Source organism: Blennius ocellaris, assembly GCF_963422515.1.
Source record: "Blennius ocellaris genome assembly, chromosome: 5".
In the NCBI taxonomy this organism is placed as follows: Eukaryota; Metazoa; Chordata; class Actinopteri; order Blenniiformes; family Blenniidae; genus Blennius; species Blennius ocellaris.
Window position 1 is genome coordinate 7,129,719 of NC_137654.1, and position 144,179 is coordinate 7,273,897.

Consider the following 144,179-nt stretch of genomic DNA (forward strand, 5'->3'; position numbering starts at 1 on the left):
GATGGTGATGGTATTTCTAAAACTACACGGAAGAGATAAAAAAATAAATGATATGGAGAAAGTGAAGGTGGGACGCGTGGTTTTGTGACGTGTGGCTTGTAAACCGGGACAGAACACACCGCAGACGGTTAGAAACAGCACCGGCCGTCCAGCAGAACAATAAGAGTTTTACGGAGAGCCCCTGAATGCAGCGCAGCGTGAGCGCCAGTCTGTGACAGCCGGGGAGAAGCACCACGCACCGTCCGGGTACACTCCGCCCTGTCCGGGTACAAACACGGATAAACTCCGTGCGAAAGGTGCTTAAAGTTGGTTTTAATTAACGTCAAGTGAAGTTACAAGCGGCTCCAGTCACCTGAAGCTCACAGGCGACCTGTTGGACGGCTATTCGCGGAGCAGCTTGCCGCCTTCCCGGCGTTGTGTCCAGTGTCCATTGTCCGGTGTGGTTCGCCTCTTCCCGGGGCTCCATGGCTCCTCGCCCGCCGACCAGCGGCCGCTAGCTGACACGTCGCTGGGAGAGAAGACTCCCGACTCCATATGGGGACGCGGTGGTCCCGCAGCGGCAGCAGCCAGTCGCTGCTCCCGCACCGGGGAACAGGGGAGCGGGAGGCGGAGGACAGAGACTCCGACAACGAGTCGCTGGACGGGCTGGTCCGCAGGGAAGACATCGCCCAGTTCCCCTACGTGGAGTTCACCGGCAGGGACAGCATCACGTGCCCGACGTGTCAGGGCACCGGACGGATCCCGTCAGGTGAGTGGAGGCAGGGAGAGGAGCAGCATCAGGAGCTTCATCCAGAAAGATTCACTGCATGTTGTTTGTTCTGTGTTTAATCTCCTCAAGAGGTTTCGGTGTTAAAATGATCCAATAATTAATTAAATGAGCCATTAATTCATCTTCTATAAGTATCGATCCACTTCAAACTCTGGTCCGAGACTTGAGACTGGTCTGAAACTTAAGACTAGATCGAGACTTAAGACTCTTGGTCTGAGACTTGAGACTCTTGGTCTGAGACTTGAGACTCTTGGTCTGAGACTTGAGACTCTCGGTCTGAGACTTGAGACTCAGTCTGAGACTTGAGACTCGGTCTGAGACTTGAGACTCTCGGTCTGAGACTTGAGACTCTCGGTCTGAGACTTGAGACTCTCGGTCTGAGACTTGAGACTCTCGGTCTGAAACTTGAGACTCTCGGTCTGAAACTTAAGACTTTCATCTGAAACTTAAGACTCAATCGAGACTTGAGACTCGAGACTCTTTATCTGAGACTCGAGACTCTTTATCTGAGACTCGAGACTCTTGGTCTGAAACTTAAGACTCTCGTCTGAAACTTAAGACTGTGGTCTGAGATTTGAGACTCTGGTCTGAAACTTAAGACTCAATCGAGACTTGAGATTCAAAAAGCGGCTCCCAGGTTTTCAGTTCCCTGGAATCATTTGCTAATTTGGTGAACGACTCTCTTGTTGATTCCAGTGGGCTGGAACCACGTCACCGTAGCTTCTGATGCTTCTGGTGCGTGGTGATGTCATTCACCAGAGCAGGAAACATGGCGCCTAGCGGCACAAACACTTGAGGGTTTGGCTCCATTTCAGGAGGACGGAGGAAAACAGGACAACTTGGAATGTGGATATTTTATCAAAGAGGAAATACGACCAGAATACAGAAACATTTGCTCACAGCAGCCAAAACTTTGAGTGAAAAGAACCAAATCGTTTATCAAAATGTGATTGAAATTGTAAAAGTCTGATCAAGTCCCATCTGTACTGGGCCGAGACTTGAGACTGTGGCCTCAGGGAAAATGTCCTTCACAGGACTGATTATTGTGTTTCACATCACGTCCCAAGCAAACCACAACAATCTGCTCAAACTAGAACATAATATTTATGTTTTATAGAACCCTGTCTCTGGCCTTGGTGTCCCTGACGGGGACTGTTGTCCTTAATGAAACTAACTGAAGTCTTCTCAAGTGCAAAGAAATTAGAAATGCATCCAATTTCCTACTACTCTTCATATACGTTCTAAAAGTGTCAAAACGGTTCCCTTGGTGGTTTTTCATGCTCTGAAAGTGACATCCAGGTTCTAATGTGATCCTCAGGTCAGGTGAACGAGCTGGTGGCCCTGATCCCCTACAGCGACCAGCGGCTGCAGCCGCAAAGAACGTGAGTACCGTGGTAGTGGTGTCCCGGGAGGGGTGTCCTGGTGGTGTCCCGGGAGGGGTGTCCTGGTAGTGGTGTCCCGGGAGGGGTGTCCTGGTGGTGTCCCGGGAGGGGTGTCCTGGTGGCGTCTGGTAGTGGTGTCTCGTGGTGGTGTCCCCATAGTGTCCCAGTAGTGGGGTCCCCATGGTGTACCGGTAGTGGTGTCCCTGTGGTGTCCCGGTCATGGTGGTGTCCGGTCGTGGTGGTGTCCCGGTAGTGGTGTCCTGGTGGTGTCCCCATGGTGTCCCGGTAGTGGTGTCCCCGTGTTGTCCAGGTCGTGGTGTTCCCATGGTGGTGTCCCAGTAGTGGTGTCCCTGTGGTGTCCGGGAAGTGGCGTCCCCGTGGTGTTCCGGTGGTGGTGTCCCAGTCGTGGTGTCCCGGTGGTGGTGTCCCGGTGGTGGTGTCCCGGTGGTGTCCCTATGGTGTCCCGGTAGTGGTGTCTCCATGGTGTACCGGTAGTGGTGTCCCCGTGGTGTCCCTGTGGTGTCCCCATGGTGTCCCAGTAGTGGTGTCCCGGTGGTGTCCCCATGGTGTCCCGGTAGTGGTGTCTCCATGGTGTACCGGTAGTGGTGTCCCCGTGGTGTCCTGGTAGTGGTGTCCCCATGGTGTCCCGGTAGTTGTGTCCCTGTGGTGTCCCGGTGGTGGTGTCTCGATGGTGGTGTCCCAGTAGGGGTGTCCTGGTGTGGTGTCCCAGTAGGGGTGTCCTGGTGTGGTGTCCCAGTAGGGGTGTCCTGGTGTGGTGTCCCGGTTGTCCCATGTCGGATCCTGGGTGTGAAGCGTCTCCTCCTCCGCCCGACAGGAAACTGTACGTGGGCTTGTCGGTGGTGCTCTGCCTGCTGGCCTCCTGCCTCGTGGCCTTCTTCCTCTTCCCTCGCTCCGTGGTGGTGGAGGACGACGGGGTCCGCTCCGTGACGGTGCGCTTCGACCACGTCAACATGAGGGTCCAGATGAACATGACGGTACGACCAGGGCTTCAGTCTGTGTATTATACAGCTTGTCAACACTTCCACATCCAACAACGTCGTATTCTAAGTGTTTTTCCTCGGTCCTGAATGTCCTCCAGTCTAAAAGTCCCTCTACTGAGAACAGGACGTCTCTGTCTCCGTGTCTGTCCACGTTGTTTATTTAGGGCAGTCATGTAATCATGACGTGTTCTTTATTACTTGTATAATAGCTAATGATTGCGGTGGATTTATTACGATGACTCATATAAATGCTCTTAGAACCAGAATGTGACCCGCAAGGCAAGGCAAGGCAAGGCAAGGTGAATTAATTTATAGAGCACCATTCAAACAGGGCGATTCACAGTGCATTACGAAGAAATTAAAGAACTGCAGAAAAACTTTACAAAGACATAAGAAATATATTAATAAAAGAAATACATTAAAGCTTTAAAGAAATTAAAACATAACGGTTTTAAAAATGGCATAAAAAGTACAATAAATGAGGTAAGAGATTTATTAAGATAAATTTAGTAAGTAAGTAAATCTATTGTTTATTCAAAAGACAACTTTCATTCAAGAGAAAGTAAGTTAGGCAGTAAGAGGGAGCGGTTATTTCCCCACGTGATGTCATGAAGGGAAACTGATTCACCTGTATGACGACACATTCAGCTAAAAGTGGAGCAGGTGAGGAAATAAGGACACAAAATAAGCCTTCTCATGGTTTTCTATCATTTGACTGATACAAATGTTATGATCAGTTTTGTTTTGTTTGTTTTCTGTCAACGCAGAGCGATGGAAACACGACGTGTCACACTCCAGTCTGCGTTGTTTAAATTACAGGTGTTTATATCACCAGGAATTTGTTCCAGAATGTGACAATAGAAGGTCTCATTGTGGACGTTTCAGTGTGAACAATGAGAGAGAGAGAGAGAGAGCGAGCGCGCACACACACACAAGAACAAGTGAGTGTTTGTGCCACACAGCAGAAGCAGAGACGTCCTCCTGTCCTGTCCTCTGTCCTCAGAGTGTCCTGAACTTCACCAACCCCAACTTCTTCTCGGTGCTGGTGGACAGCGTGTCCTGCCAGGTCCTCTACATGAAGACGGTGGTCGGCTCGCGCCAGCTGAACGACGCCACCGCCATCCTGCCGCTCAGCCAGCGCCAGGTAGGGGGCGGCGCCGCCGCCGCTGCCGCTCTCTGCTAGTGACAGCAGCACTTCCTGCTGCGTCGCCACGGCGACTCAAGACAAATGAGTCAGCAGGAAAAGCCCCAGGCTGGTGACCCGGGAGCTCATTGGCTTTCTTCTCACTTGAACCAGTTTCACACTGGTCAGCCTGGGTCACATGTTAAAGTGTGTCACTGCGTCACACTTCCCTCCAGGAACCAATCCTGTTTCCATGACAACCAGTATGACGAGGCCATGTGCTGACGGAGTGGAAATATTCATGCGTTGTGTGGCGTTAATGCCGGAACACGTCACACTGTATTTATTTACATTGATCAAATCTGCTTCAACTGTAAGAGTCGTCTGGACTACTGAGAGCATGACGATGAGCTGCACCCACAACATGTATTTGTTTGTTTGTTTATTCATCTGTGTTTGTCTACAAGCCTCAGGACTTCATGTTGTAAGTGAAAGAGTTTGAAAGTTTGAAGAAGCGAGTCGCTCGAAGCAGCAGAAACAGAATCCGTCATGTTTTAAGCTGCAGGATTCAAAGTGAGAAGAAAAAAAACAGATGAGCGGCTTATGATCTCTTAAAGTGGTAGTACCGCTTTAATTGTGTCATGCAGGAGCTCTGACAGTGTGTGTCCTGCAGGTGAACTACACCGTGAGTGTGGAGATCGGCAGCAGCGCCCCCTACGTGTAGTAAGTATTGTGCTGCTCAGACTCCTGAGAGGAAGCAGCAGGACTCACCAGGTGACCTTGTGTTTCAGCGCCTTCTGCACCATGCCCAGCATCAAGGTCCACAACATCGTGGTCTTCATGCAGTGAGTCTGCAGCCGTCACTCAACAACAACAACAACAACAATCAGTGCGGACACTTCAGGCCGTTTGGTAGCTGTTAAAGACGTCCGTTTATTTCAAACTAAAATAATCACACATTTTTATTAAAATAAATAACATTTTCTTACAAACTCGTTACATCAAAAGAAACTCAAAGTTGTAAAAACTTCATCTTCCTGCCAGAATAGAAAGTTGAAGGTTGATTTATTGTGAAGCTTAATGTTCTTCCTCTGATTCATGTGGAAACTTTAACTGTGACTCCAGTGAAGAATAGAAGCTTTAACTGTGACTCCAGTGAAGAATAGAAGCTTTAACTGTGACTCCAGTGAAGAATAGAAGCTTTAACTGTGACTCCAGTGAAGAATAGAAACTTTAACTGTGACTCCAGTGAAGAATAGAAACTTTAACTGTGACTCCAGTGAAGAATAGAAGCTTTAACTGTGACTCCAGTGAAGAATAGAAGCTTTAACTGTGACTCCAGTGAAGAATAGAAGCTTTAACTTTGACTCCAGTGAAGAATAGAAACTTTAAGTCTGACTTCAGATGTGGGAACAAAAACAAGAAAACAAAATCAGTAAACAAATAAACATGGACCCATGGTGTCAGAAAAGGAGGACGAGCTCCTCGTTGGAGCTTTTGAATGTTAAAAAACGAAGCATGGTGACTTTAGTAGTTTTTCAATCTGTAAACATTCTGTTCAGTTTAAAGACGACTTGAGACGTTTAGTGAATTTGAATTGAACATAAATGTAAACGTTATTGGTGGAGCGGGGAACATGTGACCTCGTTACCGTGGGAACGTCAGGAACTCGTTAATATAGTTTTTCTCTCTTCTTTCTTTCTTTCGCTCTAGCTGCTCCGTAGTTTAACAACGTCAAACACACAAAGTATAAAAAGTTGTTGAGAAAAGCTGCAGCAGTTTGATTAAACACGGTGACGGATTAGACCGTAACACCTGCCAGTGGTTTATCTCATGCAGTCTTGGTGGCTTCATCTGTTTAAAAATGTTGTGAGTGTGATGAAAGTCAACATGTCTGAACGGTGTCTTTAAGAGTGTCGGTAACCGTTGGAGACGCTTCCTGTCTGTAGTGACTGGGTGAAACCGTGAAGCACTTTTTATAGCGGCTTCTTCCTCCTGGAGGCCGGAAGCAGATGTTGAACATCAGTCTGGCTGCTCTGGGAGCGTCGTGTGGCGCCACCCAGTGGAAGAGCGGAGAAATGTGGCGGTTATTTCCTGCTCTGATCCACATGTCAACACCTCTCTCTCTCTCTCTCTCTCTCTCTCTGTGTGTGTCTCTCTCTCTCCCTCTCCCCCTCTGTTTCTCTCTCTCGCTCTCTCTGTGTCTCTGTCTCTCTGTCTCTCTCTTCCTCTCCCCCTCTGTTTCTCTCTCTGTCTCTCTCCCTCTCCCCCTCTGTTTCTCTCTTTGTCTCTCTCTCTCTCTCTCTGTCTCCCCCCTCTGTCTGTCTGTCTGTCTCTCTCTCTCTCCCCCTCCCTCTCTCTCTCTCCCCTCCCTCTCTCTCTCTCCCTCCAGAACCACAGTAAAAACCTCCTACATGGTGAGAAGGTCCCAGAACAGCCTGGAGGCGTACCGCTACATCGACTGTGGTTCTAACAGCACCTCCCCCCCCCACCGGGGGCTCTTCCCCCCACACCCCCCCCTGCTGTGAGCTGCACACGCCAGACTTGTTTACACCCAAGACGACGACGACAACAACAACAACAAGCTTCTGAAGACGACACTCTTTTTGCACCCAGAGCCTCGCAGCAGGACACGCCCACTCAGGGTCCCGGGTTCGACTCCAGGGGGAGGGGCCGGGATTAGGGGCGGGGTTTAGTCTGAGAGAGTAGTAGAGGGATTAGGATTTACTGTGGAGGTTGAAGAAAAGGGTTTCGGGTTGTTTTCTGGGATTAGAGGTTCTGGTTTGCGTCAGACTCTTGACCCCCCCAGTTTAGTGTGTGAGTGGGATTAAGACCAGGGCCTACTGGGCGGGATTAGGATTCAGATTAGATTAGGGTTTTGGTGGGTGGGATTAAATTCTTTACATTAAAGAAGTTTTAAGGCAAAAATGTGGATTATGGAGGTGAAACTCGTGGGTTGGTCAGGATTGGGGATTAGGATTATTTAAGAGGGTTTAGAAGTTTCAAAGTAAGATCTTGGGTGTTTGGAGGTTGAATTAGGACAAAAAGGGTAAAAAGCCAGATTAACGACCTCAGAGAGAGCAAACGGCTCCTGTCTTCACTGGACTGAAGTAGAACTGGAGTGGAGGAGCGTCCACCGGCAGGACGGACGGGACGGGACCGTCCACTGACCGGCGGACCTGGAACCTGCTGAGTTTGACCCACTGGAAACCAGGACACTTGTTTTGAAAGGAGCAGCTGCTGCAGCCGTCTTCCCTCGCTTTTTTTTCTTTTAAAAAAAAAATCCAAAGCATTTAATTTCAAGCTTGATTCTGTTACTGAAAGTGAATTAAAAGTATTGAGAATTAAAAAAGAAAAGACTAAAAATGGATGTTTGTTGTTTTTTTCGTCAGGTCGTCAATATTTAAAAAGCTGAACTGTCGATGAAAAACGTAGAAGTGGGAAAGTTGTCGTCTGTTGCCGGGTCGGAACTGAAACTAACCTGGTGAAACTCAGTGTTTAGGAGTCCATCGTTAGTATCTCGGCTCTCTGCAAACGTTTTGATGCTCCTGATGAGGCGGGATTAGTGACGCCATGGAAGTCCGGCAGAAGAAAAAGTTTGGAAGAAAAAAAATAAGAACTGGAGCTTCATATGATAATGTTTGCGCCTCGCCTCTTAAAGGGACAGGCACACGGAATTAACATATTTCCTCCATTTGACCCCAAATAAACACAAACTCACTTCTCTTTAGTTTCCTTTTTTTTAATTCTTCATGTTTTTACATAGAAAATAGCAGAATGTCCTTCTCAAACATACAAATGTGTCCTTTATTTAATTTTTTTTAACCGTCTCATATGTTGTCCTATAGCTGCATGTGAAAATATATTACTACATAATAAAGACATCAACAAGGGAAAAAAAAAACCCAACCACAATATATATTATCGCTGCTGTAGTGTTGTTTTGTGTTTTTTCTTCTACTGGACAAGGCGACACACTAAATGACTGCAGAGTACAAAATAATAAGTAGAAAAATATAGCAGGATAAAAAGCTTATTAATACCAGAGTGCTTCGTCTTTGGTTAAGTACGTCCGTCTGCTTTGTTTGTTTTCTTTGTCTTCGCTGCTTTTCACGCCGGGTACACATGCTTGTCTTTATATCTATACACACACTCTCTCACACACACACACACACTCTCTCACACACACACACTACCGACAGGTTAGAAACTTCCGGTTGACCTTCGCTTGAGTTTCTCCCTTCGCTCCGATGAGAAAAGTGAGTAAACAAACAGGATTGTCAGCGATGATTACCGAGTGTTAAAGGTGCAGAGCTGCTGTACAAACGTCCAGTAAAACGACAACATCCGTCCTTTGGTCACCGTCTCATACGGAACATAAACACCGGCGGGCTTTAGATTTGTTTTTCAACAGTGCAAGGAAATAGACTGTATCGGAGGAAGCATTTAGCGTGGCGCGCCGTCGTCGGTTCAACGAAACTCAAAGCTGCTCGGCGAACCGTCAAATATTTTTTCTTTTTTTAGATCAAACATTTCTGCCAAGTTTTGGTTTAGCATTTAGCGTCGACTCTACGCTATTAGCTGCAGCGGCTCACGACAAACAAAACGGCCTCCAGTCTGGATAAACGGCACTTGTGACAGTTTTTCTTAATATCCATGTGACGAAATCTGTAATATTTTGTTGTTGTGTTGAAGAAAAGTGAGTCGTCGGTCGAGACGCAGAACCTGGAGGGATTACCGTATTCCCCAGACTATAAGTCAAAAACACAAAATTGTAATAAAAAAAACCTCTGTGATTTTGTTCCTCAGCTTTTAGCCCCACGTTTATCCATTTTCTTCTTTATCGCAGTAAAAGATTCTCACTTTCTCTTTTTTTCTTACATTAAATTCTTCGGTGGACAGTTTTCTTTTTGGAAACATTCTTGCTGCTCCTTCAGTCAAATACGGTACTACTGGAGGTTTTGGTATAGCACTTGTCATACAGTGACATCTAGTGGTTCCAGATTGTGTGCACCGGTGTGTTTTTGATATTAATCTATGACCAGTCAAACAACAAAACAAAAAAAAAAAGGGGGGGGTGGGGGCTTATAGCCTAGAAAATACGGTAGCAGCAGCCGGTACCGTGTCCTGATGTTCCGGCAACAACTTCTTCCTCCTCCGACCTTCTTCAACCTGCTCCGTCACCACGAGGCGCAGCGCGCTGCACTTGCTGTTTGCTTTTCTTTCTTACTTTGAAGAGTTTCCCATCAAGTCTGTGTGCTAATTTAAATGTTGACAAAGAAACCTGTGGACTGGTTTCTCCACCGCGCCGGGCGGCGTGGCTCCTGCAGGACCGTTGGAGGAAGCGGCTCCACCACGCCTCAGTTTGTTGGTTTAAATCTGAACGGCGCCGCCTCGTCTTCCTCTGAAGCCTCGTCGTCCTCCGGAGGGCGCTGGAACGCTACAGAAGCAGGTGGTGGACGGTGGGATCCGGGCGAGGTGGGGGGCGACCCTCCTCACCCTCCTCGCCTCCTCACCTCCTCACCCTCCTCACCTCCTCACCCTCCTCGCCTCCTCACCCTCCTCGCCTCCGCCTACCGGCGCTGGGACAACATGACCTTGTTGATGAAGTTGACGATGGCGGAGGCCGGCTGCTCCGGGTCCAACTCGGCAAACAGGTGACACACGTTCTCCGCCACACTGCCCGGCTTCTTGGCCACGAAGCCAAACACCCTGAGAGGAGCAAAGACAGGAGGTGAGCAGGAGGAGGAGGAGGATGAGGAGGAGCAGGAGCAGGAGGAGGCTGAGGGAGAGGAGGAGGAGGAGGAGGAGGGGGAGGAGGAGCAGAAGGAGGATGAGGGAGAGGAGGAGGAGGAGGAGGAGGAGGAGGAGGATCAGGAGGGAGAGGAGGAGGAGGAGGAGGAGCAGGATGAGGAGGAGGAGGAGGAGGAGGAGGAGGGGGAGGAGGAGGAGGAGGAGGAGGAGCAGGAGGATGAGGAGGGAGAGGAGGAGGATGAGGAGGAGGAGGAGCAGGAGGAGGAGCAGGAGGAGGAGTTCAGCGGAAAGTATTGATGAAAACGTCTGAACTTCTGAATCTGTTCTTTGTTTTGGTTCTGGGTTACATCAGTAATCGGTGCTTATCTAATCTCGTGTTTCTCTACTGATGATTTCTACCTGTCAGCTGGACCTTCTCATGCTAGTTACCTCACTTTACACGTACAAACATTGAATTTTAAGTTTATTTCCCCAAAATCCAGCTTCAGCTTGATTTTCCTCCATTTGAATATTGGATCATAGGAGCTACATTCAGAATCTGCTGTGTCTGTGTGAGCTGGACTGGCTCCGCCCACACACGCCCATCTTGGGAAGAGGAGGAAGTACTTCCTCCCGTGGTGCCATGTGCCAGAGCAGAGCTGCCTGATTGTGGGAGGAGTCAAAGGGGAGGAGCCTACCTTGATTGTGATTGGCTAAACCCCCGATGACACTATGTAGGGTTTGATTTCTGATTGGCTGGTTGGAGCAACACACTTTTTAAAACCTGGAACAAGCCAGGGAGAGAGAGGACACACTTTCTTTACTTCTGGGGCGTCGTCATGGAGACGATTAGTACTGCTGGGGAACCAGTAGAAAGTGAATTTTGCATAATTGACCTTTAATCTCAGCAGCTAGAAAGTGAAGCTTTTGTCCACCTGTACAGTGGAAGTTGACGATCGGTCAAGTGCCACTTCCTGACAAACTTTTTCTGGACTTGTGGTCGTCTCTGGCCAAAGCGTCCGGCGTTAGCAAAGCGAGGTGGAGGAGCAGCGGTTATGTAACAGCGGATTTTACAAACTCAATCATGTTTGCTGGAATGATTTCTGGCCGAGGCTCACACGCAGCCTGACGCCATGCAGAGATCCTCCGCACACACACACACACACACACACACACACACACACACACACACACACACACACACACACACACACACACACACACACACACACACACAGTCAGAGCACTTACTTAACAGCGGTGTTGTCTGAGTTAGTCCACCTACAGCCAAGAGAGAGAGAGAGAGAGAGAGAAACTGGACTAAGACACACACACACACAGGCAAGAGGTGGAAACACCAAGCGGCCGCCATGCTGGCCCGCCCCTAACGAGGCGGCCGCCATGCTGGCCCGCCCCTAACGAGGCGGCCTCATGCACCATCGCCGCCGCCCTACAGGCGGGCGCGGACCATGCGAGACGCAGAGCTGGTTTCCCCACCTCCTGTCCTTGGGGTCGACGCTGCTGAAGGTCACGCTGCTCACGGGGTAGTGCCTCCGGAAGAAGACCCTGCGGGGCCAAAGCACAGTGAGGAGGAGGGAGGAGTGAGGAGGGGGGGGGGGGGGGGGGGAGCTCGGGGCCAAAGCAGAGTGAGGAGGGGGGAGGAACTTGGGGCCAAAGCACAGTGAGGAGGGGGGGGGGGGGAGGAGCTCGGGGCCAAAGCACAGTGAGGAGGGGGGAGGAACTTGGGGCCAAAGCACAGTGAAGAGGGGGGGGGGAGGAACTTGGGGCCAAAGCACAGTGAGGAGGGGGGAGGAGCTCGGGGCCAAAGCACAGTGAGGAGGGGGGGGGGGGAGGAGCTCGGGGCCAAAGCACAGTGAGGAGGGGGGGGAGGAGCTCGGGGCCACCAGAGTGTCGGCGGAGCGGCCCCCGTACCTGCGCTGGCTGTCCGTCAGGGTGATGCCCTGCGACGTCACCTTGAACTGGACCACGGTGGCGGCCGGCCGGGGGCTGCGGCCCAGCGTGGCGTCGGTTGCCTTGGCGATGGCCTGGGGGCCGGTTAGGGACTCGGTCTCCACGGAGTTCAGGTAGAGGACGTTGCAGGCTGAGGGAGGGAGGGAGGGAGGAGGGAAGCGCAGGAGCGTCAGTTGGGACTGGATTGAGGAGCATCACTGGGGACGTGAACGGGCAGGAGGTGGGAGGAGTCACCTGCTCCTTGTTTCAGCAGGTCTGCCGCCGTGCTGATGTTACTGACCGGCTGCACCTCCTGCACGTCTCCTATCAGATCTGAAACAGCCACAGAGGAAACGACGCCGTCACGGGACGGACACACTGGCGGGAAGCTGTGGGGAGGGGGAGGAGGAGCAGGAGGAGGAGGAGGAGCAGGAGGAGGGAGGGGGAGGAGGAGCAGGAGGAAGGAGGGAGGGAGGGGGAGGAGGAGGAGGGGGAGGAGGAGCAGGAGGAAGGAGGAGGAGGAGGGGGAGGAGGGAGGGGGAGGAGGAGGAGGAGGAGAAGGAGAGGGAGAGGGAGGGGGAGGAGCAGGAGGAGGAAGAGGAGGGGGAGGAGGAGCAGGAGCAGGAGGAGGAGGAGGAGGGAGGGGGAGGAGGAGGAGGAGGAGGAGAAGGAGAGGGAGGGGGAGGAGCAGGAGGAGGAAGAGGAGGGGGAGGAGGAGCAGGAGGAGGAGGAGGAGGGGGAGGGGGAGATGGAGGAGGAGGGGGAGGAGGAGCAGGAGCAAGAGGAGGAGGGAGGGGGGGATGGGGAGGGGGAGGAGGAGGAGGAGGGGGAGGGGGAGCAGGAGGAGGAGGGGGAGGAAGAGGAAGAGGAGGAGGAGGAGGAGGAGGAGGAGGAGGAGGAGGAGGAGGAGGAGGGGGAGGAGGAAGATGAGGAGGAGGGGGAGGAGGAGCAGGAGGGGAGGGGGAGGAGGAGGAGGAGGAGGAGGAGGAGGAGGAGGAGGAAGATGAGGAGGAGGGGGAGGGGGAGGAGGAGGAGGAGGAGGAGGAGGAGGAGGAGGAGGAGGAGGAGGAGGGGGGGGAGGGGGAGGGGGACGGACACACTGGCGAGCCACCGTGGGTTCCAGGACAGAGGGCCCACCTTTCTCCGGGACGGTCAGCGAGCAGGGCAGGGAGATGGGGGGTGATGGAGTGCTGGGAGACCAGCGCAGACAGACTCCCTGTGGAGAACACAGACGTCAGGAACAGGATCATGTCTTTCATCAGGACCAGGGTTCGTCTGTCAGTCTGACGCTTTAGTGTCTCTGAGAAGAACCACTTGTTGTGGACGTCAGAGGGGAAAAGCTCTCCAGGGGATTCATCTATTAATTGTTGTGAAGCACCCGGAATGAAAATGACGTGCGCCAAACGCACGCACTTCACTTTTCCAGATCCCAGTCCACCTGGAAGGTTGACGGTTCAACTCCCTCTTCAACTCGCCCACTTTCTACCTTAATGCTCAATGCAAAGTGCCAAATCAATATATTTTTACATCTCAATCAGCTGATCGCCGGCATTTGACGGCAAATCCTGACAGGAAAGACGAAGAAAAGGAATTTTACGGAGGGGGAAACAGTGATGGAGGAGGTGGAGGTCAGGAGATGATATTAGTTGGTGGTCGGGGAAGTGGAATCACTAATGATAGAAAAAACAAGCGATCAGCAACTTGTCACTGCTGGAAACAGTGTGAGAGTCTCAGAGAGATCAGAGACTGTAGAGGTGGAGCAGAAGAGTCTGATCTGAAGGTGGAGGTCAGAGGAGGGGGACATTATGGGGGCACTACCGGATCACACTGCTGGAGGCAGTAGTGTTCCACTGAAGAAACATCTCCAGCCCTGCAGCTTGGCTGTTTACAATCACGTGGATCTATAAGTCTGATGTTTGAGGACATTTAATGTACGAGATGACTCAGGATCAATTCTCCACCTCACCATCAGCACCACCAGGTTCCCCGTCTCCACAAGGTTCAAGGTTGTCGTACCGGTACCAACACTCTCCTGCAGAGTTAATTTTTTTTAAATCACACACTTTGCGTGGGAAGTGGCGTACGTATCTTTCAGGACCTGTTTTGTGCTCCAGCAGCCTTTCTAGAGTCAGAAGTTGGTTAAAGAAAAAACAAGGCGTTGGAGAAACTCACCGAAGTACGGCTCATTCTGACACCCTTTGATCTTGACCCCTCGAGGGCCGGTCTCTATGAGGAAGTGTCTGACCAGCTGCTCCAGAGGGTCGCTCACTGCAACATCACATCCACGGCTTTGAGTTTCCACTTTCAAAGAAAGCGACGGGACGAGTCGTGACGTGTGACAAAGTGAGAGAGCGTGAGCTACGGATCTGACCTTTGCTGCTGTGGTTGTTGGCGTTGGCAGGGGGCGTGGCCACCTTCAGCGCCAGGCCATAGGCCCCCTGGAAAGAGTTGCTGTCCCGGATCAGGAAGGCTCCCGGCTCCCTCTCCTTCAGAGCTGCGATGGCTGCGGTTGCAGTCAAACACCGTTAGGAAAAGAACCGACGGGCTTTTTTTTTTTTGTACGTAGATAGAAGGAAGATGAAACATGAAAGGCTGACCTTGCTCCCTGGAGATGCCGGGCTTGTACCAGAACCTGGAACTGTCCTGGACAAACTTCACGCTGACCCTGTTGACACTTTCTGCCTCCAGAGACGCCGCCGCGTCGTCGCTCTGGCCACCGGGGGGAGCCATTTCCCCCACGGTGGGCGAGAAGGTGACGTGGTGCTGGTGCTGGCCGGCCTGCGGAGCGTGGGCGGGGTGGCCGGGCCTCGCCCCGTCCCCGGCGGGGGGGGTGGCCGGGCGCCGGGTGGCGTTTCTCGGGCAGCGGCGGCTGCGGGTGAGGGAGCGGGATGGAGATGGTGGAGTAGTTGGAGTGCAGCGGCGGAGCGTGGCCGGGGTAGAAGTGCCTCCTGCTAGCGTCCGGGGCCCCCCCGTGTTCGGCGGCGGGCTGGTGGAGGAGGTGGAGGTGGTGGTGGTGGTGGGGGTGGTGATGCGGCGGCGTGTGGTTTGGGTGGTGGGGTTCCGACCCGCCCAGCATCAGCCTCCTGCCCAGGGTGGCGAAGCCGGGAACCGGGGCGTCGGAGACGGGGGAGCCCTCCGTGCTGCCGGACGCAGGCTGCAGGGGCGAGGCGGCGGGTTCGGAGGTGGGGGCGCCGCCGGGTTTGGGGTCTCCGCTCGGCGGCGCTCCGTCGACTTGTGCCGAAGCCGGTGCTGTCGTCTGGGTTTGGCTCTGAGGGCGGGGTTCAGCCGGGGGCCCGGCGGGGGCGTCTGAAGGACCGAGGGCTAGCGGGTGAGGCTCCAGGGCCGCGGCGGGAGGAGGCGGAGTCTGGCGGTGCCTCTCGGCGGGGGCGTCTGGGCTACAGCGGTGCTGTTGGGGAGCGACGGGGGGAGAGTCTGTCGGGCAGCGGCGGGGCGGTTCGGACGGCGCGGCTGCATCTCTGGCCGCCGCCGCCGGCTCAGTCTCGCCGCCGCGGCGCTCCAGGGCCTCCGGGAGGATTTCACCTCCAGGATAGTGTCGGTCCGGAGGCGGAGACGTGTCGCAGTCCAGGATGTCTGTGGTCCGGATGTCGTACTCTCTTCCTCCTGGACCGGGGCTGGAGACACACCATAGAACATCACAACCTCTTTAACCTGCTGGAAACATCTTCATTTAACTCTGCAGCAAAATGCTTTACAACAATTCCTAAATGTTGGCATTCTAAAAGTTCTATGCAAATAAACATACAATGTTTTCCAATAAGTCACATCTGGTAAAAAAAATAAAACACTCTGATAGTATGTACTGATATATTTGGATGTATAAATGACATGAAACGACTGAATTAACAGGAGTTCAAGTTTCCTTCAAAGTCTCTCCTGAGACGTTTTTCTCTCAAGTTGCTACAAACATGTTTATCTCGGTAAGTCATGATAGAGGCCAGGCGCCGTGAAAAAATATAACCACAAATATGCCGTTTTGGTCATTTTGAATTCTTCCTGGTCACTTTACATCATCTCACTGCGCCTTTGTGAATTCCTGTGGTCGGTCTGTATATTTTCTTGACCCCTTTCTGCTTCTCCGACTTTTTTATTGGCTTTTTTGGCCAGTTTGAGTGACTTATCTTCCTTCAAACTTATTATTATTATTTCACAGTCGTGTGGCGTGATTTGTGTGACGAAGCTTGTCATGTTTTCACAGGAGTCCGCAGTGCTGCTCGAGGACCTGCGGGGGGCGCTCATTGCTCAGCTTGTAAGTGGTATTTACCACAGATGACGTAATCTTGGGAGTTTTTGTGAAATATGAGCGGAGACATGTTCTGAACTTTTGCACTATTTCTGCAGTCACTCACTTGTTTGTTCAGCAGCAAATCGCAATTTTAGCAAATTTATCAAAACCAACATTGTTCTGAAGCATTTTCTAATGTGTGTAATTAAATGAAGGCATCCTTTTATGTTTATTACATTATTTTGCGAAAGCTTAACTGTTAATACCTGGTCATATGTTAGTATTAATCCCATCAACGGCCTGCTAGTAATTATTGCTGACTCAGCCTCTGCAGTGTTTAGTTGGACTACTGTCCCGCTCGGTGGACTACCTCTCCTGTGTGCGCAGGGGGCTGCTGGTGTGAACGGGGGTGGGCGGTCCGGACATGTCGGACGGCGTGGAGCATGCGGCGTGAGCGTCTCTGTGGGGCCTCTTGAAGGAACCCTGGGTAATGTGATCCCTCCAGCCCACGCTCTCACCGGAGCTGCGGAGACCATCTGGGAGGAGGAGAGAATGACGGACACTTTCAAAACAAATACGGTGTCGGCCGGCGAAAACTGTGCAGGACTTGTATTTATGCTCCGGCTTCACTGTATAACTTGACTGGCAGTGACCGGCGGTGTGAGTAACATGTGTCGACATCTGGAGAGCGAAACCCTGGTTTTGTCAGTGTGCCGTCGCCATGGAGGATAATTGAATCCCTCTGTGTTCCCGTGAAAGGAAAACATGTGACTCACCGGTGTGTGAGTCTGAGCTGTACGACTGCTGTGAGTCTGGGTGGTGGTGGTGGTGGTGGCTGTGCTCCGCTGGCCCGTTGCCATGGCTACAGGAGCCCGTCACGGAGGAGGCGGGGGGCAGCGGGGACGTGGACTCGGACTGGTAGCCCGAGGCGTAGCCCCTGCTCTCAGACGGCGAGGGCTGGTAGGGCGAGCAGGGGCAGGCCTGGCGGGGCGTCTGGTAGCCGCTGCTGCTGCTGCTGTACTTCAGGTCCAGGTGGGAGTGGGCGTGGGACCGCGAAGCCTCCGGGTAGGCCGGGTGACCCGACGGCAAGGGGTCGAAGGTGAAGGCGGGGAGGCCGTGGTCCTGGGGGCCGTAGGACGCCACCGTGGCTCTCCTGTGCCAGTACTCCGCCTCCCTGTCGCGCTCCCACTGCAGCTCCGCCTCCCAGTGGAGGGACAGCTCTCGCCCCCGCCTCGGCCCCGGCTCCCGCTCCCAGTGGAGGTCTGACCCTCGGGAGAGCTCCGCCTCCCTGGCTCTCCTCAGCCCCGCCTCCCTCTGCTGAAGCTCCGCCTCTCGGTCCCAGTGGTAGCTGTCGGCGCGGTCCAACCTCAGGCCGTGATAGGCCGCCGAGTCCTCCCTCCTCACGCTGCAGTCCCTGCACGGGCAGCCCGGGGGCGCCAGGCCATCCATGACCATGATGTCGTGGTAGGTGGGGCTGGCGGAGGGTTTCGGGTGGTGCGGGTGCGGATGGTGGTGGCCGTGAGGCGCGTGTGGGTGGTGGTACGGCGGGTAGTCGTCCTCCGGACAGCAGAGGCGGCCCGGGGCCGACAGAGGGTGGTGAAGCGGGTGGGGGTGGGGGTGGGGGTGGGGGGTGATGTCAGGTGACGGGTACGGACAGATGTGTCGGGACGGGGGCACCTCGGAGCAGGAGCGGTGCAAATAGTGCGGGGGGGCCGCCCTGTCGGTCCCACACCAGGTCCGGGGGAGGGAGGGTCTGGTGGGGGTGGGGGCTGTAGTGCTGGCAGAGATCCATGTGGGACGGCGGGGCGGCGGGGTTGGGGCTGGCGGAAGGCGTGGCCCCGTGGTGGCCGTTGGTCCCGGGGGCCCGGTCGAGGCAGTAGCCGTTGGGCATCAGAAGGGTGCGGTCGCAGCCCGGCTCGGCGCAGCGCTGGGACCGGTAGCCGTCCCGGCAGGAACAGGACCGACTGAGGCTCAGGGTGCCGGTTCGCTCCGACGGCAACGAGTCCCCGTCGTCCAGGATGGCGGTCTCTCGCTCGCCGCCCGGGTTCCCCTCGATTCCCCCGAGGAGACGCTCCAGCTCCTCCCGCTCCTGCCTGGTGGGGGGCGGCGGGCGCACGGCGTCGTCCTGGCGGTCTGGGTGGAGGGACGACTGGTTGAAATGGAGGGGGTGGGCGGAGAGGGCGGAGAGGGTGGAGTCGGACCCCTGAGCGATCAGGTGATCAGGCTTGTCTTCGGCCAGGCCCGCCCCCGGGCCGCTGCCATTGGTGGAGGTGAAGGAACCCGAACTGGGACCCCGACGCTTCTTTATCTGAGCGTAGAGACTTCCGTCCAGAGGCCCTCTGGTGTGGGCGATATCTGAGACACAAAAACACATTCCTACTGGATCATTAAAAAAAAAATTACTTCCAATAATCAACAAACTGACCAACCAGTATCTTGTAATTCCCCTTTTGTACCAGAAGAAGTGAACCTCTTGGGTTTGGACCTGACAGCTGCAGCTAAACTTCCTCTTCTTCTCAGCAGCTTTACCTTCCAGGCTGTCCTGGTATCGCTGGTTAAAGTTCTCGTAGGAATCCCAGCGAACCACAGGATCGGCGGTGTTGTAGTCCACGGTGACGGCCGGGTCGTTCTTCTGATAGTCACGGCCTGAAAAAACACACAGAGGTCTTCGCTCTGGCGGTTGTTGAAAACAGAAAGTTACTAGACTAAATCTTGATTGTCAAGACCAGTGTTTTTCAACCACTGTGCCGCGGCACACTGGTGTTTCCGCGAGATCTAGTCAGGTGTGCCGTGGGAAATTATCCAATTTCACATTTTTTTCTAAAAAACATTTGCTCTCACAGCCGCTGTCGGCTGTGAGAGCAGTGTGTTGAAGAGTAATCATGTATAAATACTCTTCACCAATAGATGGCAGCACAGAACTTTGCCGGTGAAATGGAAACTGACAGACGTCAGTCTGGTTAATCTCCACCTGTTGCTCCCGTCTTGTATCAAAGTACTGTGTCAGTGACAGTGATGGAGAAGTTTTTGAAAAGGAAGAATGTGAACCAGGATCTCAGCTCTTCATCCATCAGGTCCAGGTAATAGAGGCTACAGAGTTTAGAATTTTAACATTTTCGGGTGGTGGTGTGTGTGCCTCCAGATTTTTTCAAACAAAAAAGTGTGCCTCGGCTCAAAAAAGGTTGAAAAACACTGGTCAAGATGATAAACTGTCAGGACGCGGCGTATTGATCCGCTCTTTGTTCAACAGCTTTCCAATGAACCAACCTTTGATCTTCTCGGGTCCAGAGGAGAAGACGAACTCCACTGTGGCATCAGATGGAAAACGTTCATCTGACAAAATATAAAAAAAACAAAACAGAACGGTGTTTTCAAAGAGCTTGGCACAAACCAGAAACCTCCCCGTGGAAATCTTACATCCAGCAGTTTACGGTCCTGTAATGTAAATGAAATCTCCACATGAGATCCAGATTTATAGCGAGTGCCTTTGAGATTTGGGGGGTAACCAGCCCTGAGAGGAGCAGTATATCATACATATACTAATACCTTCCACAGATGTGTGCTGTCTTGTATGAAGCCACCAGAAATGACGTGTTTAAGCAAGTTCATTCTGGACGTGTGCGTCAGATAAAGTCACATTAGAGGACAGCTCAAGCAGCTGATTCTCACCGCGGCCTCTCCGGGGAGCCGATACTACGTCCAGGACGGGGGATTCAGCAGCTCCAATTAAAAGTCTTCATTCAACCACGGTATTATGAGGTCAAACCGCGGCGACCCCGCTGCACACAACGCTGCTTTCAACACACGAGGTGATTATCTGACCACCGCTGACACATTCTGCTGCGATGGCAGCATGAGAGCGTCCTACGTAGAAACACCAGGCTTTTATGGAGCGATGTCACGGATGGGTAACTTTTGATAGCACTTACAAGGTACCTCTTATAAAAGCAACGGAATTATTTTAAAAGTTGGAGAATGATTCACAAATTACTTCGGGGGAGTAAGTCTCGTCACCTCCTTCCTCAATCTGCTCATAGCTGCAACATTGTAGTGGTAGAACTTTAGGAAAAAAAAAACTAAACTGCACAATTCATGCTTTAGCCACCATGAGTTGAGATTTAAAAGACTTTTATCCAGTCTGTAGAGACTCTAAGATACTCTTGGTCATTTCACTGCTGTGGTTATTTAATGAACTCGTGCTGAAATCTTCATAAAACTACCATTTATTTAAAAAACATTTTTTTTAAAGGGGTCATATTAAACAGCTTTTCAACAATTCCACATGGTCTCATTGGTCCAATAACGTTGTATTCAAAGTTTATTGTTCCAATTCCAGCTCCTCCTTGATTTTCCTCCATTAGAATATTGGATCAGAGGAGCTGCATTCAGAATCTGCTGTGTCTGTGTGAGCTGGACTGGCTCCGCCCACACACACACCCATCTATGGGAAGAGCAGGAAGTCCTTCCTCTCGTGGTGCCATGTGCCAGAGCAGAGCTGTCTGATTGTGGGAGGAGTAAAAGGGGGAGGAGCCTACCTTGATTGTGATTGGCTAAACCCCTGATGACACAATATAGGGTTTAATTTCTGATTGGCTGGTTGGAGCAACACACTTTTTAAAACCTGGAACAAGCCAGGGAGAGAGAGGACACACTTTCTTCTCTTCTGTTGCATCGGTAGAAGGACGTATATCACTGCTGTAAAACTATTCTAAAGTGAAATTTACACAATGTGACCCTTTAATGAGATGGTTAAATCTCATAGAATATGGATTTTAGGAGAACTGCAGAGCATGTCAGGCCAAGACTTGGAGTTGGGATTTACAGTGCCAGTGGGAATGCTGAAGAAGAACAATCATGTACTTTCACGGTTCTGGATTAGTCTTTGGTTCGAGCGCCACATTTCCACCCAACCCAGCTCACCGACGCAGGCCTCGTCCAGCTCGCCTTTGCCGAACCACAGCTGGGACCCGTGGATGGTGCAGGTGTGGAACTGCAGCCTGAACACGGTGTCTCGGTCGGCGGCCTGAGCACGTCTGTGGTAGCACTTGACCTGCAGGGACGGAGGGACGGAGCTTTAGGACCCTGGATACCGTCAGGCCTGTGGACTCCAGTGAAACTCACCATGATGTCTCCCTTCAGCAGCAGAGCCGGCTCGATGGTCACGCTCAGGCGTCGGCCGCCGGTTCCCTGCAGGTCACTGCAGAGCAACACGGACACACAAACACACCTGTGAGACGACCGCATCCATGGACGGCAGGAGAGAAACGCGTGCGAACGTTGGTTGAAGCCGACTCACTATATGCCTGAAGTGTAGACGAGCTGCATGGACTGGTAGATCTTGACGAAGGGGTAGTAGCCTGCAGGGAGCGCAGAGAAGTGTGAGGACGCCGCCAAAACGTGGAGGAACGCGGCGGGGCGGTGTGCCCCCCCCGCCCGGACACGCTCATCAGATTAAAGGCAAAACGAGAGGGAATTCAACGGCGCTGCCGCGACTCCGGAAGACAAAGTCTCACTCAGTCCTATTGAGCCCTCCTCTGCTCCTCTTCACTTGAAATCACGATTAGTAGTGAAGACATGAACGCTCTCGTCTCACAACAACAATTATTGAATGAATTTTAAGTGGACTGGTGTCTCTGACTCAGGACACGGGTTTGGAATTGTGCGTTTGTCCTGAGACAAGCTGTGACGCAATCCGTCACATTCCTTCATTTGAAAAGGAATCCCAGAGTTCACCAGAGCTTGAAACCCAACAGAAGAAAAGCACAAAGCCAGGAGGCATGAAAATACCAAACCATTCCAACTTTTTTTTATTAAGGTGAGCAGAATTTATGTGACGCAGGACTTGTGTCTTGTGCTGAAAGACTTTATTACTTTATGTTAATTATTAAGTAACTCCTTTTTCAAGCGACGCGACGAAGCGTTTCCTCCTCTCATGTAGAAATGTTTTATTTCTACGTTGGGTGCAATTCATTCAGCTGCAGAGAGATTTCTGCCTACCTCCTTCACCCTGGAAGTTGGGGAGCGACGGGATGAGAACTTGGTGGAGGAAAAGAGGGCTGCTGTTCATCTTGATGGCCCCGGACAGGAGGCCCCCGAAGTAATAGATATACCTGAAACACAGAGGGGGATGTGAAGTGATGAGCGTCACCACGTAGGTCGAGAGAAGAGAAGAGCCCGGAGAGGCGGAGGCAGCTGGGAACAAACATTTATGATCAGCGAATTTCTTCTGGCAGAAACTAAGCGAGAATGGGCACCAAGATCTGTCGCCATGGAAACCAATGGATAACAAGGCTATTTCATCCAGCGCACCACTCCTTCCATTATCTGGTATTGTTTCAATTTCATGTTGACACTGATGTGCACACATTGTATAATTTCTGTGTGACCCCCCGTCTGACCTTTGACCCCCACCGTTTCCAGGGTTGATGACGTAACCGCATCATGTGGCACATTTTGGTGTTGTTTTGACATCAATTGGATTAAAACGGACTGCGTTATGACGAAAATATGTTAAAAAAAAAAAACTTTTTGTGACTTTGACCTTTGACCCAATCGCTCTCAAAATGTAATGGAACATCCTTAGATAAAGACAAATCCTCCCTGAGGATGTCATGTAATCCGGGTCAATTGGCGATTGTGCAAAAAATTTGGCAACATACATACAAACAAACCAATAAATATATACAAACGAAGAAAAACAACCTTTAATTGAAGAAGGAAACAGATGTCTTTTAACAAAGTTGAATCAGTTTTCTCACCTTATTTCTTTAAATTCTATTTTATTGTCATTTTGATTGAAATCAATATTATCTATTTAGTTTTTCACTTTACTTATACTTCTTTTGCTTATTAATGTTCTCGGTTTTTTTCTTGTATTTATTATTTCTTCGTTTTTTTACTTATTTATCTTATTTAATTTATACTGCTTTTTATCCTTTCGCATGTATTTTCTCATTATGAAATGTGTAATATGCTGTGTGGGTTCTTTTCTTTCATCATTTCAATGATGACTAAGAGGATTGTTTATGAAGAGGAGGGTTGGGGGAGGGGTGGTGGTATATTGGTATATTTTGTAGATTATGTTTTTGTGCTGCACATTTTCTTTGGAAATAAAAACAACTTGAGACATGAATTACTTAATCCCAATTCATGTAATCTAGAAGTCCCCCAGCTTTGACGGTATCCATCCTGCACATGACACCCATCCAGAGTGGAATCACTGAGGCATCATGGGAAAACTGTGTGAGACTGCACAGAGTTTTAACTGCTGATAAAGGCTTTGATTTGTGTAACGGGAACTTCTGAGGCTGAACTCACTGATTTGTAATCCAACTTCCTACAGTAAAATAATTATAAAAGAATTGTCTGATTTGTTTTCTTTTTAAGTTTTCCCAGAATTGAGTTAAATATTTCTCTTGAAGCCATTAAAAAAAAAAAAACAAGCATAATTTGAAGAAGTGCTCAACTTGTTCCTCAAAGTGCCGCGGCTGCGTTGGTCTGTGGGAAACCTCACAGGTTTTTTTTTTTTTTTTCAGTCGGCTTCCCAGGTTGTTGCAGAAAAAAAATAAGCCGCAAAGGAGCAAAGTTTAACGATAACGTGTTACGTTTGGCAAATTATTCAACCACCGGATCAGTGGCGTTATGTTTCTCCAAGGATAAAAAACAGATTAGACTCTAATCCGGAATCAGACGACTGTGAAGTTTATCGATTCCGGTGTTGATTCAGTTCTTTCCTGGGAACTCCTCATCAAACGTATTAAGCTGGAGAGAGAAGAACTCGATCTACATAGTTCAACCTTAAAGACAAAGATAGTAAAAGGACAGTTCACCTTCATGTTCAAACTGAAAACACTTTGAACATTTGAAAACGGGCAAAACATCTTTTTAAGTAATTTTCATTATGATTTTAAGCGAATAATCGTATCACGATGAAACCGTTTCAAAAAAATCCATTTAGTTGGTTCCGATAACTCGTCATTTTAAACCAAGGAGTGTTTTCTTTATAGGATATATGAAGAACTATCAAGCCTGTGTGAAACATGGGAAAGAAAAAGAAAAACCTTTTCCCATCAAATTGTCTTGTGAGACTGACTGAGTGGTTCTTTCTGACAAGAAATGCTTTTATGCGGCAAAACATTTGATTTTCAATAACAACGATCAGAAAAAAGAAAAGGCAAATGAACCAAAGCATAAACGAGCTTCATCACACTGAACGTCTGCAGCAGTGTGGTGGATATGATGAGTCTGAGCTGGATGCATGTGACCTTTAACCTCCAGGCTGTTCTGGCTTTCCTGAAGCTGCAGTCGGACACAGGAAGGGAGAACACGGTCAGTAACCTCCACCCTCTACCTGTTTTGGGACGGCTGCAGGGAAGAGGACACCTTATCTTCACAGAACTTCCTCATGGCGAGAGTACTGAGCGCCTGGTCCGCCCTGCAAGGAAACACACACACACACACACACACTGGTCCAGATATGGTTTCCATCACGGGACCTCAGCAGACTGTCTGGATGCCAGAAAGCCTGAGAGGAGGACGCAGCTGCTGCGGGGCCACAGGATAAACCGCTGCTGTTCGTGTACCGAACCTCCGGACTTCATCTTTCAAACTACTTATCAGCTCAGTTTGAATCAAAGAGGAATAAACACTCAGGTTTAAAGGTCCCAGGTTTTTGAGTCTTTCAGCAATTTCTCATCGATGTCATTTGTCCAACAACATTGTATTCAAGTGTTTTTCATCAAATCCAGTCTTGGTCCTAAATGTCCTCCAGTCTAAAAGTCCCTCTACTGAGCTCTACCGAGAACAGGATGTCTCTCTCCACGTCCACTCCAGACCGTCTTTTTAGGAGAAGAGCTTTCCGGTTGTTTCCCTGTTAACTGGTGACCCTTTAGCATCCCTCGTTGCTGCTAATAACAGATGTTGAACTGGACAGAAATCCATAGTTGTCCTGATGAACGACATTTAACAGCTTTTACCATGAAGCTTCCAAGTGTCGTAGCTTTTGTGAGTCTCATTTTAACATGTTCTGTTATGAGCAGTGACAATGGATGCGTAAGGAAGTCGGTCATCATTTAAGAGGGGAACCAATTAATCTGAAACATCTATCTATCTATCTATCTATCTATCTATCTATCTATATCCTGCACACATGCACTCATAATATATAGCTGAATATGTTAGGTATTTTGGTTGTATGTGTTGATACAATTACTAGCCTGCTAACTGTTGCAATTTTTCACATTATACTGAGTTTATTCAGTGCATCAATAAGGCAGAGCTCCACTATAAGAGGGAGCGATCATTTCCCCTCGTGACATCATGAAGGGACAATCTCAGAGTCGCCTGTATGAGCACACATTTATTAAATACCAAACGTGTCAAGGAGACGACTTGTTCTGGGGCTTCATACACAAACTATGAAGACACATATTACTGCTTGAAAACCATTAGAAAGTCAATTCTGCACAATACCGGACCTTTAAATCTCAGAAACAGAACCATTAGAAAAATAAAATGAACGGTTTATGATTTTGGTTTCAGGACGATTCAATTCATGTACAGATGAAATAACCCACATGTGACTCACAGTAACAAAAGGTCTGATTTAAGAGATTTGTTTATTTAAAATCTTAAACCTGAAAGCAGGTCACACACCAGAAAGACACATCTATAAAACTATGAGTTAGATAAACTAGATTAACAGCATTAGTTGGATCTAAATGCAGCTGTATAGTGTATAATACTATTATTGATAATAATAAAACACAATATTAACAACGATTAATATGACATATACTGAGATGTAATGCAAGTATGACACATAAAATACTTTAAATAGTTCCGTAGTTTATCAAGTTTATCGTTTAATTTTCAGATTTTGATTTAATGTTTTTTTCCAGCTGAAATTGATTGAAATAAAAAAGATTTAATGGATGAAAGCACCCGTCTGATCGGTTCAAGGAGTCAAATTAGGACTTAAAGCATGTGAGACGTTCACGTGAAGACGGAGCAGAAGAACTCACCCTGCAGAGATCTTGCTGTAGTGCATGTACGCTGCAATGATCACGCCGGTTTTGCCTTTATTGCCCTGCAGGGGGCGACGAGAAACAACGGGGACACAGTCAGGTCAGTGGTTATTGATGGCGACGAGCGGAGAAAGGAGAGGAGGGCCGGTGGGAGCAGGAGCAGAAACATGGCAAGATGTGGAAAAGCTGCGAGAGCTCAAATTAAAAAGCTCCCTGCGGTTCCCTCCCCCTCCACCCGGGGGGGGCTCCGCGCTTTCCTCACACATTCCAAACACATTCCAGCCAGCCCCTCTACATTTCTGCAGCACTGCCTGTTGGGCCTCGACAGGGCCCGGTGCAGTTCCCCCGGACCCGGGGAGAATCCCGGAGAGCCAGCGGCCACAGAGGGAGTCTGGTTTTGGCGTTTCAGACCTCCTGACCAAAAAGGAATAAATCCAACATGCAGACGGTAACCCCCAGTCTGAGGTGATCCAGGCGACACCACATCTCTGGCAGAATGAATGAAGACGGGCTCAAGTTTTATTCCCGTGATTATCACTTCCTGAGCTGTTCTAGCTGAGATATTCTTATGCATTCGCCATAACCATAAGCTTTTCTAGAGCACCTCTCATTATGCTTCTTGTTGTGTTAGGTGGTTGAACCACAGCAGGAGGACCTTATTCTAGAAAAACTACACAGAAATAATGAGGAGATAATTTATCTAAGTTAAAAAGGGTCAATCATATTGACATAAACCAGCGTCAGCCCATTCTGCAATTCTGTCTTTAACCGATTCAAATGGTTTCTATATATTATCTACAGTTCAACTCAACAAATCATGTTGGTATTTCTATTGATTTATGTTTTTTTTTTATTGTAGCTTTTGTAACGTTGCACCTTGAGGATTATACTTTCAATTTTGTTGTAATACTACAACAACATTTAAGAACTCCTACTCCATTTGATTTCAAATTAGGAGATTTAAACATATGGACAGAAAACAGGTAATACACAAAGAGGAATAACTGAGCAGCTTTATCTACACACACTAACACATTCACCCAAACACCCCAGAACTTCACCTGACCTGTCCAAATGCTCAGATATTTTTTTTTAGCTTAATTTCTTTCCTTTATGACAATTTTTTCCCAACTGCAGGTTTAATCTATGCTGTTCTTTTATTTTTAATTGAGCAAAACAAGTAAAAAGAGGCCCATAGATGTGGAAATGACATCAAACACCTGATTGATGCCGAGCAGAGACTCAAGAGAACTGCACTTAATCTTGGTTATTTGTATTGTTGCAGTTCTTCAGTCTGTTATTTTCACTGCACGTGCTTTACTGCATGCACTCCTACTATCAGGATACAATTTTCAGCAGTGGTGCAAAAAAAAAAACCAGTTCATGAAAAGAAACAAGAAGAAAACGTTGTTTCCAGCACAGAAGTACACACAGGTAGAGTCAAAGCACAGCGCAACACATCTGCACCATTTCACAGCCTGGGAATCAGCAGGAAGGGGGCTGCAGAGCCCCGACGGCGGCCTCTGAACTCTGACCTTGCAGTGCAGGACCACCACGTGCTGCGGGTCCGAGGTCAGCCAGGCCTCCATGGCCTTGCATATGGCGCAGATTTTATCCAGCGGCGGGGCGTGGAGGTCGGGCCAGCCGAAGTCGTGGACCTGGCGGTGGGGATGGTGGGTGATTTATAAGGAGATTTAAAAGCTGAATTCCTCGAGCCCCGAGTTGAGAGAACGACGAGGGCAGGGGGGGTTGTACCTTTGGGTTGAGGCGGCTGATGTCGTGGCGCCTCTCGGAGAGATTCAGGAGCTGAAGGAAGAAGAAGCACTGCAGTCAGTTATCAGCTCAACTCAACCACTCGAAACAAATCATTACATTATTAATCCTATTGGTGAAATTACTTGTATTTTTTTAATGGATCTTTCGCTAAGCCCCGCCCCTGAATGCAAACAAAACCAATAGCATTCAACTACAAACATAGAGAAGCATGAGGCGACACGTTTCTTGTTTTCTGGTCTATTTCAAGATGTGTTCACATTCCCCCGTTTGATCCGGACTTCAGTTCTCTTCAGGGATAAACCGTTTCGTTTGGGCGACGTAAACATGGCCAGGAACTCTGAGCCAGAGCTGACAAGAGACCTCTGGTGACCTTGGAATGCTCGGCCTCGCTCCCTTCATAAACGATCTTTCCAGCAGGTCAGGCGAGAGGATAGGGGGGGGGAGCAGACATGATGTAGTGTGCAATGCATTCTGGGTAGTAAACAAACGAAGATAACCACGCGAATCAGAAGAAGTAGACGCAGAAAAGAAAAAGTTGGAAAATGTCTCGCGGCCAGACGTGGAGTAGAGAGGAAGAAGAAGAGAGGAAGAAGTAGAGAGGAAGAAGTAGAGAGGAAGAAGTAGAGAGGAAGGAGTAGAGAGGAAGAAGAGAGGAAGAAGAAGAGAGGAAGAAGAAGAGAGGAAGAAGTAGAGAGGAAGAAGTAGAGAGGAAGGAGTAGAGAGGAAGAAGAAGAGAGGGAGAAGTAGAGAGGAAGAAGAAGAGAGGAAGAAGTAGAGAGGAAGGAGTAGAGAGGAAGAAGAAGAGAGGAAGAAGAAGAGAGGAAGAAGTAGAGAGGAAGGAGTAGAGAGGAAGAAGAGAGGAAGAAGAAGAGAGGAAGAAGAAGAGAGGAAGAAGTAGAGAGGAAGAAGTAGAGAGGAGGGAGTAGAGAGGAAGAAGAAGAGAGGAAGAAGTAGAGAGGAAGAAGAAGAGAGGAAGAAGTAGAGAGGAAGGAGTAGAGAGGAGGGAGTAGAGAGGAAGAAGAGAGGAAGAAGTAGCGAGGAAGAAGTAGAGAGGAAGAAGAAGAAGAAGAAGAAGAAGAAAGGAAGAAGTAGAGAGGAAGAAGAAGAAGAAGAAGAAGAAGAAGTAGAGAGGAAGAAGTAGAGAAGAAGAAGAAGAGAGGAAGAAGTAGAGAAGAAGAAGAAGAAGTAGAGAGGAAGAAGTAGAGGAGAAGAAGAAAAAGAGAGGAAGACTTTCATTGATATCTGGTCTGAAGACTCTATATCGTTGTTTGTGGCTACATGTCGTGTTTCTTCTTTGCTTCTCTGGTCAGTGCTTGTTTCAGGTGAAACAGACGGTTTGGTCTCAAAAGTGAATGTTGAACGCCAAAACTAAACGAAGGTGTGACGATTCAAGTGAACCGAGTCCCGGACCATGCCAACGTGAAAAGACCCCCCCAGTCCCTCCCTCACCAGAAACTTGTCCTGGTGTTTGGACTTGAGCATGGCGGCCACCTCCTTCAGGTTGACCCGGTATCGCTGCTCCTCCAGCTTGGGGGGGAAGAAGACCGAGATGATCCTCTCGGTGATGTAGGTCAGGTCGAAGTCGTAGTGGCGCTCCATCACTCGCTCCATCACGCGGTCCACGCTGAAGCTCCTGGAGACACGGGGAGAGGACAGACGGAGACAGAGGGGGTCACACACACAGGAGGGTCAAGGGGACCGACTTGGACTCTGACGGTCGGTCTGAGGAAACTGCTGCTTGGACGGACGAGGAGAAGAGAAACTCAATCCTCAGTGTAACAAGCAGATCAGATCGTCGGTCTATTGAGGCTTCAGGTCGACGTTAGAAGGTTTCTCCTTTCTCCTTCGGCGCCGTCTTTACCTTGGCAAGGTGTTCCTCTGTTTGCTGTAGGTCAAAGACTTGGTGGATCCCTGTTGGAAGACCGACACAAGGGACAATATCAAAGAAAGGTTCATCCCAGAGTTGTTGGTTCTCCGATCTCATCCTGTCCCGGAGTCAATGATGCCAAGCACCGTAAATGACAGCCATTGCTTTCTGTCTGTGTGTGTGTGTGTGTGTGTGTGTGTGTGTGTGTGTGTGTGTGTGTGTGTGTGTGTGTGTGTGTGTGTGTGTGTGTGTGTGCGTGTGTGTGTGTGTGTGAGAATCACTAACAGTGCAAAGCGCTGAAGCAGTGTGAAAATGTGCCATTTCAGTTCAGTCTATTCATCATGAACAATCACCACTAGAATCATTTTGTCTCCTGGCCTGTTCAAGTGCAGATATTCATGAAGCTCTCAGTCGTTCTTAAGATCCTACAAAAGAAATATGTGCCACTCTTGATTTTTTATTTTTTTTTAATCACCGTTTGGTGACCCAAAGCAGAAAATGCTCCATGTTTTTCATGTAGGTTAGTTATTCTACAATCCATTGTCTCCCTGAAGAAGCTTCAGGCTGGTTGGGGTTAATTTTCTACCTGCAGGAGTGCTTTCAACTATGGTGTGTTAAGTTTAGTTTCCATGCATCCACCGCTACAGATATAGTTGGAACCAAGCTTATAAATAGTACTTTATTGGTGCAATTCCGCCTCTTCTAGGTAGTTTGCATATAGCTTTAAGAGGTGATTTTACAGCTGTTGGGTATTATCGCCCAGTGGAAGCATTTAGAAACCACAGCAAGTCAACCACAAAGTGATCTACACAGTGAAGGTACAGAGGTGTGGAACAGTGCAAAACAGTCTCCAGCTGTCCGCTGGTGTCAAGCTCCACTGGTAAACCCTGAACCAGGAGCTTCATGTCGGGGGTTTTCATGCCTCAGGAACCAGGGCTTCCATCAGACGGAGCAGTGTGAAAGAACTCCGAACAACCAACCTTCGTTACTCACTTTATTCTCTTAAATTGAAACGCCACAACAACATTGGCTACCTGATGGCATTGTGCCAACCGTCAAATCTGATGTGACGATTCTCAGCCTCCAGCTTCCAGTCCGGGGAAAAGCCCTTTTATCTAATCAGACTTTAAACGTAAGATTACACAGAGGCAGGGTTGGGCAAGTTTCTCACGAACAAACTTGACTTCCAACTGGAACGACAGATGAACTCAACGAGATCCAGAAACACTTGACGTGAACAACAGGAGTCGCAACCTGTGCAATCAATGTTAAAGTCCTAGTGAAATGAAAATTCGACCTCCAAAACACTCTGGCTGTCGCTTCTAGGGACATTTTCTTTGCTAACTGGTCCAGGGGTAAAACGTTAAAACACGGCACTCTGCGAGAAAATAGCCGATAAACAGCTATTTTCACTGCTGGGCGGAGCTTCTGACAATAATAGAGTGACGTCACTGGATGTGCACACGCCCAAGGATCAGAGTTTTGACGACGAAGAGGCTGAATTTAACGATATTTCATCATCATCGGCCATTTCAAACCCAGTGATTGATGAAGAAGACACAGAAGGGTCGTTCTGCCATCGGTGACCCCGTCTGGAACATGTTTGAGGAAGAAGAAGACGCTTCGTCCTCGATTCGTCCTCGTCTCCTCGCCTCAGCAGTTTTCACCTTTGAGGCTTTGAGGCTCCTGACTTTTGGCAGAACGACCGGCTTCCTGGATCATGTTGAAGTGCTTTTCCGACTGCGCGGAATCACCGAAGATGAGTCCAGGTATTAATTGATCGTCTACTAGCCGCTCGAGCCAGCGGCTCCCGCTAGCCGCGTGAGCTACCGGCTAGCTGCTCCCGCCGCCCGTGCTCCTTTTCTCCTCTCTCGGTCTCTTCCAGGCTCAATCTTTCGTCAAGGCTCATAAAACGCCGACTATAACTTCAAAACACTGTTAAAACTTGGATATTTAAGAGGGAAACAAGCCAATATAAACACAACAGATCGAGATCTGCACATCTCTTGACGTCACGCTCACGAAGAAGGATTCCCCCGACTTCCTCGGCTGGAGATTCAAAATTCAAATAACTTTGTTATGCGACAACAGTGGTGGGGCAGAGTCGGAGAAACCTTAAAGTAGTACCCAACTATCGTTTTTTGCAAAGTCGTGTTTTACATTTCACTAGGACTTTAAAGCTGCACAGACGCTGCTCTGAAGACAAGAGTCACAAGTGACAAGACAGTGGATACTCCACATGCCACGCTAGGAGAGTGACAATACCTCCATGGCATTGTTGGGATGATAAAATGGATCTTTGCCTGGAAAATATGGCAAACATATTCCAGGCATTTGTGCGGTATAAACTCTCAGAGGTGAATTCTGCCCGTCCTGATGCTCTGGTGGAGATAATGTGCTTGAATTTTATGATTGAGAGTCACAAAGTTGGTTCAGCATCTTCAGGGTCAAGTTCAAAGAGGCCAAACACATGAGTCTGACTGGGGGAGGAGCTTGAAAGAAGACCCAGAGCGTGAAGGTGGTGAGGGTGAGAGGAGGCCGTGGAGGTCACAGTGTGCTCACCAGGTGCTGGATGTGGCGAGAAGGAGCGGTCCCTCTGCGCTGCTGGACGGCAGGAAGGAGGCAGGAGGAGGGCGGAGAGGAGCAGCCGGGGGGGGGGGGGTGGCGAGAGGAAGTGGGGCAAAGGGAGAAGGTTGAACGGAGGTGAGAGAAGGGGAGAGAAGGGGAGGCAAGACAGAGGAAGGAAAGGAGAGTTGATTAAACAAACAGACTCCCCCTTTAATGGACAAACATCACTACTTCCTATAGCAACATCAACCACTTCTTTCTTCCAGACTGAATTCCTGCAGCGCTCCAGGAATGAACCCGGCTCACACTGCGCCGGGGGCTCCGCTTCCCCACAAGGAATTCAAGCGGGAGGAAAACATACAGTGGGAGTTTTTGGAAGCTGCCTTCTAGCTCTGGGGCAGACAAAGTGGGAAAGCCAGTCCCACACACACACACACACACACACACACACACACACACACACACACACACACACACACACACACACACACACACACACACACACACACACACATAAAAAAATGCATTTTAGGAAAAGACGCGAGCAAATGAAGGGGGAACTCACCAGGTCATTGGAGGGAGCTGGGATGCAGGCGGAGGTCACCTGGAACGCACAAACACCTCCACATTTCAATATGAAAACGCTTCACACACAGTGCAAGATTACCACGACACATCATTTGTGATCCAGGATAGAATGATAGTTAAGGCGTCTTTATTATATTTAATACAGTTAATTGAGCAAAGTCTGCAACCTGCGGCTCTACAGCCTCTTCTCCGTCACGGCACCTGCATAAGTGTACATAGGTAATATTGAAAACACACTTTTATCTTATTCCTATCTATTTGCACATTGTGTTTTTTTTTCTAAAGGACTATGACACAAGATAAAAATCTAGAGTGGCTAAATGGGATAAAATTGCAACAACGGAACACAATAGGTTGAAAATTAAACAGCTAAAATAGCTGCAATGTAAAACAAAATGCTAAAATGCCTCAAAAATACAAATAAAAGGAAGAAGAGTCAAAAACAACTAAGGAAAAATACAAGTAAAAGGGCAAAAACAGTCAAAATAATAAAAACTGTTAAATCGCCAAGCAGAAATTCTGATAAAATGGAACAAGTTTTTATTTCTAGTTGTTTTATCAATGTTCTATATCGTTGCCATGAAACATAGGTCAGGTTAAATATGAACCAATACATTTCATTTGGTAGAAAGAAGGCCAGAGCAGCTCTTCTGGTCATGAAACTCTGTTCTAGGAAAGAAGAAAGAATGAATATCTGGAAATCTCTCAGATTTTATTGAGATTCCAAAATAGGTTCAAATGATTACAGCCTGGAGAAACTGTCTTAAAAAGCAACATGATTAAAAGAAATCTATTGAAATACCGGAAAGTAATGAGACTATAGTAAAAAAGTAATATGGATATATATAATAACAATAATCCATCGATGAAATACAAATCAAAAGAAGATATTAGAATAACTGTCCAATGTTTTGATAAAACTCTACATTTACCAGGTATATTTTTAAGAATATGAATATCATAAGAACTCTATGATAATTATCGTAGGATCCTAGAAATGACTGCTGTATGTGGTGCTCAATGAATAAAGCTGAGTTGAATTGAGTTGAATTGGCAGATGTTCTCGAAGGTTTTTTTTTTACAAATCTTGGAAAAGGGATCATTGTGCTCTGCTCTGTGGGAACGACTGAAAGTTAGAACCTCAAAGATCCTAAGAGGTTTTCTGGGTCTTGGTTGGAGCAACAATATGTAAAACTTTATGAGTGCATTTAATAATTTAAAACAAATAGCTCCCCAGTGTCAAGTTATATTTGGTGCCCCATAAATCACATTTAGTTTACATTTGCACTGATGTTGCTGAATTTTGAGAAACTGTGTTCTTTGCCAGATAAAACAAGAGTCCAGATAGTCTGAGTAATTCCAAAAGTGTAGTAAGTCTTTGTGTTAGACTGAAGCCAGCAATAAGAGAAACCACAAAGAAATGTCTACCTTTTACTAATAAGACAAGGAATCAAACACTCACATATGAAGGTGTATTAACCTGGTGTCTGGCAGCAAGGTTAGGACTGATGTTGAGGATTGGAAAGTGAGGGGAAAAAAGGAAAGGAAAAGAGAAAGGAATGGAGAAAAGTGAGAAAAAGAAGACAAAAGAAAGAAAAGAGGGAAATAAAGAGGGAGAAAACTAAGAAAAAGGTGAAAAGGGGGAAAAGGAAATACAACTTAAATAAGAAAAAATGGAAAAAAAACAAAGAAAAAAGAGAAAAAGGAAAAAAATTTAAATAAGAAAAAAAAGAGGAAAAAAGAGGAAAAGGGGAAAGGAAAAAAATTAAATAGGAAAAATGGAAAAAACTAAGAAAGAAGAGAAAAAGGGGGAACGGAAAAAATGGAAATAAGAAAAAATGGAAAAAAAAATAGGAAAAAGGGGGAAAGGCAAAAATTTAAATAAGAAAAAATGGAAAAAGGAAAAGAAAAAAGAAATAGGGAAAGAAAGATGAAAAATGAAAAAAGCAAGAAAGGATTGATACTATCAGACGAGACCCTCGGTGAAATCAAACTGACGTAGAATCTCCCTGAAGACGTTGCCGGACTAGAAACAGACCACGGAGCAACCTGGACATATTCAAACGTGGTTAAAGAGCTCGTACCGACTCGCGCCGTTTTGATTTGTGCAAAACGTGAAATATCTGCCAACGCGGGGGCCAAACAGTGGAACCCACGGCTGGAGGAGCAGTGAAACGGACGGACTCACATACAAGCGACACGGCCCATTCCCATGTCTGCTGTGGGCCGACGGGTCAATGAACTGTGACCAAAGGAAGCAGGAGAAGAACAGCAGCCCCTAATGAAGGGGGGGTGGTGGGTTGGGGTGGTGGGGGGGGGGGACCACAGTCACGCTTACGTAACACACGTGCGCATACATGCATGCACGCAAGGCTGTGTTCCCGCTAAACGGCTCTTTCTGGACTGTTTGTTTGGATACAGGAAAAGGGCAAGGGCTTGTGTATATCTCATTGTGCACAAAGGGGAAGTGACACAGGCCCTGAACCTGGGGGGGGGGCGGGGGCGGTGGGGGGGGGGGTGTGTCACCGCTCGCTGCCTCTGTGGCGTACACCCTCCAGTTGAGCTTTCCTTCTTTCTTTCCCTTCTTCCAGCAGAAGCTTGGCAGCTTGTTGCCGCTCCGATGTAACTACCTGGATCAACAGGAAGGCGGCGGGACGGAATATGAGCTAAACTCGGCAACGCTTGACTGAGAGCAGCAGGAAACGGGTTCACGTTGAACATCGACTCGCAAATGACTGATGTTCCCGCATGAAAATGAATGTTTCTGTCCTGCCTCTCTATCTCAGCCTGTATCCTGCGCAACGCTGTTTTCTTTCCTTTTTTGAAATATGTAAATTCTCAGTCCTGAACCCTGCAGTACCATTTAACTATGAATAGACTCTTGGACTGTAATACTCCTCCAACAGCCATATCGTGGATATGATGAGTTTTTTTTAAAGTAATAAAACCTTTTGGCCTCTCATTCAAAAGGTTTCTTCAATAGAGCGGAGTGAAGCATGAAAGTCCTCATGAGATTCTAACCAGACGGGCCTTTCAGATTTGAGGCAGCACGTCTTTGAAATGTCAAGCACTTACCTCAGGCGGCCAATGAGGTAAGCTGACTTTACAAAGCTCTCAAAGAGTTGTTTGAAGGTCCTGAAGACATTTCACCTCTAATTACGTCAAAATTGAAGACGCAAAGTCTTGAAGAACTCCTTAAGGAGCAAAGAGATTGGTTGAAAGGTGACTTGTCTTCAAAACGTCCCACAGGACAGTGGAACTGCTTGACGGTCTTAGATAATGCTCCTAAAGTTTAGAGTTGTTTTTTTCATGGTACCCCAGAGAAGCTCGAGAGTATGAAATTGAATTGTTAGAGCTTTGTCAGAAAGTGACAGAAATGATCTGTATATGGTGAAGACTTTGACCAACTCTTGAGTCTTTCCAGGACTGAGTGCCGTCCCCCAAATTCAACCTGGTCCAGTCTTTAAGACACTCAAAGCCCAGGAACCGCTGGTTGCCACCATAACTGTCAGATTCAAAGTGCTTCCTCCCACAATCAGACGTGCATGAGAGTCACATGTACCCCCGTTGCCAAGCAACAAGAAGGCCTCTGCTTATTGAGGTAGCTGGTTCTGCACTAACCCTGCAATAGACCTGCGACCCTCCCAGGATGTATGGCGCTCGTCAGTGTTGGCCTGAATACACTCTTACTCCTTCCTGTCCCTGTATAGATAAAGCCAGTACAACAGGTACCTGGATCATAGAATATTCGTTGCCTTGTGGGCGGTGCTCAATGTCGGCATGCATCAAACTGCCTTACATTTCTTTAAGTTATCACTTTTGTATATGACCTTGTGTAACAGACAATATGGGCAAGGATAATGGGTCTCTCTGAAAGCTCATGTGACTGATCCTCAATAAAAGTCTGAAATCTGGTTGGAAAATGTAGAAGTTTAACAACTACCAAGAAAAGTCAAAGCCTTATGGGATCATAAGACTTACGGGTTGAGGTCTGTGATCCTGGATGTTGTTCACAAAGTCTACGTCATTTTAAATTTAGAGGTTTTATGACCACACACATCTGATTCTGACCGTATGTCAAAATGCAAACAGCATAAAACAAGAGAATTTCAGGTTTACCGCCCGACACTGGGTTATTTCTTTAAAGGTCTTAGTTTTCACGTTTTACTTGTGTTTTTTTCTTGCGTTTGATGGCTGCGAACTGATTTTCCTGAGGGGACAATATCGTCTGCAGTTCTTATCGACTTGTTCTCTTTTCATCTGTATTTTTCCCCTCAACCCATTTTCCAACATTTACATCTTTAAACCCCTCTCACTAAGGGTCTGGTGAGGGGGGCCTGCCGAGGCCGGCCACTAAAGCCAGAGAAAACATGCCACACCACCTCCACAGTCCAACACTTACAAAGTTCCCCTTAACAGATCTCCGCCTATCGTTCCCATTCTTTTTTTTTTTTTTTTTTACATACCTCCTGCCTCGTTTTCGGCCCTTTCTCTATCATTTCCTCTTTCTAACTTCCACTTTACATCCTCATTCACTTCTGCCTTTACCTCCTCCTTCATCCCTTTCTCCTGTTCTTCTCGCCCAAACATCAATAGCTCCACTTTTGTACCTTGCTTCATTCTCTCTCTCTCTCTCTCTCTCTCTCTCTCTCTCTCTCTCTCCATCCCAATAGGTTCTTCCTTTTCTTCTCTAATCTGCCACAAGCAAAGCCCTTCCTGTTTGCCTTTCTCTCACCTCTTCAACTTCCTGCACACCTCCTTCTACTTTTCTTCAGTTTGGCGGCACCTCGCCTCCAAACCTCTGCCGTAGTTTGTCACGGCGTTTTGCGTCTGACTGTTTCTTTAACCGCGGGGGTCACGAGTAACCAGATCTCTCGGTGACCGGCTGGCTTGTATCACCTTGCTCCGGGATAACAAGTGCCAGCTCCTCACAGGTGAGTGGAGCTGGTGGCGTTAAGGTATCCTCCATCCACAGCCCGAGTCCCTGCTTTCTATTCCTCCATCCCTTCCTTTTTTTTTTTTTTTTTGTCTGTCTGCAGTGGCCCTGGATGGACCAGCTTCTTTACATACTCTTTGAACCATCAAAGCCAGAAGAAGCAGAGCTAATGGATAATGCCCGGTGCTCTCGCTCTCCTTTCAGCGAGTTGCCTGAGAGTTGTGGTTTTGAAGAAGGACAACAGAGTGAGGTAGCAGCTTTGGTATGTTATTAGTGCGAGAACTGGCTACGTGATTGTTTTGACAGCGTGGTCGAGATGGTTTCAGCATTTCTGAGCATAAACACCCTGGGAAAAAAAAAATGGATATGTTTACGTGACCTTTTAGGTTTTGGCAAGTTGAGCAGATTAGCAGCTTATGTTAGTGGTAGTTTTAGTTTATTTGAAAGCTGAGGAAAAGTGAAATAAATACATCTGATAATGTCAAGTGGTGTAGCCATTAAGGGGCTGATAACGTTTAGATGGGAACAATAAAATGATGACACCATAATACACAATACACCATATCCGTGAAACGTTTATGCACTATTTTATCAAGTCTATTGGGAACAACTTGAAATTCTCACGGGAAGAAAAAAGTACAGCCTGATCAAAGTGTTTCTCTACACGCAGATGAGAGTAAAAGACTGTCGTCTGTCAGAAGACAAGATTTATGAAGTCTCAGTTTTCACAAACTTTGATGCTGATTTCTCGGCTGTGATCATTGTTGCTACCTACCGTTCAGTTCTGGACCTCAGTGCTGTGTTACGATTGACACTTTTACTGAAACAGCCAGTTTCCCGAATGGTGAAATTGGGAATCCCAATTTGTTTTTAATTGAAATTTTCAGTAATGTCTTCTTTGCGATTTCTACACATTGAAATGTCCTCCCGTGGGCCAGATTAAACGACATCTTCACACACTCAAACAATCTCACGAGGTTGTCAGCTGGAGAGTTTCCATCTGTCTGGAAGGAGTTCCCACATCTGCTGAGCACTTGTTGGCCGAGTTCCCATTTCTTCTCATTACAAACCATCTCAGTCCTTGTCTCAGTCAGTTAGTACTTTTGTACGCTTGAACCCTCACCTCCAGTATATTTTTCAGTGTCCAGTCTTGTTTTCTGTGTTTTACATTGTGTACGGAGATCAGACGACTTCCAAGACTCTCCTTCAACACTCTCTTTGCTAAATAGGATCAGAGAATCTTAAAAGACAGAAAGACTTTCAGCTCTTTGCCTTGGAAAAAACAAAAATGAGGAGAAACACTCCAAGCAGCAGAAACCTCTTCGACTGCCAAGGTTTTCTGAATATTTTGGTCGGAAAAAAAAAAAAAACTTCTGCGTTGAACTTTTGGAGTCATTTAGAAGATTAATCTATTGTTTGAGACGATAAGTAAGACAAATTCTATCAAGGTTGCCAACTCTGTAAACCCGATTGCCTTCCAGTAGCATGAGCTTGTCATTCCACAGAGGCGTCACAGATGATGGGAGCCCTGCTGATTACCTCTTTTGTCCTCTGACCGACGCTGACTGACGTGAAACAGTCGGCGCACGTTTGCACTTGGCGTCTCCCACCCGAACAGTCAACAGTTCCCAGCTGCGCTCAGGTCAAGCTCCGACAAAGCAGCATGGATAACCCGCAACGTCAGGGAGCAAAAGTAAGCTGCGACAACCCATCCGGATCCAAACCCCGTCTGCTCTTGGTTACATGTGAGCGGCGTATTCCAACACCATTTCCTTGATGGCCAGCCCTCAGGCCAAACACTCTTCATTCCTTCGGCTCCCTCGGGAGACTCACTTGGGATCCACTGATGAAAGCTGTAAAGAGTCGGCCGTGAAAGTCGACGCTGCTGGTGCCCTTTCATCATCGGGCTTTGAGAACAAGCTTTGGCAAGAATGCAAAAAGGGGAGGGGGGGCTTCAAGAGAAAAAAGAACAGAAGCCTGTATTACAGTAACACAGCCCCCCGGAGGGTAGCTATATTTGACTGGAGGAGCAAAGCAACAGGTGAGGTCAATCTCACCAACACACCCAGGGAGACTAAACAGACGCGTCGGAAGCACCGTCCTCAATTTGATAATCAGACATGTTGCAATAACAGACACTCCCACAGCTCGAGAACCCAAGCAGGTGTTCTGGATAATGTAGTGAAGACGACGTGCTAATTCACAACGTCAACCAGGAGTTCCTCGCTGCCTTGAAGGCAACGTCTTACTCATACCAGTCGGAGGAAGATTGGTACAGCATGGCTAACACCAGGACGGATAAATGCAAGGTTCACGGTATTTGTTTTTCCTGATGTCGGCTCTTCCAACGTTCTACGCACAAAGATAAATTAAGCTTCGTAAGGTCGATTCAGTGAGGTCTTAAAATTGTAACTGTGTTAAAAACATGGACGGATGGAATCAGAGAATTTAATCACAATATGTTTCATCCAAATTAAGACCCCTAAAAAAAGACTTTTGTCCATAACGCTGGAGAACTAGGAGTTCTCCAAGCGCTCAAGCTGAAAGAATGTTTCATTTCACTGATGCATAAAAATGTTCTTCAGACAGTTTGAACGTTTATCCATTTTATCACTGAAAAGGCAGCCAAAGCACCACAGTGCATCTTGGCAGTCGTGACAAAAAGGAAAATAGTCTGGGACTTAACGCTCCAATCAATGCAAGTATCTGCCATTTGCAATGAGAACAGCAAACTGCTCCAAATCAAAATACCAAAAACATTCTTTCAGAAAAAAAAAAAAAAATACAGTGAAAGACAAGTATAAGGTCAGGCAGCATATTGAAAGCACTCGTCATTTTATCTTTATCGACAAATCACAGAATTTTATGAGGCTACAGGCAAAATAGTTTAACCATAAAACCATTAAAAAACATGAGACACATGAAGACATGACGATACTCAAATACACGGATTGAAGCTAACCTGTATTTCAGCGTCATCATGACTCAGAGGGCTTCGCCTCTGTTGCCTCTTCTTGAACTCTGTACAGAAACACTAAAGCCTGAACAACAGAAAAGTCCGTGTTGGCCTGTCCTTTGTGAGTATCCTCAGCTCAGAAGTAGAACTGTCCTTCAAATGCACTCCACATGTCTGAGGCCTCCTAATCATGACAAGGTGGACTTCATGAGAGAGCCAGAAAGCTCCAGGCCTAACGGGACGGGACTTCAAGGCCACGGCTCAGCAGAAACAACACCTATAGGTGAAATGCTTGCATCCGGAGGACTTAGTACGATACCAGGCTCTGGAGTACGTGGGGGCCAGCGACCGAAGCTTTTGTGATGTCTCAATTCATTTATTTTTTAGGTCTCGTATGTTCAACAGGTTTCCGTCTCTTACATTTGGTCTCTTGTTCCCACACTTTCTTTTTGGATCTGTTTGTTTTTTGCCCTGACCAGCTGAGAGGAAGGCTCTTACAGATACAGCGGGTCACGTTGGTCCCCGGTGGTGCGGCTTTTATGACCGGGAGGGATGGAATTCCCTGTTATGGAGCTGACGGTTCTGACGACATCATCGACACGCATGCTCGAATATAAGGTTGTGCAGCTGGAGCACACGCACGGGAACGAGCACATGTCGGTTGTACATGAGGGTTTTCTCAGTCCGCCATCAAGACAGGAGCAAGCCACTCTCATCGGGCCATCTTTATCCTCCTCAAAAGCCAAACCAGTGCAGGAGGCATACAGGAATAGCTGTGGGGAAGCAAACAGAGCAGGCAGTCGCGGGGTCATGGTGAGATCGGGAGACATCAACAGTGGAAAAATTCTCCCAAGAACCAGCCATCAAGTGACATTATTACGTGGCATTATTATCTCAGTCCCCTCCGAGTCCAACCTCCTGCCCTCTGTTATTCACATTGATGATAAGCAAGCACTCCCACTATTCCCAAAAGGACAACGCTGCCTATTCTTTCTATCGGAGTCTAAATAGAGTTTATGATACACATTCTTCAGACCTCTCAGAATCCTCCATTGTTAGGAGTTCATTGCAGCTGACAGACAAGACGTCTCTCTGGTTAACTGTCTTTTTTTTGTGTGTGTGGTTCCAGGTTTACGGATTAAAACTTAGAAGGATTCCTGATGATATCTGATGAACTGGTAAAATATCCAGGTTGTACCACTCCCATGGTTAAAAGATAGAGGCTCCATCTAATGCAGCATGAAGGTCAACTAGATTTGTAGTCTTTGGATGATGGAACGGTATGGTTGAGACAATAATGTGTACAGGTGGACAACTGTAAATATTACACTATACTTGGTTGTTTTAGCCATCTATCTATATAAAGAGGCTGTAATGCAACACTGAGTCATAACCTTCAATCAGAAGTATCCACACATTTTCTGTCCTGAGCCTTGCTCTTGGAGTAGTGGCTAAGATTTAGGGCATTAACCCTAAACTAGCACCGGGAAAGACTGATAAAGTGGAAAGAGTGATTAAAAACAGAGCCTTGGATTGGTCAAAGAAACAGAAGTGTAAAATTCCTGGTGGAAAAATATACCCTCAGAAGCCATAATCGCCTTTATCTCACTTTAGCTGGGGTACCACTGAAGAAGGAAGACTTTGGACGAAAGAGTTCACTTCGAGGGCTCAACTTGATGCCTGCCGTTTGAAATGAGCAATCCAAATCAGACGCATGTGATATTGTGCCCTTTTAAAATACATTTTCTTTTTTACTGAAGTCAGGAAATAAAATACTGAGAATATTCACGATTGAGTTCAGCAAAATGTAAAGGCTTTCAAGTCTGTAGAGACACATTTCCATATAAGGAAGCGACAAGGCATCAAAGGGAAGTGAACATGTGAATGTCCCATTAGTCAGAGGGACACATCTGATGGACCGTACGGGAAAGCAACGTTTTGTTTTACTTGAAAAGCTTAGACGTGCTTAAAAACTGACAATCTGCTGACATAAACTTTGTGATAAATGGTTTCTTCCTTCCCGGATTGGTACATTTGTTCCACCTCCAGCTCTGCATCAACCCACTGCACTAAGAGGGGGGGGGGGGGGGCAACATACATATCACTACAATCTGTTAGTGAGTCATGGCCTGCAGCAGTGTGGTTGCACAGATATCCAAATTGTCTCTCTTTTCTGAGACTCAGGACAAGCCAAACCCACTGGCCAATTAGTGCAGACTCCACTCTCTCTGTCTCTCTGTCTCTCTGACACACACACACACACACACACACACACACACACACACACACACACACACACACACACACACACACACACACACACACACACACACACACACACACACACACACACACACACAGAAATTCAAAACATGCCAGCCTATCTGTGCAATTACCAGAGCTGTCTGCGATATGATGGTGACTCCTCTAGTTAGGACAGACAGTCACGGTCCCCGTAAAATTAAAGACGATACAGTTGGATCCTGTTATCCTCAATGACTCACACTGACTGCACATGTATTTAGTCATGTATTTAGTAATGCGTTGAGTCTGCAGGAGATTAACAGGAACTGTGGGCTGGAGGCCACAGAGATCCCTGGTTGCTGACGTACAGACAAACCCCGTCCCCCCCCACCGACACCCGAAAACAACTTAAAGAAACAATCAAGGAGAACGCCAACAATGAACATGCGTTTAAGAGGTATTACCATAGACAGTCACTGGCTGAAGCTCCGACAAGTTCACAGTAGGGGTGGACGATTTGGCCTAAAAATAAAGGATTTATTTTAAATAAAAATTTGAGTTTCCATTCAATTTCCAATTTTTTTTCTCAATGCACTTTGAAATGACTGCAGACATCAGCTATATTGTCAAAAGTGTAACTTTATTGCTGTGATTTTCCTCAGAGCTTAAATGCATACAAGCAATGGAAAAATAAAAAGTAATTGTCAATGAATTCAAGCTTTAACCCAGGTTTAAGCAAAATTGCAACAGCAACTACAGAAACCTACAAGAAATGGTAGAACGGAATGCAAAAAATGCAGTGTGGGGGGGGGGGGGGATGGAGTCAAATTTGCAAAGTAAAATTATTTTTTTTTGGCTACAAATTCCATAAATTGATTAAATACATTTTTTTCCAGCAAATCTCATAAAACTTTCCTCCACGACGTGAAGTTTGCTGTGTGCAGCCGGCGCGAGTCAACGTGATCACCCAAGAATACCGCGACTGTTGTAACCCGTTCTGAACAGAAGCATGAGCGGAGACCTCACTGCTGTGGCGTGTATGTGTTTGGAGAGAAAAGTGGATGCAGTCGAGACAGAGAGGACAACTTTAGATGACAATTTTGCCAAGAGACTATTGCGGTAGCAGTGACTATCATGGCGTTTTTATTTTCCAACAAAGCACGCTAATTGTAAACGTAAGAAACGGGTCGCAGGTCACAGCGGCAGTCATGGAAATCATAGTGTGTGGCGACTTTAACAAGCACATTGGTACCAGCATGTTTTCATGGCTGTGACTGACAGATTCCTATGGAAATGGGACCCAGAGAGCTTTATTATGACAGGAAGCCTGTACAGTCACGGGGATGTTGGGGGGGGGGGTCAGCTGTGACATTGGGGGGGAAGCATGGTCCGTTTCTACCTCATTCCATCTCCTCATTGCTTCCTTGTTGCTGCTGCACGCCGGTTGTGGAGGGTCATGTTGGGTAATGCAGAGGTAAACAGGAATAGGGAGGCCTTTTCAATAACGGCCACACGAAGAGAGAAAAAAAAAAAGCTGGCACTGGTTTTGAAAGTACTTTAACTTTGAAGCTTTAGTGCACTTCTTGATGCTGCACTTTCCTGGACAGCGGGGCCGTGACCACAGCTGTCCTGATGAAAGGCTTCTTGTGTTTGAGCAACATCAGTCGGATCGTGTTGCTCTTATACCCATCCCTGCATCCGCCCTCCACTTCCCCCCCCGACGATCAGAGCTTGATTGTACATCCCCGGCTACAAAAACAGCAGAGCAGTACAGTAAAATCTATTTTGACATGATAAGGACACAGACAAGGACGTGGGATGAGGAGGAATCCCTACACACAGAGATGGTAGTTATTACTGCAATACCCCGTATTGCCAACATCTGCAAGATGGCTTATCGCTGAAGCTTCATTCCAGGCCTCTGCTCAGTGGAGCGTTCAAATCTGCTTGTGCGCTCACTAAAGTAGCCACGCTGGTGGTGATGTACAACTTGGACGTTTGCGATCACATTAGATTTAGATGTTGCGGTTGTTTTTGTCATCAACATTTAAGTCTGGAAGGGTGCAACAGCCAGAATTCAAGCAGTTCTTGTGAGCGGTGCCAGAACACGCTGGACGGGAATCATTGAGTTGTTTCTTCAGCTGCAGTTTATTAGCAGCCATTTAGTAAGTTGTTGGAATATGAATAAAATAAAGACTTTACTTCTATCGTCTAAAGGGCCTAATTCGCCAAAGTCTGTATTTTCATATCCTGGCAGCAGTTGTATGTCGTACATCTGTGGACGAAACGTTTCGGGGCCAAGTTTAAGATTTATGAGGACCTCCGCTGGTCCGACATGACAGTCGTCCCGTAGGGAAGGAGCAGACAAACCTTAAACTGGGACACAATCCGTGATGGAGGCAGGATGGAGTCGGACTCACGCTGCCGTTATCTTCACACCAGGAGTTCAACCTCTGACTGATCCAACATCCGGGAGAACTTTGGTTGGCGTCTCCAGGTGACGTCAGAAAATGTTTTATATTGACAACTAAAAACTGCACGTGTGCTCACTTTTCTGAGAAAGGCGTAAACATTATGTCCTTTTCTATGAAAAAGAACAGTGTGAATTCATACCGACAGCAACACGATAGCAGAGTGATACGTGTGAGATACTGAAATAGTCGACACATATCAATGGGCGATAAAGACAAGGCCAGTCTGAACTCAGGTGAACTTGTAGCTGTCGCAAGTACTATCTCAGAATTGAAGTTGTGGACTTGCACCCAGGACACCGTGTCTCTCGTGAGGACGGAGGCTAATGGTACGAACCCAAGTGAATTGGCCCACAATTTGGAACAATGTTGACACACTGATCAGTTTTACCAAGTCATAGATTTTACCATTAGATTGTCCAAACTGTTTTGCTGCCCAAATCACAACAGATAACATTGCCACCATTGTAACAACCGTCTTTCTGCTGCTTTATAGACATTGGTACCACATCCTGCAAATAACAAATCCACCTTCTATGAGCTCAGACCAGCAGTATTATGTTCACACAATCTACACAAGCATGTGTGAGAATGCTGCACAGCTCCCACAATCACAGGTCAGTAAAGAACCATATTCTTACACAGTTAGTGATATAAGGAAATATGTGTTTGGTATTTTCATATCAAAATGATTCTTTGCAATCGATCTGATTCTGTTGGAAAGCCTGTTAATCTCCACTTTAAATGGTGCTGCACTTTATAGAAAAAAAACAAAAAAACACAAAGTGCAGGAGGCTCTGATCGGTGTTTTCTCTTTACCCCATCAACCAATCTCTGCAAAGCACAGCTGACTGCGACTCTTCACTGGGACGGGTGCTCGAGTGCAGATTGACTGACAGGCTGAACAACGCAACTTTGACTCCATAACGCTCTCACAGGAAACCCTGCTTGCATTAGCCAGGTGGAATTAGCATAACTTGTCCAGATACAGCACGGTGTGGGTGAGTGCAAGTGAATGAAACAATACATGTTGACAAGGCTATTATATACGTTTTGCCAGTAAAAACAAGTGAGCGCCCAGAGGCTCTAGAAAGGGAAATGAGTACACCCTGCAATCAACGGCAGGCTTATAACGGAGGTTTTTCTGCATGTTATCCCCATTTTGGATGGATGGATGGATGGATGGATGGATGGATGGATGGATGGATGAATGGATGGATGGATGGATCTTCTAGTTGCTGGTGAGTTTGTGAAATCCATCTTCTCCATCCAAAATCAACGCTGCTGCTCATCCCACAAATGCCCTTAAAAATACTGCACCGCCAAAAAGTAAAACGAAGGACGGTATTATAAGGTATCATAAGATTCGTATTCAAGAGGCACAAAGGTGATATTTCCACAGCACAAGGCGATGTTTTCCAATTTGGCTTCAAAGAGTAAAGTCAGCATGACGAACTCCAGTGTCTCTGTTCCTACAGTACATCTGTCAACCACACAGTGATTCTGCGCTCTAGGATGAAGGAATTACTACCATAAGTACAGTGACTGAGGCCATGAGCTGGGTACTTTGTCAAATAGCCAGTTTTGAGGTTTTTTTTTTTTTTCCCTTCCCAACCAGCGGAAATGCCTCTTCTTGCCTAATTAGCCAGACGGACCGGTCAACTCGTCACGGGCTGCATCTGACTAATCTGAATCCTTCCTCCGTCTCTCCGAGTCTTTCCCCAGCCTCCTCTCCGGGGTCTTAGTCACCCTCCACTCCCTACGCCGTTTCTCCGTGGACTTGGTTTTCCACTCGGGATCGGAGATAAGGGGGAGCTATTCTGAGAGTGAAAACATGCTGAAATCAAGCTGTTTTACGGCCTCCATTTATCTCTGTTTAAAAAGCCTCCATGTGCAATTAAGGAAAGTAAAAATCCCAATAGAGACGGTCCAGCTGGAGGCTGTTGACCCTGTGAGCACAGAGGAGGGAACAGACCAACATACATATACTACAGACACAAAAATGTGAATGAACTGTACACCCGTCACTCTGCATGGGAGAGACGACGAAGGGTTAACGGCGCCATGTGTCACCAACTGATGATGACTGCCGGGATGTAAATAGAGAAGTCTGTGTGTGTGTGTGGACACACAGAAAGAAGGTAAATATGGTCCAAATGAAGGGTAATTTAAATTCAAGGTTACAGCTAATAGCTCCCAAATGTGAATGAGCTCATAACCCTCAGGTAACATGAGCAGTAGCCTTCAGTGTGTATAAACACAGATCACCATTACAGACCAATCTACTCTGCTTCACAGCTGAAATGTGGTGTTTAGTTTCCCTTCGCAAGTGGACTTGAAAACCGCACTATTAAAAAAATGACTGAGAGCCCATCTTCATCCTTCTCCATCCTTCTCCACCCTTCTCCAGGTCCTCCCACGCTGCATGTGAAGTTAGATAACGGCTGTGTTTGACAACAGCAGCCAGACTCCCACACCCCGGCTCTTATCGGACCCCTCCCTTCCTGGGCACCAGCGATGGACATCAGTTTGACTCGGGAGTCAACAACAACCACACACATCAGCAGGGCTGTCAAACAACATCCTGCTCCTCCCTCAGTCCTCCATCATCCCATCCATCTTCTCTACTTCTTCATTCCACTCGGGGCTTGTGAATGGCTGGAGCCGATTCCTGCCCACCATGGATGTATCCTGTACCGTCTTGCAACTCTTAATATTGAGCAGGACAGACTGAACAACGTCTGTCCTGCTTAATATATGTAACAACTCACATCACCAGTTGGCGTTTCAACCTTACTCTTAATCATTGTTTGTCAGAGCACTTCTTGTTCTTGCAACAGGAAGGGATTGGGAATGTCTCCTGTTCCTGTCTTTATGGACAATTGGCACCACTGCCGGGGTGGGGACGCTCAAATAGAGAAGGGTTGGGACAATGGACAATAACCTTGTCGCTGATATATTACATTTAGAGTCACCACACAGATCCTAACAACTCCCGAGCGACAAAAGTTGCACAACTCGACAAGCCTGAGCAGCACCAAATAGACATAAGCATCCCAGATAGATACATAGCCCCCCCGCCCCCCCCCCCTCCGTTTTAAAAAAATTATTTCTCTACACTCTTCCTCAAGTCTTCTCTGGTAGAAAACAGGAGATCGTGTGACACTTGAAAGATGTTGGAAGACTGAAGCTCATCTTTGCCCTTTGGCTTTTCTATCCTTCGCCCACTCCCTGCCAAGGCTCCCGGCCTCGGCCTCCACCAGTCGTTGTGGCCGGCATTCTGCCCCCCCCCCCACCCCCCCGCATCCCTGTGTCTATTCATGACAGCATGCCTCCATCAATGAGCCTTTCACAGAAGCAGCAGTGCGGGGTTTCAGCGTCTGCTGAGGAATGTAGCCGAGCAGCCTCCTCCTCGTCGAGTGGAGCTCCGGAGACCTCTGCCTCCGTGGCGCCACCGCCAGGCGTCCCCTCACACCTCGGCTCCTCTCAATCCACCGAGCAGCCGTGATGAGCGCCAGTGTGCTTTATCTCCAACAGGCCTTTTCTCATCAAGCCAGAAACATGGACCAAAACTGAGAACGGATTTACTGGAGTCGCTTAAGGACCTTCTTTAATCTGCTTTACTGCTAATTTGTCTTTGCAGGTAAAGGTACCTATAAAGCCTTCAAAATAAAAGCAAAGCAGGCGTGTTGTATGCATCTCATAATTTTCCACTGAAACCCGATCAGGCTCAGCTGAAGGGCCACATGTTACGATGCCCAGGTCATCAAATGCATAAATATTTTCATTACTCAGCCATTGACGAGGACACATTTCATCAATGTCTTGTATCCAATCTAAATATACAATCTGGCTTTGTACAGGTTTGTAAATTGTGAGTGAGTGGGGTGAGTGAGTCTAGAGTTCAGTGAGTTTCCTTTTCCATGTGAGAGACGCCTAGTGATTAGTTAGTTTTACTCATTTGGCAGCTGGTTGATGATTAATCCCACACAAATAGTAAAAACGCCTACATACCAAAACAGCTGAACAGTATTTTATGCTAGAGTAGAGTGACGGCATGCAGCCTCTGAATTATGATTACCGTCATTTCCGGACTATAAGCCGTGACCCCTTTCACACCCTCTGAATCCTGTGACTTAAACGATGACGCGGCTGATTTACACAGGATAACGAGCTTCGTGCTGCCAGATTCCACTTCCTGCCGGTACCTGTGCTGCTCTGAACGCCCCTGCTTCTCCAACATCTGCCCTAACAGTGATATTTCTGTCCTCCTGACCTCGTCGTGTGCTGCTTCACGTCGTCCGGTCGAACTGCAGGAGCTGACGGCCCTGAGTGATGCGTTCAGGTGCATTACGTAACTCCGACCTGCTGCCTCTTCCTCCTCGGAGGAAACTCTTCCTCCTCAGAATCACAATCAACAAATAACTGATAAAATACTCTATCAACAGAGATAAATGGAGTAACCACAGCAACTGCTGACTCAGCAGAGGACTGGCTTTTTTTTTTTTAAATATCTAAAAATGATGTAGTTGTGATCCATCTACGAAGCCACACAAGTCTTCTTGGAGTGAACTCTCTGTCAGTCTATGTGGTGTGTGAACCTGGTGTAGATAACCCCGCAGTGTTTACTACATCACAAGTAGTATTTGAGTGTGCTGAGCACGCTCCACAAGGCCACCCTTGGGTTTCTGACTGCAGGAAGCTTGTGGAAACGCTTTTATTTTTCTTTTACTGGCTCTTGACGTGGGTCAAGTTCAAATCCAAATGCAACCAAAAGGTTAACCAAGTCTCCATTAAATGGTATTTTAATACAAGCCTCTATCCACAAGTGTAAAACAAGTAATTTACAGGTTGTTTCCACAAACGCCTTGTTTTGGATTCTGACTATCCAGCTTTCTAGTCAAATCTTTTTTTTTTTTTTTAACTCAAACCACATTGAAATGATCGATTGTTTATCAACGAAGCCTCTCATTATTTTCGCTTAGACCCAAAAACATCAATTCACTAGACTTGTGCCTCTCAAAATAAGCACTTCGTCGCTCTACTTCTCAAGTATTGCAGGAGACGAGGGAGCAACAGGACGATGGACAAAATAATGGATGTGCTCATTGCTTTTCTTTTTTTTAAAGAAATTGAGAAGCTTGCTGATGTCGATCCTTACCTTGGCCTCGCACTTTCTGTGGGTGGCAGTTTTGCATACTAAGAGAAACACAAGTTGGGGGGGGTGAAAGAGAGAGAGAGAGAGAGAGAAGATATGAGTTCTGTCAAACACAACCTACAGTCGCATGTTATTTCAAGAGCCAGCGAAGTGTTTCTCACTCCTGCAGAAGGAGCCCAGGTTGTCGATGTTTTGCCGGCACACGCTGCACTGGCGCTTCTTCTTGAAGGTCTTCTCCTTGAAGGCGTGCGGCTCCCCCTTGCCCGCCTTCTTAGACACAGAGAAAACATGGAGTTAGACACACGATATCGGACCAGACGGACGTCTGCAACGCCTGAAATCTGCCCCGCTTCACTTCCTGTCCAAGAGTTTGACTTGGCAAACCGTTACCGTTAGAAACACGGGGGGGGGGGTCATTCGACTCCTCCGACTCCGTCTGAGATAAGACCGAGAGGCGGAAAGCAGAAAATGAGATAGTGATTGAGCGAGTTGGTCGAAGGCGACTTGGAGCCGTCGGATCGTTCGTGTACGGACGTCTCCGCACTCCACTCCTGAACTTTTGCTCTGGTCATCTTCTATTGCTAATCTTGAAAAGATTCCCACCCATCAACGATTAAGATTAGTTAGTTTGTGCACAGTCAACATGAATGAGCTGGTTCAACTTCACATGAACCTTCCTCTTCTAAAAATGGAACTTGCGAAACTTAAAAATGCACTTGAGCTCTTAAAACTGACAAATGAAGGTGGAAATACGACAGTCGCCAGAACTTCCAAGATGATCTACAAGCTTTCTGATGACATCTGTAAGACTTTTGAACTTGTTCAGCTCAGACCTTTTATTGTGAAAGGGACATTTTGTAAGGGGAGCATTCCTTTCCTGTGTTGGCTCTTGACAAAATGTTTCTTCCTGCCAGTCGTCGTCCTGAGGAGCTGGATTCCTCTGAGATGAACAAATCTTGATATTGGCTACACACAAGCATGTATGAGTCAGTACTACTGTTAAAACTATGTTTACTATGACTATCATTCAGATAACTTCACTTACAATGTCTTGCTAACGGCGATACATAAACCTCTATTTTATCATCAATCGTAAGCCGACTCCTGTTAAAACAATAAAGTTTGGTAAAAAAAAATAAAATCATGTGTCCTTCCCTATTGAAACTGAAATGACTTGAATTATTTTTGAAAACCCAAAAAGAAATGAAATGGGAGAAACTTAATTGTTGTATCTTGCAGTTCGAGTTTACTGAATATTGATCAAAGTCTCAGACTTTGAACTTTGGTTTTTAATAGAAACAAGTTGTTTTTTCTCTCCAGTCTTATTGGTGGGGAACACATGACTTCATATTTGAAGAACAAACTCCACAGTCCTTGTTTTGAAAGAGTGTGTGAAGAATTGTGAGGGAGTAAAAAAAAGAGTCACAAATTCTTGAAAAACACTGAGACTAAGTAAGTCACGTGTGTGTGTGTGTGCGTGTACGTGTGCGTGTGTGTGTGTGTGTGTGTGTGTGTGTGTGTGTGTGTGTGTGTGTGTGTGTGTGTGTGTGTGTGTGTGTGTCGTTCCCGCCCAGTGCCTCTTTGTTTCCCAACATGGGATCAGATCCGCAGATGACTGGGCTTGACTTTGACTCTGAGGAGGCTTTGAACATGAGAACACTAACGACCACGGGCTAAGTACGCATGTTCTCATGCTTGGATACATAATGGAAGCAAAGACGGGAGGGAAGAAAACGAAAAAAAAAAAAAAGGGAGGGGGGAAAGAAAAAAGTAGGAGGTGGTTCGCTTGTGAAGGAGTGATATGTGCAATGTCATGCTGAAAGGCAATGTGAATATTGTGGAAACTGGCAGGGATCCAGTCAAAAGGGCACAAATTGGGACGGTGAAGTTTCCCCTTTCGCTTATCTCAGAGAAAATACACACACACACACACACACACGCACACACACACACACACACACACACACACCGCCACGATCAATGGTTGTCGGTAGGAAAGCGACGCTGTTGCCGCAGCTTCAGGGTAATTAAAGGTGCGCTTCCACCCAGAAAGGGACGTTGTGTTTCCTCTGTGTGTGCTTTTCCTCCCTGGTAACAAAGAGTCAAGGCTTGTTTGCGGACTTTTTCCATGATCCAGCCTCTCCAACTGGCCGTCCCGAGGACTGGACGGTGTTTGGACAGCTGCCGGCCTGGCACCAGCCTCCGCAGAGCGGCTGCAGGCGGAGAGGATGTGCCATGTGGTTTTTAATCGATTGCAATCAATTATCGAACCAGTTGTCAACTAATTTAGTCATGGATTAGTTGATTAATACCAGTTTCTTTTTACCATGAGCGTTAAATTTCAACCAATCTGTTGCAGCAGCTCCCAGAAAAAGAAAGTGAACAGTTGGCCTTGTTTTGCGCCACCGTGTAATCGACGCTTTCAACATGATGGCGGCGAGCAACAAGTCCAAGAAACGGTAGAAAAGAGAAACGTCACGAGGGAAACATGAGGGACAAAGTCATCATTTCACACTAAATCCACAAACAACACAAGTGGCCTGAAAACTGGGACAAAGTTTAGACCGCAGTTTAAATATTTGTGTCCAATTATTGCTCATTTAGCATTAATTGCAGTAATTCGAGCTGTTTTACAGAATTTATTTAAATAAAATGCCGTAAAATGAAGAATTAATTCACTTAATTCACATGTTCTGAATAACTTACCTGGTTGAATAATGGTAAAACAAAATGTTTATTTGAATAATCGGCAAATTAGGAAAATAATTGTTAGTTCCAGCCGTATCAATCTTATTCCGATATACATAAAAAAACAAAGAAATGTGCAGTGTGACCACTAAACATTGCATGTGTATAAAAACAAGAAGCATGACTGGAGGGTGAAGGTGATTGAGAACGAAATCGGATTTTCCTCAGAAAAAAAAAGAGGGGTTAAAAGAGCACTGGTTATCTTCATGTTACATGAACTCCGCTTCTAATAATTAGGCTTAGTTCATGTTTAATAAACGTGTAGAGGTGATTTAAAGCTCCAAAAATTTAAACAAAACACAATAAAAGTCAGAAATAAATGACCGTAAACCAATAAAACTATCAAAAAGGTTTTTTTGCTTGAAATCTATGAAGTTAAACTTATAACAACGACAATAAATGACTTTTTATTCTGAAAAAAACATGTACAAATTAAGAATGAATTAACATTCAGACAAAATTTTTGTATTTTTTTGACAAAAATGTAATCAATTTAATGATAAATTTAATGCATATCATATTAGGATATATTATAAAAATTATTAAAAAAAATCATAGCTCAAATAATATGTTAGGTTTAATGATTTCAATTATAATCGTCCACCCAAATGAAGAGATTTTCATTCTTTATTTTGATGTATTAATGAATTACAATCGAAGTGAATAATTATAAACTAAAGACCAAATAAAAACCAACAATCAAATTAGAAAAAGTCTGACAAATCCAACCACTTCCTGCCCCCACTCCAAAACAAAAGTATTTCTTTGACATTAAACGATGAATCATTTCGAGGGACAGAAATGATCATTTCCCCTCATGCATCCTCAGTATTACTCCAGTATGATATAACACCCAGACACAGTGAGAGCGTCAGCGCCGTGTGGCCTCTTCATCCTTCTGGCAAAATCCACATGACTGTCATTAAACGCTTGTTATCTTATCTTTGATTAATCTCAGAGTCAACGTCCTGACTCCCAAATACCAGTCTCTCCTCATGACCGACCTGACTGCCGCCTTACGTAACGGGCCGTGGGGAGCTGTGCAGTGACATTTATCCGCACACACACTGAAGACACTTCTTCCAGCCCAGTGAAGTCTCCATGTGTGTTTCTACCGTCCGGTATCAGTATACCCGCCGGGGCCACGGCCAGTTTTTTTTTTTTTTTTTTTTTCAAAAAAGCACCCGGTTCCTGTCAGCTGAACCGCGGCGGGAGTGTGGGCAGAAGAGATAAACACACGGAGGAGAGGCTGGCAGCATTCTTTCTGCTTCACACACAATCAGGACCAGTATATATCCCGCCGCGGCCAGTCGTGGTCAGACAGTGTGTACACGGCGCCGCCGCAGGGTGTCGTAAAGCCGCCCGCTGGTTCCTGGGAGGGATGGATGAGGGTCAGAGTGGCCGAGGGTCTGGCGGGCAGAGCACTTCTCAATGTGGCAACTTGGTTACAAAAGGTAAAACTCACAAAGAAATGATGAAAGCTGATGAAAGCTTGTCGTGCTTTGTGAAGGTTCCCTTTGTACGCCTATGAAGGATCTGCGTCTGCTCATCCATTTGAAGGGAGTAGAGATCAGAAATAAAATGCTCAAAGTGAACGCACTGGATATATAAGTCTGACCCTCAACTGTCTGGATCTACTGAGATAAACAGCCTCCAGACAACCAGACACAACCTGACTGGGTTGCATGTGAAATGCACAACGGCGTCCGATCTGAATGGATTCTTTGAACTTGAACGAATCGGATTTGTCAGCATTTGACGAAATAAAACCTCCTGGCTCATTCACATGAACACACAGGGTTCAAAGAAAGATCAATTTGAAAAGTAGAACTGTGAATGTACGGTCCTTATTGGTGATCTATAATGTAGTTGCCCAAACAGATTCCAGATCAGCCACAAAGTCAACAAAAATCCAGTTTCTGGAAGGACAGCTACCAAAACGTGTGAAAACATGTCATACCTGTCTCTCCACATTTAATTAGATTTTATGGTCCAGCCTTCTCTGAAATCACGTCAAATGGCCTTGCAGTAAGGAGAAATGCCATTTACTTGTGGAAAAACCCCATAAGATTATGTAAAAAAAAAAACTATTTTATGGCTATTTAGCATTGTTAGGGTTGTCATAATTAACCCAGATTAATCCACCATCATGATTAAACTGATTCAAACATTTTAACGCACCTGACTGACAAAGTATTACACTCTGCAGGAAGGAGTTTCCTTTTATGCAAAATTTAAAATGCCACATTAACATGATGCAAACATTAGTCAGGGATTCTGCAGAATGTTCCCAGTCGCAGCAACATTGTAAATAAGAAGCGCTCAACTCTCCTCTGGGACAATATCAACAACTTAGTTTATCTTAGTGGCTGCTGAAAACAAAAAAAAGCAACAGGAACATTAATGTGGATACGAGATATGAGACGTTTTGTTTTCAACATCAACTGTTAAATAATGATTTAATTGCGATTAATCAGAATGAATCCACAACAACCCTGTGATTAATCTGATTAAAAAATGTCATCATTTGACAGCACTAATGAATGAAACCATTTTGGTTGAATAGAAACAAACATAAACACAGTGAAGCAGTAGAAAACACACGAGTTCTCCAGCGTGGAAAACAACTAAGAAGCATTATGAATACCAAAAACAAACAAATAGAAACAATAAAAGTCTCAGTTCCAGAGTTTTTCTTGGCTATTCTGGTTGGAAAGCTCTGCGCGCTCTGCGCTCTATCAGGCCCCCTGCAACTAAATCTATTTACAGTTGAATCAAGGAATGAATATCTGTCTGCAAACAGGCTTTTGACTGGAAATCCATTACGAGTCTCGTCTCAGGTCCACCTGGGAGTCCAGAAGAGGAAGCCACAGTGAAGGTTTACAACTCTGCCAAGGATCACAGCAAAAAACCAGCTGGAAGACTTGAGCGAAGGAGCATTAAAAACAAGCTGTGATGTCGAGGAGAGCTCCCCGGGATGGTAATTACTGTCACAGCTGTAATGGATTAAAAAAAAAAGTAAAATCTTTCCCCCGGTGATACATGTGTTGTCCAGTACACAGCTCTCTGGGAGGAGGGCTTCTGAAGAGAACAGCTTCAGATCAGGCAAAACCACAGGGGTTAATCACACACGCTCACACACACACACACACACACACACACACACACACACACACACACACACACACACACACACACACACACACACACACACACACACACACACACACACACACACACACACACACACACACACACACACACACACACACACACACACAGTAGTAAATGTTCCAGCCTCCACCAGCCTCCACCTGCCTCAGTCTCCACACCAATAGGTAGTAAAGAGCCACCCGAAAGCTTTACTCACGTGCAGCCGTGCTTCCCCAGACTGCTAACAGACCGTCATCCCCTCTTTGGCCCTTCCTGTCCCTGTGTGCTCCAGGACCAGATCCCCCCCCCCCCCCCCCCCCCTCCTCCCACCACCATCACCAACCTACACCCCGTCCTGCAACATCTGCTACGCACAAAAAGGCCCTTTTTCTAATATTTTTAGCCTGCTGGACAAAAAAGGAGCATAAATGTCAAAGAGTCAAAGAGACGCTTTCTAACCAGAGGTCCCTCCCCTCCCTCACCAACAGTAGCTGGATTGAAGGGGTGTGTGTGTGTGGGGGGGAGGGGGAGAAGGGGGGGTCATCTATGAGAGATGCACACACACACACACACACACTAATGTAAAAACAAATACACCCACATGTCCCTGGAAACTCTCTCGCCCCTTTAGCTCTTGTTCCTTTCCAAAAATAGTCTTGCCGGTCACACAGTGATGAGCATTGAGTGTGTGTGTGTGTGTGTGTGTGTGTGTGTGTGTGTGGGGGGGGGGGGGGGGTCCACGGCTGTGATGGTCGGTGAGGGCGCCCGCCCGGAGGGGGCAAGTCTTACTGCGTTACTGAAGAACTCCGCCATTGTCACTTTACAGCATAGTGGCATTTTGTGTGGAGCCCCAGAGGTCATCGGCTCCGGGCGAAGAGACGCCACTGTGATCTGGAACGCTGGCAGGTGCTTCAGAGATGTGAGGCTAAACTTCTCTACAGCGTTTGATCATTCAAAGCAATTGAAACTATTGGAATAGGACTTTCATTAGGAAGTCCTTGTATTCCTATTGGAATTATTATCTTTATATTATCATTACCAACAGGAAGTCCACCATTCCATATTAATTGTGACACTTTTTGTACGTCATTCCTTCCAGGCAGGGAGATCTAAAATGTGGCTAGCATATAAAACAAGCCTTCCTCAAGAAAACGTGTCAAACTCTTCCGTGACAGTCCGAAGGCGTGGCCATGGCGGCCATCTAAAACAAAAACGATGGATGCATCGCCACCAAACAGGAAGTGATGTATCGCTCTGCTCTACATCCTATAATCTGACTAAAACCTGACGTGTTTTTATTAAAGTCCTGCCCTGATCACATCCTGACGCAAGCGTCCATTCACAGTGCTAGCGCCACCTGGTGGTCGTGGGAATTTAACTTTTTTTTGGACACGTTGACGCATCATCGCTATCCCGCCAAATCTCAACGCGCGAGGGTGAGTCAGGACTCCCTCAGCGCTGGTTGCAGTTTTACTTGCAGTTGGATCCATGAAATGTGTGTAAGATTTTAGTTGTTGTAATATCTTAATAAAGTTTTTTCTCAGTGGCGACAGACTGCAGGACTATGACTTGCTTCAACCACACCCAATCACCACCGTGTGGGTCACACAGTCCGGAAACAGCAAATGTCAAATTATTCGCTGAACTACAATTGTTTTTTTTTAATGAGGTCTGAGGATTTTTGTTTGACAGTGGCTGAGTAAAAAGAGGAGAAAATATTCTGATCCTCATTTGTGGAATTCACCAATACGAGTCTAAACCAAGTGGATGAAACAGGAACTAGTCCGCAACCAAATCAAACAAACATCATTCACAATTTTACAATACAAATTTACAACGATGGCTTGATTTGAATGAACAGAAACTAGTCTGTGATCTTTGAGTTACTTGTGCTTAAACTGGAATAAATCGGATGTAATGAAAAGGATGAAAAGATACAGTTTGATAAGAGAACAGAAAATAGTGTGTGCACCCAAACTAAATGATGTTAAATAAACTAATGAGCCCTCAGATTGTGATTTCTGGCTTTTTGTTTTACTCGTTCCCATTAGGAACTGAACAAATAACTGGCCGGCCGATTTAATGGACCGATCATCACCATTAGACAATAATCAGACTCGGAACAAACGTTGGCTGATTGATGCTGATCTTCACACTTATTTTTCATTAATAACGTTCAGAGAATGTGATGTTTTCCTGGCGTCTCCAGTAGAGGGCGCTCTGGCTCCTTTCATGTCTCGCTACAGTCCAACAGTGAAGAGAGAAAAATCCGACGGCACATTTACTGAACGGTAAGTTAAGTAGTTTGTGAAATAAACAACGATTCGATAACTTCCCCGTGACCACGCTTGACTGATTATGCTAGTTCGTTCTGCGTGCGCGCTTTTATCGCCGCTGCCACACTCACCGCACGCCGCCATCATTGCGTGTTTACACGGACGTATCATCCCAGCGCAAAAGAAAATGTAATCAGCCAATATATCAGAATTTTTAATTCCCTGATATCTAAAGTGGCTCCAAAGTAAAAAAATCAATATCGGTCAGGCAAAGAACAGAACAGAACCTTCTTTTTACCATCAAACACTGCGGAACATTAATAACTGGGTAATTAATAGTGATATGAACTAACATTCTTTGTCTTTTCATTTTAATGCCGAACACATAGTCCAGTACGTCACGAACTCTCAGAGTGTCACAGGTGTTCCAACGTTTTGTACGTCTGAAAGAGAACAAGTCAACTTCTTATCGATCCAAACACCATCTGCACAGCAGGTTTTCCCTCCCGCAACCTCAGAGAGCTGCTCTGAGAGGAAAACCTCTCGGGGAGGAATTTACAGACTTGACCTCCAGCACCAGTGGGAATGACCCCCCCCCCCCCCCCCCCCCCAATCTCTGGATGTGTGCTTCTCAAGGCTGGGGACTCCAAATAGGCAAAGAAACTGGCAAGAAGCTCTCCGCGCGGCGAGGCGGCGTCGCACCCGACAACCTGCCCCCGCGGCTCGCCTTGTGACTTGTGTACTTTTACTCCCACCCTCGCCGGCGGCTCGCTTCCTGCATGGCCTGTTGGCATCGAGAGGCTGGCGTGTGAGCTTATAAATGTGTCTGAAGGGTGGGACAGGCAACGGCGGGAACAGAGACTGCCTGTTCCCGAGGTGAGGTCAGCACGCCGCCGTCACACACTTCCGTTCCTTTGCAGGACTCTGCTTTACTGTTGTAACACACACACACACACACACACACACACACACACACACACACACACACACACACACACACACACACACACACACACACACACACACACACACACACAAAGAAAGGTCCCAATCCAGCCACACCACCTTACACGCCCTGCTGCTTTCGGCTTACACCACAGTGGTGTCCAACATGAGGCCCGTGGGGCCTGTGAGAGGCTCCGATCTGACCACGTAGGAAATGGTAAGAATTTCAACGAAAACATAGATTTTGTTTTTTGTTTTTTTTTCACATTTCACACTGGGACCCCAGCTGACATATCGGTGAAGCTGCAATAAAAGCCAGTGACTTCATTGCTATCAAATAAGCCACCAAAACCATTAAAAAAATTTTTAAATAAATTTCAGTGCAGTTTTCACCAGAAAGCTTCAATACAATTGGCTTTATGTTGAAACTGCAGTCATTTTCCATCGTCATTGTTTGGGTTTGTAAAGAAACAGACGTTTTCTACATGTATACACTTCAACAGAGCAAAGAAAAAGTTTCAAGTTAAAATGTAAAGGTTATTGGTGCACTTCAATCCGGCCCAGTCAATTTGAAACGAGGCTGTATGTGGCCTCTGAACTAAAACCAGTTTGACACCCCTGGCTTATAGTCACGGGCAAAAAGGACCTCCTGGGTCTCGCCGCAAAACTCTTCCCTCGCCCAGTGACGTGGCCGTGGTCGGTGCGTGACGTCAGCGAGGCGTCACGACTCGGTGGTTGCAGTCGTCAGAACCAGAACAGGATCCAGTCGTCCCCTCGGCTTGCTGCTTGGGATGCGTTCGCGTGCGCCCCGTCTCGAGGCTTCAGGTTTTCCCAGCTGGGAGTGAATAGCAGCTACTGTGGATTTGCACCTGGTTGTAACTGCATCTGGCACACGGGCATGTGAGCCAGCCTCTGTTTCAGCACTACTCCAGTAAACACAACCGCCGCGTGCCATTTCTGGGTAATGAAACTTCTCAGTAACACCCAATTATCGCAAATATAGAATACCTACTGTACGCCGAGGACAACCGCCGCATTGTACCGCGAAGCACGTAGCATCTGATGCTCGTCACCGGCAAGTTTTCCTGGACGACATTTTGCAAATAATTGTGTACCTTTGTACTCGCAAACCCGCCATGGCTGGCGCCTTTGGACGATGGAACATAAAAGTCATGTTTCAACTCTCTGTTTTGGTTACCTTGTTGGGGAAATGTCTGCCTCGTATAAATGCTTATTTCAATTTCCTGGAGGGAATTTTTTTTTTTTGGTTTTCATCCCAACAAGAAACAGCGTCGGTATTTTTGTACTGAACACCATTCCCATAGGATAAAAATGACCCGACCATGCCGCTATCAGTAAAGGAAAAGCTGGAGAGAGGTTGGACAATGTTATCTTGTTGTTAATTTTGTACGTTGTTTTTTCCCCCGTCCCATGTTGCAAAGCAGGATGGGAATGCAGACAAGCCAAGGGATGCTGGTGTCAAGCCTGTGGTGATTGGTTGGTAGAGTGTGAACCACGCAACTGAGTCTGCCCGCGTACGTACACACAGCTGCAGCAATGACGGACCGACCGGGACCCGTACCAGATGTCTGTGTGGCGTGTGGCAGACTTGTTTTGTTTGTAGAATTGCTGTTTAGATCTTTCTCAGGAAAATCCGTCCACACATGAGGCAACATGTGTACACAATCGGCACTGGTGTGTCATCGCTACCCAACAAACAAGGTTCGAACAACCGTGCAAACTGATTTTACAACGCTCAGGGCTTTTGTACCAAAATAAATGAGGAATGATTGATTAAAAAAAGAGCTGCGTGCATTCGTTTTTTGGTTTAGACCTATGACCTAGTCCTGGGCCTAGTCCTAGGCCTAGTTCAATGCCGACTTCCCAGATAAGACTTTGTGTTCTCAGGACCGATGTGATGTCAACCACTATTTCCCCAAAAGCTGAAAAGAAAAAGCCTTGGTTGGTTTATATGAAAGGTTCACCAACAAAACCTCTTTTGTTTGTTGTAACAGACAGAAGACAAAGAAATGTGAGGCTAACTCTTCGTTGGTGTTATGTCACACAGTGAGCCGGGTTCAAGTCTTGAAATTCTAAACAGATTTCCAGACATCATTTTCTGACTGTCAGAAATAATCACAACCTGTGAGCTTCAGCTGCCAAACAACCAATAGAAACGCAGCAGAAAATTATGTGACGATCAACAACAACAAGGACCACATTTTTAGTCAGCAGATTATCAACTCTTTTACACATAATTTTGACACTTTGGATACATTTCAGATTAAAATCTGAACGATGAGCTTAAGAAGAAAGGTGTATGCTTCAATGTCACAAGGTCATGTTTGCTGAATCCCCAAAACATCATCAAGGTTTTGTTTTGTTTTTTGTTTAAATAATGGATTTATAGTGACACGTTTATATGAATCAGCCATTTGGTTGCCAGTTCATTCAGCCAGTCACCACCAGGTGGGTCTAAAGATAATCGTAGTGCTCGAGTAAAGTGCAGTTTGGAAACAACACGATGGGAAGTTTGAGAGAAATCTTCCACTGGGGTTTAACAGCACGCTCAAACTTGGTTGATATCGTTTACCCAGAGACATTGTGATCCTGACAACTGAGCGTCTCGTCACCAGTCCCGCTTCGTCCTAATGGAGACGAACGGAACAGACTTCAGGAAGTTCATGGAAACGTTATGGCGAGATGTATGTTATGGCTAGATAGAGTAATTAGTGACTATTTTTAGCAAAAACTATGCAAATGTTGCTGTTAACCGTAATAAACAGATACTGTAACACATATTACACTGCTCCAATCTAATACACAGTCCTACATTGGTTAATGGAACTTTTTTTTTCTTGCTGTCTGATATATTGCAAGCAGAGATGACCAATCCAAGTCTGGGTGTAGAGTCTTGGCCCAGCTTCTCACATGGTTTCATGTCAGAAAATGTTCACATGATCACATGACAAGGGGAAAAAGTCTGCTAACTGAAAACAGATTTGTGAATCAGAGGTTTTTCTTCTCCCGGCACACTCCACCCAATGATCTTCTCCCCATTAAACTATAACAGTCACAAAAGCCATTTCGCCGGTCTCATGCTGCCAACTCAATGATTCCTTTCTATTTACTGCCAAAAGGCTGGTTATTATACAAATATAATAGCAAGGAAACCCTCATTTATGTATCTATCTTTATTTATTAGTTTTAGTTGTATTTAGAGTTTCAGTCAGTACAGTCAAGGCTTCAAATTGGGGATTAATTCATTTTGCGATTCCTCAAAAAGTGATGCATTTTATGTTTTCATCAGCAGATCAGTAGAAAACAGTAAAAGAAGAGATGACTAAAAAAGACTACAAATAAAGAAATATTGAAATGTGAATGACCATCAGTACATATTATTACATTGATGGAAGTGCTTTCAACAAAATGTAATTGTTTAAACGTTTGAATTGTGTGTGTATATATTCATTGTAGGATGTGAATCTTTATTTCCATCCACCCTGAGGTACTTAAAGTAACCAACTTGTTTTATTCCTCACATTACATAATAATAATGTTCAGGGAAACAAGGTGAAGGAAAGTGGCCTGATCCAAACAGCCTCTCTAAGATGTTGTCCTTGGCCCCTCGGTGCTGATCCAGCTGGCAGGGCCACGAGGAAAAATGTAAAAATCGTTAAATAGACTCTCCTTTCTTTCCTGTAGTCATTTGGAGTTAAAGTGTTGAGGGAGCCTGAACGCATCATATGACTGTGGTCAAAGCTTTCCTGTCACCGTGATGAAGTGCGACACGGTGCGCCACACACCATCACAAAACTTCAAGAACAGACTTAAAGTGACTCCGAGAAGAGTTCCCCCCACTTCGTTCAGTCACTTTCTCCGGCAAACCGGCGCTTATTTAAGAGAAACGGCTCGAACAAGCAAACTTCGTCCCAACACATGAAGTGCGCAGCTTCCCAGAGTTTGAACGCAGCATCCCGAGTCCATCCAGAGCGCGCGCACCCTCAGAAACGCACAGACACACACGCACGCACACGCGCTAAGCCATTTAAACCTGCTTTCTGCTCTTACCTTGCTCGTTTTCCCGCTAATCATGTCTCCGGGTTCAGCAGCTGCCCTCCATCCTGAGGAAAGCCATCAATAACACGAGTCGTCCCGGGACAGTGAGACGGCTTATTTTCTTTCCTCCGGTCCGCCCTGTGTGAGGGGCTGAGGGCCCGTGGAGGAGGGGGGGTGGTGCCAAGGGCCCGGGGGCGGGGCTAACTCGGCTGAAAAAGCATGTGCGGCTTAATGTTGCTGCAACCGAAGCCCCTGATTGGCCACTTTCCAGAAGGAGAGTTAAGACCCCTCACTTCTGATTGGCTGAAATTATGATTGGCCTTTTCTCTTTGGAATTTGTGCCGTAATTGAAGGGATTAAACCCACCAGGCAATATAATGTAGTTTATAAATGTCCTGTACCTTTTTTGATGTTTTTATTCTTCTAGGTTAATTTGACATCAACATTCTGCACTGTGTGCAATCCACGGACGTCAATTTTACCTGATTGTGCTCCTTATATACTATAGTTTTAAATATTTATGTTTTTGTGTATAGTTTGTGTTTTCTTTTCCCTTTTGTAATACTTCATAATTTCCTTATTCCTTGCATTTTTTTCATTTTATTATAGCCTGGTGAACTGTTGAAATAAAACATCTCATTTGATTGGTAAGAAAAACATGAATGAGTAGATGGGCGACATTGATTTTATATATATATATATATATATATATATGATCAAAACACATTCAGAAAAACAGCAATAAGAGCTGCGAAATGGGAATGTTTAAAGTCTTTTTTCTTTTTTCTTTTTTAAAATTATTGTATGGCTGTTGTGTGAGGCAGCAGGACCCCCGGGACTCGACCCCTGAAAGCCCTTTAAAAACACAAAATGTTTTGAATGAAGAATCCAGAGGTTTGTTTGCGCTCTGTGGTTGTTTTGTTATTTCTATGCGTTCATCTTGCTCCTTTCTGTGGTCAGTCCGTTCCTGCGTGTTGTCATTTCCAGTGATTATCCTCTGGCTGTCTGTGGTCTGGTCGCATACCTTTCTGGCAGATTTGCAGCTTTTTGTTGATGTTTTGAATCTCAGTCGGTTTGTGTTTTTGTGTGGGCAGTTTTTTATCTTTCTTTTTAATCTATTTTTCGTCTGTTTGTTTCCCTAGTGGTTCATTTAAGTCCGATTCATTGATACTGCATGTGTGTGTGTATGCGAGTATGATCATTTTGAGTTTTTTTGGTTGCATCTTCTGTTTATTTGGAGACGTTTGTGACGTGTTAGTGGCTCAGTTGAAAGTTTCTCTCTTTTTAAATAGTTTCTATGAAGAATTTGTGGTCCATTTGTTATTATTCTGATAGGTTTGGTTCTATTTTTGATCTGTTTGTGCTTATTTCTCATCTCTGTGGTAGAATTTTGTTTGTTATTTACAGTGTGTTTATACATATTTCCAGTTCCTTTGGGTTTTTTTGCACACTTTTGTGCTAGTTTTGTATGAGCTGCTTTTGAGTTATTCTATAGTTATTTGATGTCTTTGAGCGTAAGAGAAAACTTTTTTAATTTTTCTAAATCCTGTGTATTTGGCCATGACCCCTATACTTATTGATTACGCATGTCATCATATTGTAGCATAATTTTATTTGGCTCATTATTGTTCAAGAAAACCTCAATTAGCGTAGAAATGACAAACCTCTGTGTTGTCATGGGACCAGGACTCCTCTGTCCAGATGTGTGTTGATTAACAGCTGCAGTAACTGGTTAGTTAGCAGCAGCATCTTGTGGTGAAATGAAGGAAATGCAACGGAGGTGTGGACGCTTTCCACCTCAGTTAGGTCTGCACACAACAGGTTTTTAGTTACGTCTTTTTTGCATGCATGTTGCATGCGCAGAGCTTCATAAAGTCCCTGCGTCAGCAGTCGGATTAGTAATAGACAAGACAGACCAAAGGAATGAACCATGAAAAACCTTGCATGCAGGAGGTTCTCATTACCCGTATGCATATGTGCTCATTCCTCTGGTCTGAGTCTGCCTTCATAACATGCAGCCTGCAGTTTCACTCCCATACGTACAAAGCTGACGTGCAGGTCGCAGGGAGCCGAAACTCCAACAGTCACTGCAGAACGTGACTTTGAATCATGACATATGCAGCTACCCCCACCCACCAAACTCTACCCCCACCCACCAAACCCTACCCCCACCCACCACACTCTACCCCCACCCACCAAACCCTACCCCCACCCACCACACACTCTATCCCCACCCACCACACTCTACCCCCACCCACCAAACCCTACCCCACCCACCACATTCTACCTCCACCCACCAAACCCTACCCCCACCCACCAAACTGCACGTGCAGCAATGCAGCAATGTGGTCCATTCCCTTTGCAACATATCCCAGGAATTTCCGGCTCATGCAAAAAAAAAAAAAAAAAAAAAAAAAAATGAAACATAGAACCCCCCCCCCCCAAAAAAAAAACAACCCCAAAACAAAACAATGAAGGCTGATAGAGCCGGAGGTGTGTCTCCAGTTTATTTGTTTGTTGGTGTCCTGGTTCTGGATTGAAGCAGGAGGAGGGAGGTGGCGGGAAAGAGGAGTAGTGATGGATTAGAAAGCAGGAGTACTACTGAGAATACTATTAACAACATGAAGCGAGAGGCAGGAAGCCAGCGCTTTGGGACTGGAATGAGTGTGTGAGTAGAGGGGCTGGGGGAGGGTCACGTTGGGGAGAGGGATGGAGACGAGGAGAGACGGTCGTGTTTTCAGAAACACGTGAACCTTCTCTGGCCACCGTAGTGCAAGGTGCTTTCTGTCACGATCCAACATCTCGATCGGTAGGGTGTTTTTATTTATTTTCATTTTATTTTTAGCATCCTTGATCAACGAGCCCCCCAAAACTTGGATCCCGCTCAGAGGTGAATGAAAAAGAGGTGGACAGAGTAGGAACCCGGGCCAAGAGGAAATGAGGGGGAGGAGGCTGGAGAAACAGGGTGGGGGGGGGGTCGTGGAGCTCGACGACGGATTGCGCAAGACGGCGCTAAAAGCCAAGAGGCTGATAAGGTCCAGCTGTTGAGAATGGTGGGAAGAGCTGGTGAGACACAATGAGGAGGGGAGACACACCACTGGGCTTTACTGCACCCTGGACTGCGATGGAATCCTCCTTCCTCCAGCGTGGATGTAAAAGAACACACTGGGCGAACATGGGAGGTGTTTCTCTGGAGGGCGGTGTTGGGATTTGTTGGGGGACTTTGCAGAGAGCGGAAATGGTTGATGTGTTTCCCCTCTTTTCCTCCCCGATCAGCGTCCATGTGTTCACACAACGAGAGGCATTCCTCAAGTCCTGCAGCGGGTGTTTTGGGACACATCATTGTTTTGTAGCCACAGGAATCTGGTGGACGACAAGCCGCCCGCCGCGCCCGGACGCCACACACCTTTATTTAAACATGTGAGAGTGGCGAGACGTGTCCTTGATTACCGCCGTGTTTCTCGTCCATTCTCGGGCGGCGTGGTGACGGGGGTCCTATATTTAACCCTGACCGGTCACTGCTCCTTCCTGTGCCTGGGTGTGTGTTTGTACCAAATGCCTGTGGCTCAAGGCCTCTGTGTCGGTCATGGCCAATCTAAACTTTGTTGAGAAATTACAGAGGAGTAAGACAAATACACATGAAACCGCTTGTCACAACGCCAGGTCTGGATATATTTCAACGGTCAACAACTCTCAAATAAAAAAAAAAACAACCAACCCAACAAATAAAAAAATGGAAAGTCCAACAATTGACTGTCATTTGATCTCTGCTGAAAAAACAGTCGGATGACAAGAATCTAAAAATGAACTGAATTACAAATAAGAAGTTAAAGAAACTCATTCAATTTCTACAAAATGGATAATTTCACTTTTTTTTCTTTTGCTCCTTTCTATGTTACTATACAAACAATTTCCTTTCTCCTCTGTTTTCTCCATAAACGGAACCAAGTCACACTTAGTATTTCATATACAAGCACGCACGCACACACACACACACGCACACACACACACACACACACACACACACACACACACACACACACACACACACACACACACACACACGCACGCACACGCACGCACACGTTATGTAAATAGTATTTGAGGTAGCACTTGTTTGTATTACTTTTGTATATAGAATGTATTGTTCATTTTCACACGTCTTTGGAATTGTTTACTGTTTTGTATTGTTTATCTGCACTACCTTAAATAAAAAAATAAAAAAACAAAAAACAAATAAGAATTTATTTTAGGCTAAAGTTACGTAAAGTAAAAAAAAAAAGAAAGCGTTTAAGTGAAAAGCAGAGGGTCGTTTTGATGTGTTCAAGCCGACGAGTTCACACGATTGATCACCAGCTGGTGAATCTCTCTGTCTTTCACAGTGTTTATACTGTCGGGGTGACGTATGGTAGTTATGTTCTCTCCGCTGCTCGTCTGTACCCTGACAACGTATGAGCCTGATAACACGCCACGTTGAATCTGCCACTAATTAGGGAAAGGAAAATCCAAATAAGAATAAGGGAGTTTAGTTTTAGTGATGGAGTTTCCCAACGAAGGTCGTGCAGTTTAATTCTCTTTCATCATCAAGTGGAAATGCTCGCATTTTACCTTGTGATGAGATTACCTTGGGATGACACTGGCGCTTGCAGCAGGGTTCGTCTGGGGCCGAACCAAAGACCACCTCTTAAAGCTGCTACTGGAGAACGCAATGTGCAGGCCAACACACTTAAATCATGCAGCCCTTCTGGATCTTTCAAATGCGATCCAAGCAAATACATCAAGTTCTGATTGTAAATTTTCCTTACGGGAGAAGAGAGGGAGGAAAGAAGTGGTCAAACAAGTGGATTCCGAGACCATCGTCTTTACAGTTTCCCAGCCGTCAGTGCAGCTCTGCTTCATGCCAACACTCCGTAGCATCAGCAACGGTCCGTCCTCTTCTCTCTCCCAGCAGTGACAGTCAGAAGTTCCACACTGAGGCTTGAAGTGGTGTAACACAGTATTTATCCCTCAGTAATACGACCAAACCAGGTGTTTCAGAACCAGCTCAGCTCAGAAGTCTGTTGCTGTGATCATGAGTATGAGCTGCAAGAGTCATCTTGTGATCCCAGGATTATTATACACATGGAATTGCTCGATCCGTACCAGTAAAAGCTTCGACATGCTCGTTTACCACGCGGGCCTGTCTTCAGCCAAAACTGTGGAAGATCGTTTACCAGGTGCCACGCCATGTGAAACAACTCAGCATGCTGTTGTTTGCTTCATTATCCCGAACAGCTAAAAAGCATGTGGTCATAATAAACAAGTGTAGTGGGAATAATTAACATTTTACTTTGGTGGTGGTCTATGGAGGTGATTCGACTTGATGGGAACAATCCACTTAAAGATCTGAAGACATCAACTCTGATGATTACAAAGGTTTGGCCACAGAGAGAAAACTAAAAAAAAAAAAAAAAAAAAAAAAGACCATTCAAGCCTTTTAAGGAAAGTCTGTAGACCTTCCTTTATAATCCGTCATTTTCCAACACATTGCAGTGAAGCACTGGAGGACACATGTAATCCCACCAACAGACAGAACTTTAACCAACAACAAGTGGAGGAAATGGCAAGTGGGGAGCTTCAGAGCACATCTTGAAGACTTTAGAAGTCACTGACCAATTAAACAAGCCTGACGACATTGTACTGAGGCTCATTCATGAAAGAAAAACAAGGCAGAACTCACACAGAATCCACAGCCATGCAACGTGTCCACTGCATGTGATATTCCAATATATTGCAATTAAACATCTCTTTAACCATGTTACTGACCTAAAGTCAACAAATGATTGTCTATTATATAACCACACTGCATGTACGCCACATGTGGAACATCTTTTCTTTGTTGCCAAGTAGTTCCAGTAAGTGGTTTTGCACTGGAGCTGCAGTAGGAATGCACATGTACGGCTCTTGCCAGAATTTAAAGACACTTAATCATTAAATGTGTTTCACCCTCGACAAGTCGAAGAAAAAAAAAAAAAAAGACGTGCAGAAACAACATTGTGAAGGAAGAAACAGGTTTGAATGGACGGGAGGAACCGCTTCTCTTCGTGGATCATTTGGGTCTAACTGGTTCCCACAGTGGAGGTCAGTCACCGCACGCTGACGTCGTCCAGAAGAATTCCCATTCCCACGCTGCTGAGCATGTGATATGGAGCCACTGGGATCAGTGACACGCACGCACACACGCATGCACGCACGCACGCACGCACGCTCGTGCGTATTTAACAATTTTTTTGATTATCTGGCCTGCAGATCTCATCCAACACGTTATTCTTGTTTCTGAGATCCTGTCAGTGTTTTTGAGCAAAACTCAGCACAACAGCTGAATATCAGACCGCAAATATAAGATTTATTCACCGTCTTCAGCCCTATTTCCAAGAAATTAAAAAGGAAAAAAAAAAAGGAGCTTGATTTATATTCATTTCAATACAGTGGTTGCATTTTTCCAAAAAGAATCAACCAATCTCAAAAAGCTCTCCTTTTGATGTATTTCTTTTACATCCATACAGTGTAACCCAAACCCGATTTGGAGACGATATCAGTGATGGCTGTCAGGTCCCTTCTTGTGTCTCCGTAAAGTGTTTGTCACATCCTGTTTTATTTTGGCGCTCACCTGTCCGGTCCGCCTCACACTTCCTGTCGGCGCCAATATTTGTGTCCCAATATGAGACAAAGTGACTTTGGTTTCTTATTGTGTCTCATTTGCTATTTTCCATTTCTTTACCCACTTATGTGTTTTTCTTGTTGTGTAATTGTTGTTGTTGTAGGGTTTTTTTTAGCCTTGGTTATTGTTTATGTATTGTTTTGTCCTTGTTTCTGACGTGTTGCACTTCCTGTGTCTCGTCTTGATTGCGCTCCATCAGTGTTTCTCTTATTTACCTTCGACTTGTGTTGCAGGTTCATCCCCCCCCTTGGTTTTGGTTTTGGCTGCTCGATCAGGTTATTTACGGTAGCGTTTGGTGAATTTTCAAAACAAAAGATATCATTTGTGATGACTAATCCAAAGGCTGGGCATGAAAGAGGCCCCTCTGTCCAACAATGAGACATTCCTGGCCGACTCAGACACGAGAAGACGTCTCAGAACGGGAACAGATGTTTTCAAAAGCCAACTAACCTAAACTAATCCCATGAGAAGCTTCTTTGCTCCACATTGTACCACAGTATTTGCAAACAGATTGTTTCAGTTTTGCCTGGATGGTGTGGTCAAATTGTGGGATTTTTTTTTTTCTTTCTCTCTTTTTTTCTTTTTAAATCAGGAAAGGCCACCATGCAGTTCAAAGACACATTCGAGCAAAATGACATCAAACTAAAGGAACAAAAATGCAGAATGATGATCATTTCTATAGATGGAAAAGTTTGACTTCGGAACTCTGATCTACAAGAACAAAAATCCCCCAATGATAATTGAATCAGGTTTTCAATTCAATTCAACTTTATGTATTTGGCACGTCATTTCTTGGTGCTTTTAACAGAGAGAAACCCAACAGTAAGCAGATTTATTGCGACTGCGGAAAGGAGGAAAAAGTCTCTTGTAACAGGAAGAAACCTTTGCAGAAACCAGATTCAGAGGTGGCGGCTTTTCTCTGCTGGCGAGATCTTGACCACAGATTTTTAAAACCCTTTTATTAGATGACATGTCATCAACGGACCCACCGATGGAAATATTGGGGATCTCGAAACAACTGATTGTTGTCTATTTGGTTGGAAGTCCAGAAATTTTGCACAGGTAATCCCAAACGTGGTAAAAAAAAAACCCAAACAAACCCAAAACGTCCCAGCAAGTAGATTGTTATGAGCAATATAATATACTCACCCGGCTGCTTCAAGTTGAAATGGGCTTAGACAGTTCAGATGATGTATTTTGTGCTATAGAACTGAAATTGAGTTGAATTGATTCAGATTCAAGAAGCGAGAAGAATCTATATTCCATAGAAAAAATACTTTTCCACCAAAAAAGTCACAAAACATGACAATTCTGTAAATGAAGAAAAAAAGCATGTCAATAATTGTTATACAAATACAAATTTGGTTGCAGTTATAAAGTGTCATAGGTACAATTTAGATATACGTCATTACATTTTTTGCTTTTGCAGCCTTTTTTTTTTTTTTTTCTTTTTAGGGATTTTACTGCTTTTTCTTCATGGATTTTCTTGATCTCGCTATTTTATGCATCTTGGGATCATATTTGCTATTTAACTATTTATTTCCAAATACTTTTCTGAAAATGTCAGATACAGTGCAGTAACAAAGGGAAGAAAGGAATGGAGACTCACAGGTGATGTCACAAAGCCACAGTGAAAAGAAACAAGAGTCTTTGAAGAACTGGCACCACACAGGCCTCACCAGTGTTTCTCAGAGCTCACTGGGGAGTGAAGTGAAGTGAAGTCATGCTACGTTCCCCCCCCAGGCTCTCCACCAGGCATACAGAGGTCTGGGAGGACATCAGTGCCGGGTATCTTCTGCTATGACCAAAGCCAGAGCTCACTGCTACGTAATGAACAGTTCATCCTGGGTCACTACTAAATAAAACCACATCCTCCTCAGAGACGAACATGCCACGGACCAGTTTAGTCCTCCAAACAGCTGCTAAGTGAGTGAAACCATAAAAGTTTTGAAAGATCGGTCAAGGCATGAGCTTTTCCCACCGATTTCCACCGACCAGGCAGGTCACTGGAGGTCAAAGCCACACGGGACTGCGTCTTCCTCGGACGCCGTGGGCCACCGACCGAACCAGCGTTCTGAGCATTTAAGGACATTTCAGGACAAGTCCTCAATTTTACATTGAAAAGAGGAAGCTCGTGCACTTCCCATCCATCTCAGCGAAAAATGTACTGCTTCACACATGCAACTGCAATATGAGGTATCCCAAATTATAAACAATGGATTTACTTTATCCCATTTCCAAAACCTAAAGGGGGCGGGGCCTAGCCAAAGACCAATAGGCTTCAAAATTGGACCAAGAGCTGTAAAAAAAACCATATATAATTTAATTATTAGATAATATTATATATGATATGATATGATGATGACGACGACGACGACGACGACGACAACAATAATAATAACAATAATAATAACAATAATAATAACAATAATAACAATAATAATAATTGGTGTGAAAGTGTAATGACAAAGTACTGCTTATCTGTGCCTATCTTTTTATTAATGGGTACTTCAATAATAATTTTTTGGGGACAGTATTTTGCTTTTACTTTTGACCTTGGAACAGAAATATCAGTACTTTCTACACTTGATATTCTTAAAACTGGATGATTGCTGGTTTTCAACTCTACGTAGTACGACTTCATGGAAAAGATTAAACTCCACCATCAAAGAGAAGTCGTAGAGTCCAGTGCAGAAATAAAATGAAAAAAAGAGAAAATCTTTATTTCTGTATAACTTTGTGAAAGCTTCAGGGAGCCACTACAGAAGGGCCCCTGGTTATCTCAACATGTTTGAATTCTAAAAATAAACCATTTTTCCATTAGACATGTATCTGATTTTTGTCATTCAGCACTTAGATACTGCTATTTTATTTTTATGACGTGTCAGAGGGTTTTTCTCTTTTTTTCAGGGAGTCTTGATTCAAGCCCACAAGATGCCAGTTTTCATTTTTCAAATAAAATCTCTTTACTGTGTGACAGATGTGGATTGCAGGCAGGGTTATTCAGCGATCTGACTTTATAGAACCAGGCTGTTGGAATATGTGCAAAACTCTGTTTTGTGACGTCTTGATGAAAGCGTTTACCTTACTGTTCCCCCAAAATCAGTAAATATAAACAGTGGAGCTACTGGTCTTCTCATCCCCAGATAATTGCAGACAGTTGCCCAGTCGCAACTTTAGTTTAAAGACAGATTGCTGATGGAAATGTTAACATTACGTTGCCAGAGTTGTGTCTTATCCACATTCATCTAATAACCAAGGGATTTGGTGTGAAGTAACGGTCTAAATATGAAACATCTCTGATTCTTACACAAAGCCCAACTTCTGTTTTTAATAGTCATGGGACAGAAACCACGAGTGCATGCGAGCGCAGTACTCACAGGAAACAAGCACCAATAGATCAGGATTAATACAAATGCATGCTGGGACACTTGGAGCCTTTACACAACATGGCTGTGAATACTTCCTATGCTCAGGCATAATTCGTTGGTGAACCTTTTGGATCCATCCACCCATCCATCCACCCATCCATCCATCCATCCATCCATCCATCCATCCATCCACCCATCCATCCACCCATCCATCCATCCATCCATCCATCCACCCATCCATCCATCCATCCATCCATCCATCCATCCATCCATCCATCCATCCATCCGCTTCACGTATTTGAAAGCATCACATGAAGAATATTGTTTTTGCCATGTTTCATAACCTTGGTCGTGACGACCTGTTGCCTTGCATGTGTTCAACATCTCTTTGCTCCAACACACCTGATTCAAATGCACTTTCGCTCTGACCCATTAATCTGAATCAGATGTAAAACAGCAGAGGAATGTCCAGCTTCTACCCACTTAGACAACCGTTTTCTTTTTATTTTAGGACTCCAAATAGGTGTGAATGATGAGCGAAGATTTAGAAAAGAATGAATTCCCACATTTCTGTCAGTTTCTCCAAAAGCCAGACATACAGTATATAACTTACTTATTATAAGTATAGTTAGCATCAGAATTGCAGCATGATGTCACTCAAGATTTAGTTTCTCCACTTTGTCTAAAAAAGTCAAATGAAGCTGAAAAACCATTCCAAGCAGGCCGGAGACAAGAGATAACAGTTTTTAAGGTCCATATTGAGTTTTTCCCACATCTCATCCATATAAAGTGCTCTGCTTCACTGAAACCGTGGTGATGTTGAAGCATTTATTCACCGCTCGTCCTGCACGGCTTCCTGAACAACATGGTTAAACCCACCAGATCCGAATAAACAGGTTGTCATGCTCTGGAAAAGCACTGGATCTTTACTGATGTTCGAATTCTCATTAGAAATGATACTGGGATTAGAGGGGGTGGTTACTTCCTAAAAGCGGAACTTTGCATGCATGCCTGTGACATCAGTTCACCTAACTAAAGTGAAGACACAAAGCTAGCGGGATTCTGTGGGTATATCAGAAATAGCGAACGCCACAGTGCAATAAATCAGCACAACATTCATAACTTTATTCAGTGTTCATTTTAACAGGATCATTAAAAACCATAATAGAATTTGAAAGAATTCAATCAGATTGGCAAAGAAAGTGACCGTATGAACGCAGCTCGTGTTACATAATTGAATTGAATTCAATGCCATAGCTGCACAAGAGTCAATTAAAGCGTCTAATTAATCAGAAATTCCGATTGGCTACCATATACCCAGACTGTTTGTAGGTGTGAACCTGCCAGACAGAGAGACCTCACAATGTGTGATTGGTCGCCTTCAGTCCGTTTGATAACAAGATCCACTGACCTCTTAAGGAATCAATACATTGTGACTGGTGTCAGAACAACAATCTCTGGGAGATCCCAACAAAACCCCCTCTGCTGTTTCACCGTAGTTCATGTCCGGCCTGTGACGTCTCACCGTCATACAATCACCACAAAGACGCCAGTGGGGAATTGGTTTCAGTATACAACACTGTGGCAGCAGTTCTGGAGGAAGTGTCCAACTCTATATGTCAATGAGGCTTTTAACGCCGTCTGTTTCAGTCTTTATAGGTGACGGGACCAAGAAACTGCCCATGTGTAATGGTGACCAACCATAGTTATGGTGACCTGACCATAGTTATGGTGACCAGACCATAGTGTACCACTCCTTTCACCCTTTAAACATTTGGCCAGACTCCAGGCCTTCGTGACGTCACTCAGGTTTATAAGCATGCATGTAATATAAACACAAATGAATGGATTTTCTGAATCAACCTATGTTTGTGAAGCTGTATGGCGCCGAACATGGCGCTTGTGACAACCCGCTGATGATCACAAGTCTGATTCAGGTTTTGCCCGTCAACCTTCATGAGAGGTGTACCCAGGAGATGAAGGACCGTCAAATGTGTGTTTCCTCCAGCAGCATTACTACTTTGGCCAAAAGCTGCACGCTCAGTGACATTTAAAGTTTGATCACATGCACACTGACCTTCGTGAGCCTCATCCTGCCGCTCTCGCTCCTCTCCAGACTCCTTCTCTTCAGAGATGAGCTCTGGACCACCGGCACAGCGAGCACCTCTTCCTCCCCACACCAGTCCGAGCTCACGACACAACCCATAAGGGTGGCAGGGTCCTGAACTGAGGGATTATTTCACTCCTCCTCCTCTTCCTCCAGTCCTCTCTCTCTTGTTACCTCTCGACTTGTCCCTCGTGTCCTCCCTCCTTCACCTCCTCCCTCCTCCACCTCCGGTCTCCCTGCTGGTTTGGCTTCCCTTCGTCCACTGAGCTAAACAGACTCCAGCCTCGGGGCTCCTGGGCAGCTGTTTTTGTCAGCTGGAGAGGAGGAGACGGAGGCCCTTCCCCTTTTCCTGGCTCTCGTTGAGTGCTGCTACGGGGACAGAGGGAAGGATACACTCTTCTCCCACCCTCACCACCCACCCTTAGCACATACACTACTCCTACACTACTTTCTAAACACCCTTTACAAACACCTCTCCCTCCAGCTCGGCTCTGCTACACTCACATGTGGACTCCCCAGTTTCTTTTCAGCTTCCCCTCCTATCCGTCCTCTGCTCCTTTGTTCCACACACTTACAACCACCCCAACTTTCCCAAGCACACCTATCGGTCCCCCTACTTTCTGTTTTTCTCACACTCGCGCATCCCTCTGAAGGAAGGTAGTTTAACCCTGACTCAAATATCAACGTCTGCTTCCTCTGCCCATCCTTGGAAGTTGTCCTGCTTCACTTCCCTCTTGTCTTTTCTCACCGTTTGTTGCCCCTTGCGCCTCCGGTCCCAGCCCTCCCATCCCAAGTGCACGTCTCTCCCTTCCTTCTCTCTCCCATTCCTCCTGCTTCTGCTGCCCTGCCAGGGTTGCCTCACTCTTACATACACAATCACCTCTCTGTTCTCGCCCCCACCCGTCTCTCCTCCTCAGCTCCCCTCTTGTTTCCTGCCCCCAGATACAGGCAGTCTCTCCTTGGCCCCGGCCGACACATTGTCAGTACTGGCTCGAAAGCGGCCGAGAAAAAACCCCAACAGCGGCGGCAGCTGTTGGGATGCTGCGCAAAAACCAGTGATTCAGAGTGAAGTGAGCACTGGTCAGACTGAGTCTGCCCTTTGTTTGCACTGCAATGGCCTATTTGTTGCCACGGGGTGACAAGGTCCCTGTCACCACGGCGTTCATACCTATATAATGAAATGACGTGACAATGCTGCGTGGAGGAATGTCAGATGCCGTCTTCCTTGGTAACAAAGGAGATTTCCAGCGCGTTTCCAGCGGTGTGAAGAAATGTGCCGACCGCAGCACAAACTCTAGAAAAGTCAGTAAAGTGATGAAAAACGGTTAGATTGTCATTCAAAAAAATATCTTTCATATGAATGACATACAGAGTGAATGGCACTCTAACCCGTGGCAATGTGAAATTGATGTTTCTGGAGAGAAATTCCCAAAAAAAGGAGAAGGAGGACAATATGGACGCAGTTTGTGGCTCGGTAGCGAAACCAACTTGGGATGACAGTTTAGCAAAGGGAGCTTGAAGTAAGTACTTGTTGGCATCTACTAGTTTTACGTTAGTATTTACTCTTATGGTCTGTCATTTACCAATCAAAACACACTTCATGTAAACGTAATAAACAGGTTCGCAGCAGTCATCACCACCCTAAATATTTGACACTATCTGAATCTTATCGCAGGTTGTCTTGTCATAAGACCATGACAACTGTGTTGTCTTGAACTGGTCTCCCAGTGCGATGTCGGACTAAAGACTTAGAGGCGAGACTAAAGATATCGCCAAATGAAAGACCACCTCTCTGCCAATAACATGCTTGAACTATTTCAGTTTGAAATCCTACTCAACCATACAGCACAACCGTCCTTCTCAAAAGTACTGACAACCTCCTCTTTTCCTCTGATGCAAGAAACCCCAACATCATCATCGTCTTCGTCTTCTTCAACCCCAGTGCTGCTTTTGATAGAACCACTTGATCATTAATACTTGAAATGCAAACTGTGTTCACCATCACTGACGATGGTTCAAGTCGCGTCTCTCCAGCAGACATTACGTTTCCATCAGCGACTGCCCTCCTCCGCCCCTGACATTTACTCGATCGCCGAATAAAAATCCTGGCCCTAAAACACACTCCTTTAACCAAAACTATGATGAAGGATGATTTCAAAAACACTCAGCACATCCCGTCAAGAGCTTCCCCTCACATTAGAAATCCTGGCCGTACCCTCTCACCCGACCATCACATGACCACGGCAGCCTTCTTCCACCTCGGGAACAATGCTCGCCTCCGCCCGACTCTTTCCTCCTCCAGCAGGAGAGACGCTCATCCCGTCTGGATCGTTGAATCAGTGTCCTCAAGGTTGTCTCAAACAAATCAAAAGCTTTTGATAGACCCACAACTTCTGCTGCCTCCGGGCTGGGTTAGTAACTGATCGTTTGGTTGAAGTCAGTAAGTTGGGGAATGTTAGTGCACACATGGCATTTTTGGTCCGTTTGAGTCGATCTGTAAAATGCGAAACTCCCTGGCGCTTCCTCGATGGGGATGCAGGTTTCATGCAGAACCTGGCAAAGCACCTGCTTTCAGAGAGACGGATCAATTAAACAAGGGCAGTGAGAGGAGGGATTGAAAAATCTGCTGAAACGACCCAACGCGAGCCCTGCTAGGGCTTCGAGGAAAGCTCCAGCTGCAGATGAAGGAAACAAGTATCAAGCTCATAAAACAGTTATTGTTTTGAATACGTCATTTATTACATGATAGTAATCGTTTACTAGTGCTATTAATAGTGACACTGCTTACCGACTTACCCGTGAACCATTTCATATTGAGTATTTGTACTGGTTCTCACCGCATATAGTGTTTCAGTGATTTCACATTGTTCTGTATTTATTTATATTTTGTTGTGGAGAGGGGCTCATGTTTTTTTTTTTCTTCTTTAACTCACGGTCTCTTTGCGGTTGTTTATTTCTTCTCCCTTGAGTGTTTTGGCTGCTGCGCAAGAGTTCGCGAGGCTTGGAAGAGTGAGACTGTACCCCTTAAAAGGCAAATTCTTGAAGCTCCTCCAACAGCTCTCCACCTCCCCCACCCGTCCTCTTCCAACTCTCTATCAACTCTCAGCCTGTCCCTCTTTTGCTCGTATTTATTTTCTTCTCCTCCCTACGTCTGACTGTTCTTTTCTTCCCTCCCCTCTTCAGGCCGTCGTGTTGTTGCAGGCACTTTGCCCCAGACAAGCCAACCAGGTGTCCTTCCTTCCTTTCCGCCCTTCCCTTATGGTCTACCATCAATCCATCCCTCCGTCTATCACCCCGTCTTTGCCGTGTGCATTATGCCTCCCTCTGGCTGACCCAGCTTCTTTTTTTTTCTTCTTTTTGCGTTCCTTCTGCCTCTCCTTCCCCTACGTATGTTTTTCATGCGAGGTCTCAGACATGAGCTCAGGCTGCAGACACAGTTTACTGCGAGACCCCCCCCTGCTTTTACATGCCATGAAATTAACTCCTTCTAATCAACTTGAGGCCTGCCGCCGAGCAGGTTCTGCATCTCGGGGGGGGGGAGCATGAGTGTGCACTCTGACCCTTCATTTGTGAGTCATTTCAAAAAACCCCAAAGAAAACTTCTAATTTAATTCTGATTTCAAGATAAAGTAAGTTTAGTAAAAACAAATGCTGGAGATTCATTGCCTGTAGAGAACTTGATACTTGATTCTCTGCCAAAATCTGAGGACAGATTTGTGGAGGAAACAAAGGAGGGAGTGGAGCGACAAGATCTAAAAGAAGAGTTAAGAAAAGTAACATAAACCCAAGTCCAAATATGGAGAACAGAGGAAAAGATGGGGTCGTACCGCAAAGCAACAAAAGCCGGAGGAACAACGGAGCACAGAAATACAGTGTCACGGTGATGTCAGGGATGGTGATGCTTCCCAGGCTGTTTGTCTGATGGCGGCCGTCATTGTCAGCAGAACTTTCTGGAAGTTGTAAAATACTAACGTGTCGCCACACTTTGTACTTAACATTTCTTCATAGTAAACAAGTGTCAGCTGGCTTCCTCTCGGCCTGCTGTTCTGTTTCTGTGGGTCGTTCCTGCGTTCCTCCACCACTTCACTGCCTGTGTGTGTTAAAAGCTCACAGCACTGATGTTCCTGCCAGGCCGCAGAACAACCCTGGAGATCCATGCCAAGGGCGTGTGCAGGGGTTTGAAACTCCGTTCTCATCAAGCATGAGCTTTACGAGTATGAACGCACACAATGATGATTGCAAAGTTATAATCAAAACCTGAATTTATTGGTGGGATCAGAGAGACGACTGTTTATTGGCTTGTTTTGGAGATTTTCTGCCCTCTCGTGGGCAAGTGGAACCCAGTGGAGATTTAAAATGTCAAAGCAAAGAAAATGTGTCCTTGCTCAAGGGTCCAGAGTCGTGATGATTTTGGTGACAACTTCACTGAAGTGTAGATTCCCTCCAGGACACGCTGGGCGTAGTTAAAAAAAAAACACTGGGTCGTTGCTTCAGTCATGTAGGCGTAGATTTCAACATCATTTAAATTACTTTAATAGCTCAGAAGACAATAATCGTGTCGTCAGCTCTAAATGCTTTTCTGGGTCTGGGTCCAGGGAGTTGAATGCTATTGGTTGTGTTTGGGGGCGGGGCTTCACCAAAGATCAATTGTATGAGTTTCACTGGATGCTTTAAAGGGGTAATATTATACAAAATTCCCTTTATTATGGTTCTCCAGCAGTACTAATCGTCTCCATACCAGGACCGATGCCCCAGATAAAGAAAGTGTGTCCTCTCTCTCCCTGGCTTGTTCCAGGTTTTAAAAAGTGTGTTGCTCCAACCAGCCAATCAGAAACCAAACCCTATATAGTGTCATCAGGGGTTTAGCCAATCACAATCAAGGTAGGCTCCTCCCCTTTGACTCCTCCCACAATCAGGCAGCTCTGCTCTGGCACATGGCACCACGAGAGGAAGTACTTCCTCCTCTTCCCATAGATGGGCGTGTGTGTGGGCGGAGCCAGTCCAGCTCACACAGACACAGCAGATTCTGAATGCAGCTCCTATGATCCAATATTCTAATGGAGGAGAATCAATGAGAAGCTGGATTTTGGGAAATAAATTTTGAAAACAATGTTTTTGGACCAATGAGACACAAGTGAAAGTGTTGAAAAGCTGAATGATATGACTTCTTAAATTAGATTTTAGGTTTTGTCTCGTCTGCTGGTGAAATAGCTTCAATCATGAGGCAGATGAATTACATTTTATTCATCCTTGTAGTAAAAAAACAAGACAAACATTAATTAAGGAATGAATAATGAGAATTTATTTTTCGTTTGTTTTGGTATGAATCTTATTTTGCTGAGGGACAAATTCACAGAAGGTTCTGGAACAGCAGCTGCTGCACCGGGATTATCAACTGTCACATCTGAACATGGAACAAGTGCAGCTTACTGATTTTTTTCCTCGCCATTACATATTTTCTACATGCAAAGTAATAGGCGGAGGGGTTACATATATTAGACAAGCAATAAATCCACCATCCCCTCCAGCTCATGTCCAAAATGTTTACTTTTGGTTCCTCAACCTAAGAGCTTGTTACTCTGAAACCTTTTCATGTTCAACACGTCTTTTCACTCATTCAAACATCTGTTCTTTCATCACGTCTCGTATTCTACTTACTGAGTTTTTGTGGTAAACAGTGAGCTGAACTGAAAGTCAATCTCTGGACTTCTCTGCACTGTGGACCGTTGGTTCAGGATCAAAACAAGGTGAGCGTTACATGTGGCTTAGATGAAGTGTCTTCTTAGGATAGTGGGCATTAGTCCTCATGACAGGGAACTCAAAGTAATCACATGGCATGAGTTGGTTTTGGAACCTAAATGGGATATTCCAATTCAATATGTGTTGAATGAGCCAACAGTCACCCCAGAGCCCGGTGGGGAGATCATGTCTGTTGTTTGGACTGGAAGTGGCTCAGTGTCTTTTGGGACCAGATAGACCGGGACATCTGGACTTCTCTGGTACGTTATGTACCACTGCTGTATGAAGTCCATATGACACGATAGATGTCAGATGAATGCGAACCAGAACTAGACCGTCACTCGGTAGAGTTCGCCAACGCCATATTGGTTATAGATAGCAAGATATCATACAAAAGCATAACTTTTCATTGGCGAAGGTACAAAGGTATAAAACTCATCACTTTGCAAAATCTACTCATATTAGATTATTTGCATGTGAAGTTGGAGGAACACTGATTTAAACCTGAGTTATTGTGGAACAGAAACAGGTTTGACGGTAAGATAAATATAAGGATTTTGCTTTAAGACCAAGTTATGAGATGAAGACGAGCCCCTGTGGCATGAAGTGTGAGTAACAGCACAAGACCACAGACAAGGAAAGGACAAAAATACAGTCCAACATAACAGGAGGTAAGAAGAAAAAAAATAAATGAAAGAATGCTCAAATCCAAAGCTCAACAGAAAAAAAGAAAGTTTTTTTCTCATTCCAACTACTGGAACTGGTTTGTTTTCAGACCGTTGTATTCTAACCTTTTGCTCTCCTGGTAAGATAAAGGAAAAAGTAGCTTCATCCCTGAGATTGACGTCAAATTGGACACAGAGAAACACAAAAGCCGGAAACTGAGTGTCTAGGTCTGAAAAGTGCCAAGCTTAGTCATCGTGGAAACCAAACTGGAAAGGAAATTGCAATAAAAGTCAGAGCCAGGCTGGGAATGCTTCGTGTCCACAGGTTTGGGGTGATCCTGTACGTGAATACCAGAACTGAGAATCAGAACACTTTAAGAGGAGAGAGCAGGCCAAGGGAAAAGTCGCTTCCAGGAAAAGGCGTAAATGATCCACATTGTAAAATCTACAGGAGGTTTTAGTCGAATCACAGGTAGCATTGTGCCGGGTGATGGTTACTGCCTTGTTAAAAACAATCCATGGAAAATATTTTTAAAATTGATTTTCCCAGTACAAGAAAGTTCCTCCCAGTAAACTTTCTTCATCTGAAATCCAAACTGAAATCACCTGAATCACCATGTTAAAAAACCAACAACCCACAAGTAGTAGTCACAGCGTCATCAACTGAACACTGAGGGGGAAACAAATGTGACTCACCAGCTGACAGAATACTGGACTGTTGCATGTTTCATCACACTTACTTCTCACAAACCTTGAGTGTTGTTACAGGCATTGCTTTTTTTTTGTTTTTTTAATTGATGTCCATTTATATCTTCAAACTCAAAGTTATTTGACTTTGGTGATTTACACACCACCTATACTTCCTTTACCACCACCATTCAGACACAAGGCGATTCACAGTGCTCTACAAAGAAATACATTTAATTAATTAATTAAAGCAAGCAATTAAAAGTTTGAAATACTAACACTAACCTGTCACTGAAATTGTGGAACCAAACACAGACTGACACAAAATATAGTTCAGAGAGTTCATTTGTCAGCGAGGAGTCAAGACTGAGGGATCTTAAAGGGTAAAGCAGAAGAGGGTCCAAGATCAGAATCCAAACACTGAAAGCTACAAAACACCAGCAATGACTGGATGACTGAGTGCAGGTGAACCACGCCAAGATATCTCGATGCACAGAATGACAAGACAGACTTCATGAGGGATTGGAGGGACAGATGAAGGTCTGACGGTTGCATTCTCTCTCTCACACTCTCATGTTTGCCATGTGGCTAACTTTACTTTGCACTTTTCCCAGATTGGTATAAAGCAGGTATAAAGACACATAAAGCTGTTGAAAATGACGTGTTCACTCTTCACACCCAACATAGTAATGATAAAGTTCCACATGAGCAGAGGAAGAGATTCACTGCATCATTTAAAAAATGAATCAATGATTAAATTCCGGGAGTCGTTTTAGACTCAATCACTGTCTCGAATGTGACAAAGGTTGATAATACAGCAGAAACTCTTAATACATTGCAGGCCCCCAAATGGAATCAGGCAGATAAAACGGCGTCGACTTTGAGTCCCACGGGAACTGGTGCATCATGGGAAAAGAAAAACAAAAAAACCCCCCCTAAGAATTGTGTGGCAGTCAGACATGGAGGAGTTCGGAGACACGTGACCTTTTCCTCTCATTCATTTCAACCTGGAGAGTCGTGAATCAGCCTCATGCTGAGCTCATTAGGATGAAGTTTACAAATTCCACACCATATCTTGGTCTGAGAAAAATGAGTCATGGGAAAATTAAACTGTAAAAACACAAACGTGTCCTTAAAGCAACGTAAAGCAAAAAGAGGGTTGACACTTGTAAACGTGCCTTTTATTTATGGAAGATTCAAGCCTGGTGAAGCTCATTCAGTGGCAACTGTAAATCTTTACGGACTCCAGGCGATGCTCCTTCATGTGAAGACAAATCAAACTACTTCTCTATATTTCGTGTTTGATTATTAATAAAGATAAAAATTTTTAAAAAAAACACACAGAATTGGTGTAGCAATCTTCTAGGGAATAAAGTAGAAGTCACCTTTTCTTATAAAATACTGACATCTACTGGTCAGCTGCAGCAATATGACATACATATATAGCCCTAAACGTAAAGAGCATTATTTTCAATCTAAACCCAAAATGTTGCTTTTCAGATAAACCATTTAGACTGAGGGTGAGAGGAAAGTATCATCCTGTGGTGTCTTTGTATTACTGAGATGATATAACAACTCTAAGCTCACACACACAGAAAAGCATGAAATTGTACGTTTTTCAATAAGGTATTCTTACTTTCCCAAGACAACTACATTTGTAAATGTTTTAGTTGACATTATTACATTATTAGCTAAGTAGCTTTGGCTAATGAATACTGAAAGGCTCTATCTATTATTTGATGTCTGACTGGGATTGTCAGGAGTTGAGAGCTGCTTTCCTTCGTCTTCCATGTTAATAGAAAGACTCATTCAGGAATGATTATTTTAAGACTCTGTTGGCTGTGTTCACCATGTTACTGAACCACCTGACACAGAATTGTGTGTGTAACATTCAGCTGCCAGCTTTACAGTCCTTCAATAGGATTTCCTACGAGCTGATGGATCAGTGGACTTCAATATCCTCGTTCAATGACTAAAAACAACAAGTAACACACAAGTGGTTTTAATGTAAAGTTCATCATGTTGTACTGCTGATCTTCTGGGATTTTAACACACAACTCTCTCCGGGGCTTCCAGAGGATGGTGAGCAAATAGAAAACATCCAGTCGGCAGCAGGTAGAAGAAGACTGGGAAATCTTTGAAGGCCTGATGAGTCTTCATTTCTTCCTCCACAATCAGAATTTGGTGTAAAGACCAACGCTTGGCTCCATCCTGCCTTCCGTCAACGGTTCAGGCTGCTACTGGTGGGGGTGTGGAGGAGATTTTCTTTTTCCTAGTATCACCTAAGCTTCATTTAAGCTCCACCGTCTACCTGGTGATTGCTGCTGAGCTTCTTCATCCCTCCAGGACCAGAAAGAACCGTCCTCTGGTGCAAGACTACCAGCAGGACAACACACCAGCTCACCAGCATCCAAACATCTCAAACAGCTTTTCTTCAACACGACAATGAGTTCCCTGGACTCAAACACTCCATAGTTGCCAAATGTCAGTTCAAAAGAGTTATCATGGACATTAAGTTGACCAAACTGCAGCAAATGTGTCACGCTGACACGTCGACACGCACCTTGATGAACCGTTCTGATGGTAAAAAGAGGTTGAACGTGCTACTAGCTGGGTATGTCTACTATTTTGTTAGGTGTGTGTGTGGTGTGTGTAATCAGCCCTTCTTCATTTCATTTCATTTGTTTGTTTATTTGGACAGGACAGTATATTTATTAATGAACAGGCCTTATCTTCACAAGGTTGCCGTAAATATGTTTGCTTTAACACAACGCTAATTTACATCTGTTGTCCCATATAAAAGCATAAACAATAAAAACATTGGAAAAAAATACGGTAAAACAAAGACAAAGATGATGAAATGATTCTTCTTGAAAACCTACCATGAAGTGCAAATATTGAAGTGCTTATTCAGTAGTCTGAGGTTAATTGCCTGTTTTTTTTTTGTGTGTGCATGATTTTCTTAATATACACATGTATGGTTGTATGGTCAAGTATGGTCAGTCATGTCTTATACTGCTTTTTTTGTTTTTAGTTTTTTTAAATCCGACAAAGATGGAGCTTTGTCAGATAATGACAGTGTTCCAGTCTGTTCAACCTTTAACAGCATTCAGGTCAAAAGAGAAATTTCTCAATTTAATTTCACAATCAACCCTGGCGGCTGACCTGCTATTAATAAGGCTATTTCTTTTTTTTTGGATAAAAATCCCCCAGGGGTACTTGAGTCAAGATGACGTTTACGCCCGATCGTCACTAGAGGTCAGTGCAGGCAAAGCCATATTTGAGACAAACCCAAAGGGCTTCTTCATTCTTCACTTGAGTTTTAACTGCAGTTCTGATGGTTTCTGGATCGGAAGGTCTGGTCCCACTTACCCCACCTCTCACCTCCTACCCCTCCTTTCTTTCTACAGGAATGAGGAGTCCAGCGATATTGAGCTTCAATGATTGACCTCGAAACATACAAGCTGCCTCCATGGAAAGATAACCATCATTGTTGCACTTGTAGCACACGGTTGCTACATGAGGTCCCTTTGGCTGTTTCTAGATCATCAAATTCATCATGTTGCTCTTTCATGTGCCGAGCAGCCGTGAACACCTCCACCCGGTTCTCTTGAATCAACCCGAGACTTTATGTTTGGCAACAGCTTCTTCGGGACAAGGTGGTGTTTGTGTGCGTTGTGTTTATAGGGGATGGATGTGTGTGTGTGTGTGTGTGTGTGTGTGTGTGTGTGTGTGTGTGTGTGTGTGTGTGTGTGTGTGTGTGTGTGTGTGTGTGTGTGTGTGTGTGTGTGTGTGTCTGAGGGTAAAACCTGAAAGAGGAGGCCAGGGGAGCTCCTATATGGATTTTTCTTGTCGGTCACCAGAATGTAAGACTGAAGAACTTGGTAACTTCCAAACAGTTCAATCATTGTTTTGACAACAGTGACACCCCCTCACATTCCTGGCAGTAGCTGCTGGACCCAGACCACTACAGAGCTGTCACTTTGACAGGTTCCCATTAATCTACCACCCAGGAAAGACCCCCCCCCCCAAAGAAATGTTTTGGCTCATTCCTGGACATTGCAGCTTCTGTCTGGCTAATCATACACCGAGCCCGACGCCAGAGGCAGAAGTTAATTTAACACAGAGAGGAAACAAATCTATTATTCACCCAGTGATCTGCCGGGTTTGTACGACTGTAGTCGGCACACACTTCTCATTTAGTCTCCAGATGCCATGGCAACGCTAGAACGCTGGAACGCACGTTAGCTCGTCGTCAGCGCGAGACAGGCGGGGGAGGAAATGTGCTCATTTATCCAGACTTTAGCTTCGACCTTTGTGGGAGTGAGATATTTACAGCGCGGCACGTAAAACGTCTGACACTCGTCACATCAGGCGCAACATCAGATCAACGCACTCTCCTCAATTAATCCCGGCTGAACATTTATAGCATTTATAGCCGTTGTAGACGTCGCGTAGTAGCAGTTCTGTGGATCATAAAACACTGAATTAAACACGTTTTCTTTAAACTTGAGCAACATTTGATGCTCTCCGATTGCTATATTTACAGTTTCAGCCATTCTCCTTGAAGCTTGAGAAGATGAATGGAAATAAATGCTCAGTTTTATAAGAAGCGTGTGTGTGTGTGTGTGTGTGTGTGTGTGTTGTTTGAGAGAAATGATCCTACTTTCCTGTGGAAATTTTCCCAGAGTGGTTTCGACTCTGTCATTTTTTCCTCCATGTTACTATTTTTTGTTAAAACCTATTTTAAACTTACACAGAGGCCTGTCATCTGGTCACACAATCCCAGAACCACACTTTTCCATAACTCTTTTTTTTTTTTTTTTTTAATCCAGCCAGTGTGATTAACAAACGCTAACCTGTGGCTAAAAAGCTTCCGTCAACACGTTCTCGTAGATACTTTTCAGTAACTCCTTATTATCAGGTGTTTAGCGACCGTGATACTTTATACGTCGTCGGCTTGCTTGTCCTGACGACGACATAAAAGCCACATAATAAATGAAAGTGGCGCTTTAAATGGGTGAGAGCAAGATAACAATGTGTTGAGGTTACGCTGCGGGCATGAGGGGCAGCTGTTCTCCGACAACTCCGCGTTGTTGTGTTTGCTCGCAGTAAATACACACATCTGATTGATGACACTGTGCGATGATGAGACGTCGAGAATTAAAACGCAGGTTTTTCAAGGGCCTAGACACCCAGTTTTCTTGTTTATGATCAATATATATATATCACTTTCACAAAGTTATTTTGAAATGATCTAATTTGCTCTTGTTCTCATTTGCTTTCACTTCCCATAGCGTAGTCTCTTCTGTGTTTAATATGTGGAGAAAATACAAAAAAGGTAAAGTACTTAAGGATGCGTAAATCTTCTATAATAAGAGACGCTGCTAAAACAATAAAGAAAAAGAAAGAAAAGAAAAACTGCCAAAAATAACAACTGGTAAAAAAATGACAACATATAAACAACAGTTTATGGTGTGAAACTTCTTAAATATGACCTACAAAACACTTGACCTTTGGCTAAGCCCCGCCCCACTCTGGTCAATTGTGAATATAGTAAAACTATGTTTATATACCTCTGTTGTGTTCATTTTAAAGTTAAATATGTTTTGCACCTCTAGACAGATTATATTTGGAGTAAAGTGGAAAGAATGGCCATTGTGGTCATACATATTCATGACCAAAGACTTTATAGAGTTCTATTTAAAGCCTTTAAGTTAAGGGGATTCAAGACCCTTTGGACAAGCATGAGTCCACATAGGACATATCCGTGTGTTGTCATGGGAACCACGGACAAAAGACACTCACAACCCATATTTTCCCAACATAGTTCAGCTCCTACACACTGCCCACATGGTACTTAAACCCGGGCTGGCTGTGGTGTATGGAAACCATGTGGGCTTCAGCCAACACCAGGTGTAATTCTGCACAAGCCCTCCTCAGGGTCCAGCTTCCAGAAGCATCTATGACGCACATGGGCCCCCGAATGTTGAATATCTGTGGGAGGACAGACACCAGATTCCAACCTTGTCGGACTCAATGTGGCGATGAAACTCTGGTCAATTCAGTGTCAGGGATCAAAACGCAGGCAAAATGTCTTCATGTTCCGAAGCAGACGAGATGTGGTCGTTCATTTCTGCTTCGTAGCTGTGGAGCTGTTACTGTCTATGTTCAAAGTGAATATAACAGAAAGATCTCCAGTGTTTTTTTTCTATTTTAATTTGTTTTTTTTAAGCAGTCAGTGAATGCATGGAGGGGCAGTGGAGGAAACCAGAGGTAGTAGTGGTGGTTGTGGGGGTGGCTGGGCGATGGGGGGGCGGGGTATTAAGATAAACTGCTGGTTGAACAGTGGGGGCTTTTGAGTATTTGACACTGACTTCGAAACATATGTTCTTGACAAACATATATTTGTTTTTTTTAGGTGAGAAAAACTCTGAATGCACAATATTCCAAGTTGCATTTTGATCTGAAAGAGGACTGAAGCAAGCCGTCATGGCTGGAGTCGTACCTGTAACACTAGCTGCACCACTCCATCATGTAAGGACATTAAGTTATAGATAGTGAAAATACATAATATTCAAAACAAGGAAACAATTAATGAGACATGTCTTTATTTTGGAAGTCGAAATATGTTGTGTGACACAAATGGCTCTTTCGGTCAGTGGAGGCTGCCGATGTCTGGCCAACGTCCTTCTTTGACTAAAAGCATTTTTTTTTTTTAAATGTGCCTGCTTTAGCTTACATCCTGAGTTACACAAATCATGGTGATTTACCTCTGTAGTGAAACATCCCATGTGTGGATTAGTTTTCTTTTTCTTTTTCTTTGCAGTCTTAATTTCAAGAATATTGAATATTCTGTGTTTGGTTACATTTGTTTTGAAAAACGTGAACACGAACAATATGGCCAATGGTTTCTGAGAGTAACTGATGACTTTTATGAATTATGTGTGACGTATTTCCCTGCGACGCCACCGTCCCGGGATGCACCCGCGGTGACAGATGTCCAAGCCGACGTTGGGCAAAGGGCAGGGTTCCCCCTGAAGAGGACGCCAGTCCATTGTTGGAATTACACTTAACAAGAATATCTTTGGATTGCGGAACAAATCCAGAGAACGTGTGAAAAAAAAAAAAAAAACCCAAGCAGGCACAAGGCCAACACGAAAACTCTGGTCCTGGTCTCCTTATTGAGAAGCACCCGTTCTGACCACTGTATCACAAAATGAAGAATTGGTATTATTGCAGGCCTGTGACTTCACAGGAATTCTATTATCCTGCATGAAGGTTACACAACTTCCTACAAATGGTCATGTGCATTCCCCCCCCCCAATAATTACTTCCACAAAATCACCCCCAGTAAAATGTTTTATGTATTGGAGGCCGCGCAGACATGAGCACCCAACAAGGCACCACATCCAGTAGCCTACTGGCTGCAGATGCCAGAGCGATTATCTCTCTGGGGGAGACATGGCTTGCTTTGAGTAAGGTCACTGTGTGGTTCCTGGCAGAGTCCGCGCTCAGATTCCTCAGCATTGGAGACACTCAGAAAGAGTTTGAACTGAAGGGCTTTGAGAAATTGGCATTCGCACAGCCAACACCACTGCACTGCGAGCAGGGAAGGGGCTTTATTGAAATGCACACGTTTCGCTGCATGTTCAGAACAAAATGAATCAGACAAATTGTTCAAAAGAATTCACTGAAAACTGAGGGACACAATACAACCACTGTGTGTTTTTTTTATGGGAGTCACACTGAAATCAACACAATTACTATTTTTCTTCGAGAACCTTTTAAGACATTCTGAGGGACAAGTTCAAGTCCTTGTCGGTTGTTTGCTGTGGCAAGACTGTGCGAAGGTCCACAGAAAACACAGCCGTTATATAAGACATGCAGACGTGGGGGGTATATGAGTGAGGAGACCTGCTTTTTGCACAGTAGAAGCAAAGAAAGCCTCGGTGATTTATCATCACATAAAAACGACGGAAAGAGGCACTTATTAGTCTTACGCTCATAAACGTTGAGCCTGGTAGATGAGTTACAGTGACGTCTGACGGGAATGCAAACAAGGTGATTAAGGTAATGGCTTGGCTGCTGCACAATGGCAGGAGTGACGGTGAATCTCTTCGCTTCCTCGCAAATTTGCTGTGAACTGAACCACATAATGAAAATATACTACTACTGTACTACTTCTAACCACCACAGAGCCGAGGCCAAGTCGTCTCATCCACTGTTAAAAGAAGGGCTGAAGTTGGAGAGAACTCTTTGTATGCTGACTCCATTCTCTTACCATCCATCCATCTGTCCATCCATCCATCCATCCATCCATCCATTTGAGTGCTGTTCTGTGTGGCTGCTACAGATGAGTAATTTCATCAAACTTGCCCAAAGGGGGTTGCTTATAAAACCCTAAAACAAATCAAAATCAAAAAACAAAAACAAAAACAAAACATGTTTTCGCTTGATAATTAACCGAAGGTAACAATCCATATATTCTTCGTTCAAGAACCAATATCAACACTAAGGGCCTGTCCACGCGAAAACGCAATTTTATGTAAAGTCATCGTTTTCTTTAGCCGATCATCCACATGGAGCCCAGAAAAAACGGGTTTCAGAGTGGGGTCATTTTTAGACCGCCAGCTCGGCTTTGAAGTGTGGATGGAAAAAGACACAAATTTTTTCGGGAAAAGGATCACGTCAACGGCTGGCCTGACATATGTACTACGTCATTGTGAGCCGTGTTTAGAGTGACTTTTTAAAAAAAAATTTATTTTCTTTCTTTCTTTCTTTTAATGAATGCAGTGGTGGAAAAAAATGGTTTTGGCTCGTGTGGCCATGGCCATAGGCTAACATGTAGATCAGCAGTGGTGCAGAAAAAGGGTCGTTGAGCGTCGTCACCCAGGTGGCTGCATTCATACGGAGTGTTATGTCTTCAGCGGTGGCTAACACTTAGCAGCTAACACTTAGTAGCTGACACTTAGCAGCTAACAGTTAGCAGATACTTGAGGTGGACTACAATTTGTTTGCAACTCGGCAAATTCATTTCCAAAGTTGACCAAGCTGAGGAGACTTTGGACTGGACTGAAAAGCATAAAATCCTTTGAAATGCCTCGACACAGATTTTCAAACTTAAAATCTCAAGGGAAAGTGTGATCAATTTAAACAATTTGCGAGCAAGTAAAAAGGTTTGGTGTATTTAAAGCCCTGATTACAGTAAAACAGTATGTACCTAGTGAAAAAATGAAAACATGTCCTGAGCAGTGATTCCCCACTGAGACGCAGCCTGTCTTTTCATCACACCATTACATGAAACGACTCAAGTGGAAGGCTTGATAAGGCGCTGAGTAACGTTAATGAGAAGCTGCCATGAAAACATCCTCTGTTATCTGAACAGCCTGCACTCTCCTCCTTCTGTTCTCCTTCTTCAACCTTCTCTCTCTCTCTCTCTCTCTCTCTCTCTCTCTCTCTCTCTCTCTCTCTCTCTCTCTCTCTCTCTCTCTCTCTCTCTCTCTCTCCTCTCACTTGGCAAGCAGAACCGTCTCATGAGGTTTCCCAGAGGTCCGGCTCACGGAAATGTCACTTTGGTTCATACTCTGCTCAGAGGGAGGAAAGACATGAATCAAACAAAGGAGGAATTCGATATCCCGTTTATCGCCTTAGCATTTATTCACCCTTCATTTCCAAGTCTAATGCCTCCCATTCCTAACAAACCTGCTCATGACAAACGCCTAATCTGGTTAAAAGACGTGAATATCCTCACCGAGGCTACGCTTTGGCAGGAAGGCTGGAATATTTCTCCAGGTGATAAGAGCAAATATGTCAAGGACAACATAACACGTGAAGTCCTCGGGTTAGAACCCTAACCTTATAGTATCACGGCGTGATGTCATTGGGAGGAAAAGAGCTGGGTTATTCAAACTGAAGTCGTCACTCTTGAAACATTTCCCAAATCTTTCCTGTTATCCTTTCATTAAATGACAAGCCAGCATTTCTTCCTGAGGCCGATGCACGTCACAGAGTCCAGTTTCATTACCCGTCGCTACAGATAAACATCTGCTGAAGTGAAATCGTGCAAGTGTTGCCAAGAGACACACAACTAAGACTTGGGTTTGTTTAAAATTACACTTTTATTAGACGAGCCGCTGTGCAGTTGCCCAGTAATGCCCGGCTTTTGGTTCCAGTCCAGGACATTATGATCCAGCTCCTGGTTTTCAGATTGTGTTGAGATCTGATGGATTTTCTGTGGACTGTGTTTGGATAGATCCCTTGTTGCCTCCAGAATTCAAAGGATAAGCCAAAGTTCAGACACCAGGCAGACGACTGAACAAGTACGAGGCCAGTTTGAGCTAAAATGACTTTCAGCATGATGCACACACACATACAAGATATGTATTATTAAGAAGGGCTGAACAAGATTTCACAAACATTGTTGTGATATCAACACACATCCATTTAAGTAAAGACTGACTGAACGGGGACAGTTTCTGTTTTCATACACTGTGCAAATTCAAAATAACAGAATTTTGAATATGAAATTGAAGTTTGACTGTTTTCTTATTCATTCACAAAAATCATTAACATCTACGTCAGTGTTTGTATTTGAGGGGAATCCAACATCACTAAATATTCCCAGATCATCTCATATACACTGTATGCCTAGACCAGCTGCTGCTGCATATATTTATATTGAAAGTTACTCACTTTATTCTGTCGATTTATATTTTCACTTCTATGCTATTTATTCTGTGTTCTTTTCCGCGTGGAGCTGTGCAACAAGAATTTCCCTCTGGAACTGATGAAGTGCTTCCATTCTGCCACGCAGCCTTAATGTTAACGTTCCCAACATTGTCAGATCTTCTTCAGGTCATTCATGCTTTATTGATTTATCTTGGGATTCTTTCTCTCTCAGCGGCACAGAGCATGCACATCACACTTTCAGTGTCCTGAGATTTCTCCTCAGCAAACGTTTCATTAAGCGGTTTACTGATTTAAAATAGAATCAAACCGACGCCGAGCCTTTCAACAATCTGCTTTAATTACAATTCTGATTCCATATAATGGACTTTCATGTCATCTGCCACTTTGCAGCAAGTTGAAAAGCTGAAATATCGGCCGGTCATCATATCCGTTTCGATGCTGACTCATATCTGGCGTGAAAAGTTAAACAGCGATGAAGTTATCCATTGACTGTTCCTTCAGCGGGAGGCTCGACCCAGCTGGACGCCTCGCTCTGCTCTTATAAGGAAGGCTTGTCGTTCAAACAAGCCTCTGAATTTCAACACATTTTCAGAGGGAGAGCTTCTCCACATTAGGTGAAGTCAGACCAAAACATTCGGGGTCGTCCTGCCCGTTCGGCTTGAAAACAAGATGCCTTGACAATGAGATCACCGCGGGAGTCTCCCTCACGCTGCCTCAGCCACTTCTGTGTCCAGGAGCTCGCAGTTGACCCCAACGACCTCGCCGAGAGTGAGCTTCAGCCTGCTTACGTAAAGGTTGCTTAAACTGAGCCACAAATTTAAAAAAAAAACAACCCGTGAGCTCGCGGCTCCTTAAGAGGCTGTGATCAACTCTTCCTCCTCCACTTTCTCTCACACTGTTTAAAGTTTCTCCTCATTACGCCGAGGATTTATGAGCACAGTGTGACCATGGAGGAAGGGACCAGCGCCTGGTTCTCAGGCCTCAGGCCTCAGGCCTCAGCCCGTAACTCTTCATTTGTTGCTGTTATCATCTACTGTGGCTCTGCTATCTCAAGGTAATGTTGGGTGGCCGTAAATCTCTCCGACGCTAGATAAATTTGCTCTTTCACAGTGTTTCCCACATACCAGCGCGGTATCAGCTGGATCAGTCAATCAGTAACAAGTTTCATGTTTGAGAAGTCCGAAAGGTCTCATCATTTTCCAAACTTCCTTTCAGAGGTCACATGTCCTTGTCCTGAAGCGAGGCCAGTGTCATCGCCACTGACCCGTCTTCCGCATTTTGCCAGATTTTCTTTCTTTTTTTTTTTTTTTCCTGCAGAGCTGCCATATTGACCTTTGGCAACATTTTGCAACCCTGTGTGGGTTAGAGATAAAAATCCGGATTCCCGAGCAGCGGCGAGCAGGGAAAAGCCTTTTTTGGTCATATCACAGTGATCGGAGGCCAAATAAGCCGCAGTTATTCAGGGAAGGAACTCTGTAGACTCAGCACTGAGCGGCGTTATTGCTGCTTCAACTACCAAACTGCCAGAAGTCATCGGCATGCACCCAGCCTGTCGGAGCGCTGCGTTGGAGGGAGACATTTCAGATCCTGATGATTACATTAAGATTCATTAAATAGTGATCTTGCTTCCCTTGGGGGATTGACAGCTCAAGAATTTAAATTGCTTTCTCTTTGCCTTCTGTAATGCACTTGGGAAAACACTGACAGAAAGACACAAGCAGACGTCTGTGTTGCTCTGTGGAGCAGCACAGACACAAGAGGGAGCGAGGTGCTAGCAGTTTGCAAGTGGCTGTGTTCACCGGTGTGTTATCCGATAAAACGTCAGTCCCATGTCTCTCATGTAGATCTTTGAGAGACATGTTATGAGTCAGTTATGCACCTTTTCCAGCACTTTCCGAATGAAAGGCACTGACTCTGGCACTTCCTCTCTTTTCATTCATTGCTAAAAGTGGCCCCCTTGAGGAAATCACTTCTCCTGGAGAGGATGTGCTAAAGAATGGAGGACAGGGTGGACGTTTACCACCCTGTTGATTGATGCTGGACCTGGCTGACCCGGGGTTTAACATACATTGCATTCAGGTGACTGATTCCATGTAGTTGGAGTGTTGGACAGACTTTTTATTGCAGGATTCTCAGCGGCCTCACAAATAAAGTCAAGTTATTTGACCTCCATGGGGACAAAATAGGATTTTGGTGTCTTGCTCATGGACAGGGGAAGATGAGAGATTTGCCACTTCAGTGTATAGGCCATCGTTAACCCCCACAGCATGATGGTGCCTCCACCGTGTTTCACGGCTTGGACTTGAGTTTTGGGCCTAAAACTAACTGACGCATTAAGAAAGAGTTCTACTTTGGTTAAATGTTTCCATAGAGCATGATGCTAACTCGTATACATTTTTTGTGGGGATCAATGCCAATTCCTGATATTAGGAAATAAAAAATTCTAACAACTGATTTATCTGTGGATTAAATGTTTTAGTTCCGGGGTGACGCGTCAACGTCAATACATCTATTTGTAAGATGGCGATGTCCGGTCAAGGTGGCTCCATGTTCTCTGCATTTCACGAGTGACAAATAAGAGTGGAAATTGGCATCAATCGGCCAACTTTTGAACAATTTTGCAAAATTATTCTCTCATGTCCATAATTTCCTGATTAAATCAGCTGATTAATCGGCCGGGCCCGACATGATGCCACGAGAGCCTGAGTTCTATTTCTGACCCCTACTGGCCTTTCTGCATCTTTACTTTCGTACTGCCAGTGTTCGTCCACAGAGGCTTCTTTGGTTTATCACTGGCATGGGCTGGAATCACAACTCCACATTCTTCCAGATCAGATTATCTCAGAGGTCCTTCCCATTCCCTCCGCAAAGACCTATTAGGTTATCTAACCAGGATGTCAAGGGATTTCGACCATGACTGTAAGAAGCTGCCCTGCATGACTGCAGTGCAAACGACTGTGACAGCTTCTTCCCCACTGATGCCCTTTGTCAGGTTGTGGGAAGCCGATGACGTGATGACAAATGCTTGTTTGACTTCTCAGCACTGTCGACGCGTCGTCACGCGCGACTGGATTCGAAGGCAGAGACAAAGACATAAGAGAGGACACCTATCAATAGGAAAAGAACAACATGAAAGAACCCGTCCTCTATGTAGTCCACAAAAAATCATTAGTTGCCGCTGACTGGAACTTCTCGGGTTTCGTTGTGTTGCGTTACCATGGCAACCAAGCCCAAACAAAACAAGAAAATCCCTGCATGAACCTAACCTTGGACCCTCAACTGTACAACCATTAACCGGTGAGATTAACTGCAACTCGGTTCCTCTGTGTGTGTCTCAGACACCTGAGACGCCCCGAAGCATCCTGGGTAAACAGTGATGTCAGGCCATGGCTTTCTCTGGTCTTCTAATGTATAGGCTGGAGAAAAAAGGGTTCAGAGAGAATGGCCCCTTTAGAAAAGGAATGTGGAGTGTTTTCTTTGAGACTCACACAACAATAAAGAGTGAATGTGGAGGATTAGAGGGCAGAACAGCTCTTTTATTTCTGTCGCCACCAAAGAGCAGAAAACCCATTTCAGAGCTCTGACTTCATGTGTGCTCTTCAGGTAGCGCCGGTGTACTTTAGCTACCTGTGTCGCGGTCACTGGCAGGACAACAAGTTCATCTGACACTTAACCATTCTCTATACGTATATGATCCATGTGTTGCTCTTAAATACTGTTTGTTGTATATGTGTCTTTCAAATCAAATCAAACTTTATTCATAGAGCACTTTTCATACATACATGCAATGCAAAGTGCATTTGAATTCTTCTTTTGGCATTTTTATTGTTTATGCTCTCAACAACAAAACAGAGGCTCTTATACTTTCCCCCCCCCACACACACACACACACACAAAAAATGGATTCCAGCCATCAGGCAGCATATTGGGCCATTAAATTATTATATAAAAACCTGCCTCCGTTACTTGGGTGTGTCTTTTGATCAGTCTGTCACCAGACAGTCACGTCAACTTGTTGACACATTCCTGTTCTTTCAACCTGCCTAACATCGCCAAACTAAAAGGAATGGTGTCCAATGGTGGAGCTGGAGATGATTTTACTCTTCTGGTTTAGCTTATTGTAATTCCCTTTTTACCTGTTTGAATCAGTCGTCTCGAAACCGCCTCCAATATTCAGCTGCTCCTCTCCTCCCTCCACTGGCTCCCAGTCACGCTCCGTGTTCGTTTTAAAACACTCGTGCTAATTTTTAAAGCATTACATGGCCAAACTGTTTAATATTTCCAGCCTCCTTCACCCATATGCCTCAAATGGAATGCTTCGGTCTGGCCAACAAATGCTGCTGGCGGTCCCACACACCGAGCTCCGATCCCGTGATGATTTGAAGCTCTGGCGCCAAAGCTGTGGAAACTCTTCCACTTCAGCTGAGATGTGTCGACTCCTGTGGCTCCTTTAGGAAGCAGTAACAATCATTTTTTATTCAAGCAGACCTTTGACCTGTGGCTGCTCAATTTGACTTCTTTCTATAACTATGTATGTTTTTTTCTTGCTTCTATACCTTTAAGGATCTTATCTCTGTTTTTGTTTTCTTCTTTTTTAGTGCCGTTAAGCCCCTTGTGACACACGTCTGTGAAAGGTGCTATATAAATAAAGTTGTATTGTATTGTATTGTATTGTATTGTATTCTTTTGTATTGTATTGTATTGTATTGTATTGTATTGTATTGTATTGTATTGTATTCAGCATTCTGATGATGCTTATTGTATGGCTTCATGGCAGATCAACCTCTCATCATCTCAACCAAATGCATTTTAATCGCATTAAAACATTTGCCCCAAAAGTATTTTTATTTTTTTTAAAAAGACACTTTGTGGGTCAGTTAATACTATTTATTTGTTATTTGTTATTTATATATATATATATATATATATATATATATATATATATATATATATATATATATATATATATATATATATATATATATATATTTATTTATTTATTTATTTATTTTTTTAATGCTAAAACTATTTTGTAGAGAAAAAAACAAAACAAGTAATTGCATAACTGAGGCTACTTTCATATGTATATTTAAAAAACAGTGATATTTCTTTGTTTAGGCCACGTGTTTGCACATAAATTGTACTCTGTGGATCTGAAGGGGGGTAGGTGGAGATTTCACGTTATAAGTCGTGATGTCATGTTTTTTCCCGGATTCTCATTGGCTATCATGGCTTCATGCTTATCGTTACACTGCCCCCTACAGGTTTGACTGCTTATAGCAGATCTGAACCAGCTGTATATGTGGGTCCGTGTCAATGAAGATTTTTTGTAAAGGCAGAATTATCCATTTTTTGTGAAAACCGAGGGAACAAGTAAACATGGTCTTGTCTGCTGTATTTTTACCTTCAACAACGAAAGTTGGGCAAAGGTTGTTTTTGGCTGCGAGTATTTATTTATTTACTTATCGGTTTATATGTACGAATTTCTACAAACATATAAGAAAAAAAACCATTGCATGAGATTTTCAGGGATGAATTGTCTTTATCCAAGAATATTCCATTAAAATTTGAGAGCAATTGGGTCAAAGGTCAAGGTCATGAAAAGGTCCAAACGTATTTTCGTCATAACGCGGTCAGTCTTAATTGGATTGATGTCAAACTGATGTGAAAATGTTCCGTTTTCAAATTCCGACCCTCTGATATGCCACATGATGCAGTGACAGCGGTTGGGGGGGTCAAAGGTCAGAGGAGGTCACGTAGAAATTTGAACATGCGTGTCGAACAGTGATAACATGAAGCAATTCAAATGACCATGATGGAACAGAGTGGTGTGGTGGATCAAATAACCATTGGTTTCCATGGTGACAAATGTGGTGTTGGCGAAGGTCTGCGCTCTGGGGAGGGGCTGTTCTGGTTACAGTATATGTCTAATCACATGAGAGGTTAGATAGTGTGAGAAGTAAACCATTCTCTTTATCCCATGCAAGAATGTTTAAACAAAACTGCCATCCCCCGTGCAGGAAATAGTAAACCAACAAAAACAGAGGAGACTTTAAGAGCTCATGTGGGTAACCGCTTGATATTAATGCCTTGCTTGATGTCGTGTTGGTGTCTCGTTCTACCGTCACTCCCTGAGAGCAAAGCCTCGGCAGCCTTTCCTCTCTCACTTCCCCCCCACGTTCTCACCCCGTGGCTCATTTACTAAGATTTAAATCTCACCCCGAGCAGACGAGCCAAAGTGTGTGACATGATTTTTCAAAGCAAAGCATGCGGGAGTTCCTGCGTGTTCCTTTGAACTGCAGGTATTTGTGTTCGCGCTTCACTCTGTTGTGACAGAGGGGCTTTTTAAACGCGGACCCTCCCTTCCTGCCGTGGAAATTCCTCCCGTCAAAGAAATTCTCCCAAACAAGCTCTATAATTGAGGCTCCCGCTCTGTCGGCCGGCATCCTGCAGCAGGCAGGTTGTCTGAGGTTAGGCAAAGAGAAATAACGAGCAAACAAAGAGTTCGGGTTGGAATAACTCTCACAGTGGGTGTAATTCATTTTACTGTCTGAAACTGCCACTCTGGCCATTTAAAAACATTTCAAATGCACAATAGATCATTAAAGATAATAGGCCACACAGCATTAAGAGTATATTTGTTTTTCCATAATTAGAATTATACCCCGACCTCCCCAGTTGTCGGTCTATAGGTTGAAGTGTAAATAAAAGAAGAATGTGAATCACGGGGAACATTTTAAATGCTGGAACAGAAATATTGCCTTTTTAACCTTTATATAACCGAGGGGGCAGCAGTAATTGAAAGCACACTTGTTGTTTTTTCCCCCTGTGGTCAATCTTCACTCATGCTTAAAGGAAAGGTAGCTTGTCTTTGGCATTATTTTTTTATTTCCTGTATTGCTCCTCAAATTTTTCTTTGTTCTTCATATGTATTTACTTAACCGTGCCGATACGGTTGATCGTTTCTCCACTTACATGGCCTACTCCATATTTTTGTGCTTGGCTCGGCTTTATTTGTGCACGCTGTCACCCGGGGCGTGAATTTGAATAAACCACACAGAGTGAGAGTACAGTCTGTATGCATGAACTTAGTAAATCATCTTCTTGGTGCCTCCGGTTATCGGCCTTCAGTTTGAACTGCTAAGAACACATGTTGTCTTCGTACAAGCAGGGGAGTGGTGGTTTCTCAGTAGGACAGCTGCCTCCAGACACACCAAACAAGACAAATACACATGGAAAATCACTCAAAATACCAGTTTGTCCATTTCCATTGTCCCCGGTCTGTCCAAATTGTGTAATACGGTTGCCTAAAAAATTAATTAATTTCTCAAAATTGCACAAAGCGGCTTTGAAATTGTAACATCGGTATTTCGTGGAAGTACAATTTTACTGTTTTGCATGATTGTATTGTTGTGGAGCCGCATGTTTTGTGGTTTGGGGAAGGGTACGTCCGAAAAGTCCCTCCTATCTCTTTATCTATGGACCTTAACCCCTGGATGATGTCACAGAGTTAAGGAAAGGTGTTAGGAGGCTTCCTAAAGGAGTTAGTGAAAGTTGATCCCGTCAGTGTTGCAGTCGGACACTTTCACGAAGTGACATCATAATAATGCGACGGCGGTTCAAGTCAGTGACGTCTGCCGTAGCGGGAAAAGAACTAGTTTCTGAAAATGGACTAGTAAAAGCACATTTGGGTTTTAGATGATTTAAAGTTGTTCAATGCAGATTATTGCCATGGTAATTTACATGATCTGCTCCTTTTCACTCATCCTGAGTTTACCTGAACTCTCGGATGAGACGGCCCTTTAAATGTTGCTGCAAGGAATTGTGGGGCATCATGAGCTGATCTCCTTTGTGAACGGAAGCATCAGTGTTTCCTATGCTAAAGGAAGCATCAGTGTTTCCTAGGCTAAAGGAGGCCCTAAAGGAAGCCTCAGTGTTTCCTATGCTAAAGGAGGTTCTAAAGGAAGCATCAGTGTTTCCTAGGCTAAAGGAGGCTCTAAAGGGAGCATCAGTGTTTCCTAGGCTAAAGGAGGCTCTAAAGGAAGCATCAGTGTTTCCTAGGCTAAAAGAGGCTCTAAAGGAAACATCAGTGTTTCCTAGGCTAAAGGAGGTTATAAAGGAAACATCAGTGTTTCCTAGGCTAGAGGAGGCTCTAAGGGAAGCATCAGTGTTTCCTATGCTAAAGGAGGCTCTAAAAGAAGCATCAGTGTTTCCTAGGCTGAAGGAGGCTCTAAAGGAAGCATCAGTGTTTCCTAGGCTAAAAGAGGCTCTTAAGGAAGCATCAGTGTTTCCTAGGCTAAAGGAGGCTCTAAAAGAAGCATCAGTGTTTCCTAGGCTGAAGGAGGCTCTAAAGGAAGCATCAGTGTTTCCTATGCTAAAGGAGGCTCTAAAGGAAGCATCAGTGTTTCCTAGGCTAAAAGAGGCTCTAAAGGAAGCATCAGTGTTTCCTATGCTAAAGGAGGCTCTAAAGGGAGCATCAGTGTTTCCTAGGCTAAAAGAGGCTCTAAAGGAAGCATCAGTGTTTCCTAGGCTAAAAGAGGCTCTAAAGGAAGCATCAGTGTTTCCTATGCTAAAGGAGGCTCTAAAGGAAGCATCAGTGTTTCCTATGCTAAAGGAGGCTCTAAAGGAAGCATCAGTGTTTCCTATGCTAAAGGAGGTTCTAAAGGAAGCATCAGTGTTTCCTAGGCTAAAGGAGGCTCTAAAGGAAGCATCAGTGTTTCCTAGGCTAAAAGAGGCTCTAAAGGAAGCATCAGTGTTTCCTAGGCTAAAGGAGGCTCTAAAAGCAGCATCAGTGTTTCCTAGGCTAAAAGAGGCTCTAAAGGAAGCATCAGTGTTTCCTATGCTAAAGGAGGCTCTAAAGGAAGCATCAGTGTTTCCTATGCTAAAGGAGGCTCTAAAGGAAGCATCAGTGTTTCCTAGGCTAAAGGAGGCTCTAAAGGAAGCATCAGTGTTTCCTAGGCTAAAGGAAGCTCTAAAGGAAGCATCAGTGTTTTCTAGGCTAAAGGAAGCTCTAAAGGAAGCATCAGTGTTTCCTAGGCTAAAGGAAGCTCTAAAGGAAGCATCAGTGTGTCCTAGGCTAAAGGAGGCTCTAAAGGAAGCAACAAGCCTCCTTTTCTCTGCTTATTGAGAATTCAGATGGTCTTATCATGGCCCCTACACTAAACACTCCTGGTGTTAAGTGAAAGTCAATAGATAAGGAGATAGGAGGGACTTTTTGGACGTACCCGAAGAATGTGGTGAGTGGAGGAGTGGCCCCGCCCCCGATTTCTCTCCCTGAAGACGTACCTGCAGCGCTTCACCCTCCTGGACCAACAGCAGAGCAGAAACTCCCTTTGTTTTTAAATAACGTCTGAGGATTATTTAAAAAAAAACAAAAAAACAACCTGTATCCATTTTTAGACCCTTTTTATAATAAAACCCATTTTAGTCGATCGTCTGGCTTCTTTGATGTTTTTCACACTGCGCTCAACGCCTGATCGCCTGGCCTGGCGCCCTCTATTGGCCAGCTGCCACTGGACGTCCGCCATGTTTTGTCTTCCTGTCTGGAGAAACTCGGTCACTTGACCTGAACTCTGCTGACAAGAATAGAATAAAATGAAACGCACCCATGTCACAATGTCAGAGCCGTTTTGTGAAAAAGACATTTTGTTTTCCTCTTTTAGCTGTGGACAAATGTAGGAATTACACAATTTGGAGTGACACTGGGCTGCTCACACAGCTGTTGTTGGTCACTTTTTTAGTTTTTCAACCAGACAAGAATATGCTTTTGCAACTTTCCAGCATTTTGCTGCTCCTGTCCAACTAATTGGATGTGAATTTTAACATTTTTCATTCTGAACATCATCATTTGATAGGTTGAAAGTCCCACTTATTTTGGAAACAAGGAAAATATGCCTTGTGTAATTTTATGTCGGTACCAAGAATAAAGTTCACGTCGGTCTCCTAGTTTGGGTGAATACGGAGTGTTCTGCAGCAATAGTCTTTGTTTAACAACAGACAACAGTTGGAGGATATGTTCTGTCGCATGTTCTGGTCGCCGCCGCCGCCGCCGCCAGGGCGTATGGGCGAGAGTCCGCAGTGAACATCCTTCAATCATTCAGGGTGGAGCTGCTGCTCCGTCTCATGGGCTCAGCGCTGCTCCGAGCCGCAGCAGCAAGCTTGTGGTTTCTTCTACGACTTGTGCTTGCGCTGCAAAAAACTCACTAGGTGTGCTTTTAGCAAATGTATTTGTTTACGGTCCAGTCAAAACGTACAACACAGGCTTGCAATAAGCAGTAAAAGATTGATTTTCCTCCAATGCAGAGTTGAAAAAGATGGTTTTTTTCACTCTTCTATTACCCAAACGGGAGGTAAAACTCCTCAAATAATCAGATTAGGAGTTAAAATTGGTCGGATGTGGAGGTTTTCCAGCATGTTTGGTAATTATGGGTCGTTTTCCATTTGAGTTCAGAGTAAAAGCGTTTGTTTATTGGATTGATTGGAGACGGCTGAAACTCCTGTGATATCTGAGCGCCCTCCTGCCGGTCTCGGTTTCAGCCACGTACCCTTTGCTCCCAATTGCGAGCGAGTTACTGATTCAAAGAATGTCAAGGTCAATGAAACCACCTCTGATAGCGGGATCGGGGCGCCTGAGCGGACGGAGAGAACACCTTCAGGACTTTTGGAGGCTGCATCGATCCGCTCGGGTGTATTTTTAGCAGCTCCTGTGGGGCGCGCGGCTCCACACTTTCTTCTGGTCACCAAGTTCTTCTGGGTAATTTCCACATAAACCAGACGGATGAGTCACTCTTTGGGTTCAGCCAATTTGGCTTCTTCGGTTACGTTTCCAGCCCTCCTTCCCTCTTCTCTCTCTCTCTTTGTGCAACCCAACTGGAAAATGAAAGTGTGGTGAGGGTGGCTTGGGCGGCTGCCCAGTTTTATTCTTACTTAACGTTCCTCTCTTCACCTCCTGCTACTCCTCCTTCCCTTCATCTCGGCTCTCCCACACTCCCTCTTTTCACATATCTCTCATTTTCAATCCTTTCTCATTAATTTCCCACCATCTCTTAGCCTCGTTTTTTTTCACCACTTCAACTAATCTCAGCCTGTTTGTTCAGTGGCAAAGTTTACAGTAATCGCTTGTGCCTCTGCAGGTCATTTAAGGCGACGTCAATGCGTTTACTGATCTCGCCTGTTTCCAAAAGCAAAAAAGTCTCCTTTTGACGAGCCAGGCATTCTCTGCGCGGAGCTTCAACCCACAACTGTTTGGATTGAGATTGCAGGTTTTGATTATGAGGGCTTCCTGTGGGCAGGCGGTTGTGTATACGCTCCTAATTTGACTGAACGAAGCTTTAATTTAGCTTTAATCAGCTCCACATTTTGCTGTTTTTTTGGTCCCTGTTGGCTATTTTTCTTATTTTAACGCTCATCCCAGTGTCCTCATGTCACCCACAGTTTGACCACACACACCAAGTCGCACCCTCCGTCCTTTCACTCCGTTTCCCTCCCATTTCCAATGAAACGGGGAGATCTGAGCGACTTGACTGACTCAAAGCCGACACGCCCTGCAGATGTGCGGTGGAGGGAAGCATCAAGACGGCGAGTTTGATGTGAATCATGTTTTGTGTCTCAGCGCAGATTACGTTTGTTTTTACGATGGAAAAGGGAGCAACGAATGAAGCAGCGGCGCTTTGCAACCTCGGACCTCTGGCCCGATACGACTGAAAAAGTTCTGAATGAACTCCCTTTTCCCGGCTTAAAACTGTTTATGTGAAGTCATGGCCGCCCTTTACAGGCCTGCTGCTGCTTACGTAAACTAAAGCGACTTGCTTATAGGGGTGAGAGATCAGGAGGAGTTCAAGAGGTTTTTACACTGGCGGTGACGCAATCCGCTCACCGCCAGTGAGTATGGGAAGTTCGTCGTGGAAGAATTAGTAATGATTCAGAATAATTTTAAACGTTTGCTGCGTGTTGCATGCGAACATGTTGCCACAAGGGCTGCCAGAGGCCTCCAGTCACTGCTCCTTACAGAACGCTTAACGTGTAATATTTGAGTTTGGGATTATGCAGCTTGCAATGGCTGCAGTTAGCATATTTACACCACTGATTTTTAATGTACTTCACAAAAATGAAATGTCTGGAGGGGACGATATTTGATTTACAGTGAAACCTGAAATGATGGGACACCCGACAATCCAAGTGTCTCCTGAAGACAGTGTCTTCAGAGGTCATGAGGACAAACTGTAGAACCAGTTGATAGTGAAAGATCAAGCGCTGATTATATTGTGGAAAAAAAACATGCTTTTATTTTAAAGCACCTGAGCCAATGCAAAGAAATTTATACAAAATAAATGCAAAATAAAATATGTACATAATAAAATGTAAAATAAAAATTCAAACAATGATAAATACATGTATTAACAATTTTATACAACAATAAATCAGGAAAAGAAAATAGATATTCAGACAGTAATCAAATAACATGCAAGACAGTGACCTGAAAAATAAATAAGAAAAAAACATCCAAAACAAAGCATTTGGAATACAGTGGGAACCAACGTCATAAATAACATAACATAGGAAAATTATTAGCACATTCAACATATTCCCATATTCTCGTATTTACAGTAACATAAGTTACACAGAGTTAACCAGAAACAAACTGACGCCATGTTGCATGCACTTGGCAGCCAGGTAGAAAAATCCAAGATGGTGGACAATGGGAAAACACACGCTGAAACTTGTAGTATTTTGGCTGTTTTAATTTCCGATCGGCTTGAAATTCCCAGGAAAACCTGCTGGCTGTCCATGTTTGTCATGTTGCCCACTCATCCAGGTGTGTTCACAGTTAAAAACCTGTTGTGCATGAAGATTCGCCCGCTCAGTACAAGTTGTCCGCCGTTATCGGGTCCCTTTACCCAGAGGTTCTACCTGTATTTTATTGTCGTGTGATGGACTGTCAACTGTCCAAGGTGTCGCCTGTTTTGGACCACAGACTGCTGGAAGCAGTACCCATGACGAGAACGTTGGTAGAGGTGTATATGAAACGGATGGATGGATGTCTTATCAACCCTCTTTTAAAATTCAAGAGAAGCTGATTTCCCTTCTCTCAGAATTACTGTTTTTGCTCTGACTAAGTGAGTTGTGGTGTCAGCACAGAGGATATAGTGTCGGAAGCAAAAACCTGCATTACAGAGACTCTGAGGTTTCTAATCCTGGCAATAAATTTGACTGTCGAATTAAAATCTGAACTTAAGGCCTGAGCAGACGGTCAAACCGGACGCAGCATCAGGTGACTTACCTACAGGAATCAAACACTGCATCCTTTAATAGTGTTTTATATCACCTCTTTTACCTCCCCCAGGTTTAACAAGCCATATAAACATTGTCTATGTTGAGAAAATTTGTTAATTTGGTTATATGTATACCAGTATTTGGTTATCATAGTAAAACTGCAGCTTGTAGTTTAAGCAACAGTTTTCTGAGAAAAATCAAACCTAAATCTCAAGTGAAGAATGATGGTTCATACTGAAAGTCATTTGCCTCTGCAGATGTGGCCTCTGAAGATCCAAATGGCGATAAAAAAAAACAAACCCCAATGCTTAAATAAAATAAAGCAGAACTGGATCATTGACCTGAAGAAGGTTGTTGACTCACGGAACTTCCAAAGTGAAATACTTTGTTTGTATATTGTAAATTGTCTTGTCTTGACAGATGATAAATGTAGATTTTGTCATAATTGTGTAAATATTGTGAAAAATCCCTTCATAATCCCTCCACATGAGAGAAAAGAAAAGCCTCAGAGAGAAGCTTTGTTTCACTCCCTCTCTTTGGAGCCCCTGAGGTATTACAGGCATGCAGTAGAGATACTCACCTTTGCCCTTTACATTTTTTATTCTATCTGCTTCTCTTGTCAGTCTCGCCATCTCTCCCTTTCTACTTTAACCTCCCTGAAATTCCACAGTTCTCTCTGGTCTGTCTGCCCAGCCTCTCTCAGCAGGGGGCTTAATGTGAAGCGTCTGGCTGAACGTTGACGACAAAGACCTCCGACAAACAGTTTACTCTGCCATTACCGCTTTAGTGGTGACTCAACAAATTGAGTGAGTCCTGCTCGTTTTCAGCTAACACGAGAAAACCAGCCTGGATTTGACACTGAATGATAAATAGACGTTTCTGCATAATGCTGCGCTTGTGCAGTGCCCAAATTGTGTCATTGTGTTGACGAACAGTGCATTTATTTGTTCAGAATCACTCTCAACCGTCCAAAAATGTTCCCAAAGCAATTACCGAGAGCCGGTTTCCTCCTCAATTCTCAGTTACTCACATGCATGACTCAAGTCCGTGGAGTTTAGTTTGTCCCGAGCAGACCGACTGATGTGAATGTAAATAAGCAGGGAGCACAGACGCAACAGTTGACCGGCCCGTCTGGACGTGGCATGGGAACGCAAGTCTTCGGCTTATAATGAGACCAGGCCAAAGAACTGCAGGTCAGAAAGCGAATTCCTCACAAGCTCAAACTATTTTCTGGACTCACTCAAGACGTGAACGTGGTGGCAGGAGAGGGCGGGGGTGGGGAGGTGGACGCGGGGGCAGACACACGCCACTGAAGCCCTGTTTACAACACACCACACCTCAAAAAAAAAGGAGTGTGTTTACACTGCAGCAGCGGACACAGAGACTATGATGTAATTAGTCTGCCAGGCCATAGGAGGGCGCTGTCGCTTGATTTTGTAATGAAACCACACAGACGTGTGCAGAGAACAATACACTATAAACGTGAATGAAATGGAGAGAACCTGATATCCGTAGGGACTGATGAAGCATCGGATGCTATCAGGAGAGAGTCTCAACTATAAAACTACTGATATGGACGACAAAACTAGAATACTGACCGCGACTAATACCACTATGGAGCCGCTATATTTGTTAGCATACACAGACACACAGGCAGTGTCTTATGTACGCGCGTGTCTTATGGTAAGGAACGCTGCCCCTTCATATCAGGACACACATGCAACATGTTTTTTGACGAACAGAATTAACTAGAACGGTGACATACCTTCGCCAATGCCACATCTGTCACCATGGAAACCGATGGATTACAAGGTTATTTAATCCTCCACACCAGTCCTGCCATCATTGTTCACGGTCGTTTGAATTGCTTCATGTTTCCACTGTTTGACACTGATGTGGACACATTTGTACAAACCCCTCCCTCACATTTGACCCCCAACCGCCAACCAGGATGACGATGACGTCACTGCGCCACGTGGCATATCACAGGATAGGGAATTGAAAACGAAACATTTTGGCGTTGGTTTCACGTCAATCTGATAAAAGAGACCACGTTATGATGAAAATAAATGTATGACCTTTTCGTGACCTTGACCTTTGACTTAATCACTCCCAAAATTGTGTGGAACCATTCTTGGATAAAGTCAAATCATCCCAGACATTTTCCTGCGATTCAGGTCAATAGTTTTTGTGAAAAGTGACTTCTTGTACATGGAACATTATGTAACATGTAGTTTGTGAACAAGAAAAACAATCTCAGACATAATATTGCACTTTTTCTTGCTCGTTTTTATTTTTGTTACATGGTTGTCGAGTTATTCTTCAGTTTTAGGCCACAACCTTTTCACTGGACTTAACATCTTTGCTCTCTGACACAAGTTTACCGTCCACCAACGTCTGAGTGACTGTCACCACTTTCGTCTGGACCTTCTTTTCCAGTGCATCGTCCAGCCTGAGTCAGCAAAAAAAGAGGAAGAACGGAAGAAATTCAGTTGCAGATAAAAGACAAAATCCTTTTGCGTATCAAGCCTATAGATGATGCACCCTTCAGAAGCTGCAGATCTGCAGTTCAAATGTAAATAAGTGTCCAATAACATATTTACATGTAGCTGATTTAAATCAAATTTGGAAAACAAAGCTCCCTGGTCAGAGAGCCCATAGTACTATGCTCTGAATATTTGGTTTTCAAACAAAGGTGCCAGGTTTCCAAATGCTGCCTCCTCTCTTCACGCTCACCTCAGCTCGCCGTCCAGCAGCCTCCTGTACTCGGCGATCTCGGCCTCCAGTTTCACTTTGATGTTGAGCAGGACCTCGTACTCCCTTGTGTTATTCTGGATGTCAGCGCGGATCTGAGTCAGCTCGTCATGTAGCCTCACGGTGATGGCGTTGTACTTCTCCATCTCCATGTTGTAGCGCGCCTCGATGTCGCGCAGGGTGGCCTCCAGCGAGCCTTTCTGTAGAGCGGGTAAAGAGGGGGTTGAGTGAATCGAACACGATACCCTCCATGTCACAGCTATTGTTTTAGCCTCGCATAGAGGGTGTAAATGTGGAGGGAGCTCGTCTGGCTCTCGTTAAGGGAAAAGGAATCCAACGCATCTCCAACTATGAATAAAGTGTGACAGTGTTTCTTACCAGTCCAAGTGCTGACTGCAGTTCAATGTCCAGGGTTTGATACCTCCTCCTCGTTTCACTCAGGATGCTCATGGCCTCTTTCAGAGCCGTCGTACTCTCGGTCACTTGGACCTGCACCTCTGTGATCTGGACAGAAGTTTGGGGGCGAATTACATTCATGACGCTCATGACAAAATGTACTGTTCATGAACATTTGCCCTCCAGGACTCCGCTGTACCTGAGAGTCGTGCCATGCTTTGAGCTCCTCCTGGTTCTTCAGGGCTATTCTCTCGTACTTGGCACGCATCTCCTCCATGATCTTGGACAGGTCCTGTCCTTTAGGTGCGTCAACGTCTACGTTAACGCTGCCCTGGATGATCTGGCTACGCAGTTCAGCAACATCCTGTTGTAGGGGGAAACAGTTAGGGAGTGACTTCCTGGCACAGGTTACGGGGGTCATCCTGTACAAAGAGGTTGAGGAACAAACAAGTTGCCACTGTGGAGATTCGTATCGTGTCGTGGTGAGGAACTACCATATCGGATTAAACAATGGCATTCTAATTGAAATGTCTCTCACTATCTCATGGGTCTTCTTGAGGTGGATCAACTCTTCCTTCAGTGACTCGATGTCGCTTTCCAGGTGCAGGCGAATGACGTTGGTGTCGTCCAGCAGCTTCCTCAGCCTGTTGACATCGGCCTCCACTGTCTGACGCATAGACAACTCGTACTCCATCCTGAAGACACATGATGTGTATTGGATATACTCTTGGTGGACTATGAAGTTGTTTTTTTTGTTTGTTTCATTTCACGTGCAATGCTGGACACTCACTTCACTCTGAAGTCATCAGAAGCCAGACGGGCATTGTCCAGAGCGATAGCAAGGTGGGCGTTGCCTTTGATCATGTAGAAGATCTAAAGAAAAAAAAACAGGAAACGAAACATGCAAGCTGTGAGTTTCACCTTGATGAATGGACCAGCTTTGATAATAAATCAGTCCTTGTTATCTCGTTGGTGTTCATCATACCTCGATGTGAGTAAAGAGATAAGACAGTAATACATGTTGACAAATCACTCAGTCAAGGTGATTCATGAGACGTGGGCGATGTTTTTAGTGGCAAGTTACAGAGATTTAGCTCATAATGACTTCTGCACTTCCATCGTGTTGGATTTACAAGGTATGTGAATGTGGCCAATAAATGGTTCTGCATGAACTGCAGTGTACAAAGGGTGGAGTGGTCGTCTCTCAATGAGACATTTGCAGGTTTGATTCCCCATACAACCATGTTCACATGTCAAAGTGTCCATGAGCCAGACATTGAACCCCATTGATGGATTGAGTGCCTTGCCTGGCAGCCGCCTCCATCGGTGTGTGAATATGTGGGTGAATGTGATTAACAATGCAAAGCGCTTTGGGAACCACTGATAATGGGGAAGTGAAATCCATTTACTTTTACCTGAAATTGTAAAGTAATGCTTTGTTTTGGTTTTCCCCAACAAACAAGCTTTACCTTTTACTTAAGCCAACAATTGCCTGTGTTGTTCATTAGGTGAATAAATGAGGTTCATTTAGTGCAAAGGAGGCAGGTCCGGCTCCTGGAGGGCCACAGACTTAAAAAAATTTTTTTTTCCATTGTGTCCAAACTTCAGAACACAATCACACAGGTAATAGAGGAACACAATGGAAGCATGGAGGACTATGGCCGTCCAGGACCAGGACTGTTCACCTCCAATCAAGTTTAAACAAGATGAGAATTTTCAGCTCACCTTGTCTTTCAGATCTGCAATTGCAACGTAGTACTTGCTGTAGTCCCTCCCCTCCAAGGGGCCCCTCCTCTCGATGGTCTCTCTGATCTTGATCTCCAGTTGGCTGTTGGCCTTCTCCAGGTTCCTCACGGTCTCCAGGTAGCTGGCCAGGCGGTCGTTCAGGTGCTGCATGTGAATCTTCTCGTTCCCAATGGCGAAGGAGCCAGAACTGGACCCAGACACTTGGTAGTCATAACCGCCACCGAAGCCACTGCCGACTCGCCCGCCATAGTTGGCAGTGGAGATCTTGATCCCGTAGCCGCCAGCCCCACCACTGACGCTGTGAGCGTAGGACCGATCCATAGGTCGGCCAGACGATCCCGAAAAACCTGTAGAGATCTGTCGTTTCATCACGGTCTCCATGATTGAAAAGTGGTGAGGTGGTCAATCGGAGGAAGAGGCGGCACGTGCTGTTGCAGTGAAGCTCGGCAGGGGAGTGGAGGTGGATGGTTGGTTCTGCACTCTTATATGTGACTCTGAAGGGCAATCGTCCTTCCTGCCACTCCTCTCCTATCTATACTACCTTTTTACCTTTACCCTTCTTGCTTGGACCTTGTCCTCCAACTCCCACTCCCAACCGATAAGTTAAAAGCCAAAAGGTGCTCAGCGTTGTGATAGTGAGTAGTAAATACGATGTATCCATGGTAACTGGACACGATCAAAGGGTAAGTTTTACACCCGTCAGACGTTCAAAGTTTTACTGATGAATCAGTTTCATTCGCCCTTCAGAGGTGTTTCTAAAAAAATCATTCCGATCACTTAAATTAGCCAGGGTGAGTTCCAGTGTTCGTTATTAACGATTGTAGTGTCATACGATTTTCAGTTTTGTGAACAGTTTATGTGCCACAGCCTGTATTGATCTCTGGCTGGAAATAGTTTTCAAATATATCATCAGATTTCTACACAGTCTATATAGTGTCTGTCCAAGGTGGGTCTTGTCGTAATCCAAATGTGAGGTGATGAAGATGTGAATGAGCTTGTGATACGAGTTATCCAGAAATGATAAACATTATTTATTTCATCCCATTTCCAAAACCCAAACACAATTTATAAAAACCAAATTACTTTATCTTATGTGAATCATAACAATAAGTATTCTACAATATTTATATTAACCTAATGGATGAATTAAGTGTATGGAAGTCATTTACATAACAGGTCTTTAAAAATGTCCAAAATCAACTAAGGAACTCTTTTATTAAATAACACCATGTTGATGCGATCATGCTTATCATGTGATCATGATTATTCTGTAATGACATGGGATTTATGGTTGTGGCATCAATTAAAAAACTGAATGAAGAATGTTATCTGCCATCTTTCTGCAATGACATGATATTTTAACTACCATTGTATGGTCAATAAATGATATCTTTGACTTGACTGGTAGTTTAGCTTCAAACAAGACATTTCCCACAGGTTTCTCTCATTGGGCTTTATTGAACAGTCTGAAGAAGATCACAGTGGAACAGGCAGACTCAACTGGACAGAAAGGAAAACAAACATGATGAAATGTAAAAAACAAAAAAAACAAAACACAAATTCCAGAATTGATTTTAACAAATTATTGACTTTTTTTGTTCATTTGAAATGTTGACTCTCTTTAATTAGTGTGTCCTTGGGAACAAAATCAAAAAAAAGAAAGGAAAAAAAAAAAGAAAAAGCTCACCATTTCTGAGCTTTCGTAAACAACTGCTGGTCAACACACAAGCACATAAATAATGGTGATGAAATAAATAAAAGATGATTCTGTTCTCCTCTAATCCAGTTTTCTGTCAGCCTGTGACGGGGCCGTCTACCCAGGAAGCCAAGCTCACGGGAGGATCTAATGTTTAGTGCTGACTAACGGCGACTGTGTCTTGATGTGGACTAATCTGTTCCGGTGATTTTCATTGGGAGTGTGAATTGGTGGCGTGTTGGATTTAAAGGTTCTTGGTCTCTGTGCTGGAGGACACCACCTGGCCGTCCACCAGGGTCTGTGTGACGGTCATCACTTTGGTCCTCTTCACCGATTTCTGGTCCAGAGCGTCCTGGAGCCTGATGGAAGACATTTAGAAAAAGAAAAAAAATCCTGTTAACTACGTAGTACTTTCTGCCAAGCGGTTTCTAAGCTTACAAGCTTCCCGTCCCACGTACTGGAAGTCTTCGCCATCCAACAGCCGCCTGTACGTTGCGATCTCGGCCTCCAGCTTCATCTTGGTGTTGAGCAGGGCCTCGTAGTCCTGCGACTGCACCTGGATGCTGTTGCGCAGCTGTGTGAGCTCGGCCTCCAGGCCCAGCAGGACGCCGTTCAGAGCCTCGATCTCCATGTTGTAACGCATCTCCGTGTCCCTCAGCGTGCCTTCCAGCGAGGCTTTCTGCAAGGGTTCAGAGAGGAGAGCGGGTTAAACGCTTGACTCCGGAACGGAACTCGGTGTTGACAGCTGCCATAGCGACGGCTCGCCGGAGTGTGAGGCCTGTGTCAACAAAGGTAAGAGTCGGCGACTTGAAGTGAGAGTGCTGAGTCGGGTTTGCTGGGTGTTCAGATAAGCGTGTGTTTGGGGTAAATGAAGCGTGCGCTGACGGAGTGCTTCTCACCAGGCTCTTCTGTGACTCCAACTCGATCTCCAGGGTCTGTAACTGTCTGCGCAGGTCGTTGACCTCTGTCTGGGCACCCTTCAGGGCCTCTGTGTTCTGGCTGACCTGGGTCTGAACTTCTGTGATCTAAAGTTGAGAAAGAACGAAAAAAAGAAATCAGATGAAGGGGTGAGCTTATTACCTTCTGTTGATGTGATATAGAGGGAAGTGACAACGGAGTAAAGATCCTATCGTATGGTTTCAATAACGTTCAGCATTTACCTGAGATTCATGCCACGCTTTGAGTTCTTCCTGGTTCTTCAGTGCCATCTTTTCATACTTGGCTCTTATTTCTGCCATGATCTGAGACAGGTCCTGTCCTTTAGGCGCGTCGACGTCCACGTGGACTCCGGACTGGGAGACCTGGTTACGAAGCTCCATAACTTCCTAAACACACAAAGAAGGAATCCAGACTTAAGTGAACAGAAACACAAATAAAGTGACTTTTTTTCCCCCTCTTTCCATTTTGAGAGTAAAAATGTGTTTGTTTGTACGACGAATGATGAAAGATTAAATGCATCCATGACGTTGCTGTGACTCGTTGTCTTTTCCAGTCACAATCACCGTGGGAGCCAAAGACATCAAAGACTTTCTTTGATTTCTCCTTCGGGTAAACAAATGACTGTGTTCTGGCTTGTGGGCTTAGAACACAATCATCTGAATTCCTTGCCGCATTTCCAATATAGATGGAAAACTAAAATTTTACTTTGAAGCTTTTTCATATCGAAATATTGAATATTTTTTGACAAAACCTCCCTTTTCTGATTGTCTGGTTCTACCTCAGGTTTTACAGAATACTCTGTTCAGTCGTAGCGGCACACAAGTTTCAGCTGGTTAACATGATAGAGTTTTGCATTCTGTTTGGTTTTCGGCCGGACTGAAGTAGGCGTGGCTTCCACGGAGAGTTGCGAAGTCACCGTGTGCCACTGACTGCAGTGATGAGTACCGACGAGGCATACCTTTGAACGTTACACTGAGTCAAAGTTGATCAAATCGCACCCACACGGTCCTGGTGAGCAGCTACATGTGTCAACGTGAAACACTTGACTTAAGGTTTTTTATGTTGCATTTCGCTCATGCATACACAGGGACTAAGCATGCTTTTATGTACTTTTTGTCAAATATATTGCTAAAAAAGTGGCATGTTTGTGTTCCATTTAGAGGGAAGTATCAAACATTGACCGTCTTTACAAGATAAAGTTGAAGACAGAGGTCAGGGTCTGAACGGCTGACTGTTGAAACTTGCTGACGCCAACTCATTAAAGGTTTATATCTATTGTAGTTTGCCTCTGGAACAGCCCAATCAAGGCATCAGATAGCAATACAATAATGCAGGTGTACAATTCCAAGCATTTAAGGTGTTTTATCATGACAGGGAGGCTGACAGATCAGAATATAGGAGTTTTTTTGAAGACGGTCCTTAAAGAGACAGAAGGTCTAGACTGAAGGAAAATGACAAGACTGCAAAATATTATTTCATTCTTTGCCCGTCGAGCTCCACAATGCAGAATATTTGCCTTGCTATTACATACTTGTGGTTTTTACCATGACTTGGATCCTTATAGGTGTCCCACAATGAGCAACTTCACCAAACTCACATTTTCGTGGTTCTTCTTGAGGTGGATCAGCTCCTCCTTCAGGGCTTCGATCTCGCTCTCCAGGTTCATGCGGCTCAGGTTGGTGTCGTCGATGACCTTCCTCAGGCCCACGATGTCGGCCTCCACAGACTGGCGGATGGCCAGCTCAGACTCAAATCTGAAGAAGACAAAGCGGGGCAGTGAGGTTCACTCCCAAGCCTGGTACAGCTGCTCACATTCACACAGGCTGAGCTTAATTTACTTTAAATATTTCTATTTCTTAGTCACCACATGTACTTCCTCTTTCCATGTCAAAACATGATGGTAGATTTTACATTTTTGACTTCATTGCAACAACACCTCCACCGGATTTGATGCTACGGTGATGTTTTATGACTATGACTCTCTTCAGATGGTGATACCAGGTATTTATCCTGTGATCCATTGAGTAATAAAACAAGGCGTTCCCACACGTCTAACCTCTGTTTTACAGCCTGCAAAGCCTTACTTTACTCTGAAGTCATCGGCAGCCAGACGCGCGTTATCAATGTTGAGAACCAGGCGGGCGTTGTCACAAGTGGCATCGAAGACCTAGGAGAGATTCACAAACGAAAGAGGTTATTCAGGTTGTACTGCTGACACAAGGGGGCAGTAGAGGGAGGTGATCGATGGCTAACCTCTGTCGAGGAAATGAAGCTTTAAGATTTCGCAAATATGCAATAACACCATAAATATTGTCATAAAGAAGTGCGTTGTGTGTGATTTGAAAACAAAAACAAAACTGTCATGATAAAACAAAAAAACAAAAGCTTATAACGATGAGTCAAAGTAGTATAATCTGCCAGGTATCGTTTCCTGCCTTCAAGCTAAGCTAGGCTAACCGGCTATTGACGTTTAGCACGTGCTCACTCAAACAAAGTGTTTCAGACATTGTCATTTGTGACATCATGAGTGTGACCGATGTTAAAACACATTCCAACACAAAGTCAGAATATAAAACGGTTTCAGGTTTATGTGTCACCGTCTGCATGTAAAAGCGAGGACGGCGCCAAGCAGGTCCTTCCAAAACGGCAGCTGGCTGCAGTGTTTGCTTTAGCAGGAGGGTAGATAAGGGCTGGGATGGATGGCAGGAGACGCATCCAGGTGACAAACTCCGAGAGCCAATCAGGGACTGCCAGGCAGGCGGCCGTCTGGCCTGTGAGGAGGAACAGGTTTGATCCTGGCATCAGGTGATTTGCATGAGGCATGGTGGCACCGGTGGCCGTGATCCACTGTGTCCGTGTATGCGTGCGTGGTCATGTGACCGTACACACCCGTTTGCACGAATGGACGACTTTTGGCTGGATTTAGTGAACTGGTCTGTTTTCCACTGTGAGAGTCTGTGTTTTCTCAGCTGTGAGCCGAGACAGAAGGGCACCATCTTAAGAAAAATGGTTGCTTTTTTTTTTTTTTTTTTTCGTGACCCTGGGCTGTTTGTATAAACTAGAGTGCTCGTCTGTTTGTACAGAAAACATAAGCTTGTAGTTTTTAAACATTTATTTTTATGAATTGCTTTGACAAAGATAAGATTTGAGGGAAATTATGTTAATCTGCCCTCTTTATTTTGGTTTCTGCCCCCGCTGTATTCACATTTCAGCTCCGTCCTTTGCTTTGCAGGCCTTGATGCTTTTAGGAAGATTAGAAACATACTTTTTTTCCCCTTGACCACACTTTCCTACAGCGGGCAAAGGCAAAAAAAAAAAAACACAGCATCCCAATGTGGAGGAGCCACAGTGGACTCAGTATGTTGGTTTTTCTCTGCCTGGAAAGTTCCATTTGGAAACGACTCTCCAGTCTTTCACTGCTTCAGTCATTTTGTTGAACTCACTGGGGCTAAACACTTGAGTAAATGATTGACAGATTGTCCCTCTTGTCCACAGCCTCCATTCACTTTCACTTCTTATCAGTTCTTAAACTTTTTGGCTGTTTATTCAGTTCATACAACAAGGGAGTTGTCTCTTATGTAAGGCCTTCAGTATCTCTTGTTTCCATCTACCTGGTCTAGTTATATTGAATGTAAACACAGTTGTATTGACTGTTCAGAATGTTCAGGCCAAAGACTAAACAAAGAGGAGAAACACTGTTCAGGCTATGATATATGGCTTTGTACGTCGACCTCGAACTCTCAATTTTTGTTTTCCTTCGGTTTCCTGTGTCTGTGAACCCTGACTGTCTAACATTCCTCCTCCAAACTGTTTCCGGTGCAGCCGGTTCAGACCCCATCCCACCGAGCAGCATCGGGCACTGAGCCGAGCGGCGGCAGGAACCTCTTTTGTTGGGAAACCAGGCAATCTGTAACCCCCGACTGCTTGCTGGGGTTACGTTCAGGGCAGGAGGTGAAACAAAATGTTGTTTTCTCACAGGATCTAATCAGTTACCGTTCTGGTTTGCATCACTTCACCCATCAAACTGAGCCTTCCTCCCCTCCTCCCATTCAAAGTCGAGCTTTAGTTCGGCACTTAATAACTCAAGACATTCCTCTGCCCACCCTCTCCACCCCCCCTTCCCCCTTCCCTCTCCTCCTCCTCACCTTCCTCCTCAGGTCGTCCAGGATGGCCTGGTACTTGCTGTAGTCTCTGAGGTCGGGTCCGCTCTTCTCCAGGGCCTCCTTGATCTTTATCTCCAGCTTGTGGTTGGCCTGCTCCAGGTTCCTCACCGTCTCCAGGTAGTTGGCCAGGCGGTCGTTCAGGTTCTGCATGGCGAACTTCTCGTTGCCCATGATGTCGGCGCTCTTCCCGCTGACGTTCACCTGGATGCCGCCGGCGGAGCCCCCTGCTCCGGAACCCACTCCCATCCCCAGGCGGTAGCCGGAGGACACGCTGATGCGGCTCCCGCCGGCCCCGCCGTGAAGGCTGGCGGGCCGGTAGACACGGTCGGTGGAGCGGCTCATTGACATGGCAGGAGCCTTGCTGGTAGTGGAGTGGATGGAGTAGGAAGTCCTTGTAGCCATTGTTGCTGGAGACTGAGAGACTCAGGGAGACAGAGACTGAGTGAGACAGAGGCACAGGCTGAGCCGGCAGAAATTGGAGCTCACAGGCACAAGGCAGGAGGAGAGGGGAGGCTGGTAAACTATATAAACCTTGCGGGCCCTCAGGTCCGCCCCTCAGACCACTCCTCCCCAAAGTGTCAACTCCCTCTTTTCCTAAACTGTAAGGACTGCTTACAGCATGCCTTTGTCTATCACAATCCTGTAAAGTTGGTCACTTATAAAGTCTCAGTGGTTTTCAATAACTTGGAGATTTGTGAAAACATGAAAACAAAAAGCTAAACATTTTTCAATAGTGACTTGAAGTCATCTGGTCTTTAATGATGGAAAACTGAAGTCCAAGATTATTTCGGGTTTTTTTCTGGCAGCAGTTCCCCTGGAAAAGCAAAATCCTTTCTTACTTTGTAAGATTCGTTTTTTGCCACACCGCATTCATTCTCAGGGTGGAGGGACTCCAGACTGGTACCTGAACACAACACACATTGATATCAATTGATTACATTTACAATAAACACAATGATGTGAGAAAATGAGTTAATTTATGTTGAACTCATCACAATAATCTCATTGTGAATTGACCTTTGGTTAAGCCACTGAACACAAACGAACCAATAGCATTCATCAACTGCTCCGACTTGGACAAAGATTCTCAGCTCTGTAGAGAAGCATTATAACTGATGACACTTTGTTGTTTTCTGGGCTATTTGTGTAATTTAAGCAGCAAAACTGGTAAAAGGGCAAGTGCGACAGTGATACAAGGTATCCCGAAAGGATAAACACCAGGGTTTATTTTATAGTATTTCCAAAACCCACACAAAATGTGTTGATGATTATGATAAATGTTATTTTTGGATCATAATGTTTAAACCTTTCACTTTTACAAAGCTGCTCCTAATCCCAGACAGTTCCCGGCTTTAATAGCTGCATTGTACACAAAGAAACTTATGAAAGATATAGTTATAGAGATATATAGACAGTGCAGTAAGTCATATTTTGTGTTGTGTTTTGTAAACATTGAATTTTGAAATAGTACACATAGTTTGGAAATGTACACTGGAGAGATGAAGCTCATTTAAATGATAGACTTGGTAAGATGTGTGTGTTTATTGGTGTATCTTTACACCAAATGAAAACATCATTTAATACCACCCTTAATCAATGAAACAAATATTCAGTTTGTTTATTAGTATTTACTGACATAATATTAGTGATATGAAGAAGAAATGTCACAGCTTAAAATGAAAAGGAATTCATGATTATTTGCAGTTGTGTTTTTAAGGGAGTATTAAGCATCTCTTTAGATTGACTCATACTTTAAGACAGAATACTAAAGTACCTTCTTGCATGAGTTGCACATTTTGTTAACTTTGATTATTATCAAGTATCACCAGGACTGAGCAAATGTCCTTTTTTTGTAAGTAAACATGTGGTCTATCCAAGTTAGCGTGAAAGATTTATAAAAACAAATTCTCGAAATATAGCTATTTGAACAATATTAACATTTTGAAGAAAACAGCAGCCACTTTATTTCACCAACAACCTTTTTAAATGAACAATGAGTTATAAAACGGGGGCTTCGCCAGCAACCTGACTGAACCGACGTCACAAGTTGAGTAAACGCCACAGCGTGAACCCTGTCCAGAGCGTTAAGCCCTGACAGTGACACGGCATCCTGTAATGTGGCGGCGAGTGAGAGGCACGCCTTGTTGTGATCACAGGGTTGGATGAGATCAGGCCGCGCAACACCTGGACGTCTCACTTGGCTCCAGCCATTTAAAGCAAGCATGAGGTAACCACACCACCAGGGCACCATCCGGTAATGTCTCCTGTCACGTAAGAAGAGGTTTGTGTTTTATGTGCATCGGCACCAATTTCCCCACAAATAAAAACACGAGGTTTTGGACGATATCTAGTCTCGTAAGGGCAAAACATCTGCCGCCTGCATAAAACGCTTTCAAAGGGCCCCAGTTGGCGTCCATAAACTCCAAATCTTCCCGACTGTGTCAGAGGGTTTTAAACCAACAGGTGTTTTTATATCATTTCCTGGCTGATGTTTGGTTTCCTCTCATTATTTTTATGTTTTAAAAGTGTCATAAACACACTTTTATTTTACAATTTAGAAGTTAAACCAAAACATGAAAATGATCGAAGTGCACGAGTCGGGTGAAAACGTTACAGTGAATTAGTGAGAAGCATGGCAAATTCCCAAACGATCAACAATGGGAAAAGCCTTCATAAAGTGATGATATGATGTTTTCAAGCTTTGGTTTTTGTTGAATCAGATAAGACTTTTGAAGGTGTGGGATGGGTCCAGATGTTCTGTGCGGCACAATCTGTTATCTCTGTCATGGAGCAGGATGTGAGTGTGATTGCCCCACTCCCATCAAGGATATGGCCAAACAAAGGAACAATGACTTTTCTACCTCGGTAAACATATTTCAGGACGGCCCTCCTGCAGGTTTTTTAACACAAACGAATTCCGCCTGCATTCCTCAGCTAAGCAGTGGCTCGGAACACATCCTTTTGGGTTTTTTTCAGCTTGAGGTTTCCCTTGTAGGATTCTTTTGTTTTAGAGGTGGAAAACGTCCCTTTCGGCGATCAAGACCTCCTCTTCTGTTTGACTAGTGTATAAATGTCTAAGCTGCAACAGTTGATCTTTGGGAACCCCCCCCCCCACTGTGCCACCACCCGCTCCACTCCATCAGCTTGTTGACAGTCTGTTGCTGCCCGGTTGTGATGTTCAGCCTCGTCATTGCTGTTTGTTGATTTTCAGGAAGGAACGCGCGTTGCAGGATATTAAAGTATAAAGTGTTCCTAATGAAATCAAAACATCCCCTGTGCTGTCACTGAAGAGAGCATTCTTGGTAAGCATAGCAATAAAGCATCTACACAAAAGGTTGGCAAGAAGCACAAGTGAGCAGATCAGTAAGTTCTTAAGAGTCAAACTGAGATATGAATCGAACTCCATAAAAACCAGATAAATATCAGACGTGTTCAGTCTTTTCCAAACGGCCGTCGAGCACAAGAAAGGCTGGGTCTTTTCACGGTCGACCAGTTTGAAGGCGTTGGTTCGTCTCGTAGTGGCATGACCCACTTTGGTGTTTTGTCTGGTCGGACCGCCACGCCCGGCTCTGAAAACAAAGACTGAAGCGCAGGGATGATACCAGGTGGAGGAGCCGGTCGGTGTCGCGTTTCAAACTCACTTGCCGTGACATAAATGATGGAGATTAGCTTAAGCCTCGGTGCTTTTCAGTGCAAACACGATAAGGATGTTGTGCTCGTTTTTATAACGCACAAGGTTCTATAAAGTTCTAAAGTGTATGAGCTCCGGGGAAACACATGCGCTTAGAATTAATATTTAGTTAATTAGTTCAAATCCAATTATGTCAGATTCTTGCTATTCTTGAATAGACTCCCTGTATTTACAAAGGGATGGGTTTTATTGCTTTATTAACTATACCAACATAAAGTCGGCTTCTCTCTCTCGGCCTTTGATGTGTCAGGACAGAAGCATCAGTGTCAACCCATTGCTTTCAAAGCATTGTAATGATTGAAACAGCTTCTTGCCATTATATCTTTAAGCTATTTGAGTTTTCATGGCCACGGTGTATTCATGTATAGGGGAATTAATTGCAAGAAATGCGGGTATATTTTAATGAAAAATGGGTTCCAACAAAGACCTCGTGCTTGTGTCTTTGGGTAATAACTACAGAGAGGTCAATAAAGGCCTAACTCTGAGAGTCAAGTGTCAATCCTCTTGCGGATGCGAAAAACTAGGATTGTGATGAGATGAGCCGGTTTCCTGTCAACAGATCCACTGAAGCCGGCCTTGCTGGTTCAAATGTAAACAAATGTCATTAATAACATCTTCTAATGTGTTTGCTGAAAAAACTAATGTTGGAGTTACAAATACATCTGGGGACTGTGTGTGTGCACTCAGTCTAACATCCATGCACAATATGGAAAGGGTCATAGTGTACGAGATAAACTCTAAAGCACCGAGTCTTCTTGTGATTCGGCTTTACACAATCCAGTGTTTCAAAGTTCTTTTTGAGGAAAGCCTTTGACTCCCAGCCCTTGTATGCATCACGAAGGAGGATGAAATGCAGGAGAACTTCACTCATTTGACTTCGTCGGTTCCTGCATGTCGGTGGTGAATCATCCGTTGACTCGCCGCCGTTACTGGCAAAAGCAACCGGAATGTGACACACGCGATGCACAGATAAACGGATTCTGTTGAAATCTCTACTTGTTCTTCCGCTCACATTAATGCCCAGTTTTGTAGTTTCAGATTTTAACGTGTAAAAATGGGGGAAAACTGCTCATTGCAATCCAGTGTTTGGTGTTAAATATCATCCTGTACTTTGTCACGGGATTTTGGCTGCGACGTCACCGAGGACTCACCTCAAAGGTTCGGGCCCAAAGTCAAGAATTTCTGTCAGTCATTATTCTGATAGGGTTAGGGTTTGGGTCACCCACCGTGACCAGGTCCCTCCCAGCGACACACTAATCTCTGTTCCTTCAAGGGACAGATCACACTTTGTTCCCAGACACAAATCATGGACAGGTTTCGCTTTTCATCCTCAGTTAATTTTTACTGAGAAGTTCTCCACACCTCATTATGTGAAGTCTAACATTCATATTTCACACTATGACCAAAGAACAGAGGAGTTGCTGGAGTAATCATACATTCCTGTGGCTTTTATTTTGATGTTTTGTTAGAACTGCGATTTTCCCGGCTGCCCTCACAGTCAGAGCCCTCTCTTGCTTTTAAAAACAAAAACAAGCCAAACACCAGTCAGAGGCACAATCAGGGGAACACTCAGATAAAACCTGAGCTAGTCAGACGTGATTGAGTAAATTATGTTTGAGTGGGTTTTCTGGGAAACTGAGACTAAACTCTTGACACCGATAGAAGCCGGTTTCCCACCATGTCCATGCCTGTGTGCAAAGAAGGGGCAGTGCTGAGCCTCTGTTGACTCTACCCTTATCAACCTTGTGTAATAATGCAATTCTCCAGGATGGGAAGTCACAAGACAGTCACACATATTGTTTTATTAATATTCAGTCATGGTCACACTCTCGCTTTTGCAAGATATGTGTCCAGGACAAGAGGTCAGATCAGTGTCTGCCTTTATTTGGTATTTCATGCTGCCGGTATAATTCAACCGAATCATCACCGTTTCTCTGTTTGGACAGCGTTCTGTTTGGTTACAAGGGTTGTATTTGTTGTCAGTGAGCACATCACATTGTCATCGCAACAAGGTTTGACTGATCCGATTATGAGCTGAAAGCTTTACGGGAGTAAAAAAAAAAAAAAAAAAAGCCAACAGTAGCTTGGAAGGCCAGAGCAGAGCTGCTGCACTGTGGAGTTGTTGTTCAACCGGACCATCCTTTCTCTGATCTGACCCCGGGGGCCAGAACACCCACGGAGGGCGTTAAATCAGAGCAGGACTAATGGAGAGCGAAGCAGGGCCGACTGAGAAGTCTCATTCAGAGGCCTGGGACGAGGGATCGTCAAGTATCCGGCCTCGGGTCAAGACAGTGACCGGGCCTTGGCCTTGTTTATCACTCAACACCGTGTTCAGTAGGAGGACAAGCCACCGGCGATGATTTGAATCCCATTAAGAATCCTCCAATCACAAGCTTCGGGTCACAGCATTCTCACCTCAAAAACATCTGACGGATTTCTGTTTACGTCTGACTGGATGTGAACCGTCTGCACAGCTCATGATTAAATCAGTATAAAGAGGTTTAGAGTGAGTCATGTGGGGGGGGGGGGGGGGGGGGGGATGGAGGGGGTTACAGATGGGAAACACTGTCAGTTTACAGGTGTGTGGAACATTCCTACTCGGTGCAGCTGAATCCATCAGAGCTGAGTCACCGATCACTTGCATTGAGGCGAGCCCCGCTGTTGGGGAAACATCTGTCTCTGTCGGTGTCCTCATGGACGTGTCCTCATGGACGTGAGAAAGTGACAAATGCAGACGTGGTGTCAGGGGATTGTCTTCCAGTTTACGCTCATGACTAAAGGAAGGACTTGCTGCTCGGTTACAGGAACCACCAGATGGCCCGCAGGGGGGGCCGGATGAGTCCACGATGATCCACTTTTAAGAGGAATCCTATAAAACAAAAAACGATGTCTGAAGACGGCGTAAATAAAAGGGAGGGAGGATTTTTGTTGTTGCTGGGAAACCGAGATTGAGACAGCTGCTCTCCCCGACGTGACACGTAAAGGCATCCAGATGGAGGTCAGGGTGTTGTCCAGGTTCACTGCACAGCAGGAGTGGACAGGTCAGGGATCACCGGCGTGGCTGCAGTGAAGCCAGTTGTCCGGTGTGTGGTCTTCAGGGTGGACGGCTGGAAAGACAAGCATGTGTGGCTCGCAAAGATAACAATGAGATGAAAGGAACAACAGGAGGAATGTCTCCATCACTGTTATGATTTATTACAGACACATCGATCACAATAACTTACAGAAATAGTGATCATGTCAGAAAAAATTGAACTTTACTTCAATATTCAATCAACAGGTGGTTAGTTATAGCCAAACCTAACTTCAATTCTTATTATATACTTACAGTATTCACACCTGGCTCGCTATATACATATATACAGTAATTACAAAAGAACAAACACAGTTCAACTGATGTGGTTTCTGCTTTGTCTCGACTGATTAATCAAATGGCCGATTTAATCACATGATTATAGCCATTAGATAAAAATCAGTAATTGTCCTAAAGTTGGCTGATTGATACCAACATGCACACTCATATTTCAATAGTAAAATATAGAGAATATGTTGTTTTTCTGATGTCCTTGTGTTATCTGTAATAGGATTCACACTGATATGTTAACTCCTTCTCGGTCCATGCTTTTATTGTTGCGGCCGCATTGACCGGATGTCACCATCTTTGAGGTGACGTAGTCGATGTTCATCATCACAAATCAACATATTTACGTCAACGTGTACGCCCAGCACTGAAATTAGTTTATCGGCCAATACGTCACTTATCAGAATTTTTAATTCCCTAATGTTGGAATGGGCATCGGCCCTCAAAAGACACCATAACGATAGGGCCATAGTTTGTACCGTTACCTCACAGCAAGAATCTTGCAATAGTTTGCATGATCTCCCTGTACCTGTATGGGTTTTTCTTTGGGTGCTTTAGCTTCTCAATGTAAACTTAGGACTGGCTTAGTAAGATGCCAGGTGGTACTGAAGTAGTCCATTATCCATTACCCCGGGTAACTTCCTGCTCCCGACAACCAGAACTTTGCTCAAACAATGTAGAAAAGATTGATGAAACTTCCTCCACTGATCCAAAGACAAGTCATTTTGCCATTTTGGAGTTATTGGAGACTTTAAGTTGGTGTTCTTGGTTTTATATTTGGGATGGACTGGTGACCCATTCAGGATGGATTCGGTCTTGTGCTCAATGTCCAGCTCACCACAGTTAGACCCAAAAGAGGCTCATAGATGAGTCAGCACCATTTGGGGAACTTGTCTCAGTAGCTTTATTTATACAGGCTGTAAGTGATCAGATTATTCATTTGACCCTCAGTTTTATTTATGATTGGATCAGAAGAGGTGCGGTGATCAGCTTCACGATCTGATCAGAGTCCATGCAAACATCACGTCACGACAGATTTCCAAATGATGGTGACGGCATGGCAACTGCTTGATGCAACATCACAGACAAAAAGAAGATTTCTCTGGTGTTGCAACGAAATCAGTCCCGCAAGAGAATCCAATTTTTCTACTGGCAAAGTTTCCAGGTCATGCTGGATGCGAGCATACTGATTAACCAAAGGCATTATGGGATTGATCCATTGACTCAATCAGATGATATTCTTAGCCTGTATAAACCAGCGCATCACCTGACGACCCTTTTCCAACAGGACAATGTGAACACCCACATGGAAAGAATTCGATCAGTAAACACAGCGACTCATTCAGTGCAAGTCTCAACTCTGGAAGGTGAACATCTGAAGTGCTCCACTTCTATAATCTTCATATTATACCTGTGTCATTACATAATTGTCACGACACTGTTCCAATTGCTCCTCACCAAGAGTCATGAGCGGTCAGTAACCAAAATAATAGGTTTATAAGATTTCACACAGATATGATGAATGTATTTAGGAAAAGCACAAGACTGTGGCCATGTGGCAGTGGAGCGCTTTGCCTCCGGGGGTTGATTTCCTCCAAATCGAGTGCAGGTGTGGAAGATTCCAGGGTGAGGAGAGGCGTGGCAGACCGGAAAACAAAGAGAGGCAGCTGCCTTCCCAAAACGAACCCGGAGGGACGAGAGCGGACGTTAACAAACAGCCCGACGGCCGAGTGATTACAGTCCGTATTATGTCAGTGCATAAACATAAACCCCGAGCAGCAAGTTTCTGGGTCCATTCCAACCCTGGAGTGGATCCTTCCTGCATGCCATTCTCCCTTCTTTATCCCCGCTTTGTCCAGCTTTCCTTGTTTTCTCCATCAGCCACCAGAATGAACAGATCAGAGTAGAAGCTGTATAGAAGTTGTTTGCTAATCCCAAAGGGAGTGAGCAGGGCACAAGCAAACCATTGGTTTTTTTGAAGGTTACAAATGAACTATTTTAGATGTTTCAGGTGTGTCTTGTGCGTCAGTTTTCTGTTGTATTAAAGCAAGTTTGACATTTTCAGGAGTGAAAATATGTAATGATGTAAAAATTCTAAAATAAGCTGGGAGGATGACTGTAACTTCCAAAGGGTTTGTGTGTATCTGTTACGTGTGTGTTGGACCACAGTAATACAGGAGGATTGTGAGTCAGCACTAATGAACGTATAACAAAAGATCACATCCACAAATATAATAGATTGGCAGCCTCACTTCCATCAGTCTGCCTCAGGGCAGCTGTGGCTACAGACATAGTTTACCAACATCCAGTATGGAGGGGAAGAATAATGCAATGGAAAGCATCAGTGTCAAGAAAAGCGCTCTATAAAACCAAAGCATTATTATGTTGACTTAAATATGATGAATGACTAAAACTAAAGATAAGCTCTCAGTTACTTTGAGTACAGAAAACACAAAATGAACAAGTTACCATTATCAATTTTTTTTAAATTTGTTTCAATACTGCAAACTAACAAGAAGTAATTTAATCAAATGTAACTGAGCAAAGTTAATATTAATTAGTTTTTTTACTCATTGCCTTAATTAGTTAAGGAAATGAGTTTGCATATTTAAAAAACAATGTAAATCAACATGTTATTTTTGACAGCGTACTCCAGACCCGTCTCAGGGAGAAGAGTTTCTCTGTGTTTCAGATAAAGTGGTTGTAAGTGGTAGATGTCCTGACGAACGCCGTTCAACAGCATTTACAACTGTTGTGTCCTTTTTGAGTTCTATTTTAATACGTGCTGTTCCTCACCGCAGTGACTGACGCCAAAGGAAGTTGGTCACTATTTAACAGGGAAACCAGTTCATCTGAAACACCGGTACAATGTTTATTTTGGATTTATCACTATGACTGCCAAACGCTGCCATTCAACCAGTCTAAATCAGAATCTCCCCCAAAAGGAGAGAAGCCTGACGACGTTAAGTTAAAAATATTGTGTCTGAATATGTTACTTAGTTTGGTCGTATGTGTCGTTACAGTTACTACCAAGTCGCTAACCCTAGCTCCTGCTAACTGTAAGGGGAACTGTTACAGTTTTCATATTATACTGAATTAATTCAGTATATCGGGGAGGCAGAGCTCCACTACCAGAGGAGTGGTATTTCCCCTCATGATGTCATGAAGGGAAAATCTCTGATTTGCTTGTATGAGCACCAGTACTTTGAGTGGGCGGGTACACACCGGCACTTTAAATCTTTACCCTTCAGCGTACCGATACTTTTTTCTACTGCATGATGTGTGCCGGAACCTTTCGTAATGTCGGGACGATCAGCCGCTACTCTTTTCACACACTTTTAGCTCAGTGGCTGAAACAATGACGCTAATTTATGGAGTTTCACGGTAAACGAGCTTCATGGATGATGCGTTTAGGTGCATCACGTAAGTCTGCACTCACTTGCCCTCTCTTCCTCTCTCTGTCTCTTTATCGCCAGTCCAGTTCACCCCCCAAGCAGTGTTTACAACTCGTTTATTCTTTTAAAAAAATGTGGACACATGTACTTTTCGACAAATGTTTGTACTGTGTGTGGATCCACACGCTGCACAAGGCGCCTTTGTTTTACACGGACCACCTGACGTACAAAATGTCTGTACACGGTATATGGTTGAGGATCATAAATTAAAAGATAAGAGAATCTAGTTCTTGAGAGTCATCAAAGTTAATTCTGTCATGAATTACAACACGCAGATTCCCAGGGATTAAACAATGTCATTAAACTGCCGCTCAAGGCTGAAGGTGAGACGGTTCATCACATTTAGAGGACTGAATTGCTAAGTTTGCGAGTACAGCAGGGGGAAGCCGCACCGTGGGGTGCTTTCAGTCCACAGATACTGTGGGGAACTGTAAAACCGCCGGTTTTACAGGGACTAAAAACACACTATGTGGCTTATTGTGAAATTCCAAAAGTAAGTGTAGTTTAGCATGGCTTTACAAGGTACCGGGTTTGTGGTGGAGCAACTTTTCTTCCATGAGGAGGGGTGGGAGGACTCTGATCCCTGCAGCTCCACTGGTCGGCCTCCTTCACTCATGATGGGAGTCATCTTGTCCTTTTTTTGCTCCTTCAGCTTCCACCCTGTGTGTTTCTCCTGTGCTCCGATCGGTTTAATCAAATGTCACCCTTCACCCAGCGAACACAAGTGGCCTCCTCTATTCAGCCCCACAATGAAAATGAGTTAGATTGTTGTTGTTTTTTTCAGGAACTCAGAAACTGTCCAACAAAACAAAAAGATTACGGTCATTACATGAAAATCTGTTCAAGCCAGTTTGTCAGCCAGCACAATGCTGGTTGTTGGAATTTTTGACACAAAGTACAGGTCACAAACTTGAAAATGTTATAATTACAGGGGATATTGTGGTACACTGTCTTGTCTGTGCACATTCCTGATGTGGCAATCAGCATTGCATGAACACCAGAAATACTATTAAGAGTAGATTTACATTCTTCAACAATAACTCGACTGATATTGTGGATTTTTGGTATGCAGTATACTCAAAGTACTTAAACCTTCCAGCCCCCATCTCTGATTTGTCTCAGTAAATAATATGTTTTGCCTAAATGCTGAACTTCCTACGTTTTCACACATCAGATATGACTGTTAAATCTCTTTCAGCCTATAATAAATAAAATATAGTCCTTTTCACTTGCCAATTACCTGATAACAATTTTAAATATCGAGTATATCTGTTACTCTTACGGTTTTGTACTAAAGTTGATTTTACTCATTAATTTGACTCTTTCATGCATGCATGCAAAAAAACAAACAAATTCCATGTTTTTCCCATAATAATTAAAACAATCAGCCACAACCTTTGTGCTTTTGAACCATGAGTTCATCACTGACCCCAACATTTGATTTACGGCCGCAGAGACACACACACAACACTTTGGAAACTAATGTATGAACACACTGAAGGCTCAATAGTTCAAAATGTCAAAGGCTTCTTGTTCCACTCTGGAAAACTGGATTGCAGCCACAGCCTCAGACACAAGCAGTCAAAAGAAACATGCACCATGTGACATATACACTATATGAGTTGGGACCTTCTCTCAACATATCCAGTACAAATCAATGAGCTCATGCAAGGTACCAAAACCTCCATGCATTTAGAATAATAGAGAAACAAAACAATTTTCACCAAAGCAGAAAGAACGGGCTGCAATGAACAAGCACATCTTTTGTTATTTGCTTTAGCTCAGGGCTAAAAGAAGTTGACTGAACTCGGAAGGGTTTTCAGAACAGAACAATCAGCTGGACATCGTATTGCCTCAATAAGCCTCCGAACACAAACCACCCAATAGCATTCAGATACCAAGTCTCCAGACGGGGAGGAGCATTAGAGCTGGCCACACTTTTGTTGTTTCCTCGACTGTTTAAATCATTTAGGATGCAAAAAAAAGGTCAATTATTGTAAAAAGAACGGAATAAAAACTTCAGATTGTACGAAACTAAATGTCAACAAATGATTGAACTATTGTGTTTATGTTGGAAGTAGAGTGAAGGTGTCTCAGAGGAGAAGACATATTGTAGAAGTTCACTAATAAAACTGTAGGATACCGTGTAAAAAAAAAAGGTCACAGGTTAATTTATGTGGCCGTAAGTCAAGGAGGTCTAAATGGGAACAAGCTGCTGTTCTCATGCAAACTGTAGGATGTAAGGATCTGGGACCATGTTTGGACGACTTCGGTTCTTGGAAGGTGTGTCAGCTCGGAGCGAGCCCGGCAGAGTGGGGACGAGCTCGCTATCCACGAGCGTGAAGGGCGTGAATCCTAAAACTTTCAAAAAAAACAAAAAAAAAATCTTCTTATACGCTGTGTGGATGATTTTGACGTTTCACTCGTCCACAGAGCGTCTTTCACACACCCAGACATTCTTAGCCGCTGTGCCTCCTCCTTTTCCCCGTCGCGGCCCACATTCCCGCTCCGTAATTGCTCCCAGAATGCCTCCCCGTGACGCACGGCACTACTCGGGGAGAGAAAAGCTCCGGTTCGGCTCCCTCACCCCGCTCACCATGGCAACGAGGAACACATTCGGAGGGCTCGCTTTGGGAAAGCGCTCGGCCCGAGGCGGCTTTTTTTTTTTTTTCCACGGTCCCCACCGACCTAGCGTTACGGGCGCTCACGCAGGAGGCCTCTTGGCAGATGCCCGCTGGAGTTGACACACCACATTTCACGAGCGCGTGTGAGAACACACCGCGGTAGCCGGCGTCCGATTCTCCGCGCCTTGTTCCCTCTGTGTGTGTGTGTGTGTGTGTGTGTGTGTGTGTGTGTGTGTGTGTGTGTGTGTGTGTGTGTGTGTGTGTGTGTGTGTGTGTGTGTGTGTGTGTGTGTGTGCTTGCTGGGCTGCCTGTTCTCAGACACAATGGGCTCATTGGACTGGACGGGCACAGTGTGGAAAATAAGTTCCCCAAAGAGCTCTCAGTCCCAGTCAAGGATGAAAAAGAATGAAAAGAAGGGGGAGAGAAAGAATGAGTGCTGTCTGCTCGCAAAGAATGTGCCAACAGGCCAAGTCTGACTCCTCGAAGAATCAGGCTTTGATTAAGATGTGTGAGAAGCAAGTGTTTTGTGGCCACAGCAAAGGCTTTGAATGGGAAGCCAGGAACAGGACAACTTTGAGGTTGCAAATAAAAGGAACTCACACATGTAAAAGAATCGATCCCTCTTGGGTGAAATGTCTTTGGCCCATCCGATGTTCTCGGATTGGTGAGCTGCCATGATGAAGCTCGTAGGGAGTTAGTGTGTGTCGGGGTCAAGGGCGTCACGCAGTCGTGACCTCCGATCCCAAGTCCACGTCTCCAACCTGTAGGCCGCCACTGCCCTTGAACGAGAGTCACTGAGACACGCCACAGTCGGTTTCACTTCACGTCCATGAGGTAATTTTCTATCGCTTGAATTTGTCCCAGGAGACGTCTGGGATGGATTCATATCAATGCTGATTTGAAGAAACGCCTCCACTCTGGGTGGTTGGTGTTCATTTGTTATAGTGGTTGTCTCTAACTGGGAAGGTTGCAGGTTCGATTCTCCATTTCCCCCTGCATGTAGAACAGGATACTGACCCTCAAATTTCTCCATGGATTTTTTTCTGATTGAGCACTTTGCACAGCAGCCGCTAACATTGCATGCTCCAATGGGTGACTGTGTGTTTCGGGATTGGCCGAAGCAATTAAAAGCTTTTCACATCTAAAACCTATTTACTGCCTGCGTCAGTGACAGTAAGGCAGGACTCCCCCTAATGGAGTCGACTTGGAGTCTCCAAGAATATACAATCTGATTCAACAGCACACCTTTGGGATCTCTCCAATGAGGTCCAGTTCTCCAACCTCCAGGTCACCTCGGCTGAAACAGCAGAGAAGGATGTAAAACTCCACGAGGCGTTGGTTGGCCAGAGATTAAAAGGTGAGAGAGTAAAAAGTAATAATGTCATTTTGTTCCATGAACCATCAGATAATTTCAGTGACCAACACATAACAGCAGTGGCGCCGCCAGAGATGATTTTTTTGTGGGTACTCTGGGGGAGCTCGATCTTTCAGTGACGGTGCTGGGGAATACTTTATTTTCTACTATAATTCTGACAATATGCACGCGCCGCACTGCGCACGTAGCAGTCGCGCACACACAGTAAAAACTCCGCTATTTAAAGCAATATTATGCAACACAAAATGCAAGACATTGAGCCAACGTGAGGAAAGGTTTACAATCCTGCCACTTCAACTCACCACTGAATGTAAACTTTAACAGCAGAATGTCACTGATGGAGCCTCGACAGCAGCAGGAAGCAAAACACACTGCAAGTTTTCATTTGGGCCTCAAACACAAAGACACTGACTCCTGCTGCCAGTTGCAAGACCTCCTCTGGAAGAAACATATTTAGTTCAGTGGCTCTAATGACAGTAATAAACACTGTACAGAGATCCAAGGGTCAGAATTCAGATCTTAAACACCAAACAGGCAATAATCATCAGTCACCCTGAGACGTCAGAATAAAACGATGCGTCGGTTGTTGTTGTTCAGAGCAAAGGCTTTTTTTTGCAAAAAGCGCTCCATGTTTCATTACTATTGTAACATATGCAAATATGTGTGCACACCCACTTTTCACACGTTTCGCTAACTGAACATCTGTATCGGTCACCTGTGCAAACGGGAAATAATATTTCATCTAATCTAATCCTAAAAGATGGATAACCGTCTTGAAATTGGTTATTTTTCACTCTGTATTATAACATGGACATCCCCAATACATCGAAACATGGGATTAAGATAATCTGGGATTTTTTTTTCACATACTTCTATAACATATTTTTTTGTGATTCTCACAATGTGATTGATGCCTGAAGGTTCTGTTAAATCAGAAGAATTTCAAAAACTGTCAATAATCCACCAGTCCCGCGAGTGGTCACTTACAGCAGCTCTCTTTTTTTATATAGTTGACATGTGTATTTTTACTTTTCTCACAATTTTCATGTTTTCACTGGTGATAAGCATCATAAAAAACTTTTTATTTGAGGAAGCAACTTCACGAACCTTGAATCTATCTATCTATCTATCTATCTATCTATCTATCTATCTATCTATCTATCTATCTATCTATCTATCTATCTATCTATCTATCTATCTATCTATCCATCTATCTATCTATCTATCTATCTATCTATCTATCTATCTATCTATCTATCTATCCATCCATCCATCATTCACAATTAATAAAAGTGTTCTTTTCCTTAAACTAGTTTTAAGGTTTCTAGTTAAGAGTTGAAGAATGGCTGTTGGTTTCATCACCCCAGTGTTTCATGGTAGATGATATTGAATATGGATAATTGGAGCTCTCACAAACTTCCCACTTGATGTTTTTTTCCACTCAGAAGAAATCTGTCCACTTTCCACTCAAGACATTTTCACTGCCAAATGAATCGAGGTTGCCCCTTAAGTGGGACTGAATCCTGCTAATATATTCATTTACTATCTGAAATCCCTAATTGCATTTCCTAATGAAGAGATTTTAGTGACCGTCAGAGTCAAAGCTTTAAGCTTAAACCATATCAAGACTAACGTATCAAACGTTTAATTTAATTCAAATTGTGTTCCACTGAAAAGCCACAAAAAAAAAAAAAAATCCTTGGACAAAAAAAGTCAAGACGTTAAATTATATTCGTACTCTTAAGTTTGCGTTAGCAACTGCCTGATCCCATTATCAGTGAAAATACTCTTCATGACGAATGTATCCGTTCCACCCTGATGTGTGCGTGAGCGTTTCCATGGAGATTGGCCCTTGTTTTTCCCTGGTTTCCACTGCTTCTGAGGGTCTGTATTTACAGTCTATCTGTACCAATCTGCAAACGGCTGTTTTCGTTAGCTGTGTCTATTTCAGGCAGAGCCGCTGACTCATTCCCCCCATGTAATTATTACGTCCTGGCCCAGAAGCCGCCGCCGCCTCGCTGATTGTACAGTAAATGAGACGTGCAGGGTGGGAGGCAGCTTCAGGGAAATCCCTCTAAAAAGAGGGTATCCCCATGCTGAAGGGAACCCTCCCTCGACCCCCCCCCCCTACACCCCACCTCCACCCCCCAGCATCCTATGGCCATACGTACTTGTGGAAACTCTTAACCGTCCTTGGCTTTCCTGTCATTCTTCCCTTCCTTTCCATCCCCTCCTGTTTTTCCGTGCCACGCCACTGCGGTCACGTATGGTTTCGATTCAGAGTGAGTGGCGGGAAAACCGTTGGCTCCACGTACACACTTCCTCACGGAGAGGACGCCGAGAGGAAAAAAACCAGGGGGGGAGAGAGAGAGAGAGAGAGAAGTTGGTGTACAGGAAGGGTCCGCCGTGGGAGTTGATAAATTTCACATATGTTCACGAACTGCGACGTATCGGTATGAAAATGCTAAAGGACTGCGTGCGGCCACCGCGGTCCGGGCGTCTGCACTCAGGAGCATTTGTCTGTCTGGCAACCATATGTTGGCATGTGGACATGTGAGTCCATCCAGTGACCTTTAGAGAGTCCGACAGGGAGCCATGGAAACGCCTCGGGCCTCCAGACAATGTGACAGCGTCACTCGATGCGCAATATTTAATGTCAGTTCATGAAAAGATTCGCAATTACGGCTCGATTTTTTTTTTTTTTTGCTCCATGAACATACGAATTCGGACTTTCCTGCACAATTTATGCAACTTGTTGTTTTGTGTCTTGATAAAAGCGTTGACTGACGTTTAATAGGCCGGCGTTGCTAAGAGATTGACTTTGCTCTCAACACTTTGCGCAACAACAAACCACAAATCCTCAGACCAGACATTTTAAGCAGTTTTCCACAAACTGTAGTCTGCATTCATTCTATAACATGAATTAAGAGATGTGAGTCTTGAGGAATCCAGCGAAACTCGATGTGCACAAAGCGAGAAAAGGGGGAACAAGATTGTTGTAGCAGTGGAAATGCACACATCTGAATTAAGAAAATAAAAAAAAAGTGAAATTCATAAAAAGAAATGACAAAAAAGAAATGACAAAAAAAAAATGACCGATATATTAAATAAAGACAAATCGAGGAGAAATTAACTTGTGGTATGGGATCATAGTTTGTGGTGTAATAAAACCTGTTTTAAAAGATGGTATATATTTGTTAGGTTTATCTTTTTAAATGAAATTAGATAAATCACATCTGTTATTAACAGTATTGTGTAAGTTATAATACAAATGTTTTAACTTTCTACAGACTGTATTGGGGCTGAAATGTTTTGATCTGTTTCATTATTAAGTATTTAGTTATGTTTTAACAATCAAACAGAAGTTATTATCTAAAACAGAGAAGCACATTAATAGTCAAATGTATTATTACAGTTGTAAAAGTCGTGACATCAACTTCCTACTTTCAGTTCATTGTCGATTACGTCTATAGCAACTCCACAGCAACCAGAAAAAAAATTATTTGTTGAGAAAACTCAAAGAACGTATGTCGAAATGAAAAAAGTACGGATTGTAAACATAAACTGAATTGATACGATACAATTGAGTGTACATCTGTCGCTAGATAGGCTATCAAAATTTGGCGAAATCCACTGGCTATCTTAAAATAAAGCAGGTCACAGTACGGCGGGACGGAGTTGTGGGATTCACAACAACGCCGTGTTTAAGATTCTCCGACTGCATTGTGACGTTACGACGGCTCCATCTTGCAAATGTCGCAGTCGTTGAACACGGACGTCACCTCCGATTCAGATCATGTAGACATTGTGCAGTGAAGCAAGTTTACAATCCATGAGTAAAGTAATCAACTTTGAAGTAAACCTTGAGAAAAAAAGTGTTGAGTGTAAAGAGTCATATGGCTTTAACTCCACCTGTTTCAGTTGCTTTGCAGTACCTCATATCTGGACCAGCACATTCATAGATTTGGGGGGGGACACAAAACAATGATTAATTGAAAAAAAGATGGTTTCAATTTATTGTCAAAATCACAATTGCTTTTCTTGACTAGGTTGATGAAACCCTATTCCATTTAGCCTCTAAAATAGACACATATACTTTAATTAGTAACTTAAACATTTCCCCTGAAGTTTAAAGTTATATATATTCGAAGATATATTAGCATCTATTAGATATATTAGCATCTATTAGATATATTAGCATCTATTAGATATATTAGCATCCTCCTAACTCCAGTACATGAAGTCTTATTTAAAGGGTGACGAGTCCATCAAGAGTCGGAGACACCTACCAGGAATTTCTCACGGGTGCAAACAGAGTCGTCTCCGTGTCGGAGTGAGGTCAGGGATCTACATTTGTAGCTTTATAATTGTTGCTGCTCATATGTCGAAAAATGTGCTCCTGCTACATTCTGTGTCAGTGAGATCGAGTCGTCACACATTCAGTCATGCTGAGGAGAATAACTGCTGCTTTCCCACAACAACCATTAGGCCCTGGACTTTCTTGTACTCTGGATCTTTTCTGCAACGAAACACATGAGGTAAAGTGAAATACTTGTCACCAAACCTGTTTAATGTCCATTTGAATCAAATGTATTCAAGCATTTAAAGGTCCCATATTATACAGTTTTCAACAATTTTATATTGATGTCATGTGTCTTGTCATTTGCCCTGGTCCTGAATGTCCTCCAGTCTAAAAGTCCCTCTACTGAGCTCTACTGAGAACAGGATGTCTCTGTTTCTGTCTGTCCACGTCCACTCCAGACCGTCTTTTTAGGAGAAGAGCTTTCTGGTGTATCAGATTAAGTGGTTTCTCTGTTAACTGGTGACCTTTGAGCATCCCTCATTACTGCTAATAACAGATGTTAAAAACCCGACAGAAATCAGTAGTTGTCCTGACGAACGCCGTTTAACAGCTTTTACAATGAAGTTTCCAAGTGTTGTACATTTTGTGAGTCTTATTTTAATACATGCTGTTACGAGCAGCAACAATGGGCGCTGAAGGAAGTCGATTACCATTAAACAGTGAAACTAGCTCATCTGAAACACCGGTATGTTGCACAAATGTTTACAGTGGATTTATCGCTACGACTGATTTAAACGCTGTCATTTAAATAGTTTGAACCAGAATGTGACCCAGAAGGAGAGAATCCTGGAATTAAAAATATTGTGTATCTGTTTGTCGTATGTGTTTTTACAGTTACTAGAACAATAACTCATGCTAGCTCTTGCGAAGTGGAAGGATAAATGTCGTATTTGTTCATATTATACATAATTTATTCAGTATTTCAGTAAAGCAGAGGGAGCGGTTATTTCCTCACGTGATGTCATGAAGGGGAAATCTCTGAATCACCTGTCTGAGCACACATTTACTAAAAAGCTGAGCAAGCAAGTGAGGGAGACGACAGACTTTCTTCACTTCTGGAGCCTCATACACAGGAAATGAGGACACATTTACTGTTAGAAACAAGCCTCCTTCAAGAGAAATGTGGAGAAATATGACATTTAATCAGCTGTCGGGCAGTTTGGTGATCTTACTGAAGCTCCTTTGGATGCCTTCAGTTCATTATAGCAACATTAGTCAATTGATTTGAAAGTTGAATGTATTATCGTGAACTTTACACAACAACTTACCTGATCAGCTCCACCTGACGAAAAACATCATATCTCAGTTTGTAGAAACCAAATGAAGGACTTTAAATACGGGAAAGAAACATGTTAACTTTATTCAGAATGCAACAAGTTTTATTTTTCGGAAATGTAGAAATCTAATACATTTGGATAGAATGAATTAATTAATCCAAATCAATCGTGGTTGTGTGTCAGAGCGTTTGTGAGGACAATTTAATTTCCAGTGTGCTGGTTGTTGTCGTGTTCTCTTAGTTCTCTTAAGTCTTGAAGGTATGATAATGAGAACAATGACAGAGAAGTGAAAGGTGATGTGTGTGCACATGAAGCCCGGGGGAGCTCACCACTACACCTCCTCACAGCTCATTGAAGCTCAATTATTATTAGGTTTTTTGTCAAAAACACATAAAAAATACCTCAGATTTCACAGTGAATCAGATTTTTTTTTTAATACACAATTGCATCAAAATGTCTTCTGCTGTATTCCAGCTCACGGCTCACAGACGCTTGTTCAGCTCGTACATAATGCACAGTGTGCAGTGTTTACCTGTCATCGTTATGCAAACGCTGCAGCTCCTGTGTTTGCATGCACTAGTTAGTCCGTGTCTTGTCTCCGTGTCCATGTGTAACTTGTGGGTGTGGACTTTGTGTCAATTTGGCTTCTCACTCGACGTCTGACCCGGGAACGGCTGATTACGCCAAAAGGAAAACGGTGTCAGAAAAAGCAGAAGGCTCGGGCCTCCACAGTGAAACTCTCTCACTTCCCCTTGTGCCCGAAACTCTCCCTTTCTTCTTTACAATGTCTCCCTTTTAGTTGTTTGCTAATTTCCAGCTTATTTTCCTGTTTACTCGTTCTGCTGGTTTTTCCACCAGGTTATGAAAAACAAGACAAGAAACAAGAGTTTTCATCTGATTTATTCCACATTTCTTTTCTTTGTTTTCTCTTCTTTGTCCTGCTAATGCGAATGATATAGGTCTTTAGTAGGGATGCTCGATATTGGCTTTTCTACCGATATCCGATATTCCGATATTGTCCAACTCTTAATTTCCGATACCGATATCACCGATACCGATATATGCTGGCTTTTTACATCAAAACTGTTAGGTAACAACAACATAAAATATCTCCTACTGTGGAATTAACACATTATGCCTAATTTTATCGTGATGCCCCACTGGATGCATATGTGAATCAAACATGGCTTTCCAAATGTACACACTGAGAAAAATAAGAGAACAACTTAAATTATGGAAAAAAGTGCCATATTTATTTAGTGTTAGAGAGAAACCTCAACAACAAACTCAACAACACCACAGACAATATAAAAAAAAGGAAGAGGCATATCTGCAGCCCATTAGTTGTAAACAGTCAATGAATGAATAACTGGACATAACTTGTCAAATAATATACTCAAACTGGGCTCAATCTCTTTTAAGAGTAACACAATAGTGCAAATATAAACAAGAAAGGCACAGAAATGCTCACAAAATTAAAACAGCCCTCCTTTAAAGTGCAACAAAAACAAAGACTGAAGTTCACTCGTCCACATAACTGGTCTATTTCTTTCCCCATGTCCTCATGTGTAAGAGGGAGATTGTTCTGTATGAATACAAGCATCTCAGCATCTCAGCAATGTCTGTGATTTCTCTTCTCATCAATGATGTGGGCACCAGTGCTGAACACTGGTTCACTGTCAACACTGGTGCAGGGTGCAGTCAGGTACTGGTACCAGTGCTGAACACTGGTTCACTGTCAACACTGGTGCAGGGTGCAGTCAGGTACTGGTACCAGTGCTGAACAGTGGTTCACTGTCAACACTGGTGCAGGGTGCAGTCAGGTACTGGTACCAGTGCTGAACACTGGTTCACTGTCAACACTGGTGCAGGGTGCAGTCAGGTACTGGTACCAGTGCTGAACAGTGGTTCACTGTCAACACTGGTGCAGGGTGCAGTCAGGTACTGGTACCAGTGCTGAACACTGGTTCACTGTCAACACTGGTGCAGGGTGCAGTCAGGTACTGGTACCAGCAGGGAAGAGGGCCTGGTTGAGCCTCCAGTCCTCCACGGACATTTCATTCACCGGGCTTCTCCTTCTTAGCCACGAGTCCAGCGTGTTGTATTTGTTGTTGTTAAACGTCATCAAGCGCGCGCCCGTAAACGTCCCATGCTGCGTTCACGCAGACTCGGAAATTCCAATATCGGTTGTAAAAATCCAATACCGATATTTCCAAATATTACATTTTTAAGTCAATATCGGCCAATAATATCGGCCCTCCGATATTATCGGACATCCCTAGTCTTTAGGTATTTATATTTGTCTCCATCTAGTTTTCCTTCGTTCCTCCCATCATGTTAAAACTGTCAACATCAAAGAGTTCTTGCGGATTAATCCATTATCAAGATTAACCTTAAGGCTGGAGGTAAACGATTATTTTTAAAACGATTATTCGGGCGATTATTTTATGGAATAGTGGACAATTCTAACATTGCCATGACTCCGTTAGCTGACATTCATTGGCGAACTAACTTTGGTGTCGTGAATCGTGATGCTAAGCTAGCAAACGTCAGTCTAATAATGTCTTTCACTGGGAAACGACCACAACGTGACTGAGCTAACGCAAATCATGAACTGTCAAACGTAACATTGAACAGATACGTCTGATATTACTACAATCTGTTTGCTACTGTAGCTAGCAGCTCTACACTTTGGTGGTGCATGTGGTGAGATAGCGTTGTTCTGCTAACTGTAAGTTAGCCACCATTGCCATTCATGCCAGCATTATATGCTATTTCTCGCTAACGTTAGCTAAACACAGCTGTTTAGCCACTAGCGACTAACAGTAACTGAACACAAACACAGTTAGCTAGCACCACCGAATTGTGCAGAGCTCAAGCTCACTTTGAACAATTGAAAGTAAATTAATTTAGCAAACATTGGCGACAGTAACGCTACTTACTTCTGTTCTCCGGCGTCACGAGCAACAACGGGACGCTTCCGCTTCAAACGCTACCACATGGAAGTAGTTCTGGTGTGATATGGCGGCTCCATCGTGCTAAGACTGAAAATACCTTGACGCTTACGGTTCTGTTTAATGTCGTCCCACACCTTTGATGTGGGGCGGCGGGTTGCTGCTGAGCCTGAGAGCTGGTTGGAGACCAGTCTCGTCCTCCATGCTGGTTTGTTCTGGTCACTCAGGGCGAGTGGCGAGTGGGCGTGGCAACGACTTACAGATTTGACGTCGACATTTTTTTAGAATGAAGTAGTCGACGTTGTCGACGCGTTGCTCCAGGCCTACTGAACCTGATTAAAAAGTGTTTAATGCAATTGACCTTTGGCTTGACCTAGTCGCTTGTCCAAGTCATCATCAGTAACTAAGGGGGGGGCGGGGCTTAGTCAAAGGTTAATTAACTCCTCTGCAGTGCAGAATGAAGGTACGTGTCCACAGGATATGTCAATTTCTCGCTGTTTATGATGATGATGATGATGATGATTACTATTATTAATATACTTTTTTTATTTTGAACATACAAACAGAGAGAACGAACATTTAGATTCATAAAACAAATGCAAAAGAATCAACACAATCCATTCAGTCTACATTTGCATGAACCAAAAGGAGAAGTCTGAGTAAGATAACGTCTCTTAGTTTTTTTCCACACGTCACCTCCTCGTTTGTTTGCTAATGCTAATTGTACTCATGCCCATCATTCTGTTGTATTCCACACCCCGCGTCCTCTTTCTCCTGCTCACGCTAATTCTTCTCTGACTCACAAGTCAGTGAGTGGTATTATTTTACTGCGAGGCTTCATTTATTTATTTATAAATTATTTATTCTATCTCTCAGGCAATAACCGTCATTCTGTAGTATTCCACACCTGCTGTGTCACTTGTGTCCTCACGCTAATTGTAAACTCATTTGTTCCTCGCTTTCACTTGTTTTCCTCCAGTAACATTATCTCTCTTGTATTTTTCTCTCATGAATGGATTATATACCCCCCCCCCCCCCCCCCACCCTCCAAAACCCATCTGTCTGCAACACTGGGAGTCCTCTAATCACTTTCTGGGCTTGGCGTGTTTTCGTTCTTCTTCCTCCTCATCCTCCTCGCACCCTGCTGACCTTCCAGCTGCCGAGCGCTCAGATCCTGTCCTGCACCCTCGTCCCCCCTGGCAGGAATGTGCTGTTTGTACATAAACATGACGAGAGGCCAGATAAGCGTGCGAGGACGACTGGATCTGAGCACAGTGCTATCAGGGGAACGAGGAGGAAGGAAGAGCAGATCACTCATTCAATCCCAGTTGTTTAAAGAGGGGGAATTCCTGAATAAAAGTCCAACAAAGTTATTAAAACTTCTCCAATGGGAACGGGCTTAAACGGAATTGCCTGATGGTCCGTAATGAGAAACACATCTAAAATTAAAGCTTTGTTCCTATAATAAGACGTCGACATGGTATTTGGTGTGCTGGTTCAACCCTCGGGGCTCCTCGTGCCAGTGGCTTTGGCGTATTTGCATTGGTATTAGTGTGAAAGTTGTCCTTCTGTGTGCGGTTCTCTGTTCCAGCCTCCTCCCACTCGGACCGGTTCAGTCTGGTTCTCCCTGTGAAAACCGAGTGTTTCCTCCCCCTCCTCTGGCTCATCTGGGGCTCGTTGAATCGCTGGGTTTCTTTCCACTTCATTGTAAGATGTCGACCTTGTGCTGTGACGCGTTCTGAGGTGGCTTCTGCACCAGAAAATGACTGGGAGTGTGAGCATGCTGTCAAATATGTCCGATTTTACTCCAAAAACCACCACAAATATCATATTTTACTTTTAATTGCCCACAAAATGTAACATAATCTTTATTGGACACTTCTGATGATGTAATAACACATTTTATAAGCACATGGTGCCTTTTTCAAGTGGTACTCAATTATAAGTATTATCAGATTACTAAGCTCCTGTATCAAAAAATAATCAACTCGTATGTTTGAACTGTTAGATACTTTCCTTTATTTTGTGTAATATGGAACAGACACCAGATACTGTGTCTCCGAAGGCAAACTTGACTTGATCCTCACTGTGATTAATTCATACGAGCTGTTGTGTAAAATAGATCATAGTGTTAAAATGAGCATCAGTTAAAATACTGGCATTACCAGTAGTGACATCTGT

At 44.7% G+C, this 144,179-nt stretch overlaps 4 protein-coding genes across 4 annotated transcripts; 1 reads left to right on the forward strand and 3 right to left on the reverse strand.

Annotated features, from left to right (window-relative positions):
* The first annotated feature begins 227 nt into the window (after positions 1 to 227).
* LOC308130861 (transmembrane protein 106C-like) lies at positions 228 to 7,619 on the forward strand. Its single transcript, XM_080497363.1, has 8 exons — positions 228 to 748; positions 2,088 to 2,151; positions 2,987 to 3,146; positions 4,156 to 4,296; positions 4,949 to 4,998; positions 5,067 to 5,120; positions 6,668 to 6,799; positions 6,892 to 7,619. The coding sequence occupies exons 1-8, from the start codon at positions 535 to 537 to the stop codon at positions 6,956 to 6,958; spliced, it is 882 nt and encodes a 293-aa protein (XP_080353489.1). The 5' UTR covers positions 228 to 534; the 3' UTR covers positions 6,959 to 7,619.
* Positions 7,620 to 8,007: 388 nt separating this feature from the next.
* Positions 8,008 to 76,421, reverse strand: tns2a (tensin 2a). Its single transcript, XM_080496413.1, is given in 31 exon segments — positions 8,008 to 9,987; positions 11,260 to 11,289; positions 11,506 to 11,574; positions 11,941 to 12,109; positions 12,214 to 12,291; positions 13,096 to 13,135; positions 13,137 to 13,174; positions 14,131 to 14,226; positions 14,330 to 14,461; positions 14,556 to 14,734; positions 14,736 to 15,590; positions 16,572 to 16,737; positions 16,978 to 17,911; positions 17,913 to 18,556; positions 18,731 to 18,847; positions 19,469 to 19,534; positions 21,122 to 21,251; positions 21,323 to 21,398; positions 21,498 to 21,558; positions 22,199 to 22,311; positions 24,552 to 24,635; positions 26,224 to 26,288; positions 27,762 to 27,884; positions 27,982 to 28,032; positions 29,452 to 29,635; positions 29,864 to 29,913; positions 32,432 to 32,473; positions 33,003 to 33,041; positions 50,794 to 50,831; positions 50,952 to 51,057; positions 76,120 to 76,421. Coding segments are annotated over 31 exon segments (5,043 nt in total). The 5' UTR covers positions 76,249 to 76,421; the 3' UTR covers positions 8,008 to 9,848.
* Positions 76,422 to 109,532: 33,111 nt separating this feature from the next.
* LOC308130149 (keratin, type I cytoskeletal 18-like) lies at positions 109,533 to 112,421 on the reverse strand (the record flags this gene model as incomplete). Its single annotated transcript, XM_080496347.1, has 7 exons — positions 109,533 to 109,656; positions 109,941 to 110,158; positions 110,337 to 110,462; positions 110,554 to 110,718; positions 110,893 to 111,049; positions 111,145 to 111,227; positions 112,080 to 112,421. The coding sequence occupies 7 exons, from the start codon at positions 112,419 to 112,421 to the stop codon at positions 109,533 to 109,535; spliced, it is 1,215 nt and encodes a 404-aa protein (XP_080352473.1).
* Positions 112,422 to 113,538: 1,117 nt separating this feature from the next.
* LOC308130194 (keratin, type I cytoskeletal 18-like) lies at positions 113,539 to 119,379 on the reverse strand. The gene is made up of 7 exons (XM_080496412.1): positions 118,881 to 119,379; positions 116,820 to 116,902; positions 116,333 to 116,489; positions 114,957 to 115,121; positions 114,696 to 114,821; positions 114,255 to 114,475; positions 113,539 to 114,155 (listed from the first exon to the last, which is right to left on the reverse strand). Exons 1-7 carry the CDS (start codon positions 119,298 to 119,300, stop codon positions 114,041 to 114,043), a joined length of 1,287 nt encoding a protein of 428 aa, XP_080352538.1. The 5' UTR covers positions 119,301 to 119,379; the 3' UTR covers positions 113,539 to 114,040.
* Between the last annotated feature and the right edge of the window lie 24,800 nt (positions 119,380 to 144,179).

Coding starts and splice junctions, on each gene's coding strand:
- LOC308130861 (XM_080497363.1), top strand. CDS start 535: ATGGGGACGCGGTGGTCCCGCAGCGGCAGCAGCCAGTCGCTGCTCCCG. Junction 2,152..2,986: donor CGGCTGCAGCCGCAAAGAAC/GTGAGTACCGTG, acceptor TCCGCCCGACAG/GAAACTGTACGTGGGCTTGT. Junction 4,999..5,066: donor AGCAGCGCCCCCTACGTGTA/GTAAGTATTGTG, acceptor CTTGTGTTTCAG/CGCCTTCTGCACCATGCCCA.
- LOC308130194 (XM_080496412.1), bottom strand. CDS start 119,300: ATGGCTACAAGGACTTCCTACTCCATCCACTCCACTACCAGCAAGGCT. Junction 116,903..118,880: donor TGGACGACCTGAGGAGGAAG/GTGAGGAGGAGG, acceptor AATCTCTCCTAG/GTCTTCGATGCCACTTGTGA. Junction 115,122..116,332: donor TCAAGAAGAACCACGAAAAT/GTGAGTTTGGTG, acceptor TTGTGTGTTTAG/GAAGTTATGGAGCTTCGTAA.